This window comes from Bufo gargarizans, chromosome 1, assembly GCF_014858855.1.
Source record: "Bufo gargarizans isolate SCDJY-AF-19 chromosome 1, ASM1485885v1, whole genome shotgun sequence".
NCBI classification, from domain to species: domain Eukaryota; kingdom Metazoa; phylum Chordata; class Amphibia; order Anura; family Bufonidae; genus Bufo; species Bufo gargarizans.
Genome location: NC_058080.1, coordinates 485,540,871 through 485,685,049, shown reverse-complemented (window position 1 = coordinate 485,685,049; position 144,179 = coordinate 485,540,871).

Below are 144,179 nucleotides of genomic sequence, written 5' to 3'. Positions count from 1 at the left end.
GTCACTGACAGCCGGACCCCTTTGCTGCATACGCCGGCATTGGTGAAAACACAGATGCCGGTGTATTAACCCCTTGTAAGCCGCGGACCCAGTGGCAGAGAAGGCAGCCCGATACCTTCCATAGGCATCAGAGTTTGCCTTCTATGGAAACCTGTGAGATCCAGCCCCTTAGGCTGGTACTCACAGGTAGTGATGAGCAGCAGGGGCAAGATTTAAATTTGCTATATTTTGAGAATATTTTGTAGAATATTCGTCATATATTGTTTGCACTAATGTTTAAAAAATGTCAGCAACGTTCAAGCAATTTTGCCCATTTTATGAACTCTTTTATGGGTACAACAATGTGACCCTATGCACTCTAAATGGACTTTGGACTTTATACGGTTAGCCAGATAGTTAGTGTTCTTACTAATATTGCTCATAAGGACTGCCTCTGAGGACGCCTAATACTAATGGTCCTGACACAAAAGAAATGGAATGATTGCTTGGTGCAGTCTTTTGCTTCTCTGGTTTATACCAATAGGAGATCAGTAAATAGACAACTTACTCACATGGGCAAAGACCTATGGGTATCTGTTGCTTGTTATGTAATAGTACATAGTTAAAAGCAGCGCTTTAAAAGGGAACCCTACAGCATACCCTAAGCACAAGCCGAGGGCGGCTTGGTTTTAAGTATGTGTGCGACCACTCCTACTCCCTGCTACTCTCTTTTATGTTCTAACATAAATGCTACCTTATGTATTTCTGTCCAGGTTTTCTACACCGTGCATTCCTAATCTTGTTATACAACTGTTTATTACATGTAATGTGCCTGGTTCACTAGCAGGTGGCAGCGTAAACGGCAAAGCTATCCTTAGAAGAATGGAACTCACCATTCCATTCTCCCCCTTTGGGCAGAAGTGGGCCAATCTTGCTTGCTACGAGGAGGGGTGGCAGTTCTAGTTTATTCCAGTTTAGACTCCATGTTGGAGCCAAGAGGACCTGAAAGTCAGAGGAAATTGTTCTTCGGCTGAAAGTAAGTTATTTGCTGAGTGTTAGGAGGGGAATAACAGGCACCCCATCCAAGGATACCAGAACAGACCTAAAGTACAGAAACCAAACTTAAGCAGAGTTTAGTTAAGCACAAAGCAGGAAAGCAAAGTATTTAAGTAAGCCTGTCAGTACAGCAGAGAAAGAGAGAAAGCAGAGTTATTGAGTTTGCCTGCTAGTTTATGATAAAGCCATCTGGAACCAAGACAAATCCTGCAAATCGTTTGGATAAAAGCTTATTCCAGTTAACCTGCTGTTGAACTTCACAACAAGGTCTGGACTCAAGTTATTTTTCTTTCATCCCTCAATTATTCCCCTTTTTAATGCTTCGGAGCCAAAGCCTGGGGTCCCGCTGTATCCGGGTAGGAGCACCGTGACACATAAAGAGACATATAGGCCGCACTACACCACTTGGCATTCCAGCCAAACCTGGGATGCAATAGGGCCCTGTGTTGCACATGCACTGTGGTAAAACAAACACACAGGGGAAGAATTATCAAAATTAGTGCAAAGGCAAACTGGCTTAGTTGTCCATCACAACCAATCAGACTGATCCTTTCATTTTTCCAGTGGTGCTTTGAAAATTAACATTTGAAATCTGATTGGTTGCTATGGGCAACTAAGACAGTTTTACTTTACACCAGTTTGATAAATCTACCCTATAATGCTTTGGAAAAGTCATCACCCCTTGGTGATTTTCCTGTTTGTTGCCTTACAACCTGGTGTTTAAAATGTATTTCTGGGGGATTTGTACCCTTTGATTTACAAAACATATCTAACATTTCAAAGGTGCATAATATGTTTTACTGTTACAAAAACAACATTTAAAATAAAAAAACGTTTGCACGCTAATCAAATTTTTCGAGTTTCATGTGTATTTATGGAGTCTGTCGCATGCTGTTTGGCAAACTCCAAACATGTTTTCTTATATTTTTTCTATAGACATTTTTTTCTGGCCACTCTTCCATAAAACACTGTGGAATGTGTGGTTTATAGTGGTTGTATGGACAGATACTTTCATCTCTGTTGTGAATCTTTGAAGCGTATGCAATGTTAGCACTAGTGTTTCTGATTATTGCTCTCCTTGCCCTGTCTTCGAGTTTTTGTGGGTGGCCTTCTCTTGTCAGGTTTGTAGTTGTGCCATATTCTGACCATTTGGTTATAACAAGGCATCTAATGGCGCTCTGTAGGATGTTCAAAGTTTTTTTTTTCTTTTTCAATAAGGCTACTTTCACACTTGCGCTTGATCGGATCCGTTCTGAACGGATCCGATCATATTAATGCAGACGGAGGCTCCGTTCAGTACGGATCCGTCTGCATTAATAACTTAGAAAAAATTCTAAGTGTGAAAGCAGCCTGAGTGGATCCGTTCAGACTTTCAATGTAAAGTCAATGGGGGACGGATCCGCTTGAAGATTGAGCCATAGGGTGACATCTTCAAGCGGATCCGTTCCCATTGACTTACACTGTAAGTCTGAACGGATTTGCTCGCCTCCGCACGGCCAGGCGGACAGCTGAACGCTGCAAGCAGCGTTCAGCTGTCCGCCTGTCCGTGCGGAGGCGAGCGGAGCGGAGGCTGAACGCCGCCAGACTGATGCAGTCTGAGCGGATCCGCTCCATTCAGACTGCATCAGGGCTGGACGGAGGCGTTTGGGTCCGCTCGTGAGCTCCTTCAAACGGAGCTCACGAACGGACCCATGAACACTAGTGTGAAAGTAGCCTTAGCCAACCTTATACTTCTCCAAAACCTTGTGATCTATTTGGAGAGCTCTTTGGTCTTTATTAGAGATAAGATCATTTCATGAAATTAGTTTAGGTTCCGATTCTAACATATCGGTCAGAAGATTTGCTTCAGGTATGAATAAATTTGACCCAAATCAAAAGTGCACTGAAAAGTTATGTATGTCACTCTGGGTCTTTTAGCACTGTATGCAACTACATTCAAGCTCTTTAATGCCAAAACAGCGACATATGTGAATATGGATAATTGCATGGTTGACAATGATAACAAAAATATACTGAAGTGTTGGATTTTTTTTTAGCATTTTAAAATTGAAAAGTTCCAAGCCTGCTAATACTACTAAATAATATACTCTGCTGGTAACACTGAAAAATATTTTTATTGTGCATTTTCTAATTATAGAATCTATGCAACACGATTAAAAAAATTAATAAATGCGCAATTAGACAATATTTGCAGCTAAAATATACCATGTCGGTGATGCTGGAAAATTTTCGTATTGTACATTTATTAATAGTAGAAACTTTGCAAAAGTTTTTTGAAAAAAAGGAGCAACTGCACAATGTCCAGCACAACTATGATGCTTAAAACATCAGCCAGTAGATTTAGTTTTTTTTATATTAATTGGGCTGCTAGCTCACTGCTGCACATAAAAATGACAAGCCCTGTAACAGACACACAAAACATTACTTGACCCTGTCCTGTTGCTAGTGCTAATAATGGTCTTTGTATCAATTAATTAAAACTACCTAACTAAATATTTAAAGGGGTTTTCCAAGATTTTTTAACTGATGATCTATTCTCTGGGTAGGACATAAGTATCTGATCAGTGAGGACCGACTCCCAGGACCCCCGCCGATCAGCTGTTTGAGAAGGCAGCAGTGCTCCTCTGAGTGTCGTGGCCTTATCTCAGCTTTTCTTAGGTCACTGACGACACATTCATCATTCACATGGCCTAGGAGCAGCTCATCTCCATTCAAAGGAATGGGGCTGAGTAAGATACCAAGCACAGTCACTGTACTGTGATTGGTAATCTGCGAGAAGGCAGGTGCACTGGTGCCTTCTCAAATAGCTGATCGGCGGGTGTCCTGGGTGTAAAATTGTTATCTTTAGGAGATCTGCCCCATAATATTTTCCTCCTGCTCCCGTAAAGTCCCATCACATGGTCAAGGAGATGATAATCACTACCCAGTATATGGGATGTCACTAGTGAAGTGCGATTTTTTTTTTTTTTTTAATAACTGGGCAGGAAACAGCTATCCTGAGGATAGATCATCAGTAGTAAAATCCCTGAAAACCCCTTTAATTTTAGGTATGAACTAGTTTGGTGAAATTCTTATCCAAGTGTAGTTAGTTTGAAGAGGCAGTTGTCTAATACATCTCTCATCTATGTGCAAGTCATTTAGAGTCTCTAAGTGTGATCCATGAAAGTATTTATATGGTAAAATACTATAAGAATACAGCTGTAGTAGAGTTAACGCACATTATTAACACACAGACGTGTTAACTAAACTAGTTGTGTCAAGCCAACACCTTCAATTGCTTTTCAATGGCTATTGTTTCGGGATACCACTATCATGTAAGAAATTTGAATTAAGAGTTTGAATCTGCTGCATCTGTACAATCAGTCTGTTCTTGAAGTTTAATAGTAGGTTCTGGTCGGCACTCGGGAGGTTAACGATGCACGTGTGGGGAGCAACCCCAATGTAGCATAAAGAGAATCCCAGAACTCGCTGTCTTCAATCAATTAGTCATTTTTTATTGTTATAACAGGGACGCGTTTCTGCCCGTCCTGAGCCTTTGTCAACTGAAACGCGTTCCTGTGATAATAAAAATAGACTCTCTTATGCTGTTCTAAAAGTTTGGCTAACTGTTGATTAATGCTAGTGGCCATTGCTGGATCATTTTCAAAGCCTTTGTTTTGTAATTAGTTTTCACAGTCTTCTGTTTTCACAATGTATTCTGCCGTAGGCTCTGTATCACATGAAGTATAGAAGCACCATTAAACTGTATATGATTTTATTATGGTCTCAGTTTACTCTTGTTTTCCATCTTTAAAGGTCTTTTTTTCAGTCACTAAACAATATATAGTTAAATATGTAACTTAATCCATGGTTCATAGAAATGCATAGTTCCTCCTCCTCTCTCGGTGACTCCTATAATTAGGCCTCTTTGACATCTCAGTGAATTGCGGATGTGCGCTGTCCACAGTCTCCATGGACCAGTCACGTATCCTTTGACTTTAATGTATGTATTCAGATATCAGAGGTTTTCCATGGATGGTGGGTCTGTGGTGACACTACAGAAGCATGCCCTATTTTTGTTCTTGAAAGAGGCCTTTTTGGTACTCAACCTTCAATCTAGTGCTTAACCTGTTCCCATCATAAACAATTTAAATTTTTTTCATTTTCGTTTCTTACTCCCTGTCTTACAAAAATTTCAGACTTTTTTTCCCCCATTGATTAAGTCATATAAGGGTTTGTACGTTGTGTGACAAGTTTTACTTTATTTACTTTCTAATCACACCATTTAATATTTCATATGATGTAGTTGGATGTGGTAAAAAAATTCTAAATGGAACTGGAAAAAAAGCTATTCTGCATTGTTTTATGAGGTTTGTTTTTATGGCATTCACTGAGCAGTAAAAATACATTACCTTTATAAGGGTCCATTCCCACATCCGTAGTGTTTTGCGTATCCGCAATACACCCGGCCGGTACCCCCGGCGCCCACAATTGCGGACAACAATACGACATGTTCTATTTTTTTACAGAGCCGCATACCGGAAGTTCGGGCTGTGCTCCTTGAAATGCGGATGCAGAGTGCTGTCCGCATCCATTCCTGCCCCATAGAAAATGAATGAGTCCGCACCCGTTACAGATAATTGCGGAACGGGTGCGGACACATTTTACAAATGTGTGAATGGACCCTTATGGGGATCAGCATGACCACATTTTTACCACATTTTTTTGGGGGAATGTTATATTCTGACACTTTTTTATATTTCTACCTACAGAGCTGTGTGCGTTTTTTTTTGCAGGGTGGGCCATTTTGATTTTTTTTTCCATTATGGCATTCACCATACAGGATAAATTTTAATAGTTCAGTTATTTTTGTACATCACAATGAAAATCATGTTTATATTTAGTTTATTTTTATATGCAAAATAGGGAAAAGGGATGATACCAATGTTTCTTTAAAAAAAAAATTCAAAACTTTCTTCTGAGTTAGGGCTCAAAAGGAAATAGGCTGTCTGATGACTACAACTTCTACCCTTTTGAATAGAATGGCTCACACAAGTGCATCTGCTGCTCTATTCAACTCTATGGAAATGCTAAAAGAAGCGAGTACAAGCGCTTTGCTATCTCCAGCAGTCGCAGACCCCCAATCAGACACCTATATCCTATCCTGTGGACAGGGGATAAGTTGTTATCATGGAACAACCCCTTTAATTATGGCAGGCCTGGGAGTCAATCTATAGGAGGCAATCTTGTTGTAGGAAAGCCATTGGGTTACGGGCAGGGGGGTTGCTAGGGTCTGAAAACATCTGGGGCACAAGCCCACTGTATTGAAATTGCACATTAAAGGCATGCTTAAAGGGGTGTTCTGGTTTACACAAATAGTGCAGTACTGCAGACTGCAGTCATTATATAATACAACATTCGGTAACTTTCCAATATCTGTTATGTTTCATTTCCTCACCACAGCAGATGGTGTGTGGTGGGTTGCACAGGTCCAATTAATATTGAAGTTGTTGTTTTTTTAACCATAGGACAACACCTTTCAATCTGAGGACCTATATTAAATTGTTGGCACTGTGTGGATTTTGAACTGCACCAATTCAGCAACCTCATGGTTTCTTTTATCCACCAAAGGGTAAAATAACAGAAAAAAAAAAAACTGTGCCAAAATATGTCCTAGTAATTTCTGACGGTCTCACCCTTTTGTATTTATTGCTTGTTGCCAAATGTAATCCGTCTCGATTTTAAATGCAAATATACGCTAAGGTAGAAAACACAAGTGCTGGAATTTGTTATGCACTACAGACTTATACGTTTAATATCCATGCATAAGATGATGGAATTTTAAAACGATTACAGCTAAAAAGCAGCATCTCATTCTTGTGCTGATTCCCATTTACTATACAATAAACCTCACAAGCAAATGAAGCAAATCCCCCATGTGCTGCTTCTCTTCAGCTCGCATATTTTTGCATCGGTTGACAGTTTATTGTAGCACGTAGTCAGCCTTTTAGGGAGATTAGCAGATTTAAATAATTTAGTTTAGTTGCTGGTTTTGACTAAGGGCTGACACGTTGCAGACAAACAACTCTGCAGACAGGAACAAAAATGCTAGTTTAATTTGACAAAGAGTATTTTTAGTAGCAAAAATGTCATAAATTTTATATCTGTCATTGCTAAAAGTATGCCTTATTTTCCTACAGTTAAAGGAAACATTTTATTTCCAACCAAATGTTATTAATTGTATGAAAGCAGCAGAATCACCCAATGATCTGTTCACCAGTAAGGTTCATTGATGATGGCTTTTTATTACACACGTTCATCAAAGTTTAGTGACTTTTTTTAATACATTTGACTTCTTTAACCTATATTTACAGCAGTAACTCCAGATCCCTAAAGCACACGTCATAGCATATTTAGACCTTGCTGTGAAAGACGGAAGAGAAGGCAGGAGTGGTTTCACTGCTTCTGTCTTCTCTGTTCTCATATGCCCCGTGTCGTCTCACTAAGTGTATGGTTCACCTTCCAACATAGCATTGACCCTGAGCACACGGCCAAGACAACACAGGAGTGGCATAGGAACAACTCCGTGAAAGGCCTTGAGTGAGTTGAACCTAATCAAACATCCCTGGAGAGACCTGACTATGGCTGTCCACCGACAGTATCCTGACAGGGCTTAAGAGGATTTACAAAGAAGAATGGCAGGAAATCCCCAAATCCAGGTGTGCAAACCTTGTGGCACCGTACCCAAAAAGACTGGAAGATGTAATCAAAGTACTGAGTAAATGGTCTGAATACTTATGTCACATATTACGCGATCATTACATTGCCGAGTAAAAAAAAAATGACGAATATCCGAAAAACGAGTATATATAGCACTATATTCTAAATATTTGCAAATTTTTGAAGTTGCAATATTCACGATAAATATTCATAATTCGAATATTCGTGCTTAACACTACTAATGACATTGCTCCTCCCTCCTGTCTGTCACAGTCAGGCACACAGCTAGCCAATAAGTAGGGAGATGCTGTACTCTTTGTGCTCCTTATTGATCAGCTGAATTTTAGGCATTTCCACCTGAACTCTGCTCTTTGTCTGTCTGAAACATACAGAGCCATTACAGTAAGACAAGAAAAAGTCCAGCAGAGCTCTGTGAGCAAGGGGGCCTAAGAATAAAACTTTTGTGCTTCAGTGCTCTAATGTCTTGCTGAATCCTGACCTGACCACTTTAACCTAAATAGCCCATGGCCTGGAGACTGTACTCTGATGACAGAGGAGAAATTGTGGATTGACAATGAAAGGTCCCACACTCCTCCTCACCTAGCAGAGCAGTCAGACGCAGAAGACAGCATGTTCATTGTGTGAGTGACTCTTAGTGTAGTCACTCACACACTGTGTCACAATGTGGAGAAGAAGGGGCTGCTCTCCTCCACATGGCAGAACCGTGCATCAGTAACTCACACAGTATATTGACTGCTGTGTCTGGTCTGCTTAATATTAGGGCAACACATGTCACTAATCATAACAAAATAACAAATCGCTGATCTCCAAAGGAGTAAACTGCATCCAGTTTGATGAAGGCCCCGGTTAGTGGATAGACTTACGGAGGTGCCACTAGACAGTCGTCAAACCAAACTCATTAAAGGGGTTCTAAGCCTTTTTATTACTGATGATCTATCCTTTGATAGATTACAGGCATCTTATAGGCGGGGGTCCGACACCTGGGATCCCTGCCAATCAGCTGTTAGAGAAGGCAGCAGTGCTTGCATTAGCGCCGCAGCCTTCTTGCTATTTTCCGCAGGCCCGGTGACGTCATGACTATTATCACTGGCTTGGGCACGGCTCAGCTTCAATAAGTAATATATTGATTGTGTGGGTACTTACAGTAAACTTTCAGAAATTTTAAGCACCCTACTCCAAAGTCCCAATGTGTTTCCCCATTAGACAATGGTTCATCAGGGGACAATGTGAAATGCCCTGCATACAACAGTGGTGTACAATATGTACATAAACCTAAATAGAGAATGACTGTACTGGTGGTACAGGGTATCAAGAATCATAATTGGGTTATGTTGAAAAAGGAAGTGGTGTACTTCATGGAGGCCTCAGATGTACCGTCGCTATGCAATATAAGATGCATTTGTATGCTATAGTGAGATTCCGATCTCTCATTGTAACAGTCATGTTGATGAATAAATGCGATCATCACTAAAGGCATACTGAGTCTGAGAGGGCAAATTAATTGCCGAAACCTAGTCAACAACTTTAATATGTGTGTAGGTTGAAAATTCCCGGATATCAACAGAAGTCAACAGATATATTTGATATTCCTGTGGAAGCGGTAATGAAGTACCCTCAAGATGATGTAGCAATGGTATATAGATATGGCCATAAAGAATTGGTACTTTTAGTCTATAACAAATGTATAAATAATTGATAGGACCAAAGTGGCGAGATATATGCCATGCCTTATTTCCAAAAAGCTGTGGGTTCACACATACAATTATTATCTTGGTTTTGAGGCCGAAAGTGGTTTTCAAAGAGCAGTATCCTGGCTATGATGTCAGGGTAAATCCACACTAAAAGATGATGCAGAAATTAGCTTTCCAGTTACAGGTAGTGGAAAACTGAAATAAAATTGAAGAACCCCTCCCATGTTTTTTTTCAGATTTCCATTTCAAATAGATATTGAACCTCCTTTAGTAATAAAGTTACATTTTTAATACAGAATTAATTTATACAGAAATTTACATCTTCATTTTCAGTTATGGCATCATGTGACTTAGATAATACTAACCATTCTGTCCTTATACTTAGGAAACCAGTTTCTCTCCTTCCTGCGCAGATGGAAACTACACTACGTGCAGAATTATTAGGCAAATGAGTATTTTGACCACATCATCCTCTTTATGCATGTTGTCTTACTCCAAGCTGTATAGGCTCGAAAGCCTACTACCAATTAAGCATATTAGGTGATGTGCATCTCTGTAATGAGAAGGGGTGTGGTCTAATGACATCAACACCCTATATCAGGTGTGCATAATTATTAGGCAACTTCCTTTCCTTCTGGCAAAATGGGTCAAAAGAAGGACTTGACAGGCTCAGAAAAGTCAAAAATAGTGAGATATCTTGCAGAGGGATGCAGAACTCTTAAAATTGCAAAGCTTCTGAAGCGTGATCATCGAACAATCAAGCGTTTCATTCAAAATAGTCAACAGGGTCGCAAGAAGCGTGTGGAAAAACCAAGGCGCAAAATAACTGCCCATGAACTGAGAAAAGTCAAGCGTGCAGCTGCCAAGATGCCACTTGCCACCAGTTTGGCCATATTTCAGAGCTGCAACATCACTGGAGTGCCCAAAAGCACAAGGTGTGCAATACTCAGAGACATGGCCAAGGTAAGAAAGGCTGAAAGACGACCACCACTGAACAAGACACACAAGCTGAAACGTCAAGACTGGGCCAAGAAATATCTCAAGACTGATTTTTCTAAGGTTTTATGGACTGATGAAATGAGAGTGAGTCTTGATGGGCCAGATGGCTGGATTGGTAAAGGGCAGAGAGCTCCAGTCCGACTCAGACGCCAGCAAGGTGGAGGTGGAGTACTGGTTTGGGCTGGTATCATCAAAGATGAGCTTGTGGGGCCTTTTTGGGTTGAGGATGGAGTCAAGCTCAACTCCCAGTCCTACTGCCAGTTTCTGGAAGACACCTTCTTCAAGCAGTGGTACAGGAAGAAGTCTGCAAGGTAAGAAAAACATGATTTTCATGCAGGACAATGCTCCATCACACGCCTCCAAGTACTCCACAACGTGGCTGGCAAGAAAGGGTATAAAAGAAGAACTAATGAAATGGCCTCCTTGTTCACCTGATCTGAACCCCATTGAGAACCTGTGGTCCATCATCAAATGTGAGATTTACAAGGAGGGAAAACAGTACACCTCTCTGAACAGTGTCTGGGAGGCTGTGGTTGCTGCTGCACGCAATGTTGATGGTGAACAGATCAAAACACTGACAGAATCCATGGATGACAGGCTTTTGAGTGTCCTTGCAAATAAAGGTGGCTATATTGGTCACTGATTTGTTTTTGTTTTGTTTTTGAATGTCAGAAATGTATATTTGTGAATGTTGAGATGTTATATTGGTTTCACTGGTAAAAAGAAATAATTGAAATGGGTATATATTAGTTTTTTGTTAAGTTGCCTAATAATTATGTACAGTAATAGTCACCTGCACACACAGATATCCCCCTAAAATAGCTAAAACTAAAAACAAACTAAAAACTACTTCCAAAAATATTCAGCTTTGATATTAATGAGTTTTTTGGGTTCATTGAGAACATGGTTGTTGTTCAATAATAAAATTAATCCTCAAAAATACAACTTGCCTAATAATTCTGCACTCCCTGTACAACTCCAACAGAGTCTCATGGAAGATTGTCATCCGCTGTATCTAAGGTACCGCTAAAGCCCGCCTATTAGTGTCGATAATGTCAACGGGCTCACTTTTGTGCGGAAGCCTTCTCCTAGCTTTCCCCATGCAGAGCCTGGTACGTCACCGGATCTCCTAAAAAGCCTTTGCCCTGCGCAATTCAGTGCAGGACAAAGGAGAGCATCGGAGCATGCTCTGATGCTCATTTCAGGGGGGGCTGCTTGGGTGAAAATGGGGATATGTCCGGGTTCAGCCTTGAACCCTGACAACCCATTTAAATTTTTTCAGCTGGACAGAGGGTCCACACCCGCTGAGTTACAATGTGTGGCTTTAGCTTTTGTAATGTTTGCTGTATTGGTAATAACAATATTGTTTAATATTAATAGCAGTTAAAAAAACAACCTACTTTTGTTCCATTCCATTCTCACAATATTGTAAAATGTGACTGCCGCACAATGTTACAATACTGAGAGAATTACAAGTACACATGAGTCTACAAACAATCCACTTGAGACTTACAAGGGTAGATAAGTTATACACCAAGCAGTTCTCATCTTATTAATAAGTGATGTTAAAGAACCATTTATTTGACTGCATGATCTCACTGTAAATAATGTAAACATTCTTCACGCTTAATCTGTAAAATAATCATGTATAATCTGATAATTGCTGCTAGTACAATTTACAGCATCAGCAAAATACCATTGCAAGTGTTTCTTTTTTCATCTCCACAAGTACTGGGGTCTTGGGCAGAGGGCAGAACAACACCATAGAAGTTACAGCAGCGACTAAAGGGCCTTGTAGCTGAGTGGACATGGAGCCAAAACATTCAAAAATGAACCCCTCGGACTGCAATCAATCCACCACTTAGGTTCTTTACCATGGATTCCTTTAAGAAAGTTTGGCCTTAACCAGTTGTATCCCTGGGTCTCAGTTCACAGAGTAGTAACTGATTGGCAGTCAGATGCAGACCTAGTCAGACATAACTATCAGGCAGAACCTAAAGACCAACCAGGAACAACAAACCATGGCGAAATATATATAAAAAAGATTAACCTGGCTGATATGCCTACGGTGTAGCTCAGACATAGATCGAATTTAGCCTTAGGTCAGTTTCACTTAGCGGTAATACAGGCACATTTCTGTGCCTGTGTGACCTGAAATAACATCAAGGACTTATTATGCTATTAGTTTGGGCAATCAGACCCATGGTCAGGATGAGATTTGTTGCCACTATAAATGAGCTAATCGACTCTAAACTATTTTACAGGACGCTATTTTACAGGTCCGTAGACAGTAGTCAGTAGACAGCATCTAGCACCAAAAAGGTATTATTTGTCGACAATGTTTAGTTTAAAAACAAAATCACACCATGCAGTGTATTGCGAGATTGAGAAACAGCTCCCATTGGTTGAACACTGTGGATTAAATGAAATGTTCTGGACTGACGTTCTGCTGTTTGGCCACAAGATGCTGCTGTTTCCCAGGCACAGCTTACTGACTGCATAAACATTTCTATATTCATGAGAGGTGTGGTTTTGAGAACTTGCTAGAAGAAGCTGCAGCCATCTTAGGAGCTGAGAGCTGAGGAGCTGTGTGTGAGCAGAAAAGCTAATGGATCCAGGAGTGAGAGGACCTCCTCTGTGACCACAGCTGCAGCTGAGTGAAGCTGATTGTTGTCCAAGACCCAGATCCTGTCCAGGGAAAAGAGGATTGTTTCCAGGAAGGATGACAAAAGCTAAGGAACAAGCTTCATACCCTGTGGGACCTTGTGTTTGCTGGAGAGACTGGTTGTTCGGTTCAGAGACATCAGTGGATAAAGAGCAGACCCAGGTTGGTAAGATCGTGCACGCATCACACTGCAGTGTTGGCACCTAGAGACTTAGACTAGGCCTGTAGTTAGATAGTTGGGGTCTGCTTTGTGTCAGGCCTAAAGTGTTGCTACTCTACTACAAGTACTCCATTACTAAAAGGGACATTGCATATTTAAGAGCTGATAAATACCCCCATGAACTCTATACAGTTCTGCGTTTTGCTCAGGAGAAATAATCAGGCATGTGCTACCGGACTAGTTATAGGAGGGGGAATAATATAGAGCAGGTGAGATTGTGAACTGCTGTGTTGCACCGCAGGCCAGTACTAAGCACCCACCCAATTGTTTGTGTTTGTTTCAGAGTAATAATAGGTACGGCGAGGCAGTTTTAGTTGTGCCCACCAGTAGGTAAATTACCGCAAAATTTCCGCTGGCATCCATCAGGGGGCGCCATGCTGAGCAACACAAGGGTCTCAGTCTTTGGGCTGGGTGTATGTAAACTTATCTTATGTTCTCAGTATTTGTGTGTCACCACCAGACATCTGAGAAGCTCTGACAGACGTTCTTCAGAACCTCCTGCTTAAGGTTCTTTTGTTTTGCTTTCGTTTTGTCATCTTGTTAGCCTCTCTCAGCTGTCATGTAGTTACACTGATTGCATCCCTTTAAATCCCTTCCCATACTGCATCACTTTGCTGTTTATACAACTTCCTGGAGTGTGTACATGCTGGATGCTACAACTGATCCTTCTACAGATAAGTCTTTTCATTGATTTGTGTTTTCCTGTTTGCTTGATCCTAGGTGACCCTGACTCCCTCCGTATTAAGTGTGGGGAGCCGGTGGTCGTGTCCCCTCACTATTATAGGGTGTTCAGGTGTCATACAGTCGAGGCACGAGGGCATGCAATTTTCTATCATGGAGATCTTTGCATGGGCTGAGAAAACAGGGAGAGTTTCAGCGCTTAAATAGGGGTCACCCTTTTGTTCCTTAGTTTCGGATCAAGCCAGTCGGATCCTTATTTGTAACTTCTTGTTTTCTGTTACACCATCCGTGACATTGTGGTTGTTAGTGTTAGTTTTTGCAAAAGCTGGTGTCAGAGTTGCTTTCCTCGTTTGTGACTTCTCTGCATCCTAGGGAGCCAACCCCAGTACACGGCTTACAGTATTATTAAACAGGTTGTTCAATACCCCCACTACCAGCCAATTTCCCATAGTCAAATAAGTCACTGTCACTTTGAAATTACGTATGCTGTCTTGATGTTAAAGAGCTTGAATGGAGTAGGATACAATCCTAGAGACCCCAGAGTGTCAATAATAACTTTTCAGGGCAATCTGTGCACTTTCAATTCAGCTCCAATTTATTTATATGGTACCCATATCAAATCTGTCAATATGAATATCGAGAAATTCGCTTACCTGTAGTGGCCATGAGTGGAAAAATGTACATATTACTCTTAATGGGTAAAATTGGTCTAAGGGCCCATGCACGCGAAAAAGGAAGTCACTTTATGTGCATTCCGTTTCAGAATGACCGTTCTGCGAAAAAATAGATCATGTCCTAATATTGTCCGCATTACAGAGAAGGATAGTACTGTTCTATTAGGGGGCAGCTGTTCTTTTCCACAAAATACGGAATGCACACTGATGTCATCCGTATTTTTTGCGGACAGCAAAATTCATATGGTCATGTGCATGAGCCCTTGCTTTGTATTTTTGTGGTCCAAAAATTGTCCTGCTGGACTAGACAGGTCAGCTGACATGGAATATGTTATATCAGCGGCCTGTGGTGCTGCCATTACGCTTCCTCACACTTGCCACTACACTTACCCATCTATTGCCACTGATGTCCTGACAGTCTGGACCCACTGGCCCTCCTCTGCTCTCCAGCAGCAGGACAGCTGCCAGTATCTCATGTTAGCTCCTCCACTCCTCCACTGCTCGCTGCCAAGGCCTCTACAGCCTGCCTTTTAGGTGCGTGCAAACGTGCTCTCTGGCTCTTAAAGGGCCAGCACGTGCACAGCCTAATCTTACACAGCCTATGGATGGTCACCCCTGAGTAGGTACTTAAAGCACCTTCCTGTCATGGTGGGGAGTGGGGGAAACCCCCCACTGTACAATGTAAAAGGGATAAGGGTAGCAGCTAGACCAGGCTACCAAGAAAAGGGAGCTGGTCACCTGCAATAGCATCCCTAAATATGGCCCTGTTCTCCTAACTGTATGAGCAGACCCTTAAGGTAGGAGGGCCCATACACTTGAAACCTCAGAACCCTGAAGTTAGGAGACAGGGACAAGAGACAACCAGGTTCATCCGAGACACCACAGGTCTAGCTGCAGGGTAAAGTGGACGACTGAATACAGCAACAGAGTCGGCAAATAGGACACAGTACATACAACACCACACACCGGAATCCAGCACACCTGATACTACCTGGGCCCCATACAGCAAGGTGCACAGCAGCCCCAGGCAGCACTGCATCCAGACTTATGGTTCACTCTTCCGGGAAACCAGCCCCCTTTCGGAGGTACAACACACACAGGGAAACGTCTTGAACACATGCAAGGAGAAACACCAACAACATCCCAGACATGTAACAACAAACAAGACATACAACAAACCCTGAACATAAACCCACACTACACATACAACAAGTGAGGGTAAAGGTACATGGAGGGTACATAAGGGAGGGCAATTTATGTTCCATAAGGTGGCCCCTTAAGGACTGGGCCGAAAAACCCAGGCAAGGAGCAAAGCTACAACACCAAGCAAGGCTGTAGTACAACTACCCCTAGCCAGCAAGCCACAGGTATATATCAAGCCAGCGGCCACACCCAGGAAACACCTTAATCCCCACTAGCAAGAATAACCCCTTGCACATCAAACAGCAGGGAGGCAAACCTTAAAGGGGAAGTGCACATGCAAACTGACAACATGTTGCCACCGGCAACCAGTCTGCATGGCAACCGCGTCACGGTCAAACACCAATATGACCATGACACTACCTCAAGGGGAAGGTGCCTGGGCAATTGGTGTATCTAGCTTGTATGTTACTGTGAAGGTGTGGTATTCTGTGGCCAATTCCTGACTCTCCACTGCCTGACTTGATCTGTGCTTTCAAAGATTAACATGTACTCTGCCTGCCCAAAACTCGGTCTGCCCCTTATTATGATTTTGCCTGATCCTTCGCTGCTCTGCACCACTGTTGTTTCTGCTCCCAGGGTTTAGCCATCAACTGCACAGGGACTACTGCAAGAGGAAGCAGCCTGATGGTTCTCCGGCAGCAAAGTCCAGTATAGGGGTTAAAGAATAACCATATATATATACTGAGGGTCTCATTTTAAAGTAAAAGAGAGCTTGTATACTCATACAAAAACTCAAAAATATTAGGCTTGGGTGAATTGAGCTTTGGATCTGTTCAAATACTTAGTTTTAATGCTGTATGGAGACTTCGATCTCGATTTGTTCAAGCACTAAGGAGCACATTTATTAAGACCGGCATTTTAGACTTGTAAATTTGTAAAGTGGCAAGACTTCTCATCATGGTTATCTATGCCCCTTTTGATGCAACCCATTATCTTATTGGCCTTGGCAGCAGCTGCCTGACACTGGTTTCTACAGCTTAGTTTGCTATTCACTAAAATTCCTAGGTCCCTTTCCATGTCAGTGTTACCCAGTGTTTTACCATTTATTATGTACTGGAGACTTGCATTATTCCTTCCCATGTGCATAACCTTACATTTGTCAGTGTTAAACATCATCCGCCACTTCTCTGCCCAAGCCTACAATCTATACAGATCCATCTGCAGCAATATACTGTCCTCTTCCGAGTTAATTACTTTCATCTGCAAAAATGTATATTTTACTGTGCAAGTAAGTATGGATATGTTCAGGGGTGTATCTATCACAAGGCAAACAAGGCATTTGCCTAGGGCGGCACTTGAAAAGGGGGCGGCAAAATGCCTTGTTTGCTTAGTGATAGTTACACAATATGCAAAATATATTTTTTGCCCCTTGTCCGATCCTTCCGCATAGTGAAGGAGTTGAAAAACGTACTTTCTCCCCCTCCTGACTTCCTCCCAACCTCCCCTGTCTTTTGCGTCCTCACGTTGCCGTCGTGACATCACATAGAGGTGGAGTCACGGGCCGGCAACGCTAGGGTGAGCCTTATCTCCTCCAAGTGCAGAGTGGATCCTGCACACGGTCACCGTGAACACTGAGGCCAGGCCCCGGCCACCAATGCACTGATCCCTGAGCCTGCTGTCTTCAAAAACTGTAAGTACTTAAATTACAGTAATTCACAAAAAATCAATTACTTAGTTGTTTTATGGGGTAAGGGGGTTGGGACCCATTGCGTGGTTAGAGGGGGGAGAATTAGGGAGGGATTAATACTGTACTAACTCTAGCTGCACATTGTTTTTTAACAAGGAAGGGGTGGGTCAAATTTATATTAGGGGGGGGTGCCCGAGTTTAGTCTCGCCTAGGGCAGCACAAAACCAAGATACACCACTGGATATGTTATATCATATTAAGTCAAAAAGACATTTATGCAGAGTAAGAACATCTTTTATAGTATTCATTTATATGAATAACATCAACACATCTTGTAAAATACAATACTAAAAGTATAGTAAAATACTATATTGTGTGCAATGCAAATAATTATGATGCAAAGTAGTGATATTACATTCTTAATGGGGTTGTCCAGCCTTTGGAACTTTTAAACTTCCCCTAGCAGCGTGTTGTACCTATTGAAAAAGTCATACCTGTTTCTCCATTCTTGCTCCGTAGCTCTGTTCAGCAATCTGCTGGTCCCCATACTGTAAACTTAGAGATGGACAGGGTTATGTGAATTGCTGCAGACAATGACTGACCTCAGCAGTGATTTGTCCAAAAGTGGCACATCATTGTCGGGAGACACTTCACCACTGAGGCCAGTAATTTCCTGTAGCAGTGCACATGACCCTGTCCATCCAGAACTTTACAGGCTGGGAACCAGGACAGACCCAGAAAGCAGGAAAATTAATAGATATGACACCCTGCTTGGTACCGATAAAGAAGTCCCAAAGGTTGGACAACCCCTTTAAAGCCTTTTTTCACATGGGTGATCCAGTGACTAAGAACTTATGGAGTTCGAAATGGTTTGTGACTTTTTCCATTCCTTCTGGGCTCAGATTCAAGTCAGATGGAGTCTGTTCAGGGAGGTAGATTATTCATTTAAATTGAATCTGCATTTCGATGGTAAGTTTTTTATTTTCACAATTTTTTTTTTGTTCGGTGGGGAATTTAATTTTTTTAAATTCTTTTTAGTTAGGGACTCACAAGACAACGAGGACCCTTGATGCGGGTTACAAGCTTTGGTATGTTTAAAATAATAATAATAATAATAATAATAATATATATATATATATTTATTTATTTTTTGAAAAAATATTTATCAATGCCTCATTATCCACAGTAAATCAATACAAGTCTGATGTTAGTAAATTTAATAAGGTAATACAAATTAATTTTAAAGTTGTATGGATCTTATTCTCTATTAAAAAAAAAATGGGTGCACATAACCTAGCTCCCATTACCTGCTTCACATTATAGATGTGGTACCATTAGGATAGACCTACAATATCATATCAGTATTTATGTTTCTTGTCTCCCATGAGCTATTTTTTTGATGGTGGCAATCTAATGAAAGTACAGCAGCCTCTTCAGTGTTTGCCTCCACACTGTCTAGATAGTAGTGGTCGTACAGTATAATTACACCTTTCTCTCATTGAACTGAAATGTTCAATCAGGAAATTCAGTTTTTAAATTACCTCTGCACCATCAACAAAACATTTCATACACAAAGGAGCCGAGAGTCACACCAACAGCAATATGATTTGGCTTGGCTAATTTGACATTAAATTGACATTACCACATGAATATTGTGAAGCAGGTGTCACCTACCTTCCACTTAAAATGGCAAAAGTCACCTGCCATGCACCATTTTCCATTAAAAACATACCAATTTCAGGGTTAAATGATTTATTTACTTCACAAATGAAACTCACAACAGGTCAGCGCAAAAAATAAATTATAACATCAATGAAAATAATAACACAAGAGAAAACAGACCCCCACAAAAACAAAATCCACAATCCATAAAAATGTACAGGTGGTGTTTCTGACCTTTCAGACTGCTGTCTCCGATATGTGCCATAGACAAAGCATAGGGCACAGGGTAGTGCAGATGGTAACCCTGCAGGATACAGAGGAGTCAAAATATTGGTCCTGGTCCTGTGACTACAGTGAATGTGGCCAGTAGTCCATAGCTTGTTGCACATATTAGTGAGGAACTTGAAGTGCAGGGCCTCTGGCTTTCCCATTGAGCCACCACTATTTCAAGTGAACACCTCTGTTGGTTAATTGGGTTGTGGCAGTATCAATGACAATGCCAACTGCCACCTGGATCCTCAACAATAGATCTCTGGGAAGTTCCTGGAAAAGTGGAGCCAGACACCATGCATAGAGGTCAAATTAGTACTGTTGCCATGCCTAGGTAATCCCCATTATTGACCAGAAGTGGGACCTGACTTCCTCTTGCAGCTCACACTGATCTGCCTGAGGTACATGAGCATGTAAAGGGCCCTTGCTGGTAAATGTAGCTGAGGGACCCATTTCAGACACATCTTTGGGGCTGAAGGTGAGTTAGGCTTGGGTCTTCTCTTCATCTTTAGGGTTGTTGTTCATTACACAAATGGAAAAAAATGCTTACTAAACAATGCTTGCACATTAAGCATTTGTGACAAATTGTAATACACATACAATTAAGAAACTCACCATAATATATATAGATAACACTGCTACAATAAAATGTCAGCGTTTCTTATTGTAGTGCTATATGAACATATGTTAAGCATTTAAATGTTGTGCTCTGAAAGGTACACCATATAACAAAATACAAGTTTATGTAAATTTATACTGCCTTGAAAATATCAACTAGTGGTAGAAAATCCAGGGCCTCCAAAATGTACAGCCTCTTCTTGAGGAGACCAAAACTACTTCTCCCATGTGGGGTGACCTCCTTTCTGAACAGATGCCTACAGGTCTGCTTGAGATCATCAACTGGAATAAATAGTAATAATAACGTCTCAATTTATTTCAGGGATTTAAAAAAGTGCTTTGATACATTTTGCTACTCGTTGATGAGCACGGAACCAATAAAGAAAGACAGATATGCAAGTGCCAAGGGACTGTCAAGGGACACGTATGCAAGTGTCAGCACTAGCAGAGGACAGATATGCAAGTGCCATCACTATCAGGGGACACGTACACAAGTGACAGCATGACACTTGATGCCAATAGGGGTTGATTAGCTTTTACCAGTGTTTCTGCACTGTATGTGAGGACTTTTCTACTAAGCTTCTAGATACAGTTGTTTGGTGAAATCCTCCCAGCCCACATACTTTCTGTAATGGCTATAGTAAGTTCTGGTCTATCCTGGGCTAGAACTATTGTTTTTTTTCTATATCTATGACTTTTGGCATAGCTGGGTAAATAGAATGCACATCGGGGCAGGATCAAGTGCATGTAACTCCTCTTAAGATACTGGTCCATGCATCTGAAAAAAACACAATAGAAGGCATTGCATCCATGCAGTGTTTTTTTTTTATGGGACAAGGACAAGACAAAATAGAACATGCTACATTTTTCACACCACAACAAAAATGGTCAGTGAAAACAACGCGAGTGCATATATCCATTGAATTGAATGGGCCATTGTTCAGTCTGGACACTGTTCATTGTAAAAACGAACATCTCCAGTGTGAAATGATTCAGAATAACTTTCTGTTGGGGAATAATAATGTATTAAATATATAGGTTCAAATAATCATAACTATATGTTAAAACAAATATGGATAGGAAAATCCTTTCTAATAAGCTTATACAGTAATGTCATATTAAAAAAAAGAAAATAACCTATGTGTCCATGAGACTTTGTCTTCTGATTCTAGTGCCCAGAAGAAATAAATGCTCACAACTCGCCATTCTACAGTAAAACTGAATGGGATGTGGACAAAGTGGTCTTCTTCTGGACACTGTATATGGAATCTTGAAGCAATCGTCTGTTGGGCATCACCTGAGCACTGTTTCAGGGAGTTTGTGTCTATTGGTGTGGAAGATCTACAAAGGACTTGTGTTTTGTCTTGTGGAAGCAGCAGTGCCAGTCTAAACTCTTTGGAGGGAATTTATTAAACAGTGTAGGCCAGTTTTTGGTATTAAAAAGTTGCAAATTTAGGGGCAGGCCACACTGGTGCAAAACTTTGCAAGCTCTTAGGAACAGTCACGGAAGGGGAGAGCATGCACAGCCCTGAGCACAACCCACACCTCTGTCCCTACATACTTGCAAGGTCCACCCTAGGCGATGGTGTACAACTGGATGACGTTCCCTAAACTGAATACGTGCTGGGCAAGGTCAAAACAAGCCGAGGTCAGTACCAGGAGGTCACGTCAGTACAAAGGAATAACCAAATCACAGCAAACACAAGCCGAGATCCGAATGCCAGGAGGTCACGTCAATTCAGAGGAAATAGCAGAAGCAGGGTCAAGGAAACAGAGTCGAGGTCAAGGTACAATGCAATCAATACAGAGAACTTGGTAAATGAAAAGACCTTATTCACAGGCAACCTGTGGCCAGCAGGCTGCCTGTTTAAATAGTCCTGGCTGGTGAGTCACATGATGTGGCCGGCATCACGTTACTCACAGCAGCCTAACTCAGCCAAGCACCGATCATCATTATCGGCTCTCCTGCAGCTCGCCTGCTGTCATGGAGATAGGGACGCAGGCTACGTCCCTGTCCCTCTCCTTGTGCAGGGTGTCGGCGGTGCTGCGAAGGAAGCGTGCGTCGCCGGCTCCTTGTTACAGGAACTTTGCAACATGCTCGTCATACCCCCTGTAATTATAATACCTCCTGCCGTACCTCCGGAGATATAATTATCTCTGTAGTGCCCCATATTTTATTTTACTCACTTATATAGTACCAACATATTCCTCAGCGCTTTACAGGCATTATCATCACTTGTTGAGCCTGGTGAAGTGGACAATCTAAGTTCCCTATCAGTGTATCTTTGGAACATGGGCGGAAACCAGAGTACCTAGAGGAAACTCACGCAAACACGGGGAGAACATACAAACTCCATGCAGATGTTGTCTTTGGTCAGATTCAAACCTAGGCCTCTAGGATCTGTAATGTTTGATTTTAGTTGTATATGTACCTTGAAGCTATAACTAGCATTAAACTAGGTTTGAGAGTTTGGTCAATTTTTACAGAGATGCTCAGAAAACAACTAGTCACAGCAGTTTTCTAACTACCAATAAACATCTGTTATACATGGATAAATAGAGACTCTGCTCCGTTGATGCAGCCCCACATAAAATAGACAGGTCAAAACCACTATAACTACACTACACTAAGGGCTTGTCTGGGCAATATATATATATTTGTTTCCTAAATAACAAAAAGGTCAGAATGATATAAAGCAAAAAAAATGGTCACTCCCATTCCAATGCTTAATGGCTCCCTGTTGGTCTCTGCTCAGCTGAGAGTGCTGGTGTAAACCCTAATAAATCTCGAGAAAGAGGGGTCCCCCAACTGCCCATACTACCTGTGGCTGCAGTCACAGTGAATAGAGAGGTAGCCATGCATGTGTGGATTTCTCTTTTCAGTTCTATGATTTTTATTAAATTCTAAGATTTTTTTTATATTACCTTAGTCTTACTCTTAGGCTTATTCATCAGCTACACATTATGGCCCACAATTATTAATGTTAATGCACTTAGGCACTGTTGTAATCTGGCACAAATTAGGGCAATCAGCTTAAAAAGGAAGCATGGACATGGTGTCAATGGAAAGGGCTAGTGGCCTAATATGTAACATTTAACATCGAAATTTTGCCACAATTCTGGTGTAAAACTTTGTCTCAAACTAAATGAACCAATAATTGGTATAGAGTTAAAGTGCATTTACATGCGCAGGGCAGCCGCAGATTGTCGGGAAGAAAGCGTTCCTTCTCATAGTCAGCTGCTTGTTCAGGGGAGGTGACTGCTGCATTTACATGCAGCAATCACCTTCACAGTATGAGAACAAGGGATTGCTATTGTGATCGCTTATGCTTATAGAGCTGCATTGTTTCTGGGCAGCAGGTCGCTGTTTAGATAGCACAATCAGTTGCCCAGAAATGATAATATAGGTACCTACATGAACGACGGGATCACCTGATGAACGAGCATGATTGTTGGGAATGAGTGTTTGCAGGAACATTTGTTCCCAATAACCTGTCAGAGAGTCTTCCCATCTATATCCACCTTTAGGCTGGGTTCAGACCTGAGCGTCTTACAGCGCATTCCTACGCGCTGTAAAATGCTCAACAGGCAAGAACCAATGATTCCCTATGGGAATGGGTCTCACCTGAGCGTTTTACAGCGCGTACGATCGCGCTGTAAAACGCCCGACGCCCCAAGAAGTACATGAGCTTCTTTGGGGCGTCTTGTCGCGCGTTCCCGTACATAGACTTCCGGGAATGCGCGACAATGGGCGTTCGCTTGTCTCTGTATGCGCGATTGCAAACGCCGGTACAATCGCATACAGAGCGCGACATCCTGAACACTCAGGTCTGAACCCAGCGTTAGAGAAAAGTGTCTATCCCTCCACCAGATTTATCATCTAGCCTGAGGCACTGTGATAAATCTGGGGCAGGTCTAAGTAGTCTGTCTAAATTAACATCTATAGGATTAGTAAATCTGATGCTATGTGTGTAAATAAGGAGTGACATTAAATATATGGCATGTAGTTCTAGGTTGGGGCTTTTAAGCAATTTTTTATTTTTTTTTAGCATTTTACAATGCATATAAAATAGAGTCTGAATTATTTTTAGTGACATTGATTGTATGCATTTGTCAAGATCTTACCTCTGGGCTAGCATATCAGGTCTCCTGCTCTCCGATGCAGTCCTCTGTTTCAATGTGCCCATTCCCATTGTCCTGCTCTTCTGTGTACCTCTTGGCATCCGGGCCTCCATGCCCAGTGTATTCCTCCTGCCAGCTGATCTCCTGGGTCCTCTGCCACTACCTCGCATCTCCCTTTCCAGTGGCCAATGTTCAGTTATCTCTCATCGTCCTGTGTCTGTTTTTTTTTTTTAGTTCAGAACTGTCCTAAGGTGTTAATCCATAATGTGATCTTATTATTGACCTAGCTTGTTCCTGACCATGTCCACTTCATGTGCTGTAAGATTTGCTCAGGCCATGGACCCCACTCAACAGTGAAACCAAATCCTGTCACTTGCTCTTCTCCATTGAACAGCTTTTATTTCATGCTCTATTAGTGGCCAGGCTTGTTCCTGACAACTGTCTGTCTCCTGCCCTGAACTTCCATTTGTCTACCATCATGTCAGTACTCTGTCAAACCTGACTTCTGCCTGTCTATTCACCGCTTCTGCCTGGCGACTTTGTGTACATGGCAGCTGATCCTTGGACTCAGGAACTTTGGTGCAAAGCACTAGGAATACAGACATGGCAAAATACAGAACCAGAGTAAAGTCAAATCCAAGGCAAACGCAAATGCAGGCAACAGACAACACATGGCAGAAAAACATCTCTGAGATCCAGACACACAGACGTCATGCACTTGGAGATACAAAGTACTGGAACCATTATGGATTTTGCTACCACGGACCATAACGGAATTCTATGACAGCATGCACCACGGAAGCCTATAGGAGGTATTCTGTATTGCATTCCGTCATAATAGAAGTCGATGGCCAGCATACAGTCGTGGCCAAAAGTTTTGAGAATTACATAAATATTGGAAACTGGAAAAGTTGCTGCTCAAGTTTTTATAATAGCAATTTGCATATACTACAGAATGTTATGAAGAGTGATCAGATGAATTGCATAGTCCTTCTTTGCCATGAAAATTAACTTAATCCCAAAAAAAACTTTCCACTGCATTTCATTGCTGTTATTAAAGGACCTGCTGAGATCATTTCAGTAATCGTCTTGTTAACTCAGGTGAGAATGTTGACGAGCACAAGGCTGGAGATCATTATGTCAGGCTGATTGGGTTAAAATGGCAGACTTGACCTGTTAAAAGGAGGGTGATGCTTCAAATCATTGTTCTTCCATTGTTAACCATGGTGACCTGCAAAGAAACGCGTGCAGCCATCATTGCGTTGCATAAAAATGGCTTCACAGGCAAGGATATTGTGGCTACTAAGATTGCACCTCAATCAACAATTTATAGGATCATCAAGGAAAGAGGTTCAATTCTTGTTAAGAAGGCTTCAGGGCGTCCAAGAAAGTCCAGCAAGCGCCAGGATCGTCTCCTAAATAGGATTCAGCTGCAGGATCGGAGTGCCACAAGTGCAGAGCTTGCTCAGGAATGGCAGCAGGCAGGTGTGAGCGCATCTGCACGCACAGTGAGGCAAAGACTTTTGGAAGATGGCCTGGTGTCAAGAAGGGCAGCAAAGAAGCCACTTCTCTCCAAAAAAAACATCAGGGACAGATTGATCTTCTGCAGAAAATATGATGAATGGACTGCTGAGGACTTCATATTCTCCGATGAAGCCTCTTTCCGATTGTTTGGGGCATCATGTTTGATGAAAAACAATGCATTTTCCAGCACGATGGAGCACCGCGCCATAAGGCAAAAGTGATAACTAATTGGCTCATTGACATTTTGGGTCCATGGCCTGGAAACTCCCCAGATCCTAATCCCATTGAGAACTTGTGGTCAATCCTCAAGAGGCGGGTGGAAAAACAAAAGCCAACTAATTCTGACAAACTCCAAGAAGTGATTATGAAAGAATGGGTTGCTATCAGTCAGGAATTGGCCCAGAAGTTGATTGAGAGCATGCCCAGTCGAATTGCAGAGGTCCTGAAAAAGGAGGGCCAACACTGCAAATACTGACTCTTTGCATAAATGTCATGTAATTGTCGATAAAAGCCTTTGAAACGTATGAAGTGCGTGTAATTATATTTCACTACATCACAGAAACAACTGAAACAAAGATCTAAAAGTAGTTTAGCAGCAAACTTTGTGAAAACTAATATTTGTGTCATTCTCAAAACATTTGGCCACAACTGTACACTGTACTTCTATTATGACATAATGCAATATGAAATGCCTCTTATAGGATTCCGTGGTGCATGCCGTCATAGAATTCCGTTATGGTCCGTGGTAGTGGAAGCCATAATGGGATTCTTAAATAACCCGAACGTTTAACTTGAAAACACAAGTTCACTCAACACTACTTAGATACTAATATAGCAGACTGAAACAAGCACTTTAGTCAGACAGCTGCACACAAAAAGGCATTAACTACTACGAGGCACACAGAGCACACAGCAAGCAAGGGCAATTAACCCCCTATCTTACTAAACAGAAAGCAGATACAATACCAATAGACCTGTTCACACCACAAGTATCTGTGGCCAGTATGCACAAAACGGCAACCAGCCCACACACGGCATGCAATGTTACACCTACAAGTATCCCTGCCCAATATACACAAAATTGAGGAGGATGTGCACTGCCATACCAATACATGACCCTAGATATACACCCACATGTATCCAACAACCAGCCCACAGGGTTACAATAGAAAATGTGAACAGATATCAGAACACCAATCTTATCCTGTAAGGCACATGGCAACATTTTGGTGGTTGTATTTTGTGTCTCCTTTTTACTGAAAATCCTATGCTGAAAAATTCCATGAAAAACGCCATACGTAGACCGTACTGCGTTTTGATAAAAAACCTTTTCATATTTTCATATTCTTCTATAAACTATATTGGGCTACAGCATTTAGCCCCCAAAAAAGTGCAAAAAAATCACTACAAAAATGCTGTGTATGAAACCAGCTAAATGACCTAATTAAAATGCAACACTGATTATTAAAGAATTTGTGTTCAATACCTTTTACAAATAATTCTAAAAAAAAATTCTTACTTTCAAAATTGAAAACACAATCTGATATCAATCTCAAAAAAACTCTGCAAGTATTTTAGTAAGCATATCTTGCTGATATTCTTCCAACAAAATTACGTACAGTATACATTCTGCAATATAATATCTATTATATACCATACCAAACAGGTCAACAATGTTTCAGTTGCCATCTTGAGTTTTTATTTATTTATTCACTAGACAAAAGCAAATGTACTCAAGTTAACCTGAAAAATATGTGTTCTTTGCAGTCTGATTCCTCAAGGTATTTTAACTGATTCTCTACATATTTGTCCCTGACGTAGTTCTTTGCTCCCACGGAGAAAGACACGTTTTCTCATTCCACATATCTATTGCCAAGTACAATGTGTGTGAATTTAATTTTTCATACTATTTTCTTCCTTTTGGTTTGTTCTTAGAAAAAGCACAAATATACTTTTCATAGTTAAAGTATAACTGTCATCTTTTCTTTTTTTGGAGTTTTGGATTGTGGTGATTAATATCTCCTTGGTGGCTCTATTTCAACTTTTCACTGTGTATTCAATTACCCTTAATTCCACAGTTTTGTTCCCTGTACTGCCTATTTTTACTTGTGCTTAAAATCAGGTTGCTAGGCATGGTCCGTCTATGTGTTGAAGGACGGAGGATGCAGAAACACGCAGCGTGCAGGGTCACATTACTGACAGCCAGGGATTGTGTGTAAATGGTTAAAGCCAGGTCCTCCCTAGCAGCTGATAACAGTGCCTGGGCTGTGTGCACTTCTCCCTGTCCCTGTGCTTGGTAGACGCTTCCTTACTCAGCAGAGCAGGAGAATGCAGTGTTGAACCAGCGCACAACAGGGAAGGGAGATCTGCCATCTGCTCAGTGTATAAATTAAAGCAACATGTGGTAAGAGGGCCCCTTTGTGCTGCTGGAGATTAACCCTTTAGGGGGAGGGCTCTGGTTACTGACACTTTTGGGGGGCTATTGTTACTGGCTAGTGAGGGCAGGCGGGATTAGCCTCAGGGTGAGGGCAGTGGTGGCCATCTTAACTGAATAGTGAAATTGCAGTTTTATGCAGACTGGTTGCTAAGGGCTGAATCTTATTAAATATGGGGTAAGTCAGTCTAATAGTAACTGATTCTGGAATATCATGTTATTAGTAACTACATATATGAAAATTGAAATTAGGGTCTAAGTGTGACAGTTATCCTTTAAATAGTCAAAGCCATAATTATTTGAAGAACTAGAAACTCATTATCAAGATTTTACATGCTATCTGTGTGAATATATTTTTTCCCATGGCCACATTATTTTTATGTGTAAATGAAGTTCTATATTATGCTTACCTAAATTCATGAGCTAGGCAAGTGTCCTTACTTGACTTTACTCAAGCAATGAGCACTGTAGTTTTTACTGCCCAAATGTAAAGTGCATATCCCATCTGTTAGAAATCATGATTTCCAGGGGCAAAATGCCTATTCTGCTAATCATTTCTGCCTGTCAGTCCATATGTATTAAAAAGGCTCAGTCCTCTGACAAAACATATCATGCAGTAGAACAAATTACACGGTAAGTTCCAAAAAACATTTAATTAACTGCAAGCATAAATGTTAAGGGATTAAATAGTATGCTGTTTTTAAAAGATACCCATAGTGAAGAAAGCATTAGCTATGTCAGGTTTATGCCAACATATCAATTTTCAAAGTATACAATTGGTATCCGCCTGATGTTTTGTTTTTTAAATTTAGCTTTTTTATGAAAAATTAAGTTCTTCTTGACATGGGCATATCTGCTACTGACTTTCAATAAAAAAAAACAAAAAAACTTCAACATATGCTTTTTCCTTGGTCCTGAAAAGCATATCCATACTTAGGGTCATGCACACGACCGTATGTATTTTGCGGTCTGCAAAAAACGGATCCGCAAAAAATACGGATGACGTCCATGTGCATTCCGTATTTTGCGGAACGGAACAGCTGGTCCCTAATAGAACAGTACTATCCTTGTCCGTTATGCGGACAATAATAGGACATGTTCATACGGAAACGGAATGCACACGGAGTACCTTACTTTTTTTGAAGATCTATTGAAAGGAATGGTTCTGCACATGGTCCACAAAAAAATGTAATGGACATGGAAAGAAAATACGTTTGTGTGAATGAGCCCTTAAATTGGTGAAAGATACACCAGTCAGTCACAATATTGAAACTATCTAATCTACCTAATATTGTGAAGGTCCACTACCTCCTGCCACCAAAACAGCTTTGACCCCTCAAGAAATGGTCTCAACAAGACTCCTAAAGGTGTTCTGTAATGGCTGGTACCAGGACAATCTAGTAACAGATTCTAGATGCATTTATAAAAAATAAAAAAAAATTCCGTTAGTTATAGTTAATAAGTAATTTGGTAATCAAAATTATCCAGAATGTGAGGGGGAAAAAAAAAAACATGTGCGCATGCTTTATAACACATTAAGTCCCCAATCACATAACCGTATTTTTGCTCCTCAACCAATCCGCATATTTTGTGAATCGGATGTGGACCAATTGATTTGATTAGGGTCACAAAAAATGCGGACAGCACACCGTGGGCTGTAGACATCTGTAAGTCCGTTCCACAGGCCCACAAATACAGATAGAACTTTTCCTATTCTTGTCTATTTTGCGACAAGAATAGGCATTGTTTCAATGGGTCATCTGTATTTTTTGCGGATCCGTGTTTTATGGACTGCAAAAATACATATGGTCATGTGAAAGCACTCTTATTGTGATTTAAACATTCTTTAAACTATTTTTGAGACTTTTTTTAACAAGGAGCATGGCTTAAAAAAAATGTGACTTCATGGAGAAGAGGGTGTGGCTTAAATGTGGCACCATGGTTTAAAAATGCAACAAGGTTTTGGTGCATTTTTTGTAGTAAACCAATCTAAAAATAGGTGGTGTAAACTTAGACTAGACAATCACCAGATTTATGTTCTACCAGCCACTGTGATAAATCTGCTGCAGTTTAGACCCACTCAATATTTGGTCAGAGTTTTGTCAGTAATTTCCATCATTAATTGTAAGCCAAAACCAGTTACCGGTAAAAAAAACAGAAAAGATGCAAAGCAAATCTTTACATTATACCTTATCTCTGTGTAGTCTCAACAGTGACTCCGTGTTGAAATAGCAGAGACCCGCGGCTAATGACCACGGCCAGCAATAATGTTGATCGCGATCATTAAAGCCTTTAGATGCCGGGATCAAGTGAGATCACAGCATCTAAAGCAGACATCCTCAGACTGCGGCCCTCCAGCTGTTGCAAAACTACAACTCCCAGCATGCCGAACAGCCTACAGGTATCAGCCCACAGCAAGGCATTGTGGAAGTTGTAGTTTTACAACAGCTGGAGGGCCGCAGTTTGGGGATGCCTGATCTAAAGGGTGAAAATCCTTGAATCCTGCAATTCTTAATTTGCCCAGCATGTGGTAGGCCAGCATAATAAATGAGCAATTCTGTAGAAATCATGGGTCTAAAAGACCCATGAGTGTTTAGAATAAAAAAGAGGGTTTTGTAGGCTCAAATATGAGCTTCGAAATCATAAAAAAGTTAAAAACAAAAACTGCTAAAAACATAAAAAAATTTAAAAATATAAAAGTTTAAATCATCCCCCTTTCCATAGAATAAAAAAATTTATACAAAAATAACTAAAAAAATATAAACATCATGAGCATCACCGTATTCGAAAACGCCTGTACTGGCGTAATGGAAAAAAGGGCAAAATGGCCAATTTGCCATTTTTTCAATGCTTCTCTTACCCAAAAAAGTGATCAAAAATTCACACACACTCCAAAATAGTATCAATAAAACTACAGATTGTCCTGCAAAAAATGAGCCTCCAAACAGCTCAGCAGATATAACTATAAAAAACTTATGGCGGTCAGAATATGGTGATGTAAAGTAAGTTTCCATTTATTTTTACGCTATTTAGACATAAAAACCTATACATATGTGGTGTTGTTGTAATCGTACTGACCCAGAGAATGAGGGGCACAGGTCGGTTTTGCTGCAAAGGGAACACCGTGGGAACAAAACCCGGAAAACGGTGGAGGAATTTTTTCCAATTCCATCGTTTTTTTTTACAGCTTCCCACTACATTGTATACCATATTAAATGGTGGCATTAGAAAGTACAACTTGTCCCACAAAAAATGAGCCCTCATACAGCTATGTGAATGGAAAAATAAAAAAAAGTTATGGCTCAAGAAAGATGAGTACCATCATGTTATTCAGGTGATAAGTTCGATTTAAGTCCTGTAAGTAGGGACTCCATGGACTTGTTTTTCAAGCACATCCCACAGATTGTTCATTGGATTGTGATCTGGGGAACTTGAAGGCTAAGTCAATGCCTTCAACGCTTTGTCATGTTTCTCACACCATTCCTGAACAATTTTTACAGTGCAGCAGGGCATCTTATACTGCTAAAAGAGGCCACTGTCATTAGGGAATGCTTCTGCCATCAAGAGGTATCCTTGATCTTCCACAATGTTTAGGTAGATGGTTCATGTTAAAGTAACATCAACATGAGTGCCAGGACCTGACACACTCTCTCTCTCTCTAATGGCTTGCCCTCTTCCCATAGCAGAACCTGGTGTAATCTTTTCCCTAGATAAAAAATAAAAATGCACCTAGCTATCTACATGGCAGTGGACAGGGCTCAACATGGGCCCTGTCACCAGCCTGCTGCACTGTAATCCCTATGCAGCAACCTATGATGCACCTATCATTGACCCGTTCTCTGCCATATGATAAATAGCTGCTTGTGTGGCTGCTTAGTATTAAACTTGCTCACAGATAAGCTTGAAAGTTTGCTTGTTGTGGAAAAAAATATTATTGTTTCCAGCATTTGTTAGGATGTGGCCTGGTTAAATTTTGAGAGGTGTTGGTCTATCACATAAACTACCCATAAAATACATTTAAAGGGAGTCTTTCACCTAATCTGAGCATTTTAGACCGTTTTAGACCCTCATTACAATGTTACCTTAGTTTTATGTGTCCCTTGTCCAGATATTGAAAAAAAAAAAACTTTTTAAACATATGCAAATGAGCTTCTGAAGGTGCCCAGGGGCGGTGTTACTGGGCAATGTGCCCAGAAAAACGCACCTCTTTCAGCCCATCCTCATCTGCCTCCAGCTGTCGGACGTCACGAGCGGCAAGAGAAGAAGTCAGGCTGGGAACTGGCCCGCACCTGCGGACTGCTCTGCCCACTGCTCTACCCAACAGCTTTTCATATAGACAGCTCTACCCAACAGCTTTTCATATTGCGCATGCGCCAGTCGTCTGTCTTTAGTTGAATGAATAGCATGAATACTTTTTCAAGGCACTGTATGTGCTTTTTTGTAACCCTTCTGTGCTTTACACCATCTTCTGGCAAAACACCAACAAAAAATGTTTATACATTTTACATCTTAGTATTTTTGTAAAAAAAATCTAAAGTGTAAGCTTACAGTGCAAATAATATATCAAGTATATTGTAAGCAAAAACAACAACAACAAAAAACTAATTTAACATGGTTTAAGTGGAACTTGGTTGGTCAGTATATTTCATCAGTATTTGCTAGCCAGAAATGGGTTTAAAAATATGGATTTGGTAATCTTTAATGTTCAATTAGGACATAGAATAATCAGTTTCCTTGGAATTATGCAATGACTTGTTCAGAAAAGCTCCCACAGTATGTGCAATCATGTTACACAGTAGTTTTTCAGATTAGAAATAAAGAATATATATCAGTATCTAGTTTTAATTAGTAAAAATATTGGTAACACATTCCCATTCAGCTCAAGTCTGATTCATCTGAATTGTGTGTATGATTGATTCTGACCTGAATCAAATCTACCGAAAGCAAAAGTGCTTCAAGCTGTAATAAAAGCAGAACATCTCTCACTTTCTCATCTTCTCTCTCTATCTTTTTTCTGCAAAAATTCTCCAGAATTGAATAGCTAGAAATTCGGATTCTTAGAAAATTCCGGTCAAATTTTGATTCTATAGAATCGATTCGCTCATAGATAATCCTAATGAATCGTGATGCATCCAATTGATTTATAATTGTCTGTTTTGGTCGGATTTCCTTTTTTATAGGAAGAAAACAAAGCTTCAGAATATACTGTTCAGGTTGTCAAAAAGTGCGAGAATCATGAATAGTAGCTCTGTGAACAGGACTTTCTTAAATGCCTTATGGTATAAGAAATTATATATAATACTGTACATGGCTGTATAAAGATTCTAAGGTGTTTTCCGAGACTTACAGTTGCAAAAAAAAAGTATGTGAACCCTTTGGAATGATATGGATTTCTGCACAAATTGGTCATAAAATGTGATCTGATCTTCACCTAAGTCACAACAATAGACAATCACAGTCTGCTTAAACTAATAACACACAAAGAATTAAATATTACCATGTATTTATTGAACACACCATGTAAACATTCACAGTGCAGGTAGACAAAATATGTGAACCCCTAGACTAATGACATCTCCAAGAGCTAATTAGAGTGAGATGTCAGCCAACTGGAGTCCAATTAATAAGATGAGATTGGAGGTGTTGGTTACAGCTGCCCTGCCTTATAAAAAACACACACCAGTTCTGGGTTTGTTTTTCACAAGAAGCATTGCCTGATGTGAATGATGCCTCGCACAAAAGAGCTCTCAGAAGACCTACGATTAAGAATTGTTGACTTGCATAACGCTGGAAAGGGTTATAAAAGTATCTCCAAAAGCCTTGCTGTTCATCAGTCCACGGTAAGACAAATTGTCTATAAATGGAGAAAGTTCAGCACTGCTGCTACTCTCCCTAGGAGTGGCTGTCCTGTAAAGATGACTGCAAAAGCACAGCGCAGACTGCTCAATGAGGTGAAGAAGAATCCTAGAGTGTCAGCTAAAGACTTACAAAAGTATCTGGCATATGCTAACATTCCTGTTAGCAAATCTACGATACGTAAAACACTAAACAAGAATGGATTTCATGGGAGGATACCACAGAGGAAGCCACTGCTGTCCAAAAAAAAAACATTGCTGCACGTTTACAGTTTGCACAAGAACACCTGGATGTTCCACAGCAGTACTGGCAAAATATTCTGCAGACAGATGAAACCAAAGTGAGTAGTTTGGAAGAAAACACACAACACTATGTGTGGAGAAAAAGAGGCACAGCACACCAACATCAAAACCTCATCCCAACTGTGAAGTATAGTAGTGGGGGCATCATGGTTTAGGGCTGCTTTGCTGCGTCAGGGCCTGGACAGATTGCTATCATCGAAGGAAAAATGAATTCACAAGTTTATCAAGACATTTTGCAGGAGAACTTAAGGCCATCTGTCCAACAGCTGATGCTCAACAGAAGATGGGTGTTGCAACAGGACAATGACCCAAAGCATAGAAGTAAATCAACAACAGAATGGCTTAAACAGAATAAAATATGCCTTCTGGAGTGGCCCAGTCAGAGTCCTTACCTCAACCCGATTGGTATACTGTGGCATGACCTCAAGAATGTGATTTACACCAGACATCCCAAGAATATTGCTAAACTGAAACAGTTCTGTAAAGAGGAATGGTCAAGAATTACTCCTGACCGTTGTGCACGTCTGATCGGCACCTGCAGGAATTGTTTGGTTGAAGTTATGGCTGCCAAAGGAGGTTCAACCAGTTATTAAATCCAAGGGTTCACATACCTTTTCCATCTGCACTGTGAATGTTTACATGGTAACATTTAATTCTTTGTGTGTTATTAGTTTAAGCAGACTGTGATTGTTTATTGTTGTGACTTGTGATCAGATTTTATGAAGGCCGTGGCATTCGCAGTAGCGCAGCTGCCTTCTCTCAGCTTTTTCTAGGTCAATGACGACGCGTTCATCGGTCACTTGGCCTAGGCGCAGCTGATCCCATAGAAGTGAATAGGGCTAAGCAGGATACCAAGCACAGCTGCTATACAACGCTTTGTGAGCATGGAGAAGGCGCTGGAGCCTTCTCAAACATCTGATTGGTGTTGGTCCCGGGTGTTGGACCCCCACGGATCAGTATTAAAGTCTTGGAAACCCCTTTTAAAAGAGCCAGCACTAGAGCACAATTTACCAACTGATAGGATATCATCTCTACCAAAGAGAAAAGGCATATGAAAAGAGAAAATCCAGGTACAAGAGAGGAGTAGACAATAAATATAACAATACCATTCCGAATCTATCTCATATTACCAGAAAATGTAATTGGACTTATTTCTATCTAAAACAGATTAACAAAACAATCGAAATAGTTTGTTTCAAATGATTTTCATCTTGAAACTGTTTTTAATGACAAAAGCTTGGGAGAACTATTACAAATTTCCTGCTTGGCTGAGGTGTAAATTATGTTGACATTTTATTCTTGCCTGATAGTTATCAAAGCATACCTCACATCAAAGTGGTATATTTGCTGGAACGCAAAATGCCTCTGACTAGTGACTAACTGGCAATAGTAACAACTATGAGAATTCAATGGTAACAATTTTTTTTAGAAATGTATAATTTAATTTACATTGAATCTTGATAAACAGTATACTATTTATTTTTCTCAACTTAAAGTGGTTGTCTAGACTTTACTAAGTAATGGCCTATCCTCAAGATAGACTATCACTAGCTGATTGGTGGGGGTCTGACACTGGTCCAGCACATGGTTGATGGTTGATGGTGCTATGTAGTTCTGGTGCCGACATGTCATCACTGAGCTATATCCAAACAGCTGATTGGCTGGGTGCAGGGTGTAGGATTACAGAACTACACATCACCTTCAACCTTTTAGTGGAGAGAGCCTGTTACCAAAGCACTGCTATCACTGAGTAGCTGATGTGATGAGAGTAAGGGCTCGTTCACATGAACGTGTGCTGCCCGTTTCCATATTGCGGACTGCATTTGCAGATCCGCAACACACAGGCACCGTTCCGTGGCCATTTCGCATCATGGTTGTGGACCCATTCATTTCAAAGGGTCTGCAAATCCAGAGATGTGGAACGGAAGAACGGAACGGAACAATACGGAAGCACTATGGAGTGCTTTCTGGGGTTCCGTTCCGCATTTCTGCACCTCAAAAAGATAGACCTTGCTCTATCTTTTTGCAGAACAGAGGGCTCGCTGACCCATTCAAGTGAATGGATCTGCGAACCCCATGCGCTTCCCCACGGAAGGTGCCCGTGCATTGTGGACCGCAATTTGCGGTCCACAGCACAGGCTTTACATGTTCGTGTGAACGAGCCCTAAGACCCCTACAGATCAGTTAGAGATGGCCTATGCTGAGAATAGGCCATTGCTTTGTAAAATATATATATTTTTTACCAATCAAAACCAGACAGTGACAAACTGGTTTTTATTTTATAATTGTAGTTTGTTTAAAATTCTGTTTTCTGAACATTATTATTGGGACAATGATCTTGCCTGAATTGCTGTTACCAGCATTAGAGATTTGCTTGACAGCAGCCACCATGGACCATAACCACAATAGATAAAAGATATTCATTGAATTGTATAGGAGAGTTTTCTAGACATACAGTATATAAGCTGCAACCATCACCTATTCAGAATCCACCGATCTTTTGTTTATTCATTGTATTATTTGTTATTGTAATCCTACCTGTGCTGATAATGAAATGACTGCTGAAAAGCTTGTGTGAAAGAATTCTGAAAAATACATTAAACATATAAACTTGAATTAAACGATAGGTTATTATGTTATGACACATACAATGCCTTGAAAAAGTATTCATACACCTTGAACTTTTCAGCATTTTTTGCACATTACACCCACAAACTTAAGGCACTTTCACACTAGCGTTTTTCTTTTCCGATATTAAGTTCAGTCACAGGGGCTCAATTCTGGAAAAAAACTGATCAGTTTTATCCTAATGCATTCTGAATAGAGAGCAATCCGTTCAGGAAGCATCAGTTCAGTCCCTCTTACGTTTTTTTGTCGGAGAAAATACCTCAGCATGCTGCATTTTTCTCTCCGGCCAAAAATCCGGAAAATTTGCCAGAATGTCGGATCCGGCATTAGTTTCCATTAATTTCCATTGAAATGTATTAGTGCCAAATCCGGCATTGAAATTGCTGCATTGACGGATCCGCCCTTCCGGTCTGTGCATGCGCAGACCTTTAAATCTGTGAAAAAAATAAATACCGGATCCGTTTTTCCAGATGACACCGTAGAGATGGATCCGGTATTTTAATGCATTTGTCAGCTGGATCCACATCCGGATCTGTCTAACAAATTCCATCCGTTTGCGTCCGGATTGCCGGCGTCAGAACTGCCTGCCGGAATCCTCTGTCGCAAGTGTGAAAGTACCCTTAAATGTATTTTATTGGGATTTTGTGATAGACCAACACAAAGTAGTAAGTATGTGTAAAGTGAAAAGAAAATGATACATGATTTCAAAAATGTTCACAAAAAAGGTGCGGCAGAAAAATCCTTTCACAGTTGTTTAAAGATGGCACCCGCTCCTGCCCGCTGCGGGCGCCATAGCCGCGGGTGGCCGCCTGCTTCTTCTAGCAGACACCTGCGGCTAATGTCTGCCGGTCGCGGACACTTTTGTGGTCGCGGACATTGCTCTATGTTTAGAGCCGCACCTGGTTTTTGCTCACAATCGCTGATGAAATCACTGAACAAAACCCTGACGTGTGAACGAGACATATAGCTATGTAAAAAACTGTATGCCTTGCATTGTATGTTTAGTGTAATTATTTTATTACATACTGCTTCTGATTGATTTTCTTTGCACCACAGACTAGATTCCAACTGACTAAAGTCTAAAGTCTTTGAGGGCCATGCCTCAGATTATTCTTTCATGTTCTCAATTGTTCTCATGCCTCCCATCTCTGAAATAGTTGGGCAGATTTACTAATCCTGTCTAAAATGTAGAGAGTATAAACTTAGATAGATACTCCAAAGTTCTCCTTTATAAATTTGGTGCAGCTTTGACTGCTATATCACCTACTGTATATTTTGGAATATTCTGCTACTGAATTTTGTGCCCAGAGTTTGGTGAGACACCTCTTTCCTGCTAGGTCATGCCCACCAGCAAAGTCATGCACCCTTGTAGGGCAAAGTGCAATGGATGTTTCTTTTCACCTTATACCTACTTATATGTAGTTATAAAATAAGATGCACCAACTTTTGGCACCAAATTACACCTTAATTCTGACCACAATAATAAATGTTGCCCAATATATTTGTTGATTGCTGCTCTAACACATTTAAGGGATTCTCCATGACTGAACCATTGATGATCTATCCTCATAACATCTTTCTTGATCAGCTGTTTTGCAGTACCTTTAGCATCAGAAACAGGCACCACAACTACACAGTTCCATCGATTGTGTAGCTACCGGGTCTGGACACTGAAGCAATGCTCCTGTTCAAGTGAACTGGAGCCGTTCTACAGGAACCAGTCCTGGCACCTACACAGTGGTTGGAGCTTTTGCCTTTCAGTGCCTGTTTCAAGGGCCAGAACTACCGCACAAGATCTGTGGGAGACCTTCTAATATGATATTAATAACCTATCCTAAGGACAGAACCTCTAACTAATCAGGTGCACTACAAAAAAATAAAAAATCTCTGTTTAGTCCTAGTCCACATTAATAACTGTATCAAACCATCAAAGCACTGTATCTATGCACGTCTAAGAATAGATCTGAGTGATGGCCAAGCCCAACTACTCTGTCATGAAACTACCTTAATTGTCATCTTGCTTCCAGTCCAGAAGATCATTTGTGATGTCACCAAGCAGTTTTATTTAGCATTGCTGCAATGTTATGAGACTGGAGACAGATTTATTGTGGCTGGCACAGGATGAATAACAAAACCAAGACATGAAAGCCTACAACAAAGTAGAAATAAACACGCAAGACAAAAATAATAGAAGTCAAAATGAACCAATTGGGATGCGTAAATATCTACAGTAGACTGACATAAATATATTTATATATATCTATATATGATAAATTTCCATTTTACTTCATTGAGATAATTGTACAGATGGAATCAGATCAATCAAAGCAGCTGACGTAATAGTGCACAAGTTGCATAGCTGGCACTACCTCTCTTTTGCTTATGATCCAAGGAAAAAGTCCAGTCATTTCAAAAACTGCAATAATCAAGACACCAGATGGCACTTCAAAGAACCATACTGTGCTTAACGCATGGGCAACGCTGGTTTCAACTTATTCTGTTCTGTATTACAAAGAACAGGGAAGGGGAATCATACTCAGTGCATTGAAATCTATTTAGCCTATACACGTCTGTTTCCTTCAATTGTATGACACCTTTTAACAAAAACCTATAATGAGCAAGTAGTTCTGAAATATATGACTTCCATGTAAACCTTTGGCAGGTGTTGACCTATGCTGTAGTGGCTAAAGGACACAACTACTTTACAGACCCATGTTGCATTGGAGCTTAAATATGACACCAATAGCTATAAGTCCACACTTTGGCCTAGATTTAGGCCTCATGCACACGACCGTTGTTTCATTCCGTGTCCGTTGTTCCGTTTATCGTGATTTTCTGCGGACCCATTGACTTTCAATGGGTCCGTTGAAAACTCGGCTAATGCCTTGTTTGTCATCCGCGTCCGTGGTTCCAGTCCGTCAAAAAAATATAACCTGTCCTATTTTTTTTCTCGTAAAACGGTTCGCGGACCCCAATGGGACCACGAAAAAACGCGGAGGCACACAAGATTGTCATCCGCGTCCACGCGTCCGCTTTTTTCCTATCATTTGCATGGCAAACTTGACTTAGACTTTTTTTTACTTTTCTTCATGTCTGGTGATCCTCCAAAAATAAAGGGAGACACACGGAAACAAAAACGGAAACGGATCACGGAGCAACGGAACCCCATTTTGCGGAACGGAACACAACAATGGTCGTGTGCATGAGGCCTTACTGATGTATCTGTGTCTAAAATCTCTCGAAAAAGTGGCTCAAATTGATAAAAGTTTGGTGCAAGTTGGCACAACTACCGTTTTTTTATTTTTTCCTGACTTGCTCAAAATGAAATGGGCCTAAGATGTGATATTTTGCTCCAAAATGTTGTCAAAATTTTACCATAAAATTCTTTCTCAATAGCTGGTATACAGTCAGAGACAAATGTCTTTCCCTGCACCAGATTTATCATCCAGCCTGAGCCTCTGTGATAAATTTCGTTCAGGTGTAGACAACCTGTCTATGTTTATGTCATCTTTAGGATTGTAAATCTGGGCCTTTATCTTTTTGCCATATGAATTTGTTGAAAAGTGTCTTTGTATAAAGAAATTGTGTTACAGTGCTGTATGCCCTATTACAGAGGAACTCTCCTCCAAGAAAATATCTGCTTATGGAGTCACGGAGTGCCACTGGTCTATAAGGCCTCATGCACACGACAGTTGTTTTTATCGGTCCGCAAATGGGGTTCCGTTGTTCCGTGATCCGTTTCCGTTTTTGTTTCCGTGTGTCTTCCTTTATTTTTGGAGGACCACCAGACATAAAGGAAAGTAAAAAAAAAGTCTAAGACAGGTTTGCCATGCAAATGATAGGAAAAAAATGGACGCGGACGACAATCTTGTGTGCCTCCACATTTTTTAGTGGTCCCATTGACTTGAATGGGTCCACGAACCGTTTTCTGCGAAAATAATAAGACAGGTTATATTTTTTTGACGGACTGGAACCACGGATCACTTATGCGGATGGCAAACGGTGCATTAGCCGAGTTATTAACGGACCCATTGCAAATCAATGGGTCCGCAGAAAATCACGAAAACCAAACCAAAACATTACAAAAAGCACTTAACCCCTTAACGCCCAGCACTTTCGGTTATGCTCCGGCTCCCCCATGCGACGATCGGAGGAGCTGGAGCATGTGTGCAGCAGCCCCTGTCTTTGTGAATGACAAGAGACTGCTGCAAAGTATTTCCTATGGAGCCCTTGTCTTTAATAGGGCTCCATAGGAAACTAGTAAAATCATCATAGATTCCAATGCAGGTGCATTGGAGTCTATGATAATAACAATCTAATGATTGCATGTTATAGTTCCCTAATCACCCCCCTTTTCCCAAAATAAAAATAAAAGAACTAAAATGATGTGAAAAATACACCTCATGGGTGTCGCGATGTGTGAAAATGCCCATAGTATAAAAATATATCCCCTTTACGGCAAGCCGCAAAACGAACAAAAAAGCGTCCAAATGGCTGATTCGCCATTTTTGTTCACTTCATTTTCTACAAAGAAATCTAATAAAAAGTGATCAAAAAGTCATACACACCCCAGAATGGTATCAATGAAAAGTTCAACTCACCCCACAAAAAATTATCCCTCATACAGATCCGTACACATAATTACAAAAATGTTATAGGGGTCAAAATATGGCTAAAAAAAAATAAAACAGATTTTTTTCCCACTTCAATTTTTATATCACTATCAAAACGCAAGAAAAACTATACATATAAGGTATCACTGGATTCATACTGACCTGTAGAATAAAAGTAACCAGTCAGTTTTATCGTACATCGAACTTCGCAAATTAAAAAAAACTTAAAATTTGGTGGAATTCCTTTTTTTTTTTTATTTCACCCCATTTAGATTTTTTTTCCCACTTCCCACTACATCATATGCAATATTAAATGGTGGCTTTAGAAAGTACAACTTGTCCCACAAAAATGTGAACAGACAAATAAAAAAGTTATGGCTCTGGAAAGGCAAGTACAAAACGAAAACTCAAAAAAACAACAACAAATAATCTCCGGGCCTGAAAGGGTTAAAAACCAGACAAAAACCCAATTACTATTTTTCAAATCAAACCGAATTAAGAACATTAATTGTACATTAAATGATATCATACATAGCAAAAATGATAAACTTTATCTGTAAGTTTGATTGGAGAAATGTCTAAATCTTCCATGTTTGAAAAGTGGCTCAGCAATATGTAATTGATCCTTTAATCTTCTAAACATTTTCTTTCTTTATTACTTCAAACACTGAAATATTTCATAACTTTAAAGTGAAAAGCAACTTTTCTACGAGGCACACATCTACTTTCAGATTCAAATTACAATTTCCATTTTTTTTGTGTGCAAAATATCCAGTATATAAATTATAATCATGACAATTTGGCACAAATAGCTGGCATCTTAATTTGGACTGAACAAGTTAGGTTGCTATTTTTGCTATTAAATTGCCCTTGACTTTATTTTACTAATTTTGAGCTAAAAATATTTTTTTTAAATGGTCTTCATTAAAAATGTTCAACAGTTTTTATTCTGTAGCCTTCACTTTCAGTATATCTGCAGACTATTGCTTTCTTTTTTACACTGAATCCATCAGGAAGTTGTTCTAATGGCTGGATCTGTAGCCCTCATCTCTGAACTCCTAACAGTTCACAAACACTCATTATGATACATTCTTATCAAACTGATGGCTTAATGAGTGTTTAGGAGCTGAAAGGAGTTCAGAAATAAGGGTCACATGTTGAGCAGTCAGAACAGCCCCCTGACTGATTCATTGTAAAGCAGAAAGAAATAGATACACTGAAAGTGAAGGCTGTAGAACAAAGACCAACTGAAAATTATTTTTAGCTCAAAATAAGTATAATGCAATATGAATAATGAATATAATAGAATATAACTTTTTCATTATGCAAATAGGCTGGAAACTGCCCTGAAGGTGGCTCCTAGCACCACCCAATGCTAGCCCCTTAACCTTGACTGATAGTTCGCTAATCTAACAAGCCTGGTATTCTGCCTGGTATCACATGGTGCATGCACAAGTGTTTGTGGCCTAATACAGAAACGTGCTAGACTAGTAGAGCTGTCAATTAACACCAAGAGGGCAGCATGGGTGGATCTTCATTCCAGAAAGTAAGAACAGTTGCTAAGCTGGGGACTGTCCTCAAAGCACTTGGCAGCTCATTTAAATAATGTATAAAACTTAGCTTTGTCTGCAATAATAAGGCTTTCAGTGGTCACAAAAGGTAGAGTTTTACATGTCTTTAAGTAATCTTCCCACTGAAATTAGTTTTATGACTGCAAAATACTCTACGTACTCCTTTTGATTACTGCTGATTATGTTGTTGTTGCAGTCTACTGCCACTAGAGGGTCAGACCCATCTCCTTTTGCTATGTGACCCTATTCATTATATTTATGCTTCTGTTACCATAGGCTAACATGACAATGTATTCCCAAAGCAAGACCTCACCCATGGCCAGATAAAGTGACAATATAAAAGTTGGTAAGTAGGCTCTTTTAATGCTTTGGACCACTGGCAGAAATAGAGGTGCAATACTTAACCCTTTCATGACCAAGGGTCATTGATGCCCCAGTGTCCAGGTCAAAATTTACAAATCTGACATGCGTCACTTTATGTGGTAATAGCTTTGGAACACTTTTACTTATCCACGCCATTCTGAGATTGTTTTCTCGTGACACATTGTACTTCATGATAGTCATATATTTGAGTCAATATATTTCACCTTTATTTATGAAAAAATCCCAAATTTACCAAAAATTTGGAAAAATTCACAATTTTCCAAATTTCTATTTCTCTGCTTCTAAAACAGAAAGTCATACCTAATAAAATATTTATTACTTAACATTCCCCATAGGTCTACTTTATGTTGGCATCATTTTGGAAATGTCATTTAATTTTTTTAGGACGTTAGAAGGCTTAGAAGTTTAGAAGCAATTCTTAAAACTTTTAAGAAAATTTTCAAAACCCACTTTTTAAGGACCAGTTCAGGTCTGAAGTCACTTTGTGGGGCTTACATAGTGGAAACACCCATAAATAACCCCATTGTAGAAACTACACCCCTCAAGTTACTCAAAACTGATTTTACAAACTTTTTTTAACCCTTTAGGCGTTCCACAAGAATTAAAGGAAAATGGAGATGAAATTTCTAAATTTCACATTTTTGGCAGATTTTCCATTTTATAAAAAAAAATTCTTTAACACATTGAGGGTTAACAGCCAAACAAAACTCATTATTTATTACAATCTTAAGTAGAAGATAAGTCCACCTTGCGCTCCCTACTGGTGGGTCTGTGAATAATCAGTAGAAACTGACTCCGCTGCTAAGTGTCGGAAGGAGCTGTTGTCCTCCTTCAATTTCAAGATGAAAGGAATACTGAAGTCACCCAAAAGGTAACATAGGACACCAGCGCTGGAATAACAGAGCCCAACCACTGCCACTTTCTATGTCTGGATTAGTGCAAAAGTATTGGTATGAGGAGGAGAGGAAAGGGGCAGATGGTGGGATTGGAACGAAAAAAAATATGTAAATATATGGTAGAGAGAGAGGCTGCCTGATGCACTGGTCTAGTCTGTTATATTGAATTCAGGGAAAAAAGGCAGGTTCAAGCAAGGATAATTCTCACAGTGTGCGGTGTATAATACGATGTATAATTTATACCTGATAGGATCCTACCTGATGACAGTCTGTATTATGTCCTCTCCGGTTAGTTTCTTTCTTTTTAAAGTCCAATAGATGTGCTGTAAAAAGTCCGTCCTGTGTGCTCACCTTCTAGCACAGACGCTGCCCCGGCCGGAAGCAAGCGTGGTGCGAGGGAGCTGGTTGTTACCGTCGTCCTGGAGACCACTGCGGTGACGTCACCTGTATAGGTACTGTAGCCGTCGTAGGACAAAAACCTTCAACGCGTTTCGGAGCCTATCGGGCTCCTTCGTCAGGGATTTTCGGAGCCCGATAGGCTCCGAAACGCGTTGGAGGTTTTTGTCCTACGACGGCTACAGTACCTATACAGGTGACGTCACCGCAGTGGTCTCCAGGACCTACAAAAGAAAGAAACTAACCGGAGAGGACATAATACAGACTGTCATCAGGTAGGATCCTATCAGGTATAAATTATACATCGTATTATACACCGCACACTGTGAGAATTATCCTTGCTTGAACCTGCCTTTTTTCCCTGAATTCAATATAACAGACTAGACCAGTGCATCAGGCAGCCTCTCTCTCTACCATATATTTACATATTTTTTTTTCGTTCCAATCCCACCATCTGCCCCTTTCCTCTCCTCCTCATACCAATACTTTTGCACTAATCCAGACATAGAAAGTGGCAGTGGTTTGGCTCTGTTATTCCAGCGCTGGTGTCCTACGTTACCTTTTGGGTGACTTCAGTATTCCTTTCATTATTTATTACCCTGTGCTAGACTAGTAGAGCTGTCAATTAACACCAAGAGGGCAGCATGGGTGGATCTTCATTCCAGAAAGTAAGAGCAGTTGCTAAGCTGCGGTCGTAAACTGCTGTACGGGCACACGGCAGGGCGCAGAAGGAAAGGAATGCCATACGGGTTTTGGAAGGCAGATTGTGCTGGATTGGTTTTCTGAACGCCATATGTTTTTTATTTTTCTGCTGATCGTCTTGTGCAGGGGCTCGTTTTTTGCAGAAAGTGTTGAGGTTTTCATTGGTACCATTTTTGGGTACATAGGATTTTTTGATCATTCATTATTACACTTTATGGGGCAAGGTGACCCAAAAATTGGCTGTTTTGGAACAGTTTTCATTTATTTATTTTTACAGCATTCATCTGAGGAGTTAGGTCATGTGATAGTTTTATAGAGAAGATCATTACCCACGTGGCAATACCTAATATGTATACTTTTTCTTATTTAAGTTTTACACAATAATAGCATTTCTGAAGCAAAAAAAATGATGTTTTAGTGTCTCTATAGTCTGAGAGCCATAGCTTTTTTATTTTTTGGGTGATTGTATTAAATAGGGTATCATTTTTTGCGGGATGAGGTGACGGTTTGATTGGTACTATTTTGGGGGTCATACGCCTTTTTGCTTGCTGTTGCACTTTTTGTGATGTAAGGTGACAAAAATGGCTTTTTTTTACACTGTTTTTTTTTATGGTGTTTATCGGACGGGGTCTATCATGTGATATCTTTATAGAGACGGTCGTTACGGACGCGTTGATACCTAATATGTGTAGTTTTTTTATTTTTCATTTTTTTATAGGAAAAGGCAATTTTTTATTTTCCATTTTTATTTATTTATTTTTACTTTTATTTTTTTTACATTTTTTTTATCAAGTCCCTCTTGGATCATGAAGATCCAGTGGGGCTGATGGCTGTACTATACTTTGCAATGCTCTTGCATTGCAAAGTGTAATACATTCAGATGCCCTGTAGGTGGCAACAGCGGACGCTTTTGCAAAGCGTCCGGTTGCCAGGGCAACCATCGGGGCTGCCATCGCAGCGCAGCAGCCACGATGGTGGAGAGAGGGAGCCCCCTCCCTCTATTAACCCCATGGATGCCGCGGCATCTATGGGGTTACAGCAGAGTGTCAGCATAGAGCTGACACTCTGATGATGGCGGCGGCTCAGGAATGGAGCCGCCGCCATCAAACACAGCAGGGGGGCAGACCGAGCGGGGGGCAGCGCTGGAAGGGGGGGGATGGAAATTGTCACGGCCAGCAGGAGGGGCAGTGGAGGACACAAGATGGGGCACAGATGGAGGGGGCACTGTGGACACAAGATGCTGCACAGATGGAGGGGGCACAGATGGGGGGCTGCATAGATCGGGGGGCGGCTGCACAGATCAGGGGGGGGCTGCATGGATCGGGGGGGGGGGCACGAGGACACTGTGATTTCAGGCTCTGATCTGCAGAGCGCAGATCAGAGCCTGAAACCGGCATTTTTTCACTGCCGCGATCCGATTGGTTAGTCTGTACAGATTAAAGAGCAGCCAGAACATTATATATACGTGGTAGCTGCACGGGGTATGTGCAGCTATCACGTATATATACAGATTGCGGTCGGGAAGGGGTTAACCTTCCTTTTACCAGGAACGTCGGTGTTCTCCTTTCTTCCTACCCATTTTCCCACTTAAGCTCCCTTTTACACCTTCTAACATGTGTAAGGGATCGCTCTCTCACAAGGGGGTCTCAAGCACAGATTTCTCGCAGACAACCAGATTGAAGTCCAAAAGATGCTTTATTTTCTAGCACTTTAGCACAGTACAGCAACCAAAATAACTTCTGCCCATCTAGGCACTACCTAATACATAATTCATTCCCTGAGTCGCCTCTAAAGAACACAGTTTACACACGTGATCAGATGCAGCTTTCTCAGCCCAAACAGTCCAGCAGCCTCCAGGCTGTTACTACAACAACATCAGTACCTTTGGTGGATTGTGGCCCAGAAGTCCGCCTGACTCTGGCCGTGCGATCCTCTCTCCGCAGGCGTTGCTGGGTCCCCCAAACTCAGGCCTCCTCAGCCTTTCCTTCCCCCTGACTAACACACAGAGGGTTGGTTTTATGCCCTCTTCGATTAGAGCAGACCTCACCTGCGATCACCTCAGTTAAAGAGGAATAACTGTGCTGGAAGATTGTGGACTGGCAGATCCCACTACTAAACCTATCTGCCAATCCAAGTAAAATCCAGCCCAGAAGAAAATGTACACAAAACTGTCTCAGCAAACTATACTTTGCTGAGAGCACTGCGTCTTTCCGGATTTTAGTTATCTCACCCAGTATCTGGATGGGATACACACACCTTCCCGCACTGTCAACATTACCACACATGTTTGACCTTTTATTCCTAGTCACCTACTCCTTCCAAACCCAGTCACGTCCAGTTCATTTGAAACTTTTAGTTTTCTAAAAACATTTGAATATGCTGTTTTATAGACTTGCTCTTTTCACATCATAGATATGTGTGTTTAAATATTTCCTCTATTGCCTCTGTGAACATTTGGCCAGCTGTGATGACAAATTGAATACACATGCTACTGTGCAAACATTTGACTGCTAATGGACCTTAATTTAGAACTGGCAATGCGAGCCAGTGGACAATGAAGTCAATTTTTAGTGTCTCTAAGCAAGTGTAAGCAATCAATAAGATTGAAAGGACCACTCAAAAATATCATGGTCTTTGGAGGAATGGTTCTTCTATTTGATCTGTCACCGGAACTTTCATAAAAATGACACTTCTCTAACATAATATTCTTTGATGATAAACTAGATTAACTTCCCCTCTACAAGTGAAAGGCCACCTGTTGCCAGAATGCCCAGATTCCTTGTTGGCTGTCTTGTAGCTGTCATCACTTCGCTGCAATCTGCACCCAACATGCTGGAATATAATGAATATGTCAGGACTTGGAGGTCAGCCATCAAAGTACATGAAACTTGGCTTGCATGCAGTGTTAGCATGGAGGACTCGCCTATCATCTTGTGCAAGGGATTTCTGCTCCACTTGATTTGTTTGCATAGGATTTGTTGCTGTTGGATGAAGAGAATATACTCAGAGATTTTTTGACAGCTCATTGAAATATTTTCACTTCAATAATAATACTTGTATAACTCTCTGAGCTGATGCATGTTATAAAACACAGTATAAGTGAGTATATTCTTTCTCTCGTTATCATTTTAATTACAGTCTTAAAAGACTGATGAAGAATGGGTTGTACAGAGAGAGATGATCATTTTTTGGATCTGATATCCTGCTTATCATTAGAATTTACTTCCATTGAGTCATGGCTAATATTGATTGCCAACAAATAATGTCATAGTTTTTCCTGGATTATTTGGTTCTTAGCAAAATTTTTACATTTTGGACATCTGTTGGATTTCATATTCTTGAGCTAGTCTTGCTGTATAAATGCCTGTAAAACATAACTTTTAATCCATAAATTAAGACCAAAAAACATAAAAAAACTACAGTGGTCAACCAGAAATGAAACAAATTACAGTGTTACAACAAACCTATTGGGCCACATTTGCCCCATATCATACGAAAAACCCACAAAGACTCATGACTCCATCACTATTTAAGGTATTCAGTGTCCAATGTGAGCTGTTGTGAGATCAAACTTACCCTGGGGTTGTACTAATCTGGTCCCTGGTAGATTAATCACCCTACAAAGTGGACCCTACTTCAACCCTACGATAATCCTATAAATTTCTCCCAGATGTGTTTCCACCAGTTAATCAGTAGCAGTGGGAGGTTCAAAAGCTGACAAAAAGCAAGTCATAAACAAGGGCAGAGGTGTAGGTAGGCTTTTCTGCACCTGGGGCAAGGATTCAGATTCACCCCCCCAACTCAAATTTACTTAACGAGGGGATGCTTAAGCAGAGTGCAGATTTTTTTTTACACCAAGCCACTCCCAATGCATAACTACATTCTCATAGGGTACACAGCGTGTACTGATACACCTTGCAATAAACGAAAGACCTAACTGGTCCTGCCTCATCCAGGGTGTCGTTGGCGTGTCAGCGCGATGTCCGCTGGAACCGGAATAAAGTTGCTGTGGTGAGCGGACGGCTCCCTGCTTCACTAAGCAAACAAAATGCCCGGCAGTGCCCCAGCCTCTGCGCCCGGGGCACATGCCCCATCTGCCCCCCCTTGCTAGGTCCCTGAATAATGGTGAGGTAACCAAATCTTGCATAATCCTGGAATATACCTGCTGCTGGCTCCACCATACGTTTCCAATCGTGGCGATTCCAATTTGCTTATTAAATATTAACTTTAATATACATGTGCAAAGAGTTGGCCTATATTTTAGCTACAGGAAAGAAGTCACTACACTTTTCTGGCTGTATTTTTTGGCAGAACTTCTGCCACTGGCTTAGAAATGTGAAAATGTCAGTAATATTATTCTAATGTTCTAATATCAGTTAAACGATAATTTTCTTTCCTGTGTATCCTGACATTACTTGCATATAAAAAGCATCCAGAACAGTACTTCATTAATTAAATTACAGCTGTATTACTCTATAGAAATCCCCTCAGTCAGTGGAGTAGCATGGGTTGCCAGCACCAGGTGCAAGCCATGTGTTGCGCCCCCCCCCCCAACCTGTGGACACGCCCACCACAGATAACACAGTGATCATTCAGTACAGATAATGTATAGATGGGTGTGGGCCCCCAGAATTTAGAACACGCACAGTCTGGGGCCAGGATACAGCAGGGTGGGCCATATTCTCAATCCACCTCCCAACCCTACTGTGAAACTACAAAATATACAGTATAATACAGCACCACATACCTCATCCATCCAGTGACATCTCCTGTGATGTAGACTTTCCTCAAATTCTTCATTCGGAGATAAGACTGCCATGACACCTTCTTTCCGCTGTGTCTCATCTCTGCTGAGTTTTATTTTTATTAGGGGGACCATTATATATTATACAGGGGGGGGGGGCATTATTAATGGGCATTCTGTATAATTATAATATATAATGGCCTCTCTGTATAATATATAATGGCCCCCCTGTATAATTATTATATATAAAGGCCCCTCTGTATAATATATAATGGCCCCTCTTTATAATATATATCGGCCCCTCTGAATAATATTTAATGGCCCCCATTCTTTCACCCACCTCCATAGTGCCCCCTGTATGGTCCCTAGTACTTACATAAAATAAAATAAAAATACTTATCTCTCTTCGTCGCCTCTTGTAGCCTTTGCTCGGGCATCCCGGCACAGGCGGTCAGGAACACATCACCGTGCCCTCCTGCGCCGCATCATTTTGCGAGACCTGGCGCAGGAGGTCACAGTGATGTAATCGGGATCTCCTGCGCTATTCTACTTCTTCATAGGCTTCATGTCTGGCCTGAAGCTTATGAGGCAGAACGGAGGGGATGGGAGCCATAGGCTTCCCACCCTCATTATACTGCCTGCTGCATGGCGCCCCCTAAAATTTGGCGCCCGGGGAAACGGTTCCCCTGGACCCCCCCACGCTACGCCACTGCCCTCAGTAAATTAAGCCTCAGGAGATATATTCAGTTTCTTGCGAATGCCTGCATAGAGGCCTACATAGAGTTGTATGGCCTTGAGTTAGTGAAATCTGTCTTAGTCTACTAATTTTCTGTAGAATTTAATAAAACTCTAAAAGAAAAGAGATATAAAAGAACATTCCTATCTATAGTATGCACTGCAAATATTTGAACTGTGGGTACTGACATTCATCAATTTAAGTTGTGCCATGGTTACCACAATTCACTAGAAGTGTAATTTAGTCAGCCATTCCTTCACCTCAAAAACTGTCAGCCAAAAAGACTATGGTAGAGAAAAGATGATGGAAAAAAGCTACTGGATTGAGGAATTCAGAGAAAATACCATAGTTTTATACGAACAATTACTATTCACTACAAAATGACATATCTTATCCTAAGGCTAGTTTCACATTTGCATTTATTGAATCTGGCAGAGAACAGCCTGTGGGATTTCACCGGATCTGACCTAGCTGATTACTGCTGTTCACTGCCAGACCCCATTGACAATAATGGTATCCGGATGGTTTATGGCATGAGTGCCAGATTTCAACTGGACAAAAACTGCTGCATGCCAAAACCTAACCAGATCCCCGCTGGATCCCATTATAATCAATGGGGTTTGGCGATGAATAACAGTATCCAGCTGGACCGGATCCTATGAACTCCAGCAGAATTATCTTTGCCAAAACATCCTGCTGGATCTGATAAGTGCAAGTGTGAAACTGGCTTTACTTATTTGTAATGAAGGATAATTGTTTGTGCTTTTGGTTCTAAATAAACTACTTGTTAAAAGAGCCCACATTACAAAACTATTTTCAATGAAAAGATACTCCAATTACTTATAAAGACATTTGCAACTTAAGTTGTACAACTTATTGCTTGAGTCCACTCCCTCTGTAACCACTTACATGCCGCTAGAGCTATTTGTAAGCAACATTTAAGGGGTTAATCGACGCTCCTGCGGCTCTGGGCCATTGGAGCAGGAGCGTGGCTCTAATGTAAATGGTTAGACTGAGCCGCAGTAAAATGCAGTGGCCAAGCCTATGGTCCCCTAGTGACCGCCGGTAAATGGAATATTGGTGGTCACTAAGCGGTTAAAAATAGTTAGACAGTAATTAAGAATATTTATAGTCAGTGTTGGATTAGGATGCTTAGGAACCACCAGTAAAATGAATTCTGGTGGCCCACTTTACAGCTATATGCAAATATCACCTGACCCCTGTTCTTAAATACCTTAAACTCATACTTATTTTAACTAGTAGCCTGCTTCCTAGCCTGTCCTTCAGACTGTTCTGTCCTGGAGACCCTGTCTCTCTGTCTATAGTCATCTTAACCAATCAATGTGAAGTAGAGATGAGTGAACTTCTTAAAATTCGTTTGGTGTCTGATTTTTATTCCAAAAATTAGATTTGTGTCAGATTCGATTCTACACAAATCAAAGTTGCTTCAATTGGTCTGAAAATTGGTATATGACCCTCTGAGGTCTCCTAGGGCTCAAATTTCTGTAAATTGTTTTATTATCTCTTTTGTTTGTTTTTTCAATAAATGTTTGCTTTTTCTTTCCTTCCTTGAATGCAATGACGACAATAACAAATAATCAGGTAGTGATCAGCCTGCACTCCGTTCAAAGGTGTGGTGCACGCGCCCGAGATAGCAATCTCACGTGTATTGGAGGAAAAGATCGGCACTCACTGTATCTTCTGCGAACTCAAAATTTTATTGGTCACATATAATATAAAGTTCTGTGATGCGTTTCGGCTCACAGTCTGAGCCTTTCTCAAACAAGTAATGGCATACAAACAGTATAGCATACAGGATTTAAATAGCCCGCCAAAGCGGAATTGACATCAGGTATCCTTGGTGATGAACTAAACAGTTCATCACCTTAGTCATCACCAAGGTTACCTGATGTGACTTCCGCTTTGGCGGGTTATTTAAATCCTGTATGCTATACTGTTTGTATGCCATTACTTGTTTGAGAAAGGCTCAGACTGAAAGCCGAAATGCGTCACAGAACTTTATATTATATGTGACCAATAAAATTTTGAGTTCACTGAAGATACAGTGAGTGCCGGTCTTTTCCAGCAATAACAAATAGTGACATTGCCATATATAGCTATGGGTTTAAAAACACATTGTGCCGTCACATGTGTTATGCCTTTTCATATTAGTAAGTTTCCAAAAACGTATATTGGAGGCAGATGGTGTTTAAGCACACAAGGTGTTATGGGATAAAACAGTGGATTGATGGGACCAATCATCCAGAAATTATGCCTTAATGATGACAGATCCCTGCTCCTGTTTATACACACACACACACACACACACACACACACTAATGTCATAAGAAACAGTGGCTTGTTCCACACAAGTGTCCAAAAATTCTGTTTTAACAGGGGAAGAATGCCTACCTATATTTATACATGCACAAGTGTTAATTGTCAGAAGAAACAGTGGCTTGTTCTGTGTAAACCTGCCAGGTTCCTATCATTATCACCTTTTTTCACTGCATCAGACCTGCAGGGAGCAAGGTCCACTGCTATCCTCTGCACTGGCTTCCTCAGGGACTTCGCTGCAGTGAAAAAAGTGATGGTGAAAGAAACCAGGCAGATATTATTGAACAAATAATGTCTCCCTTTACTTAGAGCAAAAAAAGGAAGAGCATCACATTCATCAGCAGTTCACACAAAGTTCAATTTCTCTCATCCCAGATGATGAAGTATTGTAGTTGGTAATGTGGACAAAGATGTGGCAAAGATTCCTTTCCCTATGGCTGTACTCTGTCTCCTGTGACTATAGGTGTCCACTGCATGATGCAATCCTCTAGTTTTGCCTTTCCTGACCTTCTCATGATGGTGTTTTAATGTCTTTCCCACAACTTTGCAGTGGAGTATTGATAGCTCAGTTGCTTGGTCACTTTGCTAACTCTAATACACTTGTATACACTTATACACTGTATTGCAATTCTTTCTTAGCCTAGGACCCTGTAGTCTCCCTGGGGCAATTCTGTCCTCCTAGGAGAGCTGCCTCTCAGAGCTTCTCTTTATTGGAAGTTGAAAATCAATAAATAAAATAAAACTTGTTTCGGGGATCTACAAGTCCCTTTCTTCATGTCATAGTTGCATGCTAGTTCATACAATTATATGGATATTGTGACACAGTGAGGGGTATGGTACTGGGAGGACAGGTATTTTCCTCTCAGTGTGTGCTGCTGGGCTGATTTGCAGCCAGGTGGGGTCAAACACCGGACTGGATTTTAAGTGCCGGTCCAGGTTTTGACAACACCTAGCTGTCCTTAAAAGACAGCTGGGCTCAGCAGCAAGTTGTCTCTGTTTTGGGATCCGAGGCATGGTGCCATGCTAGAGGGCTGAGAGCCGCACGCTGGGAAACAGGCCCCCTAATGCCTGTTGTGGACTGCTGGAAAAACCTGCTAACAAGGTGATTGTTTTGTTCTTTGGACTTTCCTTTGTGTGAACGAACACTAAGACTGGAAATTGTTGCTTTGTTTTTGCCTTGAAGTTTTGTTTTACAAACAGTTTTTTTGCCTTTGTTCTGCATCCGCTTACCCTGCCTACCAGAGCGAATCCCCACAATATATATATACCCTAAAGGCTCAATGAGGGGTCATCCTTGTTTCCAGGTATCCTCCCCCTTATGCATAATTATTATAAACAAAATATAGGTAGAAACATAAAAAAGGAGATGAGAACCATAGCAAGCATGGATGGATGGATAATGAACAAACATGAATTATGTGCGGATGAAGCAACTGCTGTAAGGCCGCTCTGCTGTTGCTAGGGGAATGCAAAGTTTCAATCACATGACTGATTAAACAATGGGGCAGAGGAGTGAGTGTTCTCATGTCATCTCCAGGAGTCATGTCATGAAGTCCCATAATTATTAGTTTTCTAGGAAAAAACAGGAAGGTTGAAATGCTAAAGAAGAAAGCTGTATGGTCATGTGATATTGAGTCACTTGATTGTTGGTTGTCAAGGAGTTGAGACGCTATAAGCACCGTGTCTCTGAGCAATCCAGTAATGGACCTTACTGAAAGGACTTTTGTCCATTTCAGGTGGGATAATTACATAAAGTATTGATGCTAATGTGAACTGTGGTTATGAGTGTGGTGAGGGCTTGGAAAGGAAAAAGGTAGATGAGACACATAATAGGTTACATATAAATATGAATGTGGAAACACTAATTGAGACTGGTGGTATGATAATTACTGGGAACAGTTAGATGACTTATAAATAAATAATTAGATGGTTAAAAAATATATAAATCAAATCTATTTGATACAGATATTGTATAACTGATATTGATTACTTGACCGTATGACAACAAAGGATCCATTTTGTTATAATAAAACGTAAAGAATCATAGTTTTATCTGAAGAGCCTTATTTAGTCCCTAGGGATTGAAGGTATACATTTTAAAAATAAAAACATTTTCCTCCTCTTGATGGTTTACATACTGGTACGGAGATACAGAGGTATTTGTTCGATTGGAATTAATTTAAAGCCTACATGGCTGCCTTCATGGATTTCCACAGCATGTCAAGATACTCTGTGCTGATGGAATTTTTTCTTTATGTTTGATCTATGTTTATTGAGTCTGTTCCTTAATATCTAAATGGTTCAGCCTACATATTAAAGGCATGGGCATTCCAACAGATAAATAACATGAGTGGAGCCACAGCCCTCACCATTACGATTATTACAGAAGGCTTGGGATTCGCAAATGGTTGTGCAATGCATACATCTAACTAATCCCCATTTGAAGTTTCTGTTTGGTCCCCGTTGAATGGAGTGGGGAGATGTAGGACTAGCCCCTTTTTTCAAGAAGAGGTCTAAACTTATTGAGAGCAATAAGATTTTTTAATGTTTTTGCTTGTTTGAAAGTGAAGCGTGAATGAGACTTGGATGAGCTGGAATAATTTTACTTAATGCAGGATCTTTCATAAGAATGTACCAATACTTTGATAGGGCCTCCTAAAAGGCAGTATGGTTGCCACATAGTTGTTGATAAAATTTAAAACAATATGGTGTACTTCCTTCTTTTGGGTGGAGACATTCGACTTTCTGCTCTTCTTTTTGCTGCCTCAATTATACTTACTGGGTAACCTTTTTCTTTGAACCTGGTGGATAGTATCTTACTTTGCTCTAGAAAATCATTCTCTAAAGTACAGTTCCATCTAATTCATTTGAACTGACTGAAAGGAATATTTACTTTCCACTTCTTATAATATGTACTGGAAAAATCCAAATAGCTGTTGCTGTGTACAGCTTTGAAAAAAGTGTGTGTGATGATGGAGTTACCTTTATTGGATACTTCAAGATCAAGATGTTCAATTGAAGTTAGATTGTGGGAGCTTGTAAGGGTGATACCCCAATCATTATCGTTCAGATGGTTTATGAATTATTCAATGGGATCGGTGTCTCCATCCCAAATGAAGATAAGATCGTCAATATATCGACAATAAAGTACTGTATTTTCCATCCAATATATGGATTTATATATGTTTTGTTCCTCAAATCTCCCCATGAAGAGATTCGCAAAACTTGGTGTGAATCCCGTTCCCATTGCGGTTCCCAGAGTTTGTTGGAAAATTTTATCTTGAAAAGAAAACACATTGTCAGTCAATATAAATCTAATACTGTTAAATTCCCTTTGTTGTGGGGGCATGAGTGGATCTTGGTACATTCGATCCCTAATTCATGGGGGATGCTGGAATACAAGGTGGATACATTGAGTGTCAGCTAGCAATACATTTCTTTCCATTTTTTTTCCCCCTCAAACGTTATTACCCTATGTTGTGCCTTTCTTTGTTCCTTCCTTCCTCCTGCCTATAATACTACAACCTGAGTCAATTATGTCCTCCTAGGTGAGCCACCTCTGTGGTTGACCTGGCCTGGAGCGTATTACATTCTCCATCACTCCTCACTCTACTTTGTCCAAATCTAGACTGACTCTAACTATCTCAGTCAACCCTTGGCAGGCAGTGAGACTAACCCTCTTCTACCAAGAGGGTAGGAAAGAATGGTTCCATTTAAAATGGTGTCATTGCAGTATAGTGATGTCGCGAACATAAAATTTTCCGTTTGCGAACTTGCGAACCGGGCGACACGCAATAGACTTCAATAGGAAGGCGAATTTTAGAACCCACAGGGACTCTTTCTGGCCACAATAGTGATGGAAAAGTTGTTTCAAGGGGACTAACACCTGGACTGTGGCATGCCGGAGGGGGATCCATGGCAAAACTCCCATGGAAAATTACGTAGTTGACGCAGAGTGTGGCAAGTTGAAATCACAATGCGATTAATATAACCTGCATTAATTGCATTGTGATTACAACTTTCTCAAATCCGACAGTACATTCTAGCATAGAGCCGTTCCCATAGTGATGGGGACGCTCCATGAGCACGGAAGTTGTCAGAAGCTCTAAGTTGAAATCGCAATGCGATTTATAGAACTTGAATTAATCGCATTGCGATTTCAACTTAGAGCTTCTGCCGACTTCCGTGCTCATGGAGCATCCCCATCACCATGGGAATGTCACGGCTGAGGATGGGGAAAATCCTCAGCCGTGCGATGCCAGAAGATGTTACGCGCTGCTTGACCAGGACGACAGTATTAGGGAGCAGGTCACCTCCTATCGCGTCCCTAAACTGACCCTGACTCCTATCCATATGAGTCAACCCTGAAGGTGGGAGGACTCATACACCGGATGCCTAGGGGTCCCTACTAACCCTCAGGATTGCCCTGGAACAAGGAGCTGGGTAAGACGACCTGTTCTTTCTGGACACGAATGAACAGGAGTCTCACTGGCCAAGCTGCAGGGAAAGGAACATAAACAGCCTATGGATATGGCAGGAGGCTGAGAAGCACTTCCACACCTACCTGCCACAGACACTCAGACTGGATCCCGTGCAAGACAGCAAGTGTCCACACCCAAACACAAATGGACACAGTACACACACAAACACACAGGAACTCAGATCCATAGGTGCATAACATAATGAAGGAAAACATCAAATGGACATCAACATAAACTAAAGAGTCACAGATAGTTTGTTTTACATTTATGACCACAAGGGTGGCCCTCACTGGCAGATGGTATTCACAGGAGGCTGCTCCAGCTAAGCATGGCTGAAGCAACCCTCTGAGACATGCAAAACACAGAGGCTTTATAGGCCTAAGTGGCCACACCCACACAGACACACCCAGTGTCTCACACACACAGAAAGGGAGTTAACCCTTCCACCACCAGGGAAGGGAAAACACCACTTAAAGGGGAAGTGCACACAATAACAAACCAAGTGCACACATACACACATATCACATGCAACCGCATGCACAACATAGCAAGTTGCCATGACACAGCTCAACCTGCTATGCTGCCACATACATACTGTTGCCAGCGGCAACCACAGGTGAGGCAAATACCACAGCCCTCACCTGTGATTGACAACCAAACCAAAGACCGCTGACAACCGCATGCGGTTCAGGAGTCACGACCATAACCATGGCCGTGACAGGGAACAGCTCCATGCTAGAATGTACTGTCGGATTTGAGAAAGTTGAAATCGCAATGCGATTAATTCAAGTTCTATAAATCGCATTGCGATTTCAACTTAGAGCTGCTGGGTTCCTAATGGTTGTATTGCTAGAATATAACGAAGATTGAGAATATAGTGCTATATTCGTTATATATTCGTCAATTCTAGCAATACAACCATAGGGAACTTAGCTCTAAGTTGAATTTGCAATGTGATTAATGCAACCTGCATTAATCGCATTACGGTTACAACTTAGATCTGAGTTCCTAATGGTTGTATTGCTAGAATTGACAACGAATATAGCACTATATTCTCAATCTTCGTTATATTTTAGCAATATAACCGTTAGGAACCCAGCTCTAAGTTGTAATCGCAATGCGATTAATATAACCTGTATTAATCGCATTGCGATTACAACTTTGTGACACTGCAGCTTCAGAATGAATCTAAGATGGATGCTGTCCTTGCTTTTTGATAGGCGGTGGGAGGGTCTGGGAGAGAGGGTATGCTGATTGGCTGGAATGTGTCTGCTGACTGTGAGGTACAGGGTCAAAGTTTGCTCAATGATGATGTATAGGAGGCGAACCGAACATCGCATATGTTCGGCCGCCGCGGCGAACGCGAACATGCGATATTCGCCGGGAACTGTTCGCCGGCGAATAGTTCGGGCCATCTCTATTGCAGTATTGCTTTTGCTTTAACTACCTGTTATCTTGCAGTAATATGTAACACGTTTAATAACCCGGGAATAATGCACTGAAAGGGTTTTTAGAAGAAAAACAAAAATGCGCAATTGTATAGTGTTTGCAGCAGAATTGCTATTCGGGTGCTGCTAGCAATAAAGCCAATTAACTGAGTTTTTTTTTTTTTTTAAAGCTGTCTGTTCATATGCAGGAAAAATGTGTTTCGTAGGAGGTTTTATAATGCAGAACTAGCTTTCAACACACAATTGGATGAAAGCACTTCCCTGATCAAATTCCCTAAAATCTACCCAATAATATTTTCTTATTCTCTCCCTACAATCAATGGCTGACCCCGGCTATCCGTCAGCCTCTGAGCCAATCAGGGCAAGCCCCCACTCTCCCCACTTTCACTCAGTGCAATGTAATCCTTTATCTTATTACGCCCTCATGATTTCCACTACCAATATTCACAGTAAAATGCTGCTGGACACTGAATATCTCTATCTAAAGCAGCCAGTCTACTGTCTCTTGTACCACTTATGCAAGGGTGGGGGGACTAGGGGCCAACCCTGGCTCAGGGGCCCACTGGGGTATTCACATTCTCCTCTGTAGGCCTGTACTATAAAGTATATCAACTTTAAATATAGCTAATAAAGCATAGGTGTATAGTGGATAACTTGTACCTACAGGAATACCCCTTTAACTCACACAATGTTTTGACTCACAGGACAGTGGGAAAGTGATGGGGACTAGGGAGGCCTCTAGTCTTGAAAATGGGTTATTAGAGCAATAACGCATTCCGGATAAAATGTACTTTAATGTTCCATTTCAAATTTCCCAAATTATGTTTTTCTCTGCGTAAAATAGATTGCCTTAATGTTCAAAACTGGGATATGCATTTTACTCTGATGATTGATTGGCTGTGTTATTGACCTTCTAGACCTACAATTTAGTCATGTTAATAATACTATTGCACGTACACATTTTAATCATGTTGACTTTAACACTTAGCATTGATTCCAAAGTGCACACTAGAAAAGATGGTTGGGAAATACTCTATTTTGCCAATACATAAGTTACCCGTATATGTCTCTAGACATTCAAAGATCTTTGATAAAAAGTTCAAGAGTAAAGGGTTCTTGAAAATAATAAACCAAATCAGCATTTAAGAAGACTCTCATGATCTCCCGGGGTGAATGAGTCTCTCAAAAACATATAAATCCACCGGTAATGGATTCATTTGTGAATACTATTTTAATATAATTGCTAGATGAAAAATCTCATGCATTTATAATCATAAAGTGGTTTTCCCATCATAATAAGGTATAGTATTTCAATAAGAATTTTCCAAACATAGGGGATCATTTACGAACAGATATACACTTCTTTTTGTCATTGCGGCGCAGAGGTAATTTGCATCGCAATCAGTTACTTATTTGACGCGCAATAGACAGGTCTAAAAAAATGTTGTGGTGTGGGCGTGGAAAGGGGTGAACCGACAGACCCGTCTCATTTATCATTTTTTAAGCCTGTTTTAGTTGTAGCAAATGGTCTAAATCTACAACAGCAAGGAAGCTGGCATAAATTTAGACAAGTGTAAAGTCCACCTAAGTTATAGAGGCCGGTGTTTTGCCAGAATGCTATACCTTGGTAGAATGCTATACCCGGAAGTGACGCGGCCGCACCGGTGTTCTGCCAGAATTCTATACCTTGGCAGAATCCTGTACCTGGAAGTGACGCGGCCGCACCGGAAGTGACGCGGCTGCACCGGAATCTGCTGTAGGCGGGTGTGTGAGGCGCTGCGCAAGAGCAGATCCACTGGTAAGTAAAAATTATAGCACCACAGCAGGAGAAGCGCGCCCACTTAATGTGCATGCATGAAACCACCCGGGACACACTGTGCGCATTTTGCTAAGGTATCGTATTCTGGCAGGCCATATTTCTGAAGGGGCATAGCTGGGCATATTTCTGTGGAGCACAATCCTGGCCATATTTCTGAGGGGGCACAGCTGGGCATATTTCTGAGGTGGCACAGCGGGGCATATTTCCGCGGCTATATATTCCCGTCGGCCACACACATCAGGATTACAGCGAGCGTGCGTACTCAGGGGGAGGGAGATCTGATGAAACATTTTGCATTGACAAATCTACCTACCCCTGAGTGCACACGCACGGTGTAATCCTGATGTGTGTGGCCAACGGGAATATATAGCCGCGGAAATATGCCCAGCTGTGCCATCTTAGAAATATGCCCAGCTGTGCCCCCTCAGAGCTATGTCCAGTATTGTGCCTCCACAGAAATATGCCCAGCTGTGCCCCTTCAGAAATATGGCCTGCCAGAAAACTATACCTTAGCAGAATGCGCACAGTGTGTCCCGGCCAGTTTCGCGCATGCACATTAAGTGGACATGCTTCTCCCGCTGCGGTGCTATAATTCTTACCAGTGGATATGCGCTTGCGCAGCGCTGCACACACCCTCCTCCAGTTGATTCCTGTGCGGCCGCGTCACTTCCGGGTACAGCATTCTACCAAGGTATAGCATTCTGGCAGAACACCGGCATGAACCTCTACATAACTTAGGAGGATGAACCGCCATCACAGGAGGGATGAAGACCGGCGTCTAAATCTCCGGTATTCATAAATATTCCCCATAGTGCTTATGGTAGTGACTATAGGGTGCACTTTTGCTTATTACAGAAGTTTTGAGGCTTCTCTATGGGTTACTTGGCCTACTGTTAAAGGGGTTATCCCATCTAGGACATTTATGCTATTTTTTTCCCAGAACAGCATCCTGAAATGAATGACCTCCAAATTATTAATATTTCAAAACATATCTTGACTGACACGGAGATGGGGTTGCTACAAAAGGCTATCCTTTGTCCCGGATTGTAAATTCAATCCCTTTAACTGGGTCAAAGACATCAAACTGTTTATTATGAGATTGAAATGGAAAACATTTTTCATGACACATGACCATGATCAGTGCCAGAATTGAGTATTGAAGAGGAGGAGTTAAATGATGCTTGACTCCTAGCTGACCTCCTAGAAGAAGGACAGAGAGCAATAGGCACAGGCCCCTTTACTAAACTGAAATTGCCCTCAAGAAGAAATCCACCTACCAATGACTAGTCTCCACTTAACTCGTTCTTGACAGCGGTGAAGGACATACTTAGGTCATTACGTATACACTATCAGGACAAGACCAACCACACCTCAGGTGTGTCCAAACTTTTTGTCTGTACTGTATATACGCACTGCACTGTTGCAGTTATTTCTGTTAAAAACGTATAGAGCCGTATTTCAGTAAAAAAAATATATATACAGTACAGACCAAAAGTTTGGACACACCTTCTCATTCAAAGAGTTTTCTTTATTTTCATGACTATGAAAATTGTAGATTCACACTGAAGGCATCAAAACTATAAATTAACACATGTGGAATTATATACATAACAAAAAAGTGTGAAACAACTGAAAATATGTCATATTCTAGGTTCTTCAAAGTAGCCACCTTTTGCTGTGATTACTGCTTTGCACACTCTTGGCATTCTCTTGATGAGCTTCAAGAGGTAGTCACCTGAAATGGTTTTCACTTCACAGGTGGGCCCTGTCAGGTTTAATAAGTGGGATTTCTTGCCTTGTAAATGGGGTTGGGACCATTAGTTGCGTTGAGGAGAAGTCAGGTGGATACACAGCTGATAGTCCTACTGAATAGACTGGTAGAGTTTGTATTATGGCAAGAAAAAAGCAGCTAAGTAAAGAAAAATGAGTGCCCATCATTACTTTAAGAAACGAAGGTCAGTCAGTCAGAAAAATTGGGAAAACTTTGAAAGTAAGGGCTATTTGACCATGAAGGACAGTGATGTGTTGCTGCGCCAGATGACCTGGCCTCCACAGTCACCGGACCTGAACCCAATCGAGATGGTTTGGGGTGAGCTGGACCGCAAAGTGAAGGCAAAAGGGCCAACAAGTGCTAAGCATCTCTGGGAACTCCTTCAAGACTGTTGGAAGACCATTTCAGGTGACTACCTCTTGAAGCTCATCAAGAGAATGCCAAGAGTGTGCAAAGCAGTAATCAAAGCAAAAGGTGCCTACTTTGAAGAACCTAGAATATGACATATTTTCAGTTGTTTCACACTTTTGCTGTTATGTATATATTTCCTCTTGTGTTAATTCATAATTTTGATGCCTTCATAGTCATGAAAATAAAGAAAACTCTTTGAATGAGAAGGTGTGTCCAAACTTTTGGTCTGTACTGTATATATATATATAAATATATATATATTCTCAGTGCATTTCTGCAGTTAGTTTTGGTGAAAGCGTATAGTGCCCTATCTTAGTCCAGCAAGAAAAATATTTTCTCAGTTTACTTCTTCAGTTATTTCTGTTGAAAGCGTATATGGGCGTATTACAGTAAAAAAGAAAAATATATACGCATTTCACTGGTGCACTTATTTGTGGTAAAAGTGTTCAATAGCCTATTTCAGTACAGAAAGAAAAATATATATGCACTTCACTGGTGCATTTATTTCTGCTGAAAGCATTTATTGGCCTATTTCAGAACGAAAAGAAAAATATATTCTCAGTTTACATTGGCGATTATATGTGTTGAAACCCTTGCTGGGAGTCAACAGGGTGGCAGCAGTGAAAGATCGGGAGCCAAATGTGCCGGGGGTAGAGCACCAGCTTTGCAGCAGCCTACCTGCCCGGGAAATAATAGTGCATTGGTTCACGGAAGGAGGGCTGTAGCAGTCAGTCAGTGCAGCGGTTATTTTCTATTTCAGTACAAAAAGAAAAATACATTCTCAGTTCACGTCGGCAGAGGTTATATGTGTTGAAAGCATTTAGTGGCCAATTTCAGTACAAACTGAAAAATGAATTCTCAGTTCACGCTGGCGGCAGTTAGATGTGTTGAAAGCGTTTAGTAGCCTATTTCAGTTCAAACAGAAATATACATTCTCAATTCATGTTGGCAGCAGTTAGATGTGTTGAAAGCGTTTAGTGGCCTATTTCAGTACAATCAGAAAAACGCATTCTCGGTTCATGTCGGCGGCGGTTATATGTGTTGAAAGCGTTTAGTGGCCTATTTCAGTACAAACAGAAAAATACATTCTCAGTTCACGTTGGCGGTTATATGTGTTGAAAGCATGGCTGGGATTTAGCTGGGTGGCAGCAGAGGGAAGTCGGGAGCCAAACGCGCCCAGGGTAGAGCACCTGCTTTGCATCAGCCTAACTACCAGGGAAGTAGCAGGGGTTCACGAAAGTAGCGGCGTTCACAGTCAGTCAGTGCGGTGGTTATATGTGGTAAAATCTTTATTGAAGTATTTCGGTTGAAAAACAAAATTTATTGAGCGAGGCAGTTATATGTGGTTAAATCTCCATGATGTCTCCATGATAAATTTGCAGCATGGGGGCTTCTACACACTTTCAAAATAATCCTTCAGCGGAGCGAATAGATGCCGAATGACCGGATGCTCCATGACCTTCTTAGGAGCTGCTGTCTGGAGCAGCGGTTCATTTCTGAGACTTCTGTATATTCCGGGGGGAATCCTAAGACCCTTTCTATCTCTGTGCTCCGTTATATGTGGTAAAAGTATTTTGGTGGGAAAATACATTTTATTCAACATTTATCGCTGTGCTTATATGTGTTAAAATCTTTTGTGAATATTTCGGTGGAAAAACACATTTTATTCAGTATTCAGCGCTGCAGTTATATGTGGTATGCGGTAAAATCTTTTGTAACTTATTTGGGTGGAAAAACTAATTTCATACAGCGTTCAGCGCTGCAGTTATATGTGGTAAAATCTTTTGTGACTTAGTTCGGTGGAAAAAAAATTGTATACAGTGTTAAGCGCTGCACTTATATGCGGTGTGGGGATTCGCTCTGGTAGGCAGGTTCCTGGACGCAGTATAAGTCAAAGTCTTTAACTTAAATAGTTCAGTGTTTATTCACACTGAAAGCAAAACAAAATAACAGTTCGCAGTCTTGGTGTTTGTTCACACCATGGAAAGTCCACAGAACACCAACAGCAGGCTTTAGGGGCCTGTTTTCCAGCTTGTGGCTCTCAGCCCTTTTGCACGGCACACATCTTCAGATCCCAAACCACAGAGACTCCACTGCTTCACTGTGAGATGGAGGATAATCCACACTACCTGATTAATGGTGACTGCTTTTTATAAGCCTCCCAAGACCCTGCCTGGAACGTGGGGAGTAGCCACCCACCCAGCACTTTGGCTACTCCCAGTAAGAGCTGTCCTGGATCGGCTTTACAGCCATACTAAACAGCTGAAGTGTCAGACTGCAAAGCAATAATGACACTTCAGGAAAAAAATGACTCTTACCTCAACGAGGCCAGGAACCTCGGTGACACGTAACGACCATTAATGATGGCCCCTTGTTCCTTCCTATAGCGGTAAAATCTTTTGTGACTTAATTTGGCGGAAAAAAATAATTGTATTTAGCATTATGCGCTGCACTTATATGCGGCAAATTCCTTAGTGAATTATTTCAGTGGAAAAACGAATTTCATGCAGCGTTCAGCGCTGCAGTTATATGTGGTAAAATCTTTTGTCGCTTATTTCGGTGTAAAAAAAAATTGAATTTAGCGTTAGGCGCTGCACTTATATGCTTTAAATTCTTTTGTGACTTATTTCGGAGGAAAAAAAAATTTCATGCAGCGTTTAGCGCTGCAGTTATATGTGGCAAAATCTTTTGTGACTTAGTTTGGTGGAAAAAAAAATTTGTATTTAGCGTTAAGCGCTCCACTTATATGCGGTAAAATCTTTTGTGAAATATTTTGGTGGAAAAACACATTTCATGCAGCGTTCAGCGCTGTAGTTATATGTGGTAAAATCTTTTGTGACTTATTTCTGTAGAAAGAAAATTTTTATTCAGCGCTGCACTTATATGCGGTAAAATCTTTTGTGACTTGTTTCGGTGAAAAACAAATTTCATGCAGCGTTCAGCGCTACAGTTTTATGTGGTAAAATCTTTTGTGACCTATTTCAGTGGAAAAACAAATTTCCACCTCCTCCATTAACTTCCTACTCTCTTCATTCTCATCCTCAACACGCACACTAACTTGACTCCCCCCCCCCCAGCTAATATATACGGTAAGTGGTGCCAGCACCACCTAGGGGCGAATAAAGGTAAATGACACTGCCAGCCTGTTAAAGGGACATACAGCATGATACACAATACATTTAATATGACATTTAGCAACAGTTTACAGTGCACACATATAGCACATAGTAGGACACTGCATCAAGATGAATCAGGCGTGGATCAGCCAGAATTTACACACACCAATGCCTGATGCATCAGACTAGATCATCCATGGTCCCACACCAATAATTTGACAAAAGAGATCGGTTTCTTTTGGCTACCTGCCTCAGCTAATATTCTGATGCTGCAACCCGTCTGATGCCACACATTCTGATGCCAAGTGCTCCTTCTTGAACCCACCTTCTTCAGCGGGTACTGGGATTGCCACCCACTGCTCCACTCTGTTACCGGGTCACTTTGTGGTCTCCTGATGCAGCTGCTGCTGCCATCGCCAAACTATGTCACCTTGCCACTTTGTGGCCTCCTCATGCTTCTGCCATATCCACACTATGTCACCTTACCAATCTGTGGTATCCTGCTGCTGCTATATCCACACTATGTCACCTTGCCACTCTGTGGTCTCCTGATGCTCCTGCCATATACACACTATGTCACCTTGCCACTATGTGGTCTTCTGATGCTGCTACTGCCATATCCACTCTATGTCACCTTGTCACTCTGTGGTATCCCCCTGCTGCTGCCATATCCACACTATGTCACCTTGCCACTCTGTGGTCTCCTCATGCTGCTGCCATCTCCTCACTATGTCACCTTGCCACTATGTGGTCTCCTGATGCTGCTACTGCCATATCCACTCTATGTCACCTTGTCACTCTGTGGTATCCTCATGCTGCTGCCATATCCACACTATGTCACCTTGCCACTCTGTGGTCTCCTCATGCTGCTGCCATCTCCACACTATGTCACCTTGCCACTCTCTGGTATCCTGCTGCTGCCATCTCCACACTATGTCACCTTGCCACTCTGTGGTCTCCTCATGTTGCTTCCATCTCTACACTATGTCACCTTGCCACTCTGTGGTATCCTGCTTCTGCCGCTGATGCCATATCCATACTATGTCACCTTGCCACTCTGTGGTCCCCTGATGCTGCTGCTTCTGCCATCTCCACACTATGTCACCTTGCCACTCTGTGGTATCCTGCTACTGCTGCTGCCATATCTACACTATGTCACCTTGCCACTCTGTGGCCTCCTGATGCTGCCGCCACCTCAAAACTATGTCCCCTTGCCACTCTTTGGTCTCCTCATGCTGCTGCCATCTCCACACTATGCCATCTTGGCCCTCTGTGGTCTCCTGATGCTGCTGCTGCTGCCGTCTTCACACTATGTCACCTTGCCACTCTCTGGTATCCTACTGCTGCTGATGCCGTCTCCACATTATGTCACCTTGCCGCTCTATGGTCTCCTCATGCTGCTGCCATCTGCACACTATGTCACCTTGCCACTTTGTGGTTTCCGGATGCTGCCACCACCACTTTCAATCAATGTCACCTTGCCACTCGGTGGCCTCATCATACTGCTGCCATCTACAGACTCTGTCATTGTGCTACTGTTTCAACGTGCTTTTTTTCAGCAATGTTGATGGGTGATTGCAAAACTCTTTTTGCTGTATGGACCAAATGATGTTGTGTGAGGTCGTGTGATATCTGAAAGTGTGAGGAAAATATATATTATGAAACAACAAATATACAAAAAGTACATGAAAAAATGTGCGACTTGGTGGCTTGATCATACTGCTGCCATCTACAGACTCTGTCATTGTGTCACTCGGTGGCCTCCTCATACTGTTGCCAACTCCATTGGGCCACTCTGTGGTCTCCTCATGCTGCCTCTACCTCACCACTATGTCATAGGTCCACTTTGTGGACTTCTCATGCTGTTCCCATGTTCTTTATGACTGGTCCACTATTTTGCCTTTTGACCTGGCTGACATTATCATTTATTTGACCTTTCTTTCTGATCTGTCAGAAGGAAGGGAAAATGAGATGCATAAGGGATCCTGTCTGTGTAGCAGCTGTAAGGCCTGTATGGTCCCATCAGAATTGGCTTGTGATTTGGTAGCCAAAAGCAGGAGTGCTTAGAAAACACAGAATATATGCATTTTTTTGGCATTAGCAATACTGATGGATTATTGAGCAAATGCTGATCGAGTGAAGGAGTATGCTCAACAGACAGGATCCGTTTTTTGTGGGTTATTGTTCTGATGGATCAAAGGAAGGGCAAATTAATCAGTGTCTCTGTCAAGGGGGCTCTACTTGTTTATGCGTTTCATAGAACAGGTTCTGATAACATCTATGTGGAATCAGCTGGTGACGGTGTAAAAGGAGTGCGCTTCTTCTTGGCACTAACATCGACCTGTAAGGCTGAGTTTATACTTGAGTTATTTGGTCAGTTTTGGCCCTGTGACTGCCCTAATAAGTGAAGTGTGCAGTGATTCTAAGAGCGACGCCTGTTATCTGCATGTCATACGGACTTACAGTATTATTTCACTACCAAAGCAGACTCTTATGCGTGTAAAGCAGACTCTTATGAGTGTTACTACAAGGCACAGTGTTCTACACCACTATAAAGGCTCTCAGAAGCCAGGACATAGCCGTTTTTAACGCGATTCACTGCAAATAATTTTGGATCGAAGCTAAATTTTTTGAAAAATTCTGAGAATCGCCCAAATTGAATTTTTGAAAAATTCACTCATCTCTAACTATCATCTATTAGACGTTTATGGAGGGATTTTTGTGGTCACATAGTTTTTTGGCCTGTTCACCTTTTTGCACATCTGAGGTTTATTGCTTTTTTGAGTTCCTCGCTACGGCCGTCCTAGAGCCGCAGGCTACAGGCTGCACCCTCACCATCAGTAGCGTTCAGCGTTTTTGTTTTCATTTTTGTTTGTCTTTATGTTTCCACACTATATTCCTGATGAATAGGCTGTTTTTAAAATGCAGTCAAAGAAAAGTGTGGAGTCGTAATCATTTAGGGGAAATATCTTTAGGAATCCTATGTGGCCATCAAGGCAATTTATTTTCAGGGAAGCACTTGTGATAAGTATCTGTGGTGCCGTTCTATGCCTGAGCCATAGTATCAAACAGGCAAGAGCATCTACACAAGAGCAGGGGACTAAGCTGGAGGTTACAAAAGCTGGTACTGTGTACAACATTAACCTTATCCAGCGAGGTTACCCCTAACTCCCTGTACTTGTATATCCTATGGTGGACTGGAGGGTCCCTGCCATCCCAGTGCCGTGCATTTAATTGGGCACATTTGGATATTAAGAAACCATTGCAGGCTTATGGAGTAGCTGTCTAGTAATGCAACACGTACACTCTGATGCCTTGCCTGTTTAGTTGTTGTGAACGATTACCCTTCTTTCTATTATTTTCTTTAATAAAAGTTATATTTTAGCGACAGTTTTTCATGCAGTTTACATTATTTACCTAGGTCAGTCGCCAATTTTATTCATCGTAAATTTTTAATTTCCCCAAAAATCTCCTATTAGTCTTCAGTAAAAAACGGACACAACGTGGACACAACACGGATGTGTGTCAGTGATTTTTACGGACCCATATACTTCAATGAGCGTGCTTGGACTGCATCACGGATAAAAGTAGTGCATGTCCCTGTGATTTTTCTTACTGACCCAAGGTCAGTACAAAAATATTGGAATGTGAACAGACACATTTAAATCAATGGGTACGTGTGCTGTCCAGGGAAAATGCAGACAGCACACAGCAGTGAAAAAAATCGGAAATTGGAACGAGATCTAATAGGCTTCTGTGGTGCATGCAGTCATAATATTTCATTATGGTCTGTGGTAATGGAATCCATTACAGGATTTTTAGACAACCAAACACCGAACTTGAGAGTTCGCTCAACACTATGGGTAACACATAAAAAGCAAATGATATGCACCGTACCAGATGCAAAAGAGACAGCATAAAAATCCCTTTAAACTAACCCAGGAAAACTTTTGGTGTACACCATCACCAATGAGGCCAGGTGAGGCGATCGCCACAGGCAGCACCAGGTAGGGGAAAGAGGGGGGCAGCCGAAGGGACATGGGCTAAAGGGAAGGGGGTTAGGTTAAGAAGTTGGCATTGGGGAGGGAGGGGCACCCTTTCAGTTTTCGCCTCCGGCAGCAGAAAGGCTAGGTGCACCCCTGCCAATACAAGGATTAAAAGGGCGCTGTAGTCATCGCCCCATTCTTGCAGCGCTAACTATCTAATATATAATACAAAGTGTTGGCAGCTGATTGGCTGGAATGTTGTGTAATCCATCCCTATGGTTATTTGGTCATAATTCAGCGGAGGATTACAACAAGCGTACACATACCTCCCGAATAACACGCTATTGAAATAGCACTCAGGCTTGTTTCATTGGAAGGGGGTTAGCAGTGCAGCTGCTGTCACTTCGCTGATAATCGCAGCTTTATATTTGACCTCATGGTGCCTTTTCCCCCTTTTAACTCAGTAGATAATCATGCCATGGGCAGCCACCTCTCTCTGTCTCCTCTTTCCGTCTTTCCATACATTACCGCCATACACACCACATTAGTGAGGGAATGTGTGGCTAATCCTTCTGCTCCCAGAATAGGAAAAGCGATGTAACTCATCTGGTGGAAGCATGCTGTGAATCTCCTAACAGAAGCTGCAGTCTTTAGCTGGAAATATATGGCTTCCCTCAGTACCAATCAGTTTCTCTCCATATGTCGACATGTGCCACGGTGCTTTTAGATCTTTTGAAATGAAAAGCTGGTGAATAATCATGTACTAAAAGAACTGACTTACATCCATATACGTGGTTTTATTTTAAGGGATTAAGGCGTGATTTAGAATAGGTTTTATTGTATTATAGGGTGAATAACAATCACTTCGGAATTACTTTGAATGAGGATGTGCCTATGCAAACGGGAGGGTTCATTCATATATGTTACGGAATTTAAATATTTGAATCATTTTTTTTTTAATTCCAGGTTATTTTGCTTGACCAACACTGCCACCAGCAGTGCTGCGACGAGACATCACAGGCACAAGGTGGGGACACTGGTCTCGCTGCACTGGATTTGGGAATTTTCTTACCTTATTAGAACATAAATAATTAAAATGTTAATATATATATATCTTTAATAAAGGGGCATGAATGAAGAGAAAGACATTGATGATATTGTACAACCTTTACCACTTTTGTGGGCGAATTGATGCAGTTTGTGCATTTAAATACAGAGCAATGTCCAGAGAAAAAACTGAATAGTGTAATTACCGTAAATATGCTCATTATTTATTAATTAATATTGCAGCTAAGGTACTTTATGAATTAGACATAAAGCCAAATAGGAATCACATACGGTTAGCAAGTGAAACATAATTTTGATTACTGAGTTTTCAGAAAACTATTAACATGTCATAGAGACACATAAAAAGTTTTGACTGATGAGGGTCTGACTGCTGAAACCCCCACTGATTACTAGAAGGAGGAGTGAGAAGCGCTTGCATATTGTGCTCTCTCCCCTTTCCGCAGATGGGCCCATTCAGTGAGGAGAGAAAACAAGGGGAGAGCAGCACTCATCCGTAGGACCGTATAACAGATGGTTAAATCTGCTGGTGGCGGGGATCACCTGAAGGGGCTGCGCTAGGATCACAAAACCAAAAGCTTCCTCCCTCAAGACACGTGGTGCCAGGTCAGAATTTGTAGAAGGTACGGGATGAGCAACGGTGCAACCAGGGATTCTAAGACCTTTTAAAGGAAATGTGTCACCAAAAATGTTATCTGCCAGTTAAAGCCATCTCCTTTTTTTCTAATCTCTATATTTTCTGATTGTAGATTTTTTAATTTATTTCCTGAACATTATTATGGGGGACGGCCATCTTGCCCGAGCTGTTTTTAACAGCATTTAGAAAGCATTAAGAAAATTGCTTTACGGCAGCCACGTGGCCATAGGCATAATGGTCTGGAGGGGACCTCACTGTCTTCTATGGGATAATTCTCTAGACATGCTCTGTGACCTGTGCAGAGGTCATTGTACAAGGAAAGAATATATAGGCTTTGACAATAACCTATTGTGGATGGTGGATCCTGTCTTATCTATACCCAGAGGTGATATCATTACAGGCTACATGGCAGATAAACAGGTAACTGCAGTAAAGTGATCTGTACAGACCAAGAAGTGGCACCAAATATTAGACATAGTGGTCAGGATTTTTGGTTTTAGGTTTAAATATAAAAAGTGACATGGAAAATTTAAAATAACATTATTTGAAAATATGTTAAACATAAAAAAAAGTGATTTAAACAGCAGGTTGTTTTCTGATGACACATTCCCTTTATTTAAAAGCTTCTAGGAGAGAATAACTCTGTAATATGAAATCTGATAAGCATGCAATGATTGCTGAATCTGACAGCTTTGAATGCTTGAAAAAATCTCAGAAATTGAATGCATATGGCGGTACGTTAAAGTGAGTCTGTCACCAGGAAATGCAGAAAATTCACCAGGCACAACGTCTTGTAGTCCTAGCTTAACGGAATGGTAATTATACCTTCCACTTACTGATCTGTTCTTTCATTCTGGAGAAAATGTACTTTTAATCCATATGCAAATGTGCAGTAAAGTGCCCTGAGGGCAGACCCAAGTCACTCTGTGCCACCTTTGCTACGCCTGCTTCCTCTGCCAGCTCCTCACTGTCTGTCTTTATTGACAGGGTCATGCAAGATAACTACGTAGGAACCTGGAGGGGCTGACAGGGGAAGGAGGAGGAGCAAGGGTGCACTTAACTGCTCATTTGCATATAGATTAAACTGCTTTTTGTTCTGTAGAATATAGCAACTGATCGCGAAGTGAAAGGTATCTTTACATTCAGCTCACCCAACTCTACAAAACACTGGGGGTCATCTATCAAACTGGTGTAATGTAGAACTGAATTGGTTGCCCATAGCAACCAATCAGATTCCTCCAGCTGTCCAAATTGAAAGGTGGAATCTGATTGGTTGCTATGGGCAACTGAGCCAGTTTTACTTTACACTAGTTTGATAAATCTCCTCCATTGTGCCTGGTTTAACAAGAATGTCCTGGTGATAGATTCCCATACACTTGCACAAGCTGTGTATTATGGATTTGCACAATATGGAGGTTTTCAGAGCTGTAATGGATGCAGTGATGTAACTGTAGAGGCATGTAAGGGCATAAATGGTTCAACTGCCCTATAGGAATAGAACGATGGCTAACCTCCGGCACTCCAGCTGTGCTGAAACTATGACTCCCAGCATGCTCCATTCGTTTTTAAGGAGTTCTGAGAACAGCCAAGCAAGGGGGTATTTTGGGAGTCATAGTTTTACCACAGCGGGAGTTTAACCATCACAGGAATAAACCATTACTGCATATGATGCACAATAGGATGGTAGGACATTGGCTGTACCCAGAAAGTAGGGACATCCTGCACTAACAACCTGTCACGAGGGTGTCACGAGTCTGCTGACTCTGTTGTGCCTGGGGTCAGAATGTCGCAGCTGGTGGCTACTCGCTCGGTTTCTCAAGAGATCGCTCCATGACCTAGTGGTGGGAATGGATTGCGGTCTAGGTTTGCGATCCTTTTTGTCCCATTTAGGAATCTGTAGCTTTTCATTTTAGCTGTTCTCTGTCAGCCACTCCCAGCTACTATATAATCTCCCTTTCTGCTTCCCTTGTTGCCATATATAGACCTTCCATCCAGATCTTCTATTCTAATCTAAAGGTGGACAACTGTTGCTGTGGAGCCATTGGTAGTGATAGACGAACATCAGCTGGGACGATTTGCCAGCGAGTGAACGCGGTCAAATGTTCGCAAACCGCAAATTTGCAGCGGGCCCCATTCACTTTAACAGCAGGCGAACCAGAAAAACCTTCAGGTCATATTTGCAGCCAATAAATACTTACTAGAAGTGCACAAACAGTCCCACAACATGGACAGTGACATACTAGAGGAAGATCAATGACAAAAATTCCCTAAAAAAATATGTATTTTAATCATGGGACATTTTTATGTGTCTCAAAAGGAAATTCTAAAAAATGTGCCCTGCTGGAGCCTAGAAAAATTTTATTTTGCGCCATGGCAATGACTAAAAATTAGTCATTCACCTGACATAAAATAATTTGTGATTATGTGGCTCGAGGTACATTATGCGGTCACTAAATAACAATTTTACTGTTGGCCAGTTAGATTACAGGCCACAAAAATTATGCATTCACCATACAGAAAAGATGAAGTGATTAGGTGTCAGAAGGTGCATTAGACGGTCATTGTACAGGGAGTGCAGAATTATTAGGCAAATGAGTATTTTGACCACATCATCCTCTTTATGCATGTTGTCTTACTCCAAGCTGTACAGGCTCGAAAACCTACTAACAATTAAGCATATTAGGTGATGTGCATCTCTGTAATGAGAAGGGGTGTGGTCTAATGACATCAACACCCTATATCAGGTGTGCATAATTATTAGGCAACTTCCTTTCCTTTGGCAAAATGGGTCAAAAGAAGGACTTGACAGGCTCAGAAAAGTCAAAAATAGTGAGATATCTTGCAGAGGGATGCAGCACTCTTAAAATTGCAAAGCTTCTGAAGCGTGATCATCGAACAATCAAGCGTTTTATTCAAAATAGTCAACAGGGTCGCAAGAAGCGTGTGGAAAAACCAAGGCGCAAAATAATTGCCCATGAACTGAGAAAAGTCAAGCGTGCAGCTGCCAAGATGCCACTTGCCACCAGTTTGGCCATATTCCAGAGCTGCAACATCACTGGAGTGCCCAAAAGCACAAGGTGTGCAATACTCAGAGACATGGCCAAGGTAAGAAAGGCTGAAAGACGACCACCACTGAACAAGACACACAAGCTGAAACGTCAAGACTGGGCCAAGAAATATCTCTGACTGATTTTTCGAAGGTTTTATGGACTGATGAATTGAGAGTGAGTCTTGATGGGCCAGAAGGATGGGCCCGTGGCTGGATTGGTAAAGGGCAGAGAGCTCCAGTCCGACTCAGACGCCAGCAAGGTGGAGGTGGAGTACTGGTTTGGGCTGGTATCATCAAAGATGAGATTATGGGGCCTTTTCGGGTTGAGGATGGAGTCAAGCTCAACTCCCAGTCCTACTGCCAGTTTCTGGAAGACACCTTCTTCAAGCAGTGGTACAGGAAGAAGTCTGCATCCTTCAAGAAAAACATGATTTTCACGCAGGACAATGCTCCATCACACGCGTCCAAGTACTCCACAGAGTGGCTGGCAAGAAAGGGTATAAAAGAAGAACTAATGAAATGGCCTCCTTGTTCACCTGATCTGAACCCCATTGAGAACCTGTGGTCCATCATCAAATGTGAGATTTACAAGGAGGGAAAACAGTACACCTCTCTGAACAGTGTCTGGGAGGCTGTGGTTGCTGCTGCACGCAATGTTGATGGTGAACAGATCAAAACACTGACAGAATCCATGGATGGCAGGCTTTTAAGTGTCCTTGCAAAGAAAGGTGGCTATATTGGTCACTGATTTGTTTTTGTTTTGTTTTTGAATGTCAGAAATGTATATTTGTGAATGTTGAGATGTTATATTGGTTTCACTGGTAAAAATAAATAATTGAAATGGGTATATATTTGTTTTTTGTTAAGTTGCCTAATAATTATGCACAGTAATAGTCACCTGCACACACAGATATCCCCCTAAAATAGCTAAAACTAAAAACAAACTAAAAACTACTTCCAAAAATATTCAGCTTTGATATTAATGAGTTTTTTGGGTTCATTGAGAACATGGTTGTTGTTCAATAATAAAATTAATCTTCAAAAATACAACTTGCCTAATAATTCTGCACTCCCTGTATATCAATTTAACTGCAGACCAGTGGAGTACAGGCCCCAAACATTAGGCATTCACCGTAAAGAAAAGAACAAGTGATTATGTGGCTGGAGGTATATTAGATGGTCATTGGATATCAATTTAACTGCAGGCCAGTGGAGTACAGGCAGGGCCGGCCTTTTGGGTGTGCAAGCTGTGCGGCCGCACAGGGCGCCATGGCAACAGGTGTGCCCGGCACAGCTTGCAGTCGGTCTCTTACAGCAGGCCGGCCCGAGATTGTGTGAGGCGAGCCTGGCGAGCTGATCTGCTGCAGCTACCAGGTCAGGTTCCAGAGCGTGGAGGAGGAGCATAGGGGCGCAGGCGCAGCGTCCAAGTGCTGCTCCTTCACAGAGAGCCGCGGAAGGATCCGCTCAATGTGTGAGGGCGGCGGCCAGTGCTCTGCAGATAGGGAGGGAGCAGAAGACTTCAAATAGTGAGTACCTGTTCTTATTTTTTATTTTTTTTCAACCAAATATCTTTCATTAAATGAGGGCAGGGTCTAATTAAGGGGGGCAGGGGACTGGATAAGGGTGACAGACACTGGGTATGATTAAGGGGGCAGGGGACTGGATAAGGGTGACACTGGGTATGATTAAGGGGCAGGGGATTGGCTTTGGTTGACACTGGGTATAATTAAGGGGGGCAGGGAACTGAGTAAAGGTGACAGGGTATGATTAAGGGGGGCAGGAGACTGGCTATGTGTGACACTGGGTATGATTAAGGCCCTTAGTCATACCCAGTGTCACCCATAGCCAGTCTCCTGCCCCCCTTAATCATACCCTGTCACCTTTGCCCAGTCCCCTGCCCCCCTTAATCATACCCAGTGTCACCCAGAGCCAGTCCCCTGCCCCCCCTTAATCATACCCTCTCACCTTTACCCAGTCCCCTGCTCTTCTTAATCATACCCAGTGTCACCCTTACCCAGTACCCTGCCCCTTCAATTAGACCCTGCCCCCCAATCATACCCAGTGTCACCCATAGCCAGTCCCCTGCCCCCCTTAATCATACCCTGTCACCTTTACCCAGTCCCCTGCCCCCCTTAATCATACCCAGTGTCAACCAAAGCCAGTCCCCTGCCCCCTTAATCATACCCAGTGTCTGTCACCCTCAATTTAAGGGGGCAGGGTCTAATTGAGTGGACAGGAGACTGGGTAAGGGTGACACTGGGTATGATTAAAAAGGGCAGAGGACTGACTCTGGGTGACACTGGGTATGATTAAGGGAGGCAGGGGACTGGGCAAAGGTGACAGGGTATGATTAAGGGGGGCAGGAGACTGGCTATGGGTGACACTGGGTATGATTGTACTTGTTTGCACTTGCACGTAAATGATCTGTAAAAAAAAACAAAAAACTGTTTGTTACAAAGATTGCTTTCCTCTTTGTGTATGTTTAGGTGAAGCGGGGGAGGGGCGCCACAAGATTAGCTCGCACAGGGTGCCTGAACACCTAAGGCCAGCCCTGAGTACAGGCCAGTGGAGTAACAGGGTTGATGTTCCTGGAGGGATACACCAAATGGAAAAGGATTTAGGAAAACTAGAGGAATGGTCAAAAATCTGTCAACTAAAATTTTATGTTGATAAGTGCAAGATAATGCACCTGGGGCGTAAAAACCCTAGAGCAGAATATAAAATCAGTGATACAGTCCTAACCTCAGTATCTGAGGAAAGGGATTTAGGGGTCATTATTTCAGAAGACTTAAAGGTAGGCAGACAATGTCATAGAGCAGCAGGAAATGCCAGCAGAATGCTTGGGTGTATAGGGAGAGGCATTACCAGTAGAAAGAGGGAGGTGCTCATGCCGCTCTACAGAGCACTAGTGAGAACTCATTTGGAGTATTGTGCTCAGTACTGGAGACCATATCTCCAGAAGGATATTGATACTTTGGAGAGAGTTCAGAGAAGAGCTACTAAACTGGTACATGGGTTGCAGGATAAAACTTACCATTAAAGATTAAAGGACCTTAACATGTGAAGCTTGGAAGAAAGACGAGACAGAGGGGATATGATAGAAACTTTTAAATACATAAAGGGAATCAACAAGGTAAAAGAGGAGATAATATTTAAAAGAAGAAAAACTGCTACAAGAGGACATAGTTTTAAATTAGAGGGGCAAAGGTTTAAAAGTAATATCAGGTAGTATTACTTTACTTAGAGAGTAGTAAATGCATGGAATAGCCTTCCTGCAGAAGTGGTAGATGCTAATACAGTGAAGGAGTTGGTACCCACAAAAGTACATTGCCACCCAGTACTGGTCCTTGCCCTTTATGCTTTTTATATGGGGGTCCCTCTTCAAACACTGGAGAATGAAGACCCCTATTTACACTAAATTGGAAGGGGTGGAACGGCCTGGCGTCTGCTTATCGCCCAGAAGAATGTCGTCCTCGGTCTCCTCCCCCCATCCACGGACAATACCAGGGCTCCCAGAAAAGTTTAAAGCCTGCTCTTCTTGCTCCTCCTCCTCCCCCCAGGCACCATCCTCCTCTGACTTCTCTTCAGACTCCTGCTGACTTGTCTCAGATGGAGTAGCCCCCCTGGGAATTCATTTAGCATTGCGACTTCCTCATCTTCCTGCTCCTGCTCCTCGGCTTGATCAATGACATGATGCAATGCACAGTCCAGAAAGAAGGCGTAAGGTACGATGTCACTGATGGCGCCCTGGCTGCGACTGACCAGTTTGGTGATCTCATCAAATAGCCGCAGCAGTTTGCATGTGTCGCGCTTGAGCAGCCACTGGCTTGGTAAAAAAAAAAAATCGCCCCAGAACCTGTCCTGCTGCAGAGTTCGTACAGGTAGTCGTTAACGGCATGTTTCTGCTGAAGCAGCCTATCAAGCATATACAAGGTGGAGTTCCAGCGTCTCGGGCAGTCACAAATCAAATGTCTGATGGGCAAGGGGTGTCGCCGCTGAACGTCAGCAAGGAGATCCATGGCCATGTAAGATCTTCTAAAATGGCCAGAGATTTTCCTGGTCTGACGCAAGACGTCCTGGACCCCTGGGTATTTGGCAATGAATCGCTGCACAACTAAGTTCAGGACGTGTGCCATGCACGGCACGTATTACATTTTGCCCTGTTTCAGCTCGCTCAGCAGATTGGCACCACAGCAGAATCGCACACCACTTTGCCAACTGTAAAATTGAACAGGGTTAGCCACTGATCGGCCTGTGACTACAGAGCTGAAAGGTGTGCAGGACGGGTGTGGCTCTTGGCTTCCAGGCACAACAGCCGCAGCACAGCATGGCAACGTCTCACCTAGCACGTCGAATAGGTTCTGAGGAGCTGGGGGGTGCAGCAGAAGAGGCGTTAGCAGTGGAAAAGGAGGAGTCAGCCAAAGAAGAGACGGAGGATGGAGTAGGAGGAGGAAAAAAATAGGAAGATCTGCATGCAATCCATGGCGGTAACACCAAATAAATACGGGTGCCACAAGTTGCATGCTTGACAGCCGTCAGAAGGTTCACCCAGTGGGCAATAAAAGTTATGTACCTTACCTGCCTGTGTTTACTAGACTACATGTCTGTGGTCAGATGTATCTTGGCACCGACACTGTGTGCCAGAGATACATTCAATTGCCACTGAACATGGCCATATAGCTCTGGGATGCCCTTCTGGGAGAAATATTTATTTTCGGGGACCTTCCATTGCGGTGTTCCAATGGCCACAAATTTTCTAAAGGCCTCTGAGTCCACCAGTTTATATGGCACTAGTTGGCAGGCTAGCAGTTCCGACAAGCCGGCGGTCAGCCATTGGGCAAAAGGGTTATCTGGCGTCATCAACTTTTTACGTTCAAACATTTGGCCCACGGAAGCCTGCCTTTTGCCTGATAAACGCAATGAAGGCACGGTGGAAGGTGGAGTGGAGGACAAATGGGAGGAGAGAGAAGAAGGAGAAGAGGCAGGACATGGAGCGCCAGGAGTGTGACTTTGTAGGTTCCGACGGTGTTGCTCCCATTGGGCTCGGTGATGGGAGACCAGGTACCTTCTTAAGACGGTCGTCCTGTTGTGAGTGTTGGGCTTACCGCGACTTATGCATTGATAGCACAGGCTGCAAATGGCAACACTATTGTCAGCAGCGGACACGTTAAAAAAAGCCCACACTGCGGAGCCATGTGCCGGCATCCTGGGAACGGCAGATGTGACCGTGCATGGTGGATGGCTGGCTCCAGATACATTTGCAGTCTTCTTTTTGCCTCCTGTGCACTGCGAGTTCTGCGTGCTTCTCCTTCTTCTACCCCCTATCTGCTACTCTGTCTCTGCCTCTGAACTCTCCTCCTCTTCCTCTCTTGTGGGCACCCATGTTACATCCATTGACGCGTCATCATCGTCACCTTCACCATCACTGACATTAGAGATCTCGGAGTAGGCAGCAACAGCGGGACCTCCGTCCTTGAGATGATCTGGGTACTGTCGTCAGACAGCTGGGTGGCAGCTGTTGCTACCTCCTCTTTCTCATCCAATGCCAAGTATGGCTGCCCATCGGTAAGGTCTGGGAATGGATGTGAAAATAATTCCTCTGACTCGAGTGGAGGGGCTATGGTGGTGGTGGTGGTGTCTTTGGGGGTGCACACAGCAGAGAGTGAGTGTGCAGATACAGAGGATGAGGAGGGTGCAGAAGCGGAAGGCTGAGTGAGCCACTCAACCAACTCTGGTGCATCCTTTGACGTCATCGCATGCACCTTCTCCAACTTCCCACTTAGACTCAGGCCTGGTGCACCTGCCCGACCCCTACCACCCCTGCAGAATGACCTGCCTCTTTCTCTGCCTGTCATTTTCAAAATGACCCTGTGACAAAGTCCCTATAAAAGAGCAGTATCAAGCCCCTTAATCAGTTTTTTTGGGGGCAACAGGTATATCACACCAGTTGCAATTAGTTGTTCCAATAGTGTTTGTCCCTCTGTATAGCTGTGGTATCGCAGCAGAACCGCACACAACTGCTGCACAATACAAATGCACTATATAGAAAGTATATTATAAGTATATCACACCCCTGCCTCAATCATTTTTTTTTTGGGGGGGGGGGGCAACTGGTATATCACACCAGTTGCAATTAGTTGTTCTAATAGTGTTTGTCGCTCGGTATAGCTGCGGTATTGCAGCAGAATCACACACAACTGCTGCACAATACAAATGCACTAAATAGAAAGTATATTATAGGTATATCACACCCCTGCCTCAATCAGTTTTTTTGGGGGGAACTGGTATATCACACCAGTTGCAATTAGTTGTTCCAATAGCGTTTGTCCCTCTGTATAGCTGCGTTATCTCAGCAGAACCGCACACAACTGCTCCACAATACAAAAGCAGTATATAGAAAGTATATTATAAGTATATCACACCCCTGCCTCAATCAGTGTTTTTTTGGGGGCAACTGGTATATCACATCAGTTGCAATTAGTTGTTCCAATAGCGTTTATCCCTCTGTATAGCTGCGGTATCGCAGGAGAACCACACACAACTGCTGCACAATACAAATACACTATATAGAAAGTATATTATAGGTATATCACACCCCTGCCTCAATCAGTTTTTTTGGGGGGCAACTGGTATATCACACTAGTTGCAATTAGTTATTTCAATAGCATTTGACCCTCCGTATAGCTGCAGTATCACAGCAGAACCGCACACAACTGCTGCACAATACAAATGCACTATAATATACTTTCTATGTTAGAAAGTATATTATAAGTGTATTACACCCCTCTGTATATCACACCTATCGGTAGCACACTTATACCAGTCCTTAAAAGGACTTTTCTGGCCCTATTAGCTAGTGTTTGGTGTCCCTAACAGTCTTTCCCTGCTCAACACAGCAACTTCTCCCTACACTGGCAAAAGACTGAATGTAAAATGGTGGCCAGATCGGGTTTATTTATAAGGTAGGGGGTATGTCCATGTGCTGAAACGTCTCAATTGGCTGTCCTTTCCCACATGATGGATGTGTTATGGGTCAAAGTTCGGCACAATGCAAAAGAATATGGCGCCGGCGGACATCGCCATATGTTCGCCTGTTCGGCGAACCGCGAACGAGCAAGGCCATTTCTAGCCATTGGAACTAGAGCTGTTGGATCTCCGGTTCACTCCTGTTGTCGTCTCCCTTCAGGGATTGTTTGTGGTGTTTGTCCTTTCCCTGTTGTTACCCTAGGTGTCAGTGGTGAGGACTAGTGCTCCCATCGTCCTACTCACTATCTAGGGCTTATTTCAGGGTAAGCCAGGGACAAGGCACGTGATCGGCGTAACGATTAGTAGCCCGTCTAGGGATGTCAGAGCAGCCAGGTGCCAGTTTTAGGTGAGTTAGGGGTCAGCACTCACTCTCCCTAAGGCCTCTTTCACACCGGCGAGAATTCTGCGCGGGTGCAATGCGTGAGGTGAACGCATTGCACCCGCACTGAATCTGGACCTATTCATTTCTATGGGGCTGTGCACATGAGCTGTGATTTTCACGCATCACTTGTGCGTTGCGTGAAAATCGCAGCATGCTCTATTTTGTGTGTTTTTCACGCAGCACAGGCCCCATAGAAGTGAATTGGGCTGTGTGAACATCGCAAGCATGCGCAAGCAAGTGCGGATGCGGTGCGATTTTCACGCACAGTTGCTAGGAGACAATCGGGATGGGGACCCGATCATTATTATTTAAATAATATATAAATAATATCGTTCTTAATACAGAATGCAAAACTTACCTTAATCTACTTGTTCGAGCAGCCCGGCTTCTCTTCTGTCTTCATATTTGCTATGCAGTAGGAAAAGGACCTGTGGTGACCACACTGCGCTCATCACATGGCCCGCCACATGATCCATCACCATGGTAATGGATCATGTGATGGACCATGTGATGAGCGCAGTGATGTCATCAAAGGTCCTTTACCAGGTCCTGAAGAAAGAAGAGAAGACGGGCTGCGCGAACAAGTGGATTAAGGTGAGTTAAATTATTTTTTATAATTTTTTTAACCCCTCCAGCCCTATTTTACTAAGTATTATGTATTAAGAATGCTATTATTTTCCCTTATAACTAGAGTTGAGCGAACACCTGGATGTTCGGGTTCGAGAAGTTCGGCCGAACTTCCCGGAAATGTTCGGGTTCGGGATCCGAACCCGATCCAAACTTCGTCCCGAACCCGAACCCCATTGAAGTCAATGGGGACCCGAACTTTTCGGTACTAAAAAGGCTGTAAAACAGCCCAGGAAAGGGCTAGAGGGCTGCAAAAGGCAGCAACATGTAGGTAAATCCACTGCAAACAAATGTGGATAGGGAAATGAATTAAAATAAAAATTAAATAAATAAAAATTAACCAAAATCAATTGGAGAGAGGTCCCATAGCAGAGAATCTGGCTTCACGTCACCCACCACTGGAACAGTCCATTCTCAGATATTTAGGCCCCGGCACCCAGGCAGAGGAGAGAGGTCCCGTAACAGAGAATCTGGCTTCATGTCAGCAGAGAATCAGTCTGCATGTCATAGCAGAGAATCAGGCTTCACGTCAGCCACCACTGTAACAGTCCATTTTCATAAATTTAGGCCCAGCACTCAGGCAGAGGAGAGAGGTCCCGTAACAGAGAATCTGGCTTCATGTCAGCAGAGAATCAGTCTGCATGTCATAGCAGAGAATCAGGCTTCACGTCAGCCACCACTGCAACAGTCCATTTTCATAAATTTAGGCCCAGCACCCAGGCAGAGGAGAGAGGTCCCGTAACAGACAATCTGGCTTCATGTCAGCAGAGAATCAGTCTGCATGTCATAGCAGAGAATCAGGCTTCACGTCAGCCACCAATGCAACAGTCCATTGTCATAAATTTAGGCCCGGCACCCAGGCAGAGGAGAGAGGTCCCGTAACAGACAATCTGGCTTCATGTCAGCAGAGAATCAGTCTTCATATCATAGCAGAGAATCAGGCTTCACGTCAGCCACCAGTGCAACAGTCCATTGGCATATATTTAGGCCCAGCACCCAGGCAGAGGAGAGAGGTCCCGTAACAGAGAATCTGGCTTCATGTCAGCAGAGAATTAGTCTGCATGTCATAGCAGAGAATCAGGCTTCACGTCACCCAACATTGGAACAGTCCATTGGCATATATTTAGGCCCCGGCACCCAGACAGAGGAGAGGTTCATTCAAATTTGGGTAGCCTCGCAATATAATGGTAAAATGAAAATAAAAATAGGATTGAATGAGGAAGTGCCCTGGAGTACAATAATATATGGTTAAGGGGAGGTAGTTAATGTCTAATCTGGACAAGGGACGGACAGGTCCTGTGGGATCCATGCCTGGTTCATTTTTATGAACGTCAGCTTGTCCACATTGGCTGTAGACAGGCGGCTGCGTTTGTCTGTAATGACACCCCCTGCCGTGCTGAATACACGTTCAGACAAAACGCTGGCCGCCGGGCAGGCCAGCACCTCCAAGGCATAAAAGGCTAGCTCTGGCCACGTGGACAATTTAGAGACCCAGTAGTTGAATGGGGCCGAACCATCAGTCAGTACGTGGAGGGGTGTGCACACGTACTGTTCCACCATGTTAGTGAAATGTTGCCTCCTGCTAACACGTTGCGTATCAGGTGGTGGTGCAGTTAGCTGTGGCGTGTTGGCAAAACTTTTCCACATCTCTGCCATGCTAACCCTACCCTCAGAGGAGCTGGCCGTGACACAGCTGCCTTGGCGACCTCTTGCTCCTTCTCTGCCTTGGCCTTGGGCTTCCACTTGTTCCCCTGTGACATTTGGGAATTCTCTCAGTAGCGCGTCTACCAACGTGCGCTTGTACTCGCGCATCTTCCTATCACGCTCCAGTGCAGGAAGTAAGGTGGGCACATTGTCTTTGTAGCGTGGATCCAGCAGGGTGGCAACCCAGTAGTCCGCACACGTTAAAATGTGGGCAACTCTGCTGTCATTGCGCAGGCACTGCAGCATGTAGTCGCTCATGTGTGCCAGGCTGCCCAGGGGTAAGGACAAGCTGTCCTCTGTGGGAGGCGTATCGTCATCGTCCTGCCTTTCCCCCAAGCCACGCACCAGTGATGGACCCGAGCTGCGTTGGGTGCCACCCCGCTGTGACCATGCTTCATCCTCATCCTCCTCATCCTCGTCCTCCTCGTCCTCCAGTAGTGGGCCCTGGCTGGCCACATTTGTACCTGGCCTCTGCTGTTGCCAAAAACCTCCCTTTGAGTCACCTCGAAGAGACTGGCCTGAAAGTGCTAAAAATGACCCCTCTTCCTCCTCCTCCTCCTCCTCCTCCTCCTCCTCCTGGGCCACCTCCTCTTCCATCATCGCCCTAAGTGTTTTCTCAAGGAGACATAGAAGTGGTATTGTAACGCTGATAACGGCGTCATCGCCACTGGCCATGTTGGTGGAGTACTCGAAACAGCGCAACAGGGCACACAGGTCTTGCATGGAGGCCCAGTCATTTGTGGTGAAGTGGTGCTGTTCTGTAGTGCGACTGACCCATGCGTGCTGCAGCTGAAACTCCACTATGGCCTGCTGCTGCTCGCACAGTCTGTCCAGCATGTGCAAGGTGGAGTTCCACCTGGTGGGCACGTCGCATATGAGGCGGTGAGCGGGAAGGCCGAAGTTGCGCTGTAGCGCAGACAGGCGAGCAGCAGCAGGATGTGAATGCCGGAAGCGCGAACAAACGGCCCGCACTTTATGCAGCAGCTCTGACATGTTGGGGTAGTTGTGAATGAACTTCTGCACCACCAAATTCAGCACATGCGCCAAGCAAGGGATGTGCGTCAAATTGGCTAGTCCCAGAGCTGCAACGAGATTTCGCCCATTATCACACACCACCAGGCCGGGCTTGAGGCTCACCGGCAGCAACCACTCGTCGGTCTGTTGTTCTATACCCTGCCACAACTCCTGTGCGGTGTGGGGCCTGTCCCCCAAACATATGAGTTTCAGAATGGCCTGCTGACGTTTACCCTGGGCTGTGCTGAAGTTGGTGGTGAAGGTGTGTGGCTGACTGGATGAGCAGGTGGAAGAAGAGGAGGAGGAGGTGGCAACAGGAGGCAAAGAATGTTGCCCTGCGATACTTGGCGGCGGAAGGACGTGCGCCAAACAGCTCTCCGCCTGGGGCCCAGCTGCCACTACATTTACCCAGTGTGCAGTTAGGGAGATATAGCGTCCCTGGCCGTGCTTACTGGTCCACGTATCTGTGGTTAGGTGGACCTTGCCACAGATGGCGTTGCGCAGTGCACACTTGATTTTATCGGATACTTGGTTGTGCAGGGAAGGCACGGCTCTCTTGGAGAAGTAGTGGCGGCTGGGAACAACATACTGTGGGACAGCAAGCGACATGAGCTGTTTGAAGCTGTCTGTGTCCACCAGCCTAAATGACAGCATTTCATAGGCCAGTAGTTTAGAAATGCTGGCATTCAGGGCCAGGGATCGAGGGTCGCTAGGTGGGAATTTACGCTTTCTCTCAAATGTTTGTGAGATGGAGAGCTGAACGCTGCCGTGTGACATGGTTGAGATGCTTGGTGACGGAGGTGGTGGTGGTGTTGGTGGTACATCCCCTGTTTGCTGGGCGGCAGGTGCCAACGTTCCTCCAGAGGTGGAGGAAGAGGCCGAGGCGGCAGCAGCAGAAGAGGCCGAGGCGGCAGCAGCAGAAGAGGTAGCAGGGGGAGCCTGAGTGACTTCCTTGGTTTTAAGGTGTTTACTCCACTGCAGTTCATGCTTTGCATGCAGGTGCCTGGTCATGCAGGTTGTGCTCAGGTTCAGAACGTTAATGCCTCGCTTCAGGCTCTGATGGCACAGCGTGCAAACCACTCGGGTCTTGTCGTCAGCACATTGTTTGAAGAAGTGCCATGCCAGGGAACTCCTTGAAGCTGCCTTTGGGGTGCTCGGTCCCAGATGGCGGCGGTCAGTAGCAGGCGGAGTCTCTTGGCGGCGGGTGTTCTGCTTTTGCCCACTGCTCCCTCTTTTGCTACGCTGTTGGCTCGGTCTCACCACTGCCTCTTCCTCCAAACTGTGAAAGTCAATGGCACGACCTTCATTCCATGTGGGGTCTAGGACCTCATCGTCCCCTGCATCGTCTTCCATCCAGTCTTGATCCTGACCTCCTGTTCAGTCTGCACACTGCAGAAAGACGCAGCAGTTGGCACCTGTGTTTCGTCATCATCAGAGAAATGCTGAGGTGGTATTCCCATGTCCTCATCATCAGGAAACATAAGTGGTTGTGCGTCAGTGCATTCTATGTCCTTGGGAAACCCTGCCAGCGGAGTCTTCAAACAGCATAAGAGACTGCTGCATAACTTGAGGCTCAGACAGTTTCCCTGGTATGCATGGGGGTGATGTGACAAAACTATTATTTGGCCCAATGTATTGTATTCAAATTCAGCTGAATATAAATTTAAGGCCTAGTATTTAGGCGCTGGGTGACCGGTATAGATTTACTGACAGAATTAGACTTGGAAATGCACAGTAGCGTGTGTGTGAAGTTATTCTGAATGACCCTATGTGCACCTTGAATATTATATACCCTTTTAGGGATAGATTTCAAATAGCTCTGATACAGCAGAAACCACTAAATTAGGAAATTGCTAATTTGGGAATTGTTTTTCAACCCAGAACAAAAAATGTGCTTTGACGGACACTAAATAACTTGCCCAGCCAGAACAGTACAGCGGTAACGACAGATTTTGTGGGATATAAATTTGAGGCCTAGTATTTAGGCGCTGGGTGACCGGTATGGATTTAGTGACAGAATTAGACTTGGAAATGCACAGTAGCGTGTGTGTGAAGTTATTCTGAATGACCCTATGTGCACCTTGAATATTATATACCCTTTTAGGGATAGATTTCAAATAGCTCTGATACAGCAGAAACCACTAAATTATGAAATTGCTAAATTGGGAATTGTATTTCAACCCAGAACAAAAAATGTGCTTTGACGGACACTAAATAACTTGCCCAGCCAGAACAGTACAGCGGTAACGACAGATTTAGCAGGATATAAATTTGAGGCCTAGTATTTAGGCGCTGGGTGACCGGTATGGATTTACTGACAGAATTAGACTGGGATATGGCCAAAAAATAACCACACTATTGCTGGTTAAATGCACTTGGTGTGACAGCTTGATCAACCACACTACTGAGGGTTAAATGCACTTGGTGACAGGCGCAGCTTGCCCCTGATGTAGTATATGGCCAAAAAATGAACAGACTATTGCTGGTTAAATGCACTTGGTGTGACAGCTTGACCAACCACACTACTGAGGGTTAAATGCACTTGGTGATGGGCGCAGCTTGCCCCTGATGTAGTATATGGCCAAAAAATGAACAGACTATTGCTGGTTAAATGCACTTGGTGTGACAGCTTGACCAACCACACTACTGATGGTTAAATGCACTTGGTGACGGGCGCAGCTTGCCCCTGATGTAGTATATGGCCAAAAAATGAACAGACTATTGCTGGTTAAATGCACTTGGTGTGACAGCTTGACCAACCACACTACTGAGGGTTAAATGCACTTGGTGACGGGCGTAGCTTGCCCCTGATGTAGTATATGGCCAAAAAATGAACAGACTATTGCTGGTTAAATGCACTTGGTGTGACAGCTTGACCAACCACACTACTGAGGGTTAAATGCACTTGGTGACGGGCGCAGCTTGCCCCTGATGTAGTATATGGCCAAAAAATAAACAGACTATTGCTGGTTAAATGCACTTGGTGTGACAGCTTCACCCTGATGTAGGCTTTAGCCAAAAAACAACTACACCATTGAGGGTTAAATGCACTTGGTGACAGGCGCAGCTTGCCCCTGATGTAGTATATGGCCAAAAAATAAACAGACTATTGCTGGTTAAATGCACTTGGTGTGACAGCTTCACCCTGATGTAGGCTTTAGCCAAAAAACAACCACACCATTGAGGGTTAAATGCACTTGGTGACAGGCGCAGCTTGCCCCTGATGTAGTATATGGCCAAAAAATAAACAGACTATTGCTGGTTAAATGCACTTGGTGTGACAGCTTCACCCTGATGTAGGCTTTAGCCAAAAAACAACCACACCATTGAGGGTTAAATGCACTTGGTCGCAGCTTGTGCTGGCGCACCACAAGACACAAAATGGCCGCCGATCACCCCAGAAAAAAGTGACTGACAAACGGTCTGGGCAGCCTAAAAACAGTGAGCAATTGAATTTCAGCAGCTCAATGATGCACAGCTGCAGATCGATCGATTAATCAAGTCCTTTGGAGGAGTTAATCTGCCTAATCTCGCCCTACTGTCGCAGCCGCAACCTCTCCCTACGCTAATCAGAGCAGAGTGACGGGCGGCGCTATGTGACTCCAGCTTAAATAGAGGCTGGGTCACATGGTGCTCTGGCCAATCACAGCCATGCCAATAGTAGGCATGGCTGTGACAGCCTCTTGGGGCAAGTAGTATGACGCTTGTTGATTGGCTGCTTTGCAGCCTTTCAAAAAGCGCCAAGAAAGCGACGAACACCCAACCCGAACCCGGACTTTTGGACTTTTACGAAAATGTTCAGGTCCGTGTCACGGACACCCCAAAATTCGGTACGAACCCGAACTATACAGTTCGGGTTCGCTCATCCCTATTCAGGACCTGATCTAATGATCTCTCTACATCATTTCACCAGGTATGCACTGATTTTTACAATACATATATTTACCAATAGTAGGCATGGCTGTGACGGCCTCTTGGGGCAAGTAGTATGACGCTTGTTGATTGGCTGCTTTGCAGCCTCTCAAAAAGCGCCAAGAAAGCGTCAAAAAGCGCCAAGAAAGCGACGAACACCGAACCCGATCCCGGACTTTTACGAAAATGTCCGGGTTCGGGTCCGTGTCACGGACACCCCAAAATTCGGTACGAACCCGAACTATACAGTTTGAGTTCGCTCATCCCTACTTATAATCATGTTGTCAGGGAAAATAATACAATCTACACAACACCAATCCCAAACCCGAACTTTTGTGAAGAAGTTCGAGTTTGGGTGCCAAACATGCCGATTTTTCTCACGTGCGTGCACAACGCATTAAAATGTTTTGCACTCGCGGGGAAAAATTGTGCATTTTCCCACGACGCACCAGCATCTTATCCGGCCCAAAAACATGACGTCCGTGTGAAAGAGGCCTAATGGTAGGGTATTCCCCTTCCTTCCCCTCTGCGCCGCATGTCTGTTACCTCCCTAATCAGACTTGATACAACCTCATTGAGATGTACACTATGGGGTGAATGTTCAATCATAGAATTCGGAACAACAATTTTTCTGTACTAAACATATTTTCAGCAGTTTGAAAATGATATATAGATACAATACCTATTACCTGCTGAAATCCTAGTAGTTATCTGCCAATATCTGCAATTTATGAAAATGTAAATTCATCAGCCGTTGTCATCCTTCTGGATTTTATTTTCTTTTTCTCTTCTAGAGAGCACTTTTTGAATTTATCTCTGTATATTTAGAAAAACATTTTGGAAGTGTGTTTCTCTGGAAGATGGTGCTACAGAGAGTGAGGCAAGCTCATATCTCATCATCAAAGCCCCACTATGCTCCAAATGTACAAATAGCTGTTGATGAGTTTTCCATGCTTACTGAACTGGATGACTATAAAAGGCTTTCTTATTTTAGGTCCCAATGCAGTGTGTTAACCTCAGAATATCAAATTGAATTAGGTTTTTGAGGAGAGCTGCCTGCACAGCGATTGGAATGACACTGTTGATTACACTATCTAGATGCAGCTTTCAGACAGATAGGACTGTGCTTTCACAACCTCTCACCTAAAGTCAGATAATGCAGACACCCAAATAAGTGACTGAATCCCCCTACAAGTGCCTCGAAACCTCTTGAAATAGTGAAGGCTGCAATGGCCCTGAAAACGGAGACCCAAATTGTTTGTAGAATGATTTTTTACCCTTGCCAGGCACAAATAAACAGCCCTCGATAGGGTGCTCGCCACACGGTGCGTCAGCACATATTATACAGTCTGGTGCTGAGTGGATGTGTCAGCTGCCCATTAGACCACACTAAAATAGAATTGCTAGGAGCCTGAAGCATGAAGCATGATATTAGATAAAGTGATGAAATTTCACTCGATTAAAGAGCCAGGTCAAGGACAGTTACCTCAGGAAATTCCTTTTATTTATTTTTTAGAATTTTTTTTTTTTTCAGGCTTGATGAATTTATACCATATGAGTGTGTGTAAGTAATATTGCTGGATTTTATCACAAAATATTAATGCCATATTTAACAATATAAAATCTATGGGATAGCCATGGGATAGATAGATAGATAGATATAGATATAGCCAAGCTTAATACTTAACGCATTAAGTAAAAAATAGCACAAAAGGTTATTTATAATGTATTTCAATGGCTTTTGTCACAAGATGGCACAAGCCAACACTGACGTGTTATGAGAGTTGTCAGAGTCAATTCTAGCTTGGCTTCATCAGTAGATAGATGGATACATAGATAGATAGATATGAGATAGATAGATAGATAGATAGATATTAGATAGATAGATTAAAAAAGGATTCAAAAGCATTGTATACTACGCATATCCATCCTGCAGAGTCCAGTAGAAAAAAATGGAACTCTATGGTGACGGGTGCCACTGTATGTCATCTGTCAGAGGCGGCTGTCAAATATATGATTTTTATATATGTTAAACATGATGTGAAATCAGCCTAAGGGCTCATTCAGACGGCTGTATAAACGAGTCTGCATCCATTCTGCAATTTTGCGGAACGGGTGCAGACCCATTCTTTTTAACAGGGCCACAAAGATGCAAACATCACACCATGTGCTATCTGCATCCGTGGTTCTGTTCCGCGGCTCCGTAGAAAAGATAGAGCATGTCCTTTCTGCAGACAAGAATAGGCATTTTCTATTATGGTTGCGGCCAAAACACTACGGTCGTCTGAATGCCCCCTAAGATAGATATATCGATAGACATATATTTATTTTGGACAGATAGATATAAGTAGATAGATATGAAAGAGATAGATAGATAGATAGACAGACAGACAGACAGATCTCTACCCTGTGCAGTGTGTGACAGATTTATCAACTGGTTGATGAATCCGGTTAATGGCCACTTTTACATGGGCTGACAGGGCAATCATTCTTGATAATTACCTGTCCAGTCTATCCATGTTAAAGGGCCTTTAGACTGAAAATGGTTGTGTCAGACCTTTCCAAGACTCTCCAAGTAGAAAAGTGTAGTATTTTATAATAAATAAGTAGTGCTCTGTACCAGACTGACTTCATAAATATGGTGCACAGTCTGAGCACCATATTTTTAATGTGTTTACACCAGAGAATTGGTGTAAATATACAGTGAGTTTTCTTCTCCACACAAATTTTAATCCCATTCCCCTACACACTGGGGATCATGAAACTGTCTGCCTGCCGTCACCACTAGGGGGATATCAGTGCATTGGAATATATACAGCTTCCATTGAGTTCAACCGCAGTTATATGTTCTAAAGCCCTTTTTGTTGTGTAGTAGTGACAAAATAAAAATTAATTTGCCGTTCAGTGGTGCAGTTATATGTTCTAAAGCCTTTTGTGGCGTGTATTAGTAGAAAAAGAAAAATATATTTGCCATTCAGCAGTGCCGTAAAGCAATTTTTTGCATGTATTAGTGGCACAACAAAAGTATTTGCCGTTAGGCGGTGCAGCTATATGTTCTAAAGCCCTTTTTGTCATATAATAGTGGCAACATTTAAATATATTTGCTGTTCAGGGGTGCAGTTATATGTTCTTAAAAACCCTTTGTGTAAAATAAACATGTATTTGCCGTTCAGCGGTGCAGTTATATGTTCTAAAGCCTTTTGTGGCGTGTATTAGTTGCCAAAGAAAAATATATTTACTGTTCAGCGGTGCAGTTATACTGTATGTTCTCAAGCCCTTTTTGGCATATATTAGTGGGGACCTGTGCGACCACCGGTTCTTCCTCCGAACTAGACAGGTCACTCGCATGACCTTGATTCCATGTGAGGTTGAGGACCTCATCATCCTCCACATCATCTTCCACCCAGTCTTCACCCCTGCCCTCCTTGTCGGTCTGCAGAAAGCCACAGTAGTTGGCACCTGTGTTTCGCCATCATCCGAGACATGCTGTGGTGGTCCTCCCATGTACTCATCCTGAAACATAAGTGGTTGGGCATCGGTGCACTCAATCCTCTTCTGGGGGAGGGCTATGTGGATGGCTAGCAGAGTCATCAAAAAGCAGAAGAGACTGCTCCATGACTTGGGGCTCAGACTGCTTGGCTGATTTGGTATATGTATGATTTCCTATTCAATAAGCTAGTGGTGTCTGCAGACAGAGAGTTTTATCATCTGCAGAGTGTAGGGATTTGAACATAGCTACCCTTAGTGCCAACTGCAGGAAAAAAAACTCTACATTGGGAAGTAGAAAGAGTTGTTCCCTCTTACCGTGAGTCCCTTAAAAGTGTCAGGGTCTGCCTCCATGGTAAGTACACCACTGGATGTGCTTTCCATTCCAGAATCAAGTTGTCATAAATATGGTGTGGGGGTACATACTTGTATTAACTACTATACAATTATATGTGTTGTGTGTCTGTTGTATAAGGTGTGATTTCTGCTGGATAGAAGGAGATGTGAACCTCCTGGCACTCCGGAGAATGTTGCTTGGAGTCGGGTTCCCACCCCATATAATAATAAAAAGAATACTCCAGCACTGTGCGTCAAGGCTTGTTTATTTGGAATGTGGCGTCGTAACAACGTGACGTTTCGGCCAGAATGGCCTTTATCAAACAAGTGCCGCTGCAAGGAAAAGCGCCAGTGTTTTCTGCGCTGTGAAGTCGTAGCGTGTATCTCCATTCAGCGCGTGGATACACACTATGACTTCACAGCGCAGCAAACATTGGCGCTTTTCCTTGCAGCAGCACTTGTTTATTAAAGGCCATTCTGGCCGAAACGTCACGTTGTTACGACGCCACATTCCAAATAAACAAGCCTTGACGCACAGTGCTGGAGTATTCTTTTTATTATATGGGGTGGGAACCCGACTCCAAGCAACATTCTCCGGAGTGCCAGGAGGTTCACATCTCCTTCTATCCAGCAGAAATCGCACCTTATACAACAGACACACAACACATATACGACGCCACATTCTAAATTAACAAGCCTTGACGCACAGTGCTGGAGTATTCTCTTTATTATGCTGTATAGAAGGGCCATTCACCAAATGGCTGACTGCTTTGAAGCCTCCATTCTATCCCAGCAGGATGGAGTCGGGCAGGCTGGGCCTCTGCCAGCTACAAGATGAGCAAATGTTCATTTCTCCTCATCATCCTGTTGTATCTAATACCTCTGGCTGCCAGGTACAAATTTCAAAAAGGCATCTGCTCCCCTGCTAAACGGGATACTGGAGGAAGGGGATTCATTTTGGAGGGAGATTTGAAAAATTTAAAACAAAGGGATTTTTATATTCAGTGTTCTTCACTCCCCTCACTAATCTCCCCCCCAGTGGAAAAACTGGAATTTATTTAGTCAATGACTGGGCCAACCAGAAACTGGAAACCAGTCCTGGTTCTATAAATGGTGCATGGATATTTTTCATTTGTTACACCACGTGGGAGTCACCGCCACGGGGGCAGTAAGTTCTTATTACTGCTTTTCTCCCATTTATTTTACTTTTACTGTTTTTGTATGTTATCTTTATAAGTCAGCCTTTTTGCTCCATAGCATGAACGTGTGATTGCTTGTGAGCAGAACATATAAAAGTGGATTTTGCAACATTTTTGGCTTTTGTCAAAGTCTGTGGTGGCAGCTGGTGTTTGGGGTGTTGGGTCTGTGCGTGTTTGGAGGTGATCTACACTCACTTTGTGGCCCGAGTGTGTGGTGTGCGCAGAGTGTGTTCTTGGAGGTAGTCTGTCCCCTAGCAGATCCATCCCTGGTCGCGAGACCTTTGCTGTGTGTGGACAAGCATTATCTTGCTAAAAAATGTATGGGTGGTGTAAGGGATCATTCTCTCAAGCAGGACGGCAATGACAGATTCCTCCTCAGACAGCGGGATTCAAGTCCAAATGGTGCTTTATTTTGTCACTTCAACACCAGCACAAATGTAAACATCGCAAAATAAACACCTGCCAGTCTAGGCACTACCTAATACATAGGTTATCTCAACCTCACCTATAGAGCGCAGTTCACCCATAGGGTACGATATTTTCTCAGCCATACGGTCCAGCAGCCTCCTGGCTGTGACCACACCAGTACCTTTGGGGGTTATGGTCCAGAAGTCCTCCTGACTCTAACCGTACAAACCTCTTTCCTCAAGCGTTGCTGGGCCCCCCAAAACTCAGGCTTTAGACAGCCTCATGACCCCTCAGCCGTCCTGGCTAAGACCACACAGAGCCCCTGCAGGCTTCCGTTTCATAAAACCTCTCTCTCTCTGTTATGTCATACACAGAGGGTTGTTTTATCCCTCCTTAAGGTGGACTAGGTATGTGGATTGAGAGATTCCCACTACCAACCTGTCTCCCAAGCCTATTTCTGGATTTCAGTTATCTCACCCAGCTAAACTGAAAACCTGGGTTAGATGCACACCCCTATAATGCACTTCAACACAGTGAGTAAATCATGTAACAATGCTGTATTCTAGCTCGATTTGCTAAAAGATTTTTCGGGGCGATAAAGGGATTGGCTTGGGGATCGCTAGGATATGCCATCAATGTCAGATAGGAGTGGCTCCCTGCCCCTATTTAGAGAATGGGGCCTCTGAAGTGAAGGGGAGCACACTGTGCATGTGCTACATACTCACCATTCATTGCATAGGAGTCCTGAAAATACAAAACCTACAAAAATTGGAGCTCACAAAGTACCAGTACAAAAATATATTTGATTGAAATCACAATAATACATACATAAAAGATGTTGTTACTTAAAAAGAAGGTAGCAGCAAAAGAAAACACCATCCTAGTGGGACACAAGCTCCATATTATATGATAATATAAAGACTTGTGGTTAAACATATATTGAATAGGGATAAGTCCTGTGTATTACATCAGTGTACACATGAGAAACAGAATCTGCAAATTGTTCCCAGCAGTCCTGAGAAAACACAGTGTCAAGCTGTATACTGCCCATAACAACATGGACAAAAATATGAAAACTGCTTAATGGCAAAAATACCTGATGAAAGGAGACTTACCCAGGAGAGCTTAGTGTACCCAAACCAGGATGGCGCTACCCCGACGCACGTTTAGGCGTGCCTTCGTCAGGGGGGCAGTATACAGCTTGACACTGTTTTCTCAGGACTGTGGGAACAATTTGCAGATTTCTGTTTCAATAAAATATATTTTTGTACTGGTACTTTGTAAGCTCTAATTTTTGTAGGTTTTGTGTTTTGGTTCAGGAGCTGTTACTTTTACTTTTTCAATAGTTGGCCCCCTTATTTTTGCCACAATATATATTGTATGCACTAATGGTATTTTTGGCATGTGGGCCACTTTTGGTCTTTTTTTTTGCATTAACCTGAGTTCTGAAAATGGCAGAGTGAGCGTGCTAGGCTATTTTTTAGTAGTCTCAGGTAAATTGAGCACACACTATGCAAGCGGGGGACAAGCACACCACTATGGGACTGACGGGAATAGCCAAAACAGAGGTTGATTATTTTTGGAACTACCATAGTGATGGAGAAAGGCTGGGACATTCTAGAGTTACAATCGAGTCCCAGACATGGGACCAGCACCTACAGCATCTGACATTGATGGGAATACTCCTTTTAATATTGTTTGAGGTAATTAATATCAGATCAGTCGGTCTGACATTTTGCACCCTTGCCTATCAGTTGTTGAAGGGAATATGGCACTCGGGTGAGCAATGCAGATTTTTACTTGGCCTGAGACATCATATTTATTGGTCAAATGGCTATTGTGCCGCTCAGTCCAATTCAAGTGAATTGGATTGAGATGAAATACGCAGCACAGCCACTGTACAATGGAATCTGCTGGGGCCTCTCCAAACAGCTTATTGGTGGACTTGCTAGGGATCAGACCTCTAAGATGTTGATAACCTATACTGAGGATTGGTCATCAATATTTAAATGGCATCTGTCACCAGTTTTAAGGTGTTCTAACTAAGGGGAACATAAACTAGTGACAGATCCCTTAGCAAAATACAGTACTAGGTCACTGTCTTTAATTGACTGCGCCATTTCACTAAAATCTTGTATTGAACAGCTCCAGTGCATGCTTGTGCGTCCTGAACATTAATGAGCTCCTGGCTTTTTCTGCCCATTGCTGTTAATTCAGTTGGAAAAACACTGTCAATCAGCATCAAGGGCCAGAGAAAGCCAGAAGCTTACAAATATTAGGGCTTACTGTCGTATGTTGGAGCTGTTAGAACCTAGCTGCATAAAACTGGTGGCAGATTCCCATTAAAGGGGTTGTGCAAGAATGGGGTTGGTGTTGACAAGCCCTCCACTTAGCTGGACCTGCAAAGGAAAGGTTACTTATCTGCTTCCTGACGCTGGCTCTCTACTCCTTCTTCTCCTGGCCTGCGATGGGCTCCCATGTTGTAAACATCCACATTGGCATTACTGCCACCAAAGGCAGCTAGTCAACACTGCGGCCAGTGATTGGCTGACTAGCTACCCTTGGTGGGGGTAATATCAATCTGGATGTTTAAAACAAAGGAGCCCAGCAGAGCATCACAGGCCTGGAGGAGGAGTGGGGAGCCAGCATTGGGAAGAAGATAAGTAATCTTCCCTTTACAGGTCTGGTATAGTGGGTTTGCAAAAAAAAAATAAAAAAATATATATATATATATATATATATTTTTTTTTTGGAACAACTCCAGGAAAACCCCTTTAACTGCTTAACCTGTTGTAAACCATTTATGAGTAGTTGGAAATAAGTTTGTCTTCCTTAGTTGGGAAACAGTCATATAAGGTAAAGGGATTATTAGGTAAGTAATGTTTGTCTTCATTTGACATTGTAGAACAAAGGTACTGAAGGTGGAAGGGTGGAAGGGCGTAGGTTGCCAAGGAACAGGCATAGTTTTATGAGATATGGCATTTATGTCATATCTTCATACAGAAAATAGGATTTCATTACGGCATTGTTCTTCTCAAGAGCAGTGGGTGTTAAAATTTCCATTACCTTGATAAAGAGACCATAGACTTTGCAAAGAAATTTGAAATGGCAATCAATCATGTTATGTGTTTTCCATTTAGTCTTTAGAAAACGAGTTTCTCTATTCCGAACTAAACAACATTGGATTTTGTAGTTCTTTAAGTTGCTTTTCGACAATACCTGATTGATGCAGGCGACTGGTTTATTAGTGCCATAATTACTAGGAGGCAAGGTCATAAAGCTTCCTGAAGTTAAGAATTCTGTTAGAATAACAAATTACTTTTGGTCAGAAATATTTTCACTTGGAATCAGTTGTAAAGGCAAGACTGTACACATTAGACTGTGTTCACATCTGTTAGGAGCTTCTGTTGCAGTCTTTGACAGACACCATGGCAAGAACTCAACTTACCCCTACTGGGTGCCTTCAGTGTCCGTTTCGTGCTACGAGGACAGTGCTTAACAATGGAAATAAGCAAAGCAGATGTGTACAGAGCCTTATTACAATTTTGATATACTGTATTGAGCTACAAAGGGGACCTGATGGGAGAGGAAGCACCTTCTCCAGTACAGTTAGACTAGGGAGCAAGAGCTGGTCTAGATTATCCACAGAGCGAGGAAGACCCTACCCGTAATTAGTGATAAGCGGCAGGGGCTATATTCGAATTCGCAATATTTCATTAATATTTTGTAGAATATTCATCATATATTCGTGAATTTCGAGAATTCGAGATAATTTTATTGAATGCGATAAATCGGCAATGTAAAAGTCGCGTAATGGGAATTCGTAACGTGAAATACAGGCGTGGGTCATTTTGGCTATGGTATCCGTTTTCTGAGACTGAAGAAAATGGTTGGCACGGCAGAACATTAGAATAGCTTTATATGCAGATAGAGTAAAGTGGTCCAATATATCCGCAATTGCGCTAATCGGCAGTGATTAGAATACTTTACATTTTAGCAGGTCTGACTACACATTACTGATTATTGCACTAAGTAATGTTGTGAACTCGACATTGCTTCCTTCTCATTGGCCCACAAGCAAGAAGCAGAGAGGAATCATGTGTTCAGATGGAAAAAAAAGCCCAATATTCGATATAACGAATATATAGCACTATATTCTAAATATTTGCAAATTCTTGAAGTGGCGATATTTGTGATAAAAATTCGCTATTCGAATATTCGTGCTTAACACTACCTGTAATTTAGCAGCTTCAGAAGTGAATGTGTCTTAGAAATAGAGCGACCATATAGAACATAATAGAGGGCATGGTTTTCTATCAGTGGGAGATGGTTCTCTCCTGCCAACCTGAACAGTTTGGCATGTGTCTAGCATATGAGTGGTGCTAGTGTTGAATTTGATGGCATTGTAGATGATACATAATATGTAAGTTTTTTTTTGTTGTTATTGCAGTTATTACACCAGCTCGCCATGTTGACAATGAGCAGGTAAACTGACAACAGAACACAGCACTTGTACGAGCGCTGCGTTTTCTTTAAATAGCTTATTGGTGGGGGTGCTGTCAATCGGCCCCCACCAATCTGATATTGATGAGCTTTCCAGAGGATAGGTCATTAATATTGCAAAAGAGGACAACCCCGGATTTGTATAAATAGAAGTAAATCGATCCTGAAATTTGGAAATTCAACGCAATTATTTGTTTACCATTTTATGCAGTAGCCTAACCTCATCGCTGTAAAATATGCTGCGGCTTTTTCATACTTAGATAAGTCATACATCCTTATGATATGGCATTAGTAAATTTGTTAGATTTAGCTTTTCTATTTAAATCTATCAAACCGTGCTCTTCTATAGAAATGCCTGTACTGTGCTTCAAAAAATATAAGCAACAGACTAAACAGTTGGTCACAGTAAACAGTGCAGTATGGAAGATCAGGGTACTTGCAAATTGTTCTTGTTATATAATATTATGCAACGTTATTTAATTATATTTAATATGTTCATATCTTGTTATGTGCCCAGTATAGCTTCTGTATGGATGAGACAGAGTTAATAGCCCTGACTCAGTCCTGCAGGAAGTTAGATGTGGGTCCACCCCTAGCTCAGTCTAGTGAGTCTGCAGTTAGTGGAGAAGGTGAAAGCTGTGACGTGGGCTCTACTCCTCTCAGGACTGGACCAAAGTTACAGATAATCACCTTCTCTAAGGATTGTCTACTTGGGTGAGGGACCTCTCCATTTCGGCAGTGCTCCAGAGGCAGAGAAAAGATGTAGGGGGAGCCAGGGGAATCCAGAGACTGAGTGGTTAAGAATTAGAGTCAGTCAGTAAGGAATTTGCTGTTTAAGGCAGACTTTACTGCTGTGAGAGGAACATTGCTGATACACCCTTCATGCTTGAACATGGTTTGGCCAACCATATCTTTAACCTTGTATCCCTCCATTGGACATTACAGCCACCATTGTAAGAGTGATATTGCCAGCCATAGATCCTGCAGAAAGACTTTGGGAAGATAAAGAGGAAGAAGTAGTACAATTCCCATCCTTGCTCATACCCATACATTGTTATCTGGAAAGCTTTGTTGTGTGAATTGTTGGGAACTGTATTCTGATACTGTTGAATATGTTACAGCTTCCATTCTGCACTTCAGAACTTTTTTGTTTTTCACCTCCTTTTTAGGAAAAATCAAATTTTCCCTGAAATTTGGATCGAAGTCAATTCATTTTACTTCGATTCACTCAACACTAACAGAGAAGTTTATTTTCCACTACTGGCCTGGTTACTGAATCCTGTACCATTTCCTTCTACACCTCCTGCCTTGCACCTGCATCAAACCTATAATATCAAGGGCACCCCAACTATTATCAGACAGGGCATGGTGTCCCCTGAAGGAAAAAAGGGCAACACCACTAGTGTGAGGATCGCCATTGAGATTGACTGTTAGAGCCGGAATCACTGCCACTCCCATCATCCTGGGCTTTAAGCAGCAGCAGCAGCAAATGGGTGCACAAGAGATGGGATTCTGTTGTGATCATCATGCTGCTGGGAGTTCAAGAAGAGGAAGAGCTAGAAGGGGAGCACAAGGTTAGAACAGAAAGTTCTAGGGGAAAAGCATATACTGTAAGTTGTAATGGATTCCTTTAAAGGGGTTCTGCAGTTTGTTTAAACTGATGATCTATCCTCTGGATAGATCATCAGCATCTGATCGGCGGGAGTCTGACACCCGAGACCCCCGCCGATCAGCTGTTTGAGAAGGCAGCGGCACTCCAGGAGCGCTGCAGCCTTCTTACTGTTTACCGCAGGCCTAGTGACGTCACAACTAGAATCGGCTAAGCTCCATTCAAGTGAAGAGAGCTTAACCGCGCCCAGGCCAGTTGATACTAATCATGACGTCACTGGGCCTCCGGTAAACAGTGAGAAGGCCGCAGGGCGTTCCAGGAGCGCCGCTACCTTCTCAAGCAGCTGATCGGTGGGGGTCCCGGGTGTCTGACCCTGCCGATCAGATGCTGATGATCTATCCACAGGATAGATTATCAATTTAAACAAACTGCAAAACCCCTTTAAGCTTCTTGTGAATATAATTATAAAAGCAATAATTCACATTAAAAGCAGAAAAGCATACAGTACAGGGGGATATAAAAAAGTTGCAGCATCCTTGTAGAGATGAATAAGTACTGGATAGCCAAAAATCAAAATACAAAAAAAAACTAAAAAACAGTACAGAAGTATCTAAACAACAATTTCTGTTTGATAGGACTGACAATGGTGAGCAATGGGGTACAGGGTTACACCTTTCTCGTCAACAGCAACACATTGCTCCATCTAAAACTAAGGGGGCAAGATGATAAGTCACTTGTCCAAAAGTCCTACAAATAAGGCCCCCTGCACACGAACGTGTGCGCCCCGTGGCCGTGCTGCGACCAGCAAATTGCTGTCCACAATGCACAAACAACGACCGTGGGGCAACCACAGCGGATCGAGGACCCATTCACTTTAATGGGTCCGCAATCCGCCGGTTCCGCAAAAAGATAAGACATGTTCTATCTTTTTGTGGAACGGAAGTATGGGACGAAACCCCACGGAAGCACTCCGTAGTGCTTCTGTGGGTTTCCGTTCCGTGCTTCCGTTCTGCACCATTACGCATCTCCAGATTTGCTGACCCGTTGAAGTGAATGGGTCCATATCCGTGATGCGGAATGCCCACGGAACGGCGCCCGTATATTGCGGATCCGCAAATGCGGTCTGCAATACGGCAATGGGCAGCACACGTTCGTGTGCAGGAGGCCTAAGACAAAGCTAGGCTTTCCTGCACCCGGGGCAAATATTCAGGATCATGCCTGCCACGCCTTTTTTTTACGCTAAGCCACACCTCTAATTTTGTACAATGCATAACTAAACTCCCAACTAATAAAAGCTATCATAGGGTACACAGCAGTACCAATACACCTTGCAATAAATTAAACAACCAACCCCATCCAGGGTGTCGCTGGCATGTTGGCGTTATGTTCACTGGATCCGGAACAAGGTTCTTGTGGTGATATAGAAAAAAAGAATAATCACATAAGGAAGGAATGATGACTGCCCCTGTGAAATCCCCAGCGGGGTGCGGTGCTGGCCCTGTAAGACCGAGCCATCCCAATGTATAACAGGGTAATCTAGGGCATTGTTTTCCCCTGGTAGCGGCCTGAGGAAGCGCAGAACCACTTCACATCTGGGCCATTTACCCCCTTCCTGACAGAGTCTAATTTTGCTAATCTGACGTGTCACTTTATGTGGTAATAACTTTAAAACGCTTTTACTTATCCAAGCCATTCTGAGATTGTTTTCTCGTGACACATTGTACTTTATGACAGTGGTAAGTATACAGTCAATATATTTCACCTTTATTTATAAAATAATCCAAAATTTGCCAAAAATTTTGAAAAATTCACAATTTTCTAAATTTCAATTTCTCTGCTTTTAAACCCTTAAGGACCCTGGGATTTTCCATTTTTGCGTTTTCATTTTTCACTCCCCGCATTCCCATAGTCCTAACATTTTTTTTTCCATTCACATAGCCTTATGGGGGCTTATTTTTTGTACTTTCTAATGGCACCATTTACGGTTGCATACTATGTAGTAGGGAGCAGGAAAAAAATTCCAAATGGGGTAGAATTGGAAAAAAATGCAATTCTGATGAAGGTTTTTTTTTTACACTGTACACTATGTGGTAAAATTGACCTGTTATCTTCATTCTCCAGGTCAGTATGGTTCCAACAATACCACACTTAAATTTTTCTTGTGTTTTAATAATTTTTCTTGTGTTTTAATACTGAAAAAAATGTCAACCATTTGAGGAAAAAAATATATTTCATAACCATATTCTGACCCCTAAAACTTTTTTGTACCTATGTGTACGGGGCTGTGTGAGGGCTCGATCTGTTCTTTTCAATGATACCAATTTGAAGTGTCTGCGACTTTTTGATCACCTCCACAGTGCCCGCCCCTTTAACATTGACAACCCCTTTAAGAGTGACCTCCACAGTGCCCTTCCCTTTAACAGTGAACTCCACAGCGGCCATCCTTTTAATAGTGCCCCCTTCCCTCCATGCATATAGCAGTGTAGTTGTGCCGTCATATGTCATATGACTGAATATTTAAGGACCTTCGAACTGCTAAAACCTGTGATCAGTTGTCTATTGGCTAATAAGGGCCTTCTGACCGTGTAAACGGCAGTTCGGATTTAAATGAAAGGCTTGCTGGCTTCTATTGGCTAATGCAGGTAATTTCTGGGGAATATCTCAGGAACGGTAAGTCCTAGAGAGCTGAGACCCGAACAAAAACCTTCCCGGACACCTGATGTACCTGTGTGCCAAGTGTGGTAAAGTCGTTTAGTCGCACATAAAGAACGTCCAGACCGACGTCTAGACAAACAGACAGAAAATCATTTTTTTATATATATATATATATATATATATATATATAAAAGATTTTTTAAAAGGATTCATATCTATAGTAGTTTTCTATTTTACAGAACAGAGCCATTTATAATTTTAATGTGTACATTTTTATACTTTTCCCAATCCGTTTTTGAAAGTTCTTCATTGTTTTGATTGTTTTCAGAGCATGTAGTACTGGGCCCATTTTTGGTTTTGCATTTTAGTTTTTTCCTCCTAATGTTCCAATAGCCATAACTTTTTTAATTTGCCATTAATATAGCCATATAAGGGCCTATTCTTGGGGGGATAAATTGTACTGTTTAAGAGCACTGTTCAATTTACCAAGTCTGTTATAGGAAAATGGTCCAAAAATTATTTGTGGGGTTAAATTGAAAGAAAATACTAGTCCGCCATGGTGTTTTGTTGTTTTTTTATCACAACGTTCACTACGCACTAAAAATGACATAACGTTGAAATTTCATTTTTTTTTACTTTTACAGTGCACCTTCTAGCCTCCTTAGGGGCTAGCACCTTGGATTCCACCTAGCAGTGCGGACTGAGAACCCTCAGGGCCCCCGGGCAAAATAGATCAAGGGCCCTCTTCCAGGCCCCACCCATGTTCCACCTCCAGCCACGCCCATGCCCCACCTCTAGCCACACCCATTTCCCACTTCCACCCCCCCGGTCGCGATCGCACCGTCCCTGATCCCATCACTACAGAAATACAGTGCCCCATACATCTTACATCCAGTGACGTCTCTGATGTAGATGTTCTCTGTCCTTGTCTTCTCCTTTCAGACCAGACTACCATTTTTCTCTGCAGTTTGACAACAAAAAAAATCTTAGTTTACTACTTTTCCATCATCCTCCCATCTTCTGGACAAATCATCCTACTACCCCCAATACTGTGCCGCTGTGCTCCCCAATACTATACTGCAGAACCAGATAATATCGCTGATAATACTAGTACCACACAGAGCCCCCCATATAAAATACCCCTTCTTTGTGGCCTCAGTAGAAGCCCCCATAGTGCCCCATAATAATGTGCCAGTAACAAGTGCCCCCCATAGATGCCCCCAATTATGTGCCAGTAACAAGTGCCTCTCTTCCCTCCATGTGCCAGTGACAAGTGCTCCCCCATGTGCCAGTAACAAGTGCCTCTCTCCCTCTATATGCCAGTAACAAGTGCCTCTTTTTCCCCCCATGTGCCAGTAACAAGTGCCTCTCCCTCCCATGTGCCAGTAACAAGTGCCTCTCTCCCCCATGTGAAAAAGTGCCTCTCTCCCCCTATATGCCAGTAACAAGTGCCTCTCTTTCCCCCCATGTGCCAGTAACAAGTGCCTCCGCCCATGTGCCAGTAACAAAGTGCCTCTCTCCCCTCATGTGAACAAATGCCTCTCCCCCATGTGCCAATAACAAGTGCCTCTCCCCCATATGCCAGTTCTTCCCCCCATGTGCCAGTAACAAGTGCCTCTCCCCCCCATGTGCCAGTAACAAGTGCCTCACCCCCAAGTGCCAGTAACAAGTGCCTCTCCCCCCATGTGTCAGTAACAAGTGCCTCCCCCATGTGCCAGTATCAAGTGCCTCCCCCCATGTGCCAGTAGCAATTGCCTCTCTCCCCCATGTGCCAGTAACAAGTGCCTCTCTCCTTCCCCCCAATGTGTCAGTAACAAGTGCCTCCCTCCTTCCCCCCCATGTACCAGTAACAGATAGTCCTGCATAAAAAAAACACTTTTACTTACCTCCGCTGCGATGCAGGCCTCTCGTGCTGTCCCGAGCCTGCACCGGCCTCTGATAGGCTGCCGGCACAAGGCCCGCAGCCTATCAAAAGAACAGGGAAGGGAGGACGGCGATACAGATGACTATGGAGATGAGCGTTTTCACAATGGAAGCGTTCATCTCCCTGCGATCTGACGCCACCACCGCGGGCCCCCAGACCAGGTCCAAAGTGCCCGACCGCTCAGTCCACCCCTGCTCCCGGTGATTTCACTAGCACTAATGGGAGGGCTTTAGCGCTGCCCTAGCCGTAAACTATTATTGAATTAATCAAAATCAAACAAATTGATTTCGATCTGAATTTTAAGAAACATTCGATTTGCCGCAAAGCACAATTTCCTCATTCTTCATGGCAACAAATCTATTTTTCCTGAAATGGCAGTAAAAAAAAAATCAAGCATACTCACCTCAATTCTTTGCTTGCATAGAGGCCGTCGCGGCCATCTTGATTACTGAAACCGTGCGAAATCTAACACGGGGTGACGTTTGATGTCAGCACAACGGCGCACTGACCGGGCGTAATGAAGTCCAGACAGAATGATGACGTCATCACATCACCATTAGAGATGAGCAAATTTTTCAAAAATTCAATTTGCCGCTTTGCCGATTTTTCCGGGAAAAAAATCGGTTTGATCCAAATAAATTCACGGCGAATTAAGTTAAAAGCTGCTATTTCCTGGCTGCTGAGAACCTTTATAGTGGTGAAGAAGACTGTGTCTTGTAGTAACACGCATAGGGAGTCTGTTTTGGTAGTGAAAAAATACTGTGAGTCCATATAACATGCAGATGACAGGCGTCGCTCTTAGAATCACTGCACACTTCACTTATTAGGGCAGCGAACGTGAGTTTCCGCTAAATGTTTGCGAACGGGCGAACCGCCATTGACTTCAATAGGCAGGCGAATTTTAAAACCCACAGGGACTCTTTCTGGCCACAATAGTGATGGAAAAGTTGTTTCAAGGGGACTAACACCTGGACTGTGGCATGCCAGAGGGGGATCAATGGCAAAACTCCCATGGAAAATTACGAAGTTGACGCAGAGTCTGGTTTTAATCCATAAAGGGCATAAATCACCTAACATTCCTAAATTGTTTGGAATAACGTGCTTTAAAACATCCAGTGTGTGAATACGATCAGGTATGATGTTGTATTGATCAGGTAGTGCAAGGGTTACGCCCGCTTTACAGTGACAGACCAAACTCTGACAGACCAAACTCCCTGTTTAACGCACCTCAAGCAACCGCAAACAGTCCATTTGCACAACCGCAAACCCCATTTGCACAAAGTTGCAAACCAAGCTAGCCATGTCCCGTTCCTTGTCCTCACTGACGTCATTGAAGGTCTCTTCCTCCACCCAGCCACGTACAACACCAAGGGTCCCCGAAAGGTGACGACAAGCCCCCTGGGACGCCTGCTGTGGTTGGTCTTCCACCTCCTCAAAGCCACCTTCCTCCTCTGACTCCTCTTCTTCAGACTCCTCTCTGCGTTGCCGCAGGTCCAGCAATCGACGACGACAAGGCTGCTTCTGGTGGTGATGGTGACCACAACTCTTCCTCTTCATGCTCATCTACGGCCTGATCCAGCACTCTTCGCAGGGCACGCTCCAGAAAAAACGCATATGGGATGAGGTTGATGATGTTGCCTTGGGTTTGACTGACCAGGTTTGTCACCTCCGCAAAAGGAAGCATGAGCCTACAGCCATTGTGCATGAGCGTTCAGTAACACGACCAAAGAATACCCAGCTCTGCAGAGGCTGTCCTCTTTTAAAAAAAAAAAAAAAACAAACTGTTCTTAACAGTTTAATCTCTGTTTTGTCCCCTATCAGGGGCCGGTGTATGGAATAGATTTTAGGAACCGGGAGATGGAAAAAGATGCTTGGTCGGTCCTCTTACTTCCAATTTGGGGCACTGCGCGTACGGCTTGCAATGTACTGTGCCACCAGATATGAGTGGTGTGTTTAAGTAGCAATATTCCTATCAGTTTAATCCCTGTTACGTCCCCTATCAGGGGACATGTATGGAATAGATTTTAGGAACCGGGAGATGGAAAAAGATGCTTGGTTGGTCCTCCTACTTCCAATTTGTGGCACTGCGCCTTGCAATGTACTGTGCCACCAGATATGAGTGGTGTGTTAAGTAGTACTATTCCTATCAGTTTAATCCTTGTTAGATGAGCAAATTTTTAAAAAATGCAATTTGCCGCTTTGCCGATTTTTCCGGGAAAAAAATCGGTTTGATCCAAATAAATTCACGGCGAATTAAGTTAAAAGCTGCTATTTCCTGGCTGCTGAGAACCTTTATAGTGGTGAAAAAGACTGTGTCTTGTAGTAACACGCATAGGGAGTCTGTTTTGGTAGTGAAAAAATACTGTGAGTCCATATAACATGCAGATGACAGGCGTCGCTCTTAGAATCACTGCACACTTCACTTATTAGGGCAGTGAACGTGAGTTTCCGCTAAATGTTTGCGAACGGGCGAACCGCCATTGACTTCAATAGGCAGGCGAATTTTAAAACCCACAGGGACTCTTTCTGGCCACAATAGTGATGGAAAAGTTGTTTCAAGGGGACTAACACCTGGACTGTGGCATGCCAGAGGGGGATCAATGGCAAAACTCCCATGGAAAATTACGAAGTTGACGCAGAGTCTGGTTTTAATCCATAAAGGGCATAAATCACCTAACATTCCTAAATTGTTTGGAATAACGTGCTTTAAAACATCCAGTGTGTGAATACGATCAGGTATGATGTTGTATTGATCAGGTAGTGCAAGGGTTACGCCCGCTTTACAGTGACAGACCAAACTCTGACAGACCAAACTCCCTGTTTAACGCACCTCAAGCAACCGCAAACAGTCCATTTGCACAACCGCAAACCCCATTTGCACAAAGTTGCAAACCAAGCTAGCCATGTCCCGTTCCTTGTCCTCACTGACGTCATTGAAGGTCTCTTCCTCCACCCAGCCACGTACAACACCAAGGGTCCCCGAAAGGTGACGACAAGCCCCCTGGGACGCCTGCTGTGGTTGGTCTTCCACCTCCTCAAAGCCACCTTCCTCCTCTGACTCCTCTTCTTCAGACTCCTCTCTGCGTTGCCGCAGGTCCAGCAATCGACGACGACAAGGCTGCTTCTGGTGGTGATGGTGACCACAACTCTTCCTCTTCATGCTCATCTACGGCCTGATCCAGCACTCTTCGCAGGGCACGCTCCAGAAAAAACGCATATGGGATGAGGTTGATGATGTTGCCTTGGGTTTGACTGACCAGGTTTGTCACCTCCGCAAAAGGAAGCATGAGCCTACAGCCATTGTGCATGAGCGTTCAGTAACACGACCAAAGAATACCCAGCTCTGCAGAGGCTGTCCTCTTTTTAAAAAAAAACAAAAACAAACTGTTCTTAACAGTTTAATCTCTGTTTTGTCCCCTATCAGGGGCCGGTGTATGGAATAGATTTTAGGAACCGGGAGATGGAAAAAGATGCTTGGTCGGTCCTCTTACTTCCAATTTGGGGCACTGCGCGTACGGCTTGCAATGTACTGTGCCACCAGATATGAGTGGTGTGTTTAAGTAGCAATATTCCTATCAGTTTAATCCCTGTTACGTCCCCTATCAGGGGACATGTATGGAATAGATTTTAGGAACCGGGAGATGGAAAAAGATGCTTGGTTGGTCCTCCTACTTCCAATTTGTGGCACTGCGCCTTGCAATGTACTGTGCCACCAGATATGAGTGGTGTGTTAAGTAGTACTATTCCTATCAGTTTAATCCTTGTTACGTCCCCTACCTGATAGGGGACGTGTATGGAATAGATTTTAGGAACCGGGAGATGAAAAAAGATGGTTGGTCGGTCCTCTTACTTCCAATTTGGGGCACTGCGCGTGTGCCGTGCAATGTACTATGCAATCCCAATATGAGTGGTATGTTAAGTAGTACTATGCCTACTCCGACTTCCAATTTGGGGCACTGCGCGTGCAATGTACTGTGCCACTAGATATGACTGGTGTGTTAAGTAGTACTATTCCTATCAGTTTAATCCCTGTTACGTCCCCTATCAGGTTGACACACTCATGACATAAATTTTATTCATCTATGCGTCAATCTTGGTGTAGTGATGACTGTGCTCGTGCGCTCGTTTGGGAGATTGCAGGAGATGCAGGTTTTTCAAAGCCTATGGTCATGCTGAGGTAGTTCAGTGACAGTTAAGTGACCCAGAAAACAATGATTCTGCAGTGTGGGCCCATTGTTGGCCTAGTAGGCTTTAATGATCACAAAGAAAATTAATGTTTTTTCTATGCAAAATTATCCAGCCGATCGCTTTTGGTCTGTTCACAATGAAGCAACAACCTTATCATCTGGGGTGTGCCAACATTGCCATTGCCAACACACTCATAGAGGTGGTCACTTTATTGTGATACACAAGCCCCTTCACCACAACAAGGTAACTATCACGAAGGGGAATTTACACATGTATGTGCCTTTTTTTTGTTTTGTTTTTGCAGCCACAGTGCAGCACCAGAGGCCAGAACAATTAGGCATGTACTCATTCCTGAAAAATTAGGTACTGTAGCAGTGGCCAGAAAAATGTATGTTTTCCAGGCAGAAAGTGCCCTAAAACATTGCGGCTTGAACCCTAGATGGTGGCGGATAAGTCACGCAAGTCATCCGGAATGCAGAGAAAATCAGCAGCGTGTGGACCATTTTTAGCCCAAGGCAGCTCATCTCAGTCATCAGGCCTTTTTTAGTCGAATGTATCGCCCACTGTCAGTCCCTTAGGGATCCATGCCTCATTCATCTTAATAAAAGGTGAGGTAATCTAGACTTTTTTGACCTAGGCGACGTCTCTTCTCAGTGACAATACCTCCTGCTGCACTGAAGGTCCTTTCTGACAGGACCTTGAAGCGGGGCAGGCCAGAAGTTCTATCGCAAATTGGGATAGCTCAGGCCACAGGTCAAGCCGGCACACCCAGTAGTCAAGGGGTTCATCGCTCCTCAGAGTGTCAATATCTGCAGTTAAGGCGAGGTAGTCTGCTACCTGTTGGTCGAGTTGTTCTCTGAGCGTGGACCCCGAAGGGCTGTGGCGATGCGTAGGACTTAAAAAGCTCTGCATGTCCTCCATCAACAACATGTCTGTAAAGCGTCCTGTCCTTGCCGGCGTGGACGTGGTAGGAGGAGGATTACTTTCACCTTTTCCCCTGTTAGATTCCCGTTGTGCTGTGACATTACCCTTATACGCTGTGTAAAGCATACTTTTTAATTTATTTTGGAACTGCTGCATCCTTTCCAACTTCCGGTAATTCGGTAACATTTCAGGCACTTTCTGCTTATACCGGGGGTCTGGTAGCCACCCAGTACAGGTCGTTCTCCTTCAGCCTTTTTATACGAGTGTCCCTCAACAGGCACGACAGCATGAAAGACCCAATTTGCACAAGGTTGGATGCCGAGCTACTCATGTCCTGTTCCTTGTCCTCACTGATCTCACTGAAGGTCTGTTCTTCCTCCCCAGCCACGTACAACTCTTCCTCTTCACGCTCCTCTACGGCCTGATCCAGCACTCTTCTCATGGCACGCTCCAGGAAGAAAAAAAATGGGATGATGTCGCTGATGGTGCCTTCGGTGTGACTGACTAGGTTTGTCACCTCCTCAAAAGGACGCATGAGCCTACAGGCATTGTGCATAAGTGTCCAGTAATGTGGCAAAAAAATTCCCAGCTCTGCTGTCACAGAAGGTGTACAGGAAACAAGACAATGCAAAATTAATATATGACTCACTGGAGGAACAAAAAGGGAGACCCCTGCATCAGACCTGGCTCTCTCCCTTACTGCTCAGCCTATGCGATAATCCCAATGGTGGATGATCGCATATCCTCGTACCTCGACTATATAACACCTGAACACCCTACAATAGTGAAGAGACACGACCACCGGCTCCCTACACTAGACACGGAGGGAGTCAGGGTCACCTGGGATCCAGCAAACAGAAAATCACAAATGAATGTACAACACTTAACTTGTAGAAGACTGATAGGATCAGCATGCACACACACTCCAGGAAGCTGTATAAACCTCACACTAATGCATTATGGGGAGGAATTTAAAGGGATGCAATCAGTCCAACTACATGACAGCTGAGAGAGGCTAACGAGATGAGGAACTGAAAACCAAAAACAAAGAAAACTCAAGGAGGAGGTTCTGAAAGGCTTCTGTCAGAGCTTCTCAGCTGTCTGGTTGTGACATCCGCAGAGGCTGTCCTAGCACCCCATTCATACAAATACTCGTTGACGGCTTTTTCTTGTTGGAGCAGGCGGTCGAACATTAGGAGTGTTGAATTCCAACGTGTCGGGCTGTCGCAAATCAAGCGCCTCTCTGGCATGTTGTTTCGCCGCTGAATATCTGAAAAGTGCGCCATGGCCGTGTAGGAACGCCTGAAATGGCAGCACACTTCCTGGCCTGCTTGAGGACGTCCTGTAAGCCTGGGTACTTATGCAGAAAGCATTGTAGGATCAGATTACACACATGTGCCATGCACGGCACATGTGTCAACTTGCCCAAATTCAATACCGCCAACAAATTGCTTCCGTTGTCACACCACTTTTGCCGATCTCCAGTTGGTGCGGAGCCAGCCACTGATCCACCTATGCGTTCAGGGCGGACAGGAGTGCTGGTCCGGTGTGACTCTCTGCTTTCAGGCAGGTCAACCCCAAGACGGCGTGTCGTATCCGGGATGTGGAATAGCCCCTGGGGAGCTGGGGGTGCGCAGTTGATCTGGAGCAAGAAGCAGCAGCAGAAGAGGACTCAGCCGAGGAGGTTAGCGAAGAGGATGGAGTAGGAGGAGTAGGAGAAGTAGAGGAGGTGGCAGCAGGCCTGCCTGCAAGTCGTGGCGGTGTAACCAACTCCTCTGCAGAGCCACGCATTCCATGCTTGGCAGCCGTCAGCAGGTTTACCCAATGCGCAGTGTAGGTGATATACCTGCCCTGACCGTGCTTTGCAGATCAGGTATCAGTGGTCAGATGGACACTTGCCCCAACACTGTGTGCCAGACATGCCATGACTTCCTTTTGCACAATAGAGTACAGGTTGGGGATTGCCTTTTGTGAAAATAAATTTCGTCCGGGTACCTTCCACTGCGGTATCCCAATAGCTGCAAATTTTTTGAAGGCCTCAGACTCCACCAGCTTGTATGGTCAAAGCTGGCGGGCTAAGAGTTCCGACAAGCTAGCTGTCAGACGCCGGGCAAGGAGGTGACTCTGTGACATTGGCCTCTTATGCTCAAACATGTCCTTGGCAGACACCAGACTGTGGGCAGATGAGCAGGAACTGCTCAAGGTGAGAGGCGGAGTGGCGGGTGGTTGAGAGGGGGCAAGGAGGACAGCAGTGGTTGACGTGGCTGAAGATGCTGGACCAGGAGGAGGATGGTGGCTTTGAGTTTGTGTGCTGCTTGTACTCATGTGTTGATCCCATAGTCGTTTGTGATGTGAGATCATGTGCCTACGCAAAGCAGTTGTACCTAGGTGGATGTTGGACTTCCCACGACTCAGTTTCTTTTGGCACAGGTTGCAAATGGCATTGCTGTTATCAGAGGCAGACACACAAAAACAGCCACACTGCTGAGCTTTGCAATGACAGCATTCTGGTGGTGGCAACAGCATGCGTTGATTGGCGTGCTGTCTGGGTGACCCCGGGTGCCGATACATGCTGTCTGACTGTGCCACTAGCTCCTTGCGACGACCTTCCCCTGCTTCCAACTCGTCTCCTCCTTCTCCTCTCTGTCTCCCCATCTGAACTTTCCCCCTGTTCTTCTTCTCTTCAAGCGGGCACCCACGTGACATCCACAGACACATCGTCATTATCAACCACTTCACTTGTATCTGACAACTCAGCAAAGGAAGCAGCAGCGGGTACAACATTATCATCACACCGTACGTCCATGTGTGTAATGCTGCCTGACTGAGACATATCCCTGTTATCTACATCCTCTGGCAATAATGGTTGCGCATCACTCATTTCTTCCAACTGATGTGTAAATAACTCCTCTGACAACTCAAGTGAAGCAGCTGTGGTGCTAGTGTTGGTGGTGGCGGCAGGCGGGCGAGTGATAATTTGAGAGGTGCCCGAAGCTAAGCTGGAGGAGGATGGTGCGTCAAAGTTCCGAGCGGAAGCTGTAGAAGATTGGGTGTTCTGTGTTAGCCAGTCAACTATGTCCTCAGAACTTTTCGAGTTCAGGATACGTGGCCTCTGAACACTGGGCATTATTCTAGGGCCAAAGGGAATCACAGAACCACGATCACGACGGCCCCTGCGGGGTGGCCTGCCTCTGCCTGTCATTTTTTTAGATTTGTTTAGTTGTACTATGCGTGCAAGCTACTGTGACACCAGATATGAGTGGCACTGTAAACTGGCAGTAGTTGGCATAGTAGACGCTGTAGGCCTAACACACACGCTTGCAGAAAACGAACTGCTATTATATTACAGTCAAAATTATTATTATCTTTTTAAATGCAAGCTACTGTGTGTGACACCAGATATATGAGTGGCACTGGCAGAAGTTGGCAGAGTAGACGCTGTAGGCCTAACACACACACTTGCAGAAAACTAACTGATATTATATTACAGTCAAATTTTTATTTTTTTTAATTGTTTTTTTTAAGGCAAGCTATTGTGTGTGACACCAGATATATGAGTGCCACTGGCAGAAGTTGGCAGAGTAGACGCTGTAGGCCTAACACACACGCTTGCAGAAAACTAACTGCTATTATATTACAGTCAAAATTGTTTTTGTTTTTTTTTAAATGCAAGCTACTGTGACACCAGATATGAGTGGTGGCACTGAGCAAGTGGGCACAGTATACGCTGTAAGCCTGACACACATGCTGGCAGGCAACTGCAATTAGATTACAGAGGGAAAAAAATTAAATAAAATCAGACTGATGTACTAGCCCTAAAAAGGGCTTTTTGGGGTGCTGTCAGGATGCTGTCAGGATGCTGTTATCAATATTATTTAAAGTAGGAGAATCGTGTGACTACCATAATTACGAGAGTATGCTCATTGTCTAAACCCAGAGATGTAACATATGAACCAACTTATAACAAAAGGAAAAAATAAAGAGAATGTGGTGAGCGTACAGGTTCGTACTGAACGTTAGGATTTTTGGACCCCGGACCCGAACCCAAACTTTCCAGTTAAAGTTTGGGTTCGAGTTAGTTGTTTGGCGATTTAATGGCTCTTTTTGAGAGGCTGCAGCGCAGCCAATCAACAAGCGTTTAACTCGTGTGCCCTTAGAAGCCATCACAGCCATGCCTACTAATGGTAGGCGCACTCTCTCATTGTAGGTGTACCCTAATTTAAACAACAACAAAAATAATTAAAAACAAAACCTAGTGTTGGCTACCTCCTCCTCCACCGCCGTTTCCACCTACACCGCTACGTCGACCGCCTCCTCAACCCCCTACTCCATATGGACCTTCACCCCCTAGATCAAGTTTATTATTTTTTATTTTTACGTATTTTATGTTCTTTTGGGTCATTTCACAAATTTTTCTGATACATGAGAGGCACCAGCACAGCAAAAGAGGGAGCAGGGTGAAAAAGCGTCTGTTACATTCTTGGGTGAGATTTTACAATTTTTGCGGTGAATAAACCCCTGCTGTGCAAAGGTGACAGGGACCTAAATTTCCAAAAATTGTCTGTTACATTCTCAGGTGACATTTTACCATTTTTGCCATATACAAACCCCTGCTCTGCATAGGTGACAGGGAACTCTGCATAGGTGACAGGGAACTCATTTTTGTCAAATAGTCTGTTCCATTGGTGGGTGACATTAACCAATTTTTGCTGATGAAAAACCCCTGCTCTGCATAGGTGACAGGGACTTACATTTCTAAAATTAGTCTTTAATTGACGAGCGCCCCCTACTTTCATTCGATCCTTCCGCTTTAACAACATGTCCCACATTTCTGCTCAATCACATTTCAGCTATTGACCTCCCTTGGATGTGGCATCCCTTTCTCACGCTCCCTCTCCGGCATGGAACCCTGATTCCCCGTTATCCGTGATCACCATGGTAGGTGCATAAAAGAACATCGAAGGTTGATAGAGAAGATATCCAATTGGATTGCGGACATCACAGGGACGTGCAATCAGGCGGAATTTATCTAGAGTCAACAAAGCGGCAGCAGGGCCACTCCTACGTTTCCAATCCATAATACCCCAGTGACATTCCCTGTAATTTTTTATTAATCATTCCAATAACAGGGCATCTTAAGAGTCCTGTATTGTTATTTATCGTCACTAACTCCCCCAGTCGGGAGTGGGTAATTGCTGCGCGCCACCTCCTTTACTTGGATGCTTCTGCTTCAATAACTTGTCCCACATTTCCGCTAGATCACATTTCAGCCATTGACCTCCCTTGGATGTGGTATCCCTTTCTCACACTCCCTCTCCGGCATGGAACCCTGATTCCCCGTTACCAGTGATCATCATGGTAGGAGCATAAAAGAACAGTGAAAGTTGATAGAGCAGATATCCAATTGGATCGTGGACATCATGGGGACGTGCGACATGGTGGAGCAGTATGTGTGCACATGCCTACACGTACTGACTGAGGGGTCGGCCCCCTTCAACTTCTGGGTCTCCAAATTGGGCACATGGCCTGAGCTTGCCCTTTACGCCTTGGAGGTGCTGGCCTGCCTTGCAGCCAGTGTATTGTCTGAACGTTTGTTTAGTACGACAGGAGGGGGTTATCAAAGAGAAGCGCAGCCGTCTGTCCACAGCCAATGTGGACAAGCTCACGTTCATTAAAATGAACCAGGCAGGGATCCCACAGGACTTGTCCGTACCTTGTGCAGAATAGACATGTATTCCGGCCTCACCCTAGCCATTGTTGTACTCCAGCGCACTTACTCTTTGTTTTATTTTTTATATTTCCCAATGTTTTGGGGTCTACACAAATTTGAACCAAAAAAATAAAATATAAAACAAAACAAAAAAAACTGTGTTGGCTACCTCCTCCGCCACCGCCTCTTTCACCTACACCGCCACATCCACCTCCTCCTCAACCTTACACTCCATATGGACCTCCTTCTCCTTGATCAATATTATTATTTTTTATTTTTACGTATTTTATGTTATTTTAAGTCATATCCCTATCCACTTGCAGAGCACTTGCCATGCTCTTAACCACATTTTGCTGCCATTTGCAGCCCTCTAGCCCTTTCCGTGGCCTTTTTAGAGCCATTTTAGTGCTTCAAAGTTCGGGTCCCCATTGACTTCAATGGGGTTCGGTTTCGGGGTCAAGTTCGGGTCCCAAACTCGAAATGTTTTGTGACGTTCGGCCGAACCCGACAAGCCCGAACATCCAGGTGTCCGCTCAACTCTACTTCTGACCAATCCTTGACACACAAAACACACATTTTACTGTTTGGAAAAATGTGTCAGCCATGTGTTTCACAACAAGAGTATTTTATCGTTCCTGCCTGAGCTCTTTGCATAAATCTGTTGATGGATGTAATTTTTAACATCCGTAATGGTTGCCGTCTTCCAGAATTTCACAGTCAAAGTCCTGTATGCAATGAGGATATGGGTTGCTGGAAAAGTCAGTTCTGATGGGACCATACAGGCCATACAGCTGCTACACAGACAGGATCCGTTGTGCGTCTCATTTTTTCTTCCTTCTGACAGATCAGAAGAAAGGTCAAATAAATGATGATGATGTCAGCCAGGCCGAAAGCCAAAATAGTGGACCAGTAATGAAGTGGGGAGGGTGGGAACACCATGAGAAGTCCACAGAGTGGACCTATGACATAGTGGTGAAGTAGAAGCAGCATGAGGAGACCACAGAGTGGCCCAATGACAGGGTCTGAAGCTGGCAGCAGTATGAGGAGGATACCAAGCGGCACAATGACAGAGTCTGGAGGTGGCTGATGCAGCAGCAGTATCATGAGAAGTCCACCGAGTGGCACAATGACAGAGTCTGGAGGTGGTGGCAGCATCAGGAGGTTGTCATTGTTTTCATGTACTTTTTGTATATTTGTTGTTTCATAATATATATTTTCCTCACACTTTCAGACGTCACACGACCTCAACACAACGTCATTCGGTCCATACAGCAAAAGGAGTTTTGCAGTCACCCATCATTTTTACCGAAAAATGAACACTTTGAAAGAGTGGCACAATGACAGAGTCTATAGATGGCAGCAGCATGAGAAGACCACAGAGTGGCAAGGTGACATAGGCTAGGTGGATAGGTGGATATGGCAACAGCAGCAGCAGGATATCAGAGAGTTAGCTACTGAGGAAGGGGTACTTTTAAACCCCGAAACGCGTCTAGCCTAGACAGGACCCCAACATTTGGACCACTTGGGAAGCTGGAGATTTGACTGGAGAGTCGCAAAGAAAGAATCATCTGTCACACGAAAGGCATACTTGGAAAAGAACATGCAAGGCCTGATTCCATGGTGAAGGCCTGACTCCATGTGCCAAACAATTGCCGGTGTGCGAGTTTACTACGCAATATTGGTCTGCAAACTCAGAGGACCATAACTGCATCTTTGTCGACTTATCAAAGGAGACGGTAAGACCGTTTGATTTTATCCAGCAATTATTATCCAGCGATTTAAAAACTGCAGTATTATTCCAGTGGGACGCTGCTGGTGGATGCTATTAGCAGGACGCCGCTTGAGTTTATTTGATTGCTCATTGGGACTTTGCTTATTTTCGGATATCCCTGATATACACTCACCTAAAGAATTATTAGGAACACCTGTTCTATTTCTCATTAATGCGATTATCTAGTCAACCAATCACATGGCAGTTGCTTCAATGCATGTAGGGTTGTGGTCCTGGTCAAGACAATTTCCTGAACTCCAAACTGAATGTCAGAATGGGAAAGAAAGGTGATTTAAGCAATTTTGAGCGTGGCATGGTTGTTGGTGCCAGACGGGCCGGTCTGCGTATTCCACAATCTGCTCAGTTACAGGGATTTTCACGCACAACCATTTCTAGGGTTTACAAAGAATGGTGTGAAAAGGGAAAAACATCCAGTATGCGGCAGTCCTGTGGGCGAAAATGCCTTGTTGATGCTAGAGGTCAGAGGAGAATGGGCCGACTGATTCAAGCTGATAGAAGAGCAACGTTGACTGAAATAACCACTCGTTACAGCCAAGGTATGTAGCAAAGCATTTGTGAAGCCACAACACGCACAACCTTGAGGCGGATGGGCTACAACAGCAGAAGACCCCACCGGGTACCAATCATCTCCAGTACAAATTGGAAAAAGAGGCTACAATTTGTACAAGCTCACCAAAATTGGACTGTTGAAGACTGGAAATATGTTGCCTGGTCTGATGAGTCTCGATTTCTGTTGAGACATTCAAATGGTAGAGTCCGAATTTGGCGTAAACAGAATGAGAACATGTATCCATCATGCCTTGTTACCACTGTGCAGGCTGGTGGTGGTGGTGTAATGGTGTGGGGGATGTTTTCTGGGCACACTTTAGGCCCCTTAGTGCCAATTGGCCGTCGTTTAAATGCCACGGGCTACCTGAGCATTGTTTCTGACCATGTCCATCCCTTCATGACCACCATGTACCCATCCTCTGATGGCTACTTCCAGCAGGATAATGCACCATGTCACAAAGCTCAAATCATTTCAATTTTTTTTTTTTTTAACATGACAATGAGTTCACTGTACTAAAATGGACCCCACAGTCACCAGATCTCAACCCAATAGAGCATCTTTGGTGGAACACGAGCTTCGTGCCCTGGATGTGCATCCCTCAAATCTCCATCAACTGCAAGATGCTATCCTATCAATATGGGCCAACATTTCTAAAGAATGCTATTAGCACCTTGTTGAATCAATGCCACGTAAAATTAAGGCAGTTCTGAAGGCAAAAGGGGGTCCAACACCGTATTAGTGCGTATATATTTTTCTTATTTTACTGAAATACGCCCCTATACGCTTTCACCAGAAATAACTGCAACAGTGCAGTGCGTATATGTTTTGCTTTTTTTACTGTAATACGCCCCTATATGCTTTGACCAGAAATAACTGCAACAGTGCAGTGTGTATATATTTTTCTTGTTGTACTGTAATACGCCCCTATATGCTTTCAACAGAAATAACTGCAGAAGTGAAATGGGTATATATTTTTCTTCTCGTACGGAATAAGATACTAAGATATAAGCCACTAAAGGCTTTCCAACATAACACTTTCAGCCCAATAACAAAAAGCTGGAATGGCAGAGCTGTCTAATGACTATTTGGATCCCCAAATAATCGTTCCCTGCACTTTTAAATCACTTTACTATCAATGTCCCTAGCGCCTTCTGATGTCTCTCCCTGCACTAACATACTGTTAAATAATTCCTCCCTATCTTTATACTGCACTTATAGATCCTTTTTTCAGTTTTTTTTTAAACATAGAGGTTTTTCCAATAGCTGTCCCTAGTGCCTTCACACGTCTGTCCCTGCACTCTGAACACTGGAACATGGCAGAATCTAAAATGGCTGCCGTATTTATAGGGCTGTGACATCATAGGATTGGCTGCATGCAGGCATGTCAATCTGGGTGATCCCGCCTTCCCATAGTTCCATGCCCCATGTCCTCAGCCCTCACATGTGTAGCCATCATTTAAGAAAATTGTGATTCGTTACCACGAGACGCGAGGAAATTTGCATTAGTTGCAAATCGAATTTTTCCTGAAATTCTAAACGAATTCCACTTTGTCATTTGTTTTTTACCCTGATAAACCCCTGAAAGGCCTAAACTGCAGCTTCAGATGACACAATAAACATGGCATCTGAGGGGTTCAAGGACGGGGGGGGGGGGCGGCGCAATCGTCGTTCCCCATCATTGCACCAGCTACATACAAAGGAATGCACTTTGTGACAAAGTAATTTGTCACGAATCAAATCTCTTTGTGAAGTTCGGTGACGCAACCAAATCAAATTTTTCCAAACTTTTTTCAACACTATCAACTATGTCTGGCAATAAATATTTGGACCTCTTGTATGAAAATGAATGCAAACAGGAACTTGAGGTGTTGCCCATAGTCAACCATCAGCAGTGATTTACTTTGAAAACAGCAGCACTCGAAATAAAGCGCGCGTCTCCAGAAGTCCCTTAGATGCAAAAATTAGAGATCAGGCAGGACTCCAAATAAGAATTCTTTATTAACCCATCCAACACTTGAACTCTAAAGTAGCTAGTAGCCTTTCCCATGCTTGCCTGATTTAAAAAAAAGAATATTAGCGATAAACAAATCAATTCTAAAATAATCAAGCTTGTGTACATTTCCCCAAAATATGGCTTCTAGCATAATCAGAATCTTTTGCCATTACATTTGGATGAATCTCTTAAAATGGCAGCCACCATTTTAAAGGTCTGAAGACAGAGAAGAAGACATTTGCCACAAACAAATTCGCTTTGTGACAAATTACTTCATGAAGTGCATTTCTTTGTAAGTAGCAGGAACAATGATAGGGAACGACACTTGCGCCACCTCCCATCATTGAACCCCTCAGATGCTGCGTTCATTGCTGATTGCGGCATCTGAGTATAATAGTGAGGGCTGTCAGGGGTTAACAAAAAATAAATACAAAAATAATAATAGTCACCTTATCCATTTGAGCACGACTGCGGCCATCTTGACTGAAGACACAGTGTGAAATCTTGCGCAGTATATGATGATGTTGTCATGCTGGCCGGTGTGGTGATGTCATACGTCACCATGCACAAGATTTCATGCAGGATCTTCAGTCAAGATGGTCGCGATGTCCTCTTTGCGCTCAAATGGATGAGGTGAGTACGAGTAGCCGACAAAACAGAAGGATGAGAAGTCAAAACTGAATACATACAGGGGAAAACTTATCATCTCCATGTGCTAGCTTTCTGGGAGAAAAAAGTTGCAAACCCAATGTTTGCGGCAAACAAGGCTCCCCACCAATGCCAGGCATCTGCTGCCAAGGCCAATAAGATCATGGGTTTCATCAAAAAGGGCATAGATGCCTGTGATGAGAACATAGTCCTGACACTTTACAAATCACTAGTCAGACCACACATGGAGTACTGTGTACAGTTCTGGGCTCCTGTGAACAAGGAAGTCATAGCATAGATGGAGAGGGCTAAGAGGAGGGCAACTAAAGTAATAACTGGAATGGGTGTTATTAGGTTTATTGAGTTTAGAAAAATTACGACTAAGGCGAGATCTAGTAACTATGTATAAATATATTAAAGGGACACTGACAGGCCCAATTAGCATATTGAGTTATATATATATCACAGTACAGGTCATATAAAGTGTATTAGAATCATGTAAGTATCCCCCCTGCCCACCTTATAAATACGGAAATATAAAGTTTTATAACCTGCTTGTCCGGTCTCCAATCTGCCCAAGGGGCGGCGTTTCATCTGAAAATGTGCCCAGCCAGCCGCTCCCAACTGCCGTTCTGAAGCCCCGCCCAGCTCATCAATATTCACTTCACTGGGCGGCGGCTACAACTCTCCAGGTCACGATCCTGCGCATGGGCAATCAAATCCTCCTGGCATCGTTCGTGTGTAATCTTCTGCGCCTGCGCCCCGCCGTGGTTAGAACGCGCCTGCGTACACACCCTGCCTGCGTCCCCGAGCCTCTGCCTCATGCGCATGCGCCTGAAGCGCTGCTGCTATGAACAGTGTGTGGCGCATGCGCATGAGGCAGAGGCTCGGGGACGCAGGCAGGGTGTGTACGCAGGCGCGATCTAACCACGGCGGGGCGCAGGCGCAGAAGATTACACACGAACGATGCCAGGAGGATTCGATTGCCCATGCGCAGGATCGAGACCTGGAGAGTTGTAGCCGCCGCCCAGCCACGTGAATATTGATGAGCTGGGCGGGGCTTCAGAACGGCAGTTGGGAGCGGCTGGCTGGGCGCATTTTCAGTTGAAACGCCGCCCCTTGGGCAGATTGGAGACCGGACAAGCAGGTTATAAAACTTTATATTTCTGTATTTATAAGGTGGGCAGGGGGGATACTTACATGATTCTAATACACTTTATATGACCTGTACTGTGATATATATAACTCAATATGCTAATTGGGCCTGTCAGTGTCCCTTTAAGGGTCAATACAGAAATCTTTCTCTTGATCTATTTACACCCAGGACTGTGACAGTAACAAGGGGACATTCTCTATGTCTAGAGTTTTCTACATCAACATTCGAAAGGGATTTTTTATGGTAAAACTAGTGAGACTATAGAACTCTCTGCCTGAGGAGGTTCTGATGGTAAATTCACTAAAAGAGTTCAAGAGGGGCCTGGATGCATTTCCAGAGTGTAATAATATTACAGGTTATAATTTTCAGCCAAAACCAAGTGCTGCTCTAAACACAGAACAGGTTCAGATCTTTCCATTATACCTTATGTCTGTGGAGGCCTCAACCCTGGTCTTGGCTCACCATCACCAATGGAAATCACTGACCAAAACACTAAAGTGTGAATGAGGCTTAACAGGCTAAACTGTATGGACTTACGTCTTTTGTCAGCTTTACAAACTATGGGGGTCATTTACTTACAGAAATACATCTTATTTAAGCATATTTCTGCTGCAGATTGCGACATAAAGGTTCTTTCCGCTGCAATCTGCAACTTTTTCCCTCTCACGCCAGGTCTACAAAAGTGGCCGTGGCTTGGGTGGGGAAAGGGGACGGGCCAGTAAGCCCATCTCATACATAATTTTCTATGCCTATTTTAGGTGTAGATAATAGTCTAAATCTACACCGGCACGGGAACTGGCATACATTTTGAAGCTGCAGTGGATCCGCTGAAGTTATATAGAGGACTGCACTTCGACAGATCCACCGACAATGCAGGGTCTAAAATGCTGGTCTTAATAAATGACCCCCTATGTTACTATGTTACCTAATATGTGCTTTCTATAATTCTGGGATCTTCTTATCTGCGCCCCTACAGCTATGCCTTTGGGCTGAAACTTGTTGGTACAGTGTTTTCTTTCGTTCAGATCTTCCATTAGAATTACTGGCTTTACAATTCAAGAATCTGTATTTTTATAGCTTGAGTGTACATTGTCCCCTCTAACAAAGTTGTCAAAAATTAGATTAGGACGCTTCGCCGAATTTTTCTCAAAAAATTGATTTGATCCGGTGCAGGTAGTGTGTATAATGGTATACATCACTATTCATTGCAGAAACATGCATAGCTCGTCTGCTGTGGTAGTGAAACAACAATAGTGTTATTGTGTGTCTGTATGAGAGGCAGTTAACCGGCGTCACGCTAATGGTCAGTTACCAAATAACACAAGTTTCAACTTAACCTTATAGGTTAGTGATAGCGTCAGGTATAAAGAGCCATGCAGTGGCCCAGGATTCTACTATAGAGTGCACTCCTTTTTCACTGTCTGTTGATTCCACATGGATTGCTAGAGAAACTGTTCCATTACACTCTGATACAAGTAGTGGCCGCTGGAGAGGGTGTCAGCAGTAAGTTTGTGTTGACATCACTGTTTGTTTTTTCCCTTCTTCTGATCCGTCACAAGAACAACCCCAAAAAACAACAACGTGAACACCCCAAAATCAGTGGTTTAGACCGCTATTTCATCCCAATTACAGAATCAAGGTTTAATGGAATTGTGTCTGTAAAAAAAAAAAAAATTGAACACTCCAAAATCAGTAGTATCAGACTGGAATTTAACCCCAAAAACAGAATCAAGGACTAATGGAATTACTTATGTATAAAAAATGTGAACACCTAAAATCTGTAGTAATAGATCACATTTAGTAACCCCAATTAGTGCAGCAAGGTGTAATAGAGTAGGTCCCATTTCTTAGGCTTTACGATCAGGGTCCCTGATCTCTCCCTAGAATATGGATAATGCCTCCCCATCCTTTCCCTACACTATGAATAATCTTTCTCTGAACAGCTCAATAGTTTTTTTTTTTTTAATAAAGTCTTTTCTAAACACTGTCCCTAGTGCCTGCAACATCTCTCCCTGCACTAAGTTCACTAGCAAATGGCGTGAGGAGGCTTTTTATAGCGCTGTGATATGGCAGGGGCTGGCTATCTGTCATTGGGCTGGCTGCATGAGATTAAGGGTGTCTACTTCTCGGGCTTCTTACTTTAATTTTGTAACATGTGCAGCAGCCATTCTAAAAAAAAATCTGATTTGTTGTAACGTATTGCCACGAAATTCTGATTTGTGACAAATTGAATTTTTCCTGAAATTCGGATCGAATTCCACTTTGTCAACTTCAATTTGCTCAACACTAGTCACCTCTATGCGTCAATGCCCCGTCCTTCTTCCTGTCTGCGGCCAGAAAACTCCTCAGGGCAACAGCGCTCAGGTTACATCACTGGGCTCAGCGCATGCCCAGTGAGACTTTTGAGGCTGTTGCACTCAGGAGCTTGATGATCGCGCAGGCGCTGGCCGCAGGCGGTACTGCGCCTGCGCAAGTTTTCTGGCCGCCAACAGGAAGAAGGACGGGGCATTGCTAGAAGGTAGACTATAATGTGGGGAGAGCGGGCGGAACCGTTTGCCGGGCTGTGGGAGGTTATTTGATGATCAGGAGGCGTTCTTGGGCACTGCAGGGGGGCGTCACTGGGCACCGGAGAAGGAAAAAAACGCCCCTCTGGGCACCTTGGGGCCTCATTAGCATATCATAAAAAGCGGTTTTATATCAAAAGGACAAAACAAAATAAAGTAAAAAAGACTGCTGGAAATAAGGTACTTTAGTGAACATAGCAATGGTGACAACTTAAAATGGTAAAAGCAGGATTCCCTTTAATACTGCTGTCGCTGGCAATAATTTTAGCATATACTCAATGGTGCCTGGAGCACTCACTTGGGCTGTTTTGAACACTAAATAAAACTTCTGGGGTTTTAAGTCCTTGTCTTGAGATGGTATTTTCTCTCTGTCAGGTGGCAAGTTTGAAGATTTGCCTTTGTCTTATGATGTAGTTATCACAAAGCCAGAATTATTAACACTTGTTGAGATATACAGTCAGGTCCATAAATATTGGGACATCAACACAATTCTAACATTTTTGGCTCTATACACCACCACAATGGATTTGAAATGAAACAAACCAGATGTGTTTTAACTGCAGACTGTCAGCTTTAATTTGAGGGTATTTACATCCAAATCAGGTGAACAGTGTAGGAATTACAACAGTTTGCATATGTGCCTCCCACTTGTTAAGGGACCAAAAGTAATGGGACAGAATAATAACCATCAATCAAACTTTCACTTTTTAATACTTGGTTGCAAGTCCTTTGCAGTCAATTGCAGCCTGAAGTCTAGAACGCATAGACATCACCAGACGCTGAGCTTCATCCCTAGTTATGCTCTGCCAGGCCTCTACTGCAACTATCTTCAGTTCCTGCTTGTTCTTAGGGCATTTTTCCTTCAGATTTGTCTTCAGCAAGTGAAATGCATGCTCAATCGGATTCAAATGAGGTGATTGACTTGGCCATTGCATAACATTCCACTTCTTTCCCTTTTAAAACTTTTTGGTTGCTTTTGCAGTATGCTTTGGGTCATTGTCCATCTGCACTGTGAAGCGCCGTCCAATGAGTTCTGAAGCATTTGGCTGAATATGAGCAGATAATATTGCCCGAAACACTTTAGAATTCCTCCTGCTGCTTTTGTCAGCAGTCACATCATCAATAAATACAAGAGAACTAGTTCCATTGGCAGCCATTACACTACCACCACCATGCTTCACTGATGAGGTGGTATTCTTAGGATCATGAGCAGTTCCTTTCCTTCTCCATACTTTTCTCTTCCAATCACTCTGGTACAAGTTGATCTTGGTCTCATCTGTCCATAGGATGTTGTTCCAGAACTGTGAAGGCTTTTTTAGATGTCGTTTGGCAAATTCTAATCTGGCCTTCCTGTTTTTGAGGCTTACCAATAGTTTACATCTCGTGGTGAACCCTCTGTATTCACTCTGGTGAAGTCTTCTCTTGATTGTTGACTTTGACACACATACACCTACCTCCTGGAGAGTGTTCTTGATCTGGCCAACTGTTGTGAAGGGTGTTTTCTTCACCAGGGAAAGAATTCTTCGTTCATCCACCACAGTTGTTTTCTGTGGTCTTCCGGGTCTTTTGGTGTTGCTGAGCTCACTGGTGCGTTCCTTCTTTTTAAGAATGTTCCAAACAATTGTTTTGGCGATGCCTAATATTTTTGCTATCTCTCTGATGGGTTTGTTTTGTTTTTTCAGCCTAATGATGGCTTGCTTCACTGATAGTGAGAGCTCTTTGGATCTCATCTTGAGAGTTGACAGCAACAGAATGCAAATAGCACACTTGAAATGAACTCTGGACCTTTTATCTGCTCATTATAATTGTGATACTGAGGTAATAACACCTGGCTATGGAACAGCTGATAAGATAATTGTCCCATTACTTTTGGTTCCTTAACAATTGGGAGGCACATATGCAAACTGTTGTAATTCCTGCACTGTTCACATGATTTGGATGCAAATACCCTCAAATTAAAGCTGACAGTCTGCAGATAAAGCACATCTTGTTTGTTTTTATTTTAAATCCATTGTAGTGGCGTATAGAGCCAAAAATGTTAGAATTATGTTGATGTCCCAATATTTATGGACCTGACTGTATTTTCCATGTAATAATTTCCAAAAAAGCACTTAGACTAAAGTTTAGGGCAGGCATGGCCAACCTGCGGCACTCAAGCTGTTGTAAAACTACAACTCCCACCATGCCCTGCTGTAGGCTGATAACTGTAGTTAGTCTGGGCATGCTAGGAGTTGTAGTTTTGCAACAGCTGGAGAGCCTCAGGTTGGCCATCCTTGGTTTATGGTTTATGGTATAGTTGGGGGGCTTATTTCAGTTTACTGTATGTGCTTGAACCCAGGAGTTTCAAGTTATACCTCTGGCGCTTCACAATTCAATTACAATTTATTACGTGCAGAAATATCAAAATGCTTCAAATAATGTAGTTGCAGCATTACTGCCTTTGCTGGTATGATTATTATATCAAAAAAGAAAACTTAATGCAAAATACAGTTGTATATAGTATATCATATCTATAAAACCATCTAAAAGTGTGGTGTAAACTGCATGATACAAGACAGCCTTTATAAAGAGATCAAGGTATTTCATAGATATGTTACCTAGGTAGCAGTCTTTTATCTGATCACTGTGTATGATATGACATGAAATGTCAGGGGAATGCTGAGTTCTGAAGGGATTACAGAGCTATGCCATTCTAAGATAACAAGAGGTTAGGATCATGGAAAAACTGTCCCTATCAATCGAAAGTATACAAAGCTTTAAAATAACTGTCGTTGAAAAGGATATGGAGGCTGAAAATGCAAATCATCAAACAAATAATATAAAGGGAAACCAATACAAACTATATCATTTTATCCAAAGTTTATTCTAGAATCTGAAGTTTTGTCGGTATCATTCCAAAGGTGAATCCATTTCAAATGCAGAATATATAATTTATAACATTTTCCTTTGTGGTGACATCTTCATCTGTTCCTTAACATCTAGATGTAAAATAAATGCAGCTGGCAAATTGAATCTATCAACGGATGGTCATAAACAATCTGCCACTAAGAATTTTTCCAGTGTTTTTTTGCTAGCAATGCTCTGTTGAGACATGCACTGCAATGAAGATAAAGTTATACAATACATGACTAATGTACTATAAAAATAGTAAATCAGTCTGACTTCATTGTACTGCGCTTCCACTGCAGTAACAGAATGTATTCAATTGTAGAGTAAATATATGTATTGTAAAAATCAGTGCATACCTGGTGAAATGATGTAGAGAGATCATTAGATCAGGTCCTGAACTAAATTAAATATACAGAACATATACCTACACACATAGCATGCGTCATGGTGAGACAAGGACACAGCTCTATTTTCCTCCTCCAAATGTCACTCAGTGTTATTATATAGCCATGTCTATAAAAATAAAAAAAATGACAGTTGAGTCACGTTATCATGACTACTTCCTACTTTCGATGCAGCGCATAGATCATGAAGGAAGTCACTTGTCTTGAGATGGCTTGGTGGGTATATAAGGTGTGCGATAGGCTGTCTGCACACATATTCCCCATTGCTGTCATGGGCAAAAGGGGCAAAAAGGTGTGATTATTTTCTTTTGGCCCAAGGGTGGCAGTATTTCTGAAACTGCGCAATTTGAGAACTATTGCTATTCTGCTGTGTTGAAAGTGGACAAATGGCACCATTACTAATAAGTGACATGGAGCAGCTCACCGTCAAATAAACGAGAGGGTTGCCTGATGTGTGTCTAAAACAACAGTTCAGAGAACCCTACTGCATATGGGGCTGTAAAGCAGATGAATTGTCATTGCAACACTACTAATGAAGTTGCATCAGCAGAAAAAGTTTCAGTATTTGCAGCAGTATCAGAACTGGACCTTCACTGATTGGCAAAGAGTTGCCTTTTCCAATGAGTCAGATTTTCTGCCTTATCAAAAGGATTGATGTTGGTGTGTCAGGTGAGAAACATCAGAGAACAAACACCCTGCAACCATTTCTGGAAGAATACAAGTTGGAGTTGGCAACATTATGGTCTGGGGCAGGGGTGTAGCTAGAAGAGACTGGGCCCCACAGCCAATTTTTGTATCCCCCCCCCCCCCCCCCATGCTTCGCAACTCCCTCCTCTTGTGTAAACCCTACTCTTTTGGCTAGTCACAATCTAGACCAGACCAGGATGCCACACCATCCTTTTCATATAATATAGATATATATATATATATATATATACACACACACACTGTTTATCATGTAACATGATTGATAATGCTCCGTGCCTCTCTGTGACCTTTTCACGACAAAATCACAGAGAGATAACGCTGTCACCGTGATTTTGTAGTAAAAAGGTCACAGAGAGGCACAGAGCATTATCAATCATGTTAATGCTCCGTGTTTACGCTGGCCGGAACGGGGCTTGACACTCTTTAACGCAGCGGATTCCACACACAGGATCTGCTCGTGTGAAAGACCCCTTACATGCTCAAATTAACAGTAACAATAATCCTGAGCGTACTGATCTTTGAAACCAAGATCCAAATTCAATTCACTTCAAACTTCGTTATTGCCGAAGTCTTGGGCAATAACTTCGGTATTTGATTATTCAACTTAAAACAGATTTTAAACAGGTATATGAAGTCGGCTTCAGAACCAAGTTACCAGTCAGTACCGAACCCATTTTAAAATCGGTTTTAAAAAAACGCAAAACACTGATTCTGCCCTAGGGCGTTCCGTCCTTTATTTTTAGCTCCTACAGAAATTTCCTATCCTTGCCTGTGGAACAGCCATCCGGACATACAGGCATGTAATGCACTTTGTGTCTCTTACATTTTTTGCCAGGCCCATTGTAGTGAATGGTTATACATACAGGCCTAAAAAAAAAATAATGGACATGAGGGAAAAATTATATTGTGTGCATGAGCTCTAATGTTGATGTCCTATCTGGATTGGTTATCAGTTTCACAAAGGCAGATCATTTCCTTAAATAAGTTTTCTGCTTTTTTTCTATCGATGACCTATTCTCAAGATAGGTCATCAATATCAGATCAGATGGGTCACCGGCCCCCTGCCAATCAGCTGTTTGAAGAGAAAGCAGCGCTCATACAAGCACTGCCTTCTTCTCATTGTTTGCCTGCTTGCCCTCGCAACTGCATTCACTTCAATAGGACAGCTCCTTCCTGTCCAAGTGAGTAGTAGGGTAATGTCCCATAGAAGTGAATGGGGATGCTATAGTTGCAATTACACTGCTCTTCGCTGCAGTCGGTAAGCAGGTTAGCAATAAGGTGAAGGCAGCGCTTGTATGAGTGCTGCCTTCTCTTTAAACAGCTGATCGTGGGGGTGTCGGGAGTCGCTCCCTCCCCCCACCGATCTGGATAGGTCATGAATAGAAAAAAAAACAGACAAAGCCTTTAAGGAGATTCTCTTAGTATTCTGCTTGTTACGACCAGAGGATGTGGATCCTCTGTGTCAGCTGATAGAGGACTGGGAATTAGTCCAATATTGCTGACTGCTGACTCTCAGAGACAGGACCCTGGAGTCTGCACCTGTTATCTTGAATGCAGCTACCTGCAGTAGTGTGAACAGAGTCCAACAAAGGCAGAATAAAGGAACAGATGGTCTTTACTGGCAGACAGTATTCAAAAGTCACTTGACAGGTACAGGCAACACAAAGTTCAGAGCAATATAGCATGCAGATATAAGCAGTCTCATAGGCAGCGCAGGGTCTGGATCCAGGCAGACTTACAGGAGGAGATGGACAGATGCGTAATCAGGCAGTGCAGATATAAGCGGTCTCGTTGTCAGGCAGTGCAGAGGTCTATAATCCAGGTGGTCTAATAAACAGACAGCAGGCAGATGCGTAGTCAAATGAAGCGGAGGTCAGAATCCAGGAAATCAAATAAACAGACACAGTGGAATGCTTCAGCGGGAGTCAAGAGGTACAACAACCAAGCTTGGGCACTTCATGATGAGTGAAGCTGCCTTAAATACAAATAGTCCCGCCTCCGGGTGGGGATGGTAATCAGGAACCAGCTGCCTACTCCTATAAGAAAGGGAGAGGTGCGCGTAAGCGTGCTATAGCGCATCAGATGACACCTGGCAAAGAGGACGGATGCGGCGGTATGCTGGCGGGCACCTGCGTCTCCTACAAGGTATGCCAGTACTGGGACCCATAGTGCTGCAATGTGTAGACAGCGATCTGCCACCCTGCAGTGGAGACGCAGATCCCATACTGACACTGCTGCTGTCCTCCTCCAACACCCTGCACATTCCAAGTCCCACTCGGTGCAGCTTGGCGGCCAGTGCCAGATGCCAATGAAATCCATCCTTCCACAGCACTGAAGCCAGCCGTACTCCCCCTTTTTAGGATATTTCTCACTGGACTGCAGTCTTCACTGACATGCTCTTCTCCTCTTCAAGTTCTGGCGACGCACTGCTCCAAGCAATGAAATCTAGAAGGTAGAAAAAAATCTTTTGTAATATACTATTAGCCCAAGAAGTAGAAAATGTAAGATGAGGGTAAGAAAGTCATCGAATCCTAGACATGACCTAAGCAGTGCGCTTGGCTATTTTCAGTCTTGGTGTTTCGTTATAGAGATAAGTGTGGGCCCCACAGGTGGGGCCTGCATCTAACTGACATTGGTGGCATTGTGTAGCAACATGCCACCAATGTCTAAGATTATACAACCCTGTAAAGGATCTCCTGGCACCCCGACCGGGTACCTCCGGTGATGGATGCTCCCAGTGCTTCCCGAGGACTCCAATCACTCCGCTCTACACCAAAACCACCACAGGAGCCAGGAACAGCTCTTACAAGAGCTAGAAGTAATAGCCAGGGGAGTATACACGTATAGCAATCCCCACACACATGAGACGAGGCTCTATGTTGAATGTAAAACAGCAACTCTTTATTTGAACACACAGCATTGATTTATACACATCTTCCAACAAGGTTACCACCCACAGGGTTTTGTAAAAACAGCCAATAACCACGTACAATACACTCAGACACTCCCACACAAAATCCTCCCCTCTGCCTGTGATACGATTACCTCACACTGGGTTGAGGTAATCATCACAGGCTGGGAAAATACACATTGTCTTCTGTCCTGCAGACAACCGAGACGTAATTCAATTATCTCTCAGGACAAAGGGACATCGCCAATACACACAGAGAGACAATGGAACAGACTTTACTACTCAACGTATACAATGTCCCACCCTTTACAATACACATAGACATTTAACATACCAAATTGGCACGAATTAGAGCAGGGGTTTAAGTTAGTACAATTCCTTTGTGAACAAAGGAAGCCTGGCTGATGAGAGGGCCCATAATCCTGGGGCAAGAGGCTAGCAAACAGGCCCCTCCAAAACCCAGTGGCGAGGTTTGTTTCGCCACAAACGCCTTTAATACTTAATTTTATTTTATATTTTTTTCCTCCTTTGCCTCAAAAATCATGAACTTTTTAATTTACATAGTCCTTTTTTTCAGTACACGCTTCTGGTAATGCTCTGGAACCCCCATGTGGCGATCAAAGGAGCCGGAGCTTGTGTACGGCAGCCCCTGTCATAGTGAATGACAGGAGGCTGCTGCACAGGGTTTCCTACAGAGCCCCTGTCTGTAGCCAGGCTCGATAGGAAACAAGTAAAATCATTATAGACTCCAATGCTAGTTAACTACAAAAAGCGGATAGGGGTCCAAAAATGGCAATAAAAAAGTTTCATATTTTTTAATTTTTTTCCAGTATCAAAACGCAAGAAAAACTATACATATGTGGTATCTGCCAGATTTATACTGACTTGGAGAATCAAGATCACAAGTGGAAAAAAAAGCAAAAAACTGTAATACTGTGACCACTTCCCACTACATTTTATGCAATATTAAATGGTTGGGTTGGAAAGTACAACAATTTTTTGATCATTGTTAGGGCCCATGCACACAAACATATGCCCTCCAAGACATACAGTCTGTGAGCGAGCCATATGTCCCGGAGTGGCATTGATTGTGTGCACATGAACGCACAGCATCATAGGTTATGTGCGCGTTGGGCTGCGTGCGAAACTACTGTCCCATAATCATACATTTTAGTAATATATATAGCTGTGCGCTCCCGTGCACACGATCAATGCCGCTCCAGGACATATGGCCCGCTCACGGACCGAATGTCTCAGAGGGCATATGGTCGTGTGCATGGGACGTTTTTCAAATTTTTGTTTGTTTGGTGCGTGTGTGTTGGGGGGAGGGGTTGTCACCAAAACCGTGTTTTTATTATTTTTATTATTTTTATATTTTAATAGTGAAGACTTTTTTTGTTTATTTATCTTTATATAAAACATTGGGAAGGGGGGTGATACTCTCTATAGCTTGCAGTACTTGGAAGCCTCCCCTTTCTGCCCGCTGTTCCGCCATGTACTAGTGCTTATTATGGCACATATAAGTGCACACCGTCTGCATATACACTCACCTAAAGAATTATTAGGAACACCTGTTCTATTTCTCATTAATGCGATTATCTAGTCAACCAATCACATGGCAGTTGCTTCAATGCATGTAGGGTTGTGGTCCTGGTCAAGACAATCTCCTGAACTCCAAACTGAATATCAGAATGGGAAAGAAAAGTGATTTAAGCAATTTTGAGCGTAGCATTGTTGTTGGTGCCAGACGGACCGGTCTGAGTATTTCACAATCTGCTCAGTTACTGGGATTTTCACGCACAACCCTTTCTAGGGTTTACAAAGAATGGTGTGAAAAGGGAAAAACATCCAGTATGCGGCAGTCCTGTGGGCGAAAATGCTTTGTTGATGCTAGAGGTCAGAGGAGAATGGGCCGACTGATTCAAGCTGATAGAAGAGCAACGTTGACTGAAATAACCACTCGTTACAACCGAGGTATGCAGCAAAGCATTTGTGAAGCCACAACACGCACAACCTTGAGGCGGATGGGCTACAACAGCAGAAGACCCCACCGGGTACCACTCATCTCCACTACAAATAGGAAAAAGAGGCTACAATTTGCACAAGCTCACCAAAATTGGACTGTTGAAGACTGGAAAAATGTTGCCTGGTCTGATGAGTCTCGATTTCTGTTGAGACATTCAAATGGTAGAGTCCGAATTTGGCGTAAACAGGATGAAAACATGTATCCATCATGCCTTGTTACCGCTGTGCAGGCTGTCGTAATGGTGTGGGGGATGTTTTTTGGGCACACTTTAGGCCCCTTAGTGCCAATTGACCATCATTTAAATGCCATGGCTACCCGAGCATTGTTTCTGACCATATCCATCCCTTCATGACCACCATGTACCCATCCTCTGATGGCTACTTCCAGCAGGATAATGCACCATGTCACAAAGCTCGAATCATTTCAAATTGGTTTCTTGAACATGACAATGAGTTCACTGTACTAAAATGGCCCCCACAGTCACCAGATCTCAACCCAATACAGCATCTTTGGGATGTGGTGGAACGGGAGCTTTGTGCCCTGGATGTGCATCCCTCAAATCTCCATCAACTGCAGAATGCTATCAGCACCTTGTTAAATCAATGCCACGTAGAATTAAGGCAGTTCTGAAGGCAAAAGGGGGTCCAACACCGTATTAGTATGGTGTTCCTAATAATTCTTTAGGTGAGTGTATAAGAGCAACAAAATAAGCAGTAGTAGATGGCAGTACAGCGTGCTGTCAGGCGCAGGCAGGGGCCAAGGGGGCACAGACAAGGGCCAGGGAGGCGCACACAGGGGCCAGGGGCTCAGACAAAGGCAAGGGGAGGCACAGATAAGGGCCAGGGGCATAGACCAGGGTCAGGGAGGGGGCACAGATAAGGGCCAGGGCCTAGGGGCACAGACAGGGGCCAGGGGGGCACAGGCCAGGGGCAGAGGTGCGCAAATAAGGGCCAGGGGTGCATACAAGAGCCAGGGCACAGATAAGGGCCAGGGCACAGATAAGGGCCAGGGCCAGGGGCGCAGACAGGGGCCAGGGAGGCACAGACAAGGGCTATGGGGGCGCACACAGGGGCACAGACAAAGGCCAGGGGGGCACAGATAAGGGCCAGGGCTAGGGTTGCCACCTTTCCCAACAAAAAATACCGGCCAAGTTAAGCCACACCCCAAAGGGGGTGTGGATGTGGGGGCATGGCTTAACACGGGGTGTTAAGTCGCTACAATACTATGGCTCCCCAGGAATATTAAATCCCCCATTAGCGCTGTCAGTATGGGATCTGCATCTCCACTGCAGGGTGGCAGATCGCTGTCTACACATTGCAGCACTATGGGTCCCAGTACTGGCTTACCTTGTAGGAGACGCAGGTGCCCGCCAGCATACCGTCGCATCCGTCCTCTTTGCCAGGTGTCATCTGGTGAGCTATAGCACGCGCGCGCGCACCTCTTCCTTTTCTTATAGGAGTAGGCAGCTGGTTCCTGATTACCATCCCCACCCGAAGGCGGGACTAGTTGTATTTAAGGCAACTTCACTCATCATGAAGTGCCCAAGCGTGGTTGTTGTACCTCTGGACTCCCGCTGAAGCACGCCACTGTGTCTGTTTGTTGGATTTCCTGGATTCTGACCTCCGCTTCATTTGACCACGCATCTGCCTGCTGTCTGTTTATTGGACCTCCTGGATTATAGACCTCTGCACTGCCTGACAACGCATCAGTCCATCTCTTCCAGTAAGTCTGCCTGGATCCAGACCCTGTGCTGCCTATGAGACTGCTTATATCTGCACTGCCTGATTATGCATCTGCCCATGTAAAGTCTGCCTGGACCCAGACCCTGCGCTGCCTCTGAGACTGCTTATTTCTGCATGCTATATTGCTCTGAACTTTGTGTTACCTGTATCTGTCAAGTGACCTTTTGAATACTGTCTGCCAGTAAAGACCATCTGTTACTTTATTCTGCCTTTGTTGGACTCTGTTCACACTACTGCAGGTAGCTGCATTCAAGGTAACAGGTGCAGACACCAGGGTCCTGTCTCTGAGAGTCAGCAGTCTGCGATATTGGACTAATTCCAGTCCTCTATCAGCTGACACAGAGGATCCACATCCTCTGGTCGTAACAGTACGCTTGGGCCATGGATCCCGCTGGCTCTAAACCAGGAATGTCTGAAGTACTACATGAACTTGAACAACAGCGTACCACCCAGAAACAGGTGATAAATTACTTGCAGCATGTAGCTGCTCGCCTGGACTCCCTTGCTACAGCACAGTCTGCACAGGCTCCTACTGCTCCTGCTGTCCCTGTTGCGGCTGCAGCACTGCCAAGCATTTCTGGACCACGTTTATCTGCTCCGCCCCGTTACAGCGGCAACCCGAAAGCCTGTCGTGGGTTTCTTAACCAGTGTACAATTCACTTTGAACTGCTTCCTCATCACTTTCAATCAGACCGCGCCAAAGTGGCGTTCATTATCTCTCATCTCGAGGGTGAGGCTCTGGCCTGGGCGAATCCAATATGGGAGAGATCTGGTCCTATCACCAATAATGTGGCACTATTCATGGGCTCTTTTAAGAAGGTGTTTGAGGAGCCAGGTCGAGCTTCTTCTGCGGCTTCCTCTCTGCTGCACGTCCGTCAAGGAAGCTGGTCGGTGGGCCAATACGCCATTCAGTTCCGCACCTTAGCGTCTGAAGTTTTGTGGAATGAGGAGGCTTTGGTGGCGGCCTTTTGGGAAGGGTTGTCTGGACGTATTAAGGATGAACTTGCAGGTCGTGATGTGCCTACCTCCCTTGAGGCTCTGATCTCTCTGGCTATTAAAATCGACATACGGTTTTCGGAGCGAGCTCGGGAGGCCCGTCAAGAGAAAAGACTTCCACAACAACTGTTTAAGTCTAATATGTCTCAACCTCCATTACGCACCTCCTTTTCGGATCCTGAACCCATGCAGGTGAATTCCACTCGGCTCTCGGATGAGGAACGTCGTCTTCGCATGTCTTCTGGACTCTGCCTCTACTGTGGTGGTTCGGGTCACCGTGTCCGCAACTGTCCCCAGAAGTCGGGAAACTCCAATGCTTAGGGTCTTTGGGAGAGGCGGCTCTAGGCGAAAACTGCTCCACTCTCCAAATTCCTGTGACTCTGGTTCTTGGGGGCATCAAGGTCTCCATATCTGCTTCCTTGGATTCCGGGTCTGCGGGGAACTTCATACACCAAGCTATGGTGAGTCAATACCACATTCCTGTACGCCTGCTTCAAAATCCCCTGCTGGTGACTGCCGTCAGTGGACAAGTACTGACGGATCCAGTCCGGTTCATCACTGAGCCGTTGGAACTGCAGGTAGGGTGGTTACACGTTGAAAAGATTTCTCTATATGTGCTCCCTGAACTGTCCCATTCTCTTTTGCTGGGGTTGCCCTGGCTTAGGATGCACAATCCAGTAATCGAGTGGAGCTCTGGAGAGGTTCTTCAATGGGGACAGCTGTGCCAAGGCAAGTGCTTATGTTCCATTCAACGAAGGGTCTCTATATCCCCCCCTAAAAACCTGGAGGCCTTGCCAGTGGTCTATCATTCCTTTGCGGATGTGTTCGATAAAAAAGAGGCTGAGACACTACCTCCCCATCGCCCCTATGACTGCCCAATTGATTTACTATCTGGGACTTCTCCTCCTCGGGGTCGTGTTTATCCTCTGTCCCCTGCCGAATCGCAGGCAACAGCAGATTACATTAAGGAGAACCTTGAGAGGGGTTTCATCAGGAAGTCTTCCTCACCTGCAGGGGCAGGATTCTTTTTTGTGAAAAAGAAAGATGGGTCTCTTCGCCCCTGTATAGACTACCGTGGTCTGAATAAGATCACCATCAAGAATAAATACCCTTTACCGTTAATTTCTGAATTATTTGATAGACTCCGTGGGGCTCGGATCTTCTCTAAGTTGGACTTGCGGGGGGCATATAATTTAATACGGATTCGTGAGGGTGACGAATGGAAGACAGCTTTTAATACCAGGGATGGCCACTATGAATACCTCGTGATGCCCTTCGGGCTCAGTAATGCCCCTGCTGTCTTCCAGGAGTTTGTCAATGACATTTTTCGAGATCTGCTCTATTCTTGTGTTGTTGTCTATTTGGATGATATTCTTATTTTTTCCAGAGACATCAGAACTCATCGCAGGCATGTGCAGATGGTCTTACAACGCTTACGAGAGAATCGTCTGTACGCTAAATTGGAAAAGTGTGTCTTTGAAAAGTCGTCCCTGCCCTTCCTGGGGTACATCATCTCGGATCATGGTCTCAAAATGGATCCTGGAAAGGTGGCAGCAGTGCTCGACTGGCCCCGTCCCTCCGGCCTGAAGGCAATACAAAGGTTCCTGGGCTTTGCCAATTATTATCGTCAATTCATCCGTAATTTTTCTACCCTAACAGCTCCTATTTCTGGCCTGACCAAGAAGGGTGCCAATCCCAAACTATGGTCCCCTGAAGCAGAGACAGCATTTTCCTCCCTCAAGCAAGCCTTTTCTTCAGCTCCAGTCCTTAGACGCCCAGAACCCAACAAACAGTTCTTCTTGGAGGTGGACGCATCCTCTGTGGGAGCCGGGGCCGTCCTGTCACAGAAGAATGCCTCAGGTCGTATGTCTCCTTGTGGGTTTTTTTCTAAGTTATTTTCCGCTGCCGAGAAAAACTATTCTATTGGGGACAGGGAACTCCTAGCAATTAAGTTGGCTCTAGAGGAATGGAGATATCTTCTGGAGGGTTCTAGCCTACCAGTCATAATTTACACCGATCATAAGAACCTCACCTATTTGCAGACAGCTCAACGACTTAATCCTCGTCAGGCCCGTTGGTCTCTCTTCTTTGCCCGATTTAATTTTCAATTGCATTTTCGGTCCGCTGACAAAAATATCAAAGCGGACGCTCTCTCCAGGTCCTTTGAAACCACAGATTCAGAAGACGAACCCCAGTTTATCATTGAACCAAATAAAGTAGTCCCAGTGGCTCCAGTTAACCTGTCCAAGGTTCCCCCAGGTAAGATCTTTGTTCCGGAATCTAAACGAAGGAAGGTTTTACAGTGGGGGCATGCATCCAAGATTGCCGGCCATCCAGGTCAACGGGGGACCTTGAATCTCATCTCCAGACATTACTGGTGGCCATCCATAACAGCGGATATTGTTGACTTTGTGGCTTCCTGTACCTTGTGTGCCCAGAATAAGTCTCCCAGACTGAAACCTGCAGGTTTATTATTGCCTCTTCCGGTGCCTGAGGTCCCCTGGCAGCATATTGGTATGGACTTCATAACCGATTTACCTGTCTCTGAGGGCTGTACAGTCATTTGGGTTGTCGTTGACCGTTTTTCTAAGATGTCGCACTTTATTCCGCTTCCAGGTCTGCCATCTGCTCCTCGTCTTGCTGAGCTATTTATTTTACATATCTTCCGCCTTCATGGATTTCCCCTCCATATCGTCTCGGATAGAGGAGTACAATTCACCTCCCGGTTCTGGAGATCTTTATGTAAGTCTCTGAATGTCTCTTTGGACTTCTCTTCTGCCTATCATCCACAGACTAACGGCCAGGTGGAACGCATGAACCAAATATTGGTCAGCTTCCTGCGACATTTCACCAATGCCCATCAGGATGACTGGGTGAAGCATCTTCCCTGGGCAGAATTTGCTCATAACAATAGAGTCAACCAAGCCACAGGTAAATCTCCATTTTTTGTGGTCTATGGACGACATCCAAGTGTTCCTCTTCCTGTGCGGCCTTCTTCTGGAGTTCCTGCGGCAGATTCCTGTGTGGAGCAGCTGTCTCGGGTCTGGTCTGACACTAAAGTATCGCTTCGGAGAACAGCGGACCAGATGAAAAGGTCTGCGGATAAGAGGCGCAGACCTCCTCCTCAGTTTGCCATTGGAGACAAGGTATGGCTTTCTTCTAAGAATATCCGTCTCAGACTTCCCTCTTACAAACTGGCTCCGCGATTCTTGGGACCTTTTTCTGTGATCAAGAAAATTAATCCTGTTGCCTACAAGCTCAAACTACCTGCTACCTTGCGGATTCCCAACTCATTTCATGTTTCATTACTTAAGCCAGCTGTCTTTAACAGGTTTTGCAAAGGCACTTCACAGAACCCTCCTCCTGTCACTATGGATGATGAGTTTGAAGTTAAGGACATTCTAGACAGGAGGATTATCAGAGGTAAGACCTTCTATTTGGTGGACTGGAAGGGCTACGGGCCTGAAGAAAGGTCATGGGAATCTGCAGAGAATATTCATGCCCCTCTGTTGCTGAAGAAATTTCTCTCCAGGTCAGCCGTGTGGAGGAGGGGGCGTAAGAGGGGGGGTACTGTCAGTATGGGATCTGCATCTCCACTGCAGGGTGGCAGATCGCTGTCTACACATTGCAGCACTATGGGTCCCAGTACTGGCTTACCTTGTAGGAGACGCAGGTGCCCGCCAGCATACCGTCGCATCCGTCCTCTTTGCCAGGTGTCATCTGGTGAGCTATAGCACGCGCGCGCGCACCTCTCCCTTTCTTATAGGAGTAGGCAGCTGGTTCCTGATTACCATCCCCACCCGAAGGCGGGACTAGTTGTATTTAAGGCAACTTCACTCATCATGAAGTGCCCAAGCGTGGTTGTTGTACCTCTGGACTCCCGCTGAAGCACGCCACTGTGTCTGTTTGTTGGATTTCCTGGATTCTGACCTCCGCTTCATTTGACCACGCATCTGCCTGCTGTCTGTTTATTGGACCTCCTGGATTATAGACCTCTGCACTGCCTGACAACGCATCAGTCCATCTCTTCCAGTAAGTCTGCCTGGATCCAGACCCTGTGCTGCCTATGAGACTGCTTATATCTGCACTGCCTGATTATGCATCTGCCCATGTAAAGTCTGCCTGGACCCAGACCCTGCGCTGCCTCTGAGACTGCTTATTTCTGCATGCTATATTGCTCTGAACTTTGTGTTACCTGTATCTGTCAAGTGACCTTTTGAATACTGTCTGCCAGTAAAGACCATCTGTTACTTTATTCTGCCTTTGTTGGACTCTGTTCACACTACTGCAGGTAGCTGCATTCAAGGTAACAGGTGCAGACACCAGGGTCCTGTCTCTGAGAGTCAGCAGTCTGCGATATTGGACTAATTCCAGTCCTCTATCAGCTGACACAGAGGATCCACATCCTCTGGTCGTAACAAGCGCCCTCAGTAATATTAATGCCCCTTTAGTGACCCCCAGTCCGGCAGCTTTCCTGGGCCCGGTAACAGAGACCGGGGGAGAGGGGAGGTGATAGGAAAGGAGTGCAGCAGAAGAGCTGGGGACGGGAGGAGCGCAGGCCCGCATCTCGTCTAAATTGTTATCCGGAGGCGGTCTGATCTGGGAGTGAAAACGGCTCAGTTCCGGCACGGCTGCCATGCTGTGGGGTGAGGGTTTTCTGCTCTCTTTCAGCAGCGTCTTCGTGCTCCTGACCACCCACAGCCCTCAGCACTCCGGCTTCCAATTTATCCTGACCAGCGGCCTTGTCATCTTCAGGTTCGAGACGGTCCCGGAGTGCCGGTCGCTGACAGCTCGCCGCCGCTCATTCACCGCCAGCTGTCAGGACTGTGAGCAAGCAAGTCAGACAGTCTGCACTGCAGTTTGAAATTAATCCTGAGCCCGGGTCTGAGAAAGGTTGGCACCCGGGCACAGGATTACAAACCCGGACTGTCCTGGTCAATCCCGTACGGGTGGCAACCCTAGCCAGGGCCCAGGGGCACAGACAGAGGCCAGGGAGGCGCAGCCAAGAGGGGGACACAGGCAGCGGGCACAGACATGAATGGACGATGGAAGGATGTATGAAAGAGGACCTTTCATGGGTCCAGACTTTAACTAAGTAGCACGACATGTAGAGCGGCGCCCAGGGATCTCCCTGCACTTACTATTATATCTGGGTGCCAATCCCTTCGCCCGCTGTGACCCCCGCTACCGTCTCCCGCGCTGTATGATAATTACCACTATTGGAGCAGGGAGGAGGAGACTGCCCTGTTTCTCAATGGGCGTTCTTTCTTCCTGGCTGTAGCACTGTCCAATCTCAGCGCAGAGCATCACAGGGAGAAGGTGAGGGTTTTTTTTTCTCCCTGGCTGTGATGCTCTGCGCTGCGATTGGACAGCCAGGGAGAAGGAACGCCCATTGAGAAAAAGGGCAGTCTCCTCCTCCCTGCTCCGATGGTAGTAATTATCATACAGAGCAGGAGATGGTAAAGGGGGCCACAGCGGGCGAATGGAGTTGCGCCAAGATATAATAGTAAGTGCAGGGAGATCTACATGTCCTGCTACTTAGTTAACAAAGTCCGGACCAATGAAAGGTCCTAGTCTTTAAATAATATGACTGACACGCTGCCGGGTGCCGGGCCCCTTGTCAGCACGGGCCCCCAAGCAGCCGCTTCGCCCGCTTCCCCGGTAGTTACGCCACTGGTCTGGGGAATGTTTTTGTGGGTATGAATCCATCTTTTCAGATCATGTTTAGGCCTCATGCACACCACAGTTGTTTTTCTCAGCCTCCGTTCCGATGGGGGCCATTCATTTTAATGGGTCAGCAAAAAAAGGCTGATAGTTCATCCGTTTGTGTCCCGTGTCCGTTGTCCGTGTTTCCTTCAGCAAAAAAAATTGTGCATGTCCTACTTTTTTCACATTTGCGGACAAGGATAGGCATTTATTTTAAGGGATCTGTGGAAAAAAACGGATCCTCCCAAAAAAACGGATGCCACATCCGCTTTTTTGGGCGGACGCACAATTTGCGGATGCAAAAAACAACTGTAGTGTGCATGAGGCCTTATTCATACATGCTGATTGTTTTCCCTGGGGCAGATGAGATTTTCCAGCAAGACCATGTGAACATGGCTAGAAATGTCCGACATTGGTTGGAAGACCATAAGCAAGACTTCTAAGTACTATCCTGGCCCCCTTATTCCTCATACTTGAACCCAATTGAGCATCTGTGGGAATACCTTGATCGTCATATTCGCTTTAAGGATCCTCCCCCAAATAACCTCCAGCAGCTATGGGATGCACTACAGTCGGCATAGCTCCAGATACCTGTGACAGCCTACCAGTACCTTACCAAGTGATTCCCAGCCCATCTAGCTGCTGTTCCTGCTGCACACAGCAGTTAATATGGATATTAGCTGGTGGTCATAATAATGTGACTCAACTGTGTATGTGCTGCCCAGCAGAAGTGAGAAGGGGGATTAACTTCCTTGAAAGTCAAGAGATATGCTACAAAAGGTTGACTAGATGGCTGGCGTAGGGGAGAACTCTAGCAAAGGGACTCCAACTGATTGGCAGCTTTTTTTCTGTACATTGTATTGAACACTGGAGCTGGAGTACTGATGTTAGCAAAATGACTGGGTCAGTTCAAATAAGTGACCCAATATTTTCAGGGTCAGGGTTTATGATGCGCTCAGATAGTACTACATGAAACTGGTGACAGGTTCCCTTTAACAAGACTTGTCACAACTTTAATTTTGCCTTGTTCAAAAGAGATTTTGCTTAAAATATAAAAAAAAATACTACATTGTCAGAATTTGTGCAAATGGGAAATATTGAAGAGCAAGCAATGTCATGGTTTTATTTCCAAACTTTGGACATCTCATTTCATAGTAGAGACCTGCGTTAAAGGGAGATTTTTACAGGCAAAATCAGTTTCAAAGTAATCAGCCTGCTATGTAGGGTAGAGATGAGCGAATTTTTCAAAAATTTGATCCGCCAGTTCGCTGAATTTTTCGGGAAAAATTTGGTTTGTTCCGAATCTATTTGTAGCAATTTATATTAAAAATTGCTATTTCCTGTCTGCTGAGAGCCTTTATAGTGGTGTAGAACACTGTGCCTTGTAGAAACAC